At 40.7% G+C, this 144,179-nt stretch overlaps 4 protein-coding genes across 8 annotated transcripts; all 4 read left to right on the forward strand.

The window, feature by feature from the left end:
* The first annotated feature begins 23,179 nt into the window (after positions 1 to 23,179).
* Positions 23,180 to 64,981, forward strand: LOC117415905 (RAC-beta serine/threonine-protein kinase). Its single transcript, XM_034026821.3, has 14 exons — positions 23,180 to 23,530; positions 41,204 to 41,359; positions 46,104 to 46,232; positions 48,611 to 48,722; positions 49,573 to 49,726; positions 51,593 to 51,724; positions 57,265 to 57,330; positions 58,983 to 59,051; positions 59,253 to 59,375; positions 59,520 to 59,648; positions 60,337 to 60,551; positions 61,837 to 61,924; positions 62,977 to 63,079; positions 63,719 to 64,981. Exons 2-14 carry the CDS (start codon positions 41,314 to 41,316, stop codon positions 63,796 to 63,798), a joined length of 1,446 nt encoding a protein of 481 aa, XP_033882712.1. The 5' UTR covers positions 23,180 to 23,530; positions 41,204 to 41,313; the 3' UTR covers positions 63,799 to 64,981.
* A 4,281-nt stretch (positions 64,982 to 69,262) lies between these two features.
* LOC117414910 (cyclin-P-like) lies at positions 69,263 to 78,222 on the forward strand. 3 transcript variants are annotated; one of them, XM_034024764.2, is made up of 9 exons: positions 69,263 to 69,471; positions 72,822 to 72,950; positions 73,667 to 73,754; positions 74,187 to 74,341; positions 75,025 to 75,123; positions 75,413 to 75,568; positions 75,850 to 76,008; positions 76,933 to 77,111; positions 77,467 to 78,222. In XM_034024764.2, the coding sequence occupies exons 1-9, from the start codon at positions 69,409 to 69,411 to the stop codon at positions 77,630 to 77,632; spliced, it is 1,194 nt and encodes a 397-aa protein (XP_033880655.1). In that variant the 5' UTR covers positions 69,263 to 69,408; the 3' UTR covers positions 77,633 to 78,222. The 3 variants fall into 3 exon arrangements, with proteins under 3 accessions (XP_033880655.1, XP_058882700.1, XP_058882699.1); XM_059026717.1 differs by having other exon boundaries at positions 75,025 to 75,117; XM_059026716.1 differs by having other exon boundaries at positions 73,670 to 73,754.
* Positions 78,223 to 79,068: 846 nt separating this feature from the next.
* LOC117416212 (uncharacterized protein C19orf47 homolog) lies at positions 79,069 to 92,978 on the forward strand. 3 transcript variants are annotated; one of them, XM_034027292.3, is made up of 9 exons: positions 79,069 to 79,177; positions 80,402 to 80,489; positions 81,117 to 81,231; positions 84,300 to 84,398; positions 85,633 to 85,714; positions 86,214 to 86,336; positions 89,050 to 89,178; positions 90,055 to 90,131; positions 90,634 to 92,978. In XM_034027292.3, exons 1-9 carry the CDS (start codon positions 79,159 to 79,161, stop codon positions 91,174 to 91,176), a joined length of 1,275 nt encoding a protein of 424 aa, XP_033883183.1. In that variant the 5' UTR covers positions 79,069 to 79,158; the 3' UTR covers positions 91,177 to 92,978. The 3 variants fall into 3 exon arrangements, with proteins under 3 accessions (XP_033883183.1, XP_033883185.1, XP_058882698.1); XM_059026715.1 differs by lacking the exon at positions 79,069 to 79,177 and adding an exon at positions 79,184 to 79,330; XM_034027294.3 differs by lacking the exon at positions 84,300 to 84,398.
* A 12,318-nt stretch (positions 92,979 to 105,296) lies between these two features.
* LOC117416043 (tetratricopeptide repeat protein 9A-like) lies at positions 105,297 to 130,476 on the forward strand. Its single transcript, XM_034027070.3, has 3 exons — positions 105,297 to 106,069; positions 128,612 to 128,794; positions 130,190 to 130,476. Exons 1-3 carry the CDS (start codon positions 105,625 to 105,627, stop codon positions 130,282 to 130,284), a joined length of 723 nt encoding a protein of 240 aa, XP_033882961.3. The 5' UTR covers positions 105,297 to 105,624; the 3' UTR covers positions 130,285 to 130,476.
* Positions 130,477 to 144,179: the final 13,703 nt, after the last annotated feature.

Raw genomic sequence — 144,179 nt, forward strand, 5'->3', positions numbered from 1 at the left:
TCTTTTTCGACTACGGAGTAGTTACGTTCCCGAGGTAACATTTTTTTGCTCAGGTACAATATCGGGTGTTCTACTCCAGCTACTTTTTGGGACAAGACTGCACCCAAACCTACATCCGAGGCGTCGGTGTGGAGGATGAATCTCTTGGTGAAATCTGGGGTGAAAACTGGCAAAGTTTACGCTTAATCGTATCAAACGCCCCCTGACACTCAGCTGACCATTTAATTAAATTTGGAGCACTCTTTTTGGTGAGGTCGACTAACGGGTTAACCACTGTGGCGTACTCGGGGATGAAGCGGCGGTAATAACCGGCTAAGCCCAGTAGTGACCTCACCTGAGTCTTGGTTTTGGGGATCGCTGCATCAACCAAAGCCTGGATTTTGGTGACCACAGGTTTCACCCTTCCATTTCCCATTACAAATCCCAAATATTGAGTCTCTGTTTTGGCAAACGCACATTTTCTCAAGTTAGCTGTCAGCCGGGCTGCCCTTAGAGACTGAAGAACGGCTGCAACCCTAGCCAAATGCTCTCGCCAGGTGGAGCTGTAAATCACCACATCATCAATATACGCTGCTGCATATTCATGATGTGGGCGTAAAACCTGGTCCATCAGTCTCTGAAAGGCAGCGGGCGCACCATGTAGCCCAAATGGCATGGTTTTAAAGTGGAACAGCCCTTCTGGTGTTGAAAATGCGGTTTTCTCTCTGGAGCTGCGGGTTAAAGGAATTTGCCAGTATCCCTTCGTCAGGTCCAGAGTGGAAATAAACCTCGCTTTTCCCAGTCTGTCTAAAAGCTCGTCGACCCGAGGCATGGGATACGCATCGAACTTAGCAATAGCGTTCACCTTTCTGAAATCTACGCAGAAGCGGTTGGTGCCGTCTTTCTTAGCCACTATGACAATGGGGCTGCACCACTCGCTCCTGGAAGGTTCAATTACCCCAAGCTCGAGCATATCCCATACCTCTTTGCGCACGCCACTTCGTCGACTTTCCGGGATCCGGTACGGTCTCTCTCGCACTGTGACACCTGGGGGAGAGATAATGTCATATTCAACTAAGTTTGTTCTGCCGGGCACATCAGAAAAAACATCGCTGAACTCCTCAATAAGCTTACGCAGCTCTCTTTGCTGATCCGGAACCAACTGTTCCCCCATCGAAATCGCTCTTGTGCTCGGGGTCTCTGGACAGGGACCTAAATCATCCTCCATATTGCCTGGGGCTATAAATAAGACCTCCCTTGCCTGCCAGGGCTTTAACAAATTAACATTGTAAATTTCACGTTCATTCCGGCGATCGGGCTGTCTAATTTCATAATTTACTTTCCCTATAGCCCGAATCACCTCATACGGCCCCTGCCATTTAGCACACAGTTTTGATTCTGATGAGGGAAGTAGCAGCATTACCTTGTCCCCTGGTCGAAAGGTTCGAATCCGTGCATTTTTGTTGTAATGCTGCTGCTGTCGGTGCTGAGCCGATCTGAGGTTGTCTCGGGCCAAACGACCGACCAAATCCAGGCGATCCCTTAGTAGGAGCACATACTTCACTACATTTTTGGACGAGCCTTTGTGCTCCTCCCACCCCTCTCTCAGCAGGTCGAGAATGCCGCGAGGCTGCCGGCCGTACAGGAGCTCAAAAGGGGAGAACCCTGTTGAACTCTGCGGCACTTCTCTCACCGCAAAAAGGAGGTAGGGAAGAAGCGATGCCCAATGTTTCTGCTCTTGTGTTACAAATCGCCTCAGCATCGACTTTAAGGTCTGATTAAAACGTTCCACCAGACCGTCCGATTGTGGATGATAAACGGACGTCCTGATGGGACGTATTTTCAATATTTTGTACACCTGCTGTAACGTATTGGACAGAAAATTGGTTCCGTGATCGGTCAAAATCTCCTTGGGGATCCCTACTCTAGCCATAATCTGTGCTAACTCGGTGGCTATTGCAGCTGCACTAGTGGACCTCAATGGAACTGCCTCCGGGTATCGCGTTGCATAATCCACCACCACTAATATATGCGTATACCCTGAGTCAGAAGGTAGCAAAGGGCCCACTATGTCCATTGCAATGCGTTCAAAAGGAGTGGAAATAATCGGCAGTGGGACCAAAGGGGCGGGGCGCACTCGACCCGGCGCTACTCGCTGGCAGTCTGGGCATGTGGCTACATATCTCGACACATCAGTATTAAGACCTACCCAATAGAATCGAGCCAATATCCGTTCCCTCGTCTTCTCGGCTCCGAGGTGCCCCGCAAAAGGGATATCATGCGCCAGCCTCATGACCTCGGTCCGACAAGACGGGGGAACCAACAATTGTGTTACAGGCTGTCCTGTGCCCGCGGCTAGGTTTACCCTATATAGTATTTGCCCCTTGATACTGAAATGTGGATATACTAGCGCCCCAGCGCCGTCAACATCCTTACCTTCAATGGACCGGACCTGCCCCCAAGCGTGCACCAGTGACGGGTCATTATGTTGGCCCCACACTAGGTCCGCGCTTGAGTACCACGGGTCCGGTACATTGAGAGGGGCCGGAATAACCTCTGCTCTGGTCGGTCCAGTAACCTCGCTCTCTCGGTCACACTGCGTTCCCACTCCCTTCGACTGGCGTTTGTTACCATTGCAGCACTCTCCCACCAGACCCCAGCCTTGTCTCACAAATGCTCCCTCCCATTTTGCGGTCCTTCTCTCCTTATTTGTTTTTCTAGGACGGAAAAGAGGGGAAAACATTTCAGTGTGAAAAGGAAACACATCACCAATTCGTTCCTTTTTTTTCTGCCACGTTTACGTGTGTGGCTGAGACTGCCATTATTTGCATCAATTCTTTGAATTTTGGCCAGTCTCGACCCAGAATAACTGGGTGTGGCAACCTTTCCGCCACCCCGACTACAAGGTGACGTTTTATCGGTCCTACCAATAAATATACTTTTAATGTGGGGTATGCCGCCGTATCTCCATGGATACAGGAGATGGCCACCTGACCTCGTGGCCGCCACGACACACCGCCCAGGAGAGCTGTCCTAATCAAAGTCTGCTCACACCCTGTGTCCACTAATGCGTGGGTTTTCACATTCCCTAACACAACATTAATCAAACAAGGCCCCTCCCGACCATTTTCCCCACGCTTACCAGTTTCAGGTGCCCAATTGCACGCGGCCACGTCACACTCCATGGCAGCGGGGCATGACCTGGCCAGATGTCCCGGCTGGTGGCACATAAAACAGATAGGAGGGACAGAGGGGGCATAGGTCATAAATCTGTCCCGCTGCTGGTATGGCAACGGGGCAGGGGCAGCACCTCTACCCCAGCTGGGGGCCAACCTTGGTCTCCATGGGGGGGAGGCAAGGGGGCCCAATGGGGTCAGTGCTCTAGGAGGTCTGGGTCCCTGGAACGCGGGGGGTGGTGGTGGTGGTGTTGGAGGAGAGGGAGGGAGAGGTCTGCTGCTCCGAAGGGCAGGGGCCGACAGGATCCCGATCCGGGCAGAAGTCAGGGAGTCCTCGAAGTCTTCAGCCAATTTGACCGCCTCCTCCAGGGTGTCGGGGTTGTGGCGCCGTATCCACGCCTGGGTTTCGGCGCCGACCACATGGCAAAATTGCTCTACCACAATGGCTTCCCCCATCTGCTGGGCGGTCTTCTTCCCGGGGGTCAGCCAATGCACCATGTGGTCGCACAACCGCTCTGCAACCACCCTGGGGCGTGTCTCCGGGGCTCTCCGGTACTCCCTAAACCGCGCCCGGTGGGTCTCCGTGGTGATGTTCAGCCGGCGGAGGATAGCCTGCTTGACCAGGTCATACTCGGTGGCGTGATGGTCACTCATGGCTTGGTAGGCTGCCTGAGCCTCCCCAATCAGGCAGGGTCCCAACTGGCTGGCCCAGAACTCCCGCGGCCAAGCCGCCGCGGTAGCCAGCCACTCGAACGCCACCAAATACGCCTCCGGGTCATCCTCCACCGACATCTTCATTGCCCGTGCCTTCGGGGGCGACATCAGCGGTATTGTGGCCGGGGTCGTTGCTGCAGCAACGGCCAGCCCTACCCGTTCAATGAGCGCCGTGTAGCGCTCCTCCCTCCTCCTCTCCTCTGTGTCGCGTCTGCTCTCCAGCGCCTGCAGCAGCTCCGCCAGTGCGTTGCGATCCATGATCCCGGATCTGACACCACGTGTGGCAGAGTGGATGGTAAGGGGAACAGGTGTAGCGGTGATGCAATGCAGGAGTGACAGACAGACAACGATAATTTGGTGAACAAGTGTTTATTGTGCTGTTTCCAGGTCTGGCGACCGTCAAATAATAAATCCCCGGCAGTACACAACAATGTGTAAAGCACGGGGAGCGTGAATAATCCCACACAGTCCTGAACAGAAAAACAAATGCACGGTCACCAGTCCTGGGTGAACTCAGTCGTGCAGGTGCTCTGTGCAGTGGTACTCCGGATAGTGCTTTTGTGGCGACAGCTCCGGAGGTGTGCTTTAACTGTCTATTAGTGCGACAAAAAGACAGACAATTATAGACAGACAGAAATAACACACAACACGTAACACTTATTCCTTTTTTTATATTTCTGAGAGCTCCTCTCTCAGTCCTTCTCTCCTCCTGTTTAACCCAAACGAAGGAAAAGAACAGCGTTACCCTGGCCCCTATATGTAATCCCGCATGATATCTAGGTAAACGGTTGCAGCTGCCTTATTACTTGCAGCTGCCCCTTGTTTACCTGTCAAATCAATACGGTCTTACAACAGAGTCTCGCTTCCTTCCAGGCTGACCCACTTCCCGGTCCCGGAAACGAACTGTCAGGCCAGCCCTTCCAGATACTTCTCCTCCCGTTCTTTAGCGCCCTCACAGGTCGGGAGGAAGATTTATCACCAGAACTCATTGTATTTCTGTTACAGTCTCCAAGGCGGTTTTACCAAGTTTCCCTGCTATCTTTGCCTTTGGGACAGCAGGGACACCAAGGCGCACTACCACAGGCGGGACTGGCCACAGCAGACCGAGTTCTCTGTGGGGAGGAACAACGTCAAGAGGGAGCCACTGGTGGACCCCCGGAAGGTACTGATGCCACCACTGCACATCAAATTGGGCCTTATGAAACAATTTGTCAGAGCTCTAGATAAGGAGTCGGCAGCCTTCAAGTACCTTCAAGACTTCTTCCCTAAGCTGTCTGAGGCAAAGGTCAAAGCCGGTGTCTTCGTCGGACCACAGATAAAGAAGATCCTGGAGTGCAATGAATTCCCCAAGAAGCTCACTAGTAAGGAGAAAGCGGCTTGGAACAGCTTTGTCGCAGTGGTTCGGGGCTTCCTGGGCAATCACAAGGCCGAAAACTATGTGGAGCTGGTTGAGACTCTGGTGAAGAACTACGGCACAATGGGCTGTAGGATGTCCCTCAAAGTCCATATCCTTGATGCTCATCTTGATAAATTCAAGGAGAACATGGGAGCGTACTCGGAGGAGCAAGGCGAACGCTTCCACCAGGATATACTGGACTTTGAACGCCGCTACCAAGGACAGTATAACGAGAACATGATGGGAGACTACATTTGGGGGCTGATTCGTGAAAGTGATTTACAGTATAATCGTAAATCTCGAAAAACGAATCACTTCTAAATCTTTTGTAGTCATTTTTGTATTACTTTAGTATAAATACATGTTAATTTGGATTCATATGTTGTTTTTTTCTGACTATGTGAACGAAAAGACACAAATTCGCCCATTTTCTCATTGGAAATAGGTAAATTTCAAAATATCACTGTCCTGGTCACAAAAGCAAAGTTTGTGGGGAATAATAGCCATTTTCTATACTTTTTAGGCATAAGCAACTAGGAAATAACACTTACTACCCAGGAACAAAAATTGTGTTACATAGTGTAATAATAATAATAACATGCAATCAGACCTCATGGGTCAATTGCAGCAGACTCAAAGGAGCGTCCTATCTGGGGATGATCCTGTGGTTAGTACGGATGATGGTACTAAACCAGTACGCAAGTGAATATCAATTGCAGTGAACTAAGCAGCCCAAGAGTCCCCAGCTGCATATTAAAATGTTTCTCAATTGCAACAAACCCAAGAGGATGCCCTCTAGAGGATGTTACTAAAGCCCCTATCACACTGGCACTCCTACCCGGGTCCGGACCTGGGTCTTGGCTACCCGGGTCACAATCCTACTAACTGGAACAAATATGAAAAATCCCATGTATTGCCAACTTGAAAACTTGAAACTGAGCGATTCATAACCCAAAATTATATAAAGTGATTTGAAATCTTCTTAAAAAAAAAAATGTGTTAAAGCATTTGGAACAGAACCAGTATCATCCTTATTGAACTTATCGTAGGACTATTTTATTTAAAATGTACACTGCTGTGCAAAAGTCTTAGACATGTTGCATTTTTTTACTCTGATGCATTATGAGCATCAACAATTTACTCAAAGCCTCCACTAGTGTTTTCTGCTATTATAACAACCTTGACTTGCATAAAGAAGGAAAAACATTGAGTGAAATTATTATTAATTTCTTAGCAGACGCTCTTATCCAGGGTGACTTACAATTGTTACAAGATATCATATTATTTTTACATACAATTACCCATTTATACAGTTGGGTTTTTACTGGAGCAATCTAGATAAAGTACCTTGCGCAAGGGTACAGCAGCAGTGTCCCCCACCTGGGATTGAACCCACGACCCTCCGGTCAAGAGCCCTAACCACTACTCCACACTGCTGTCCTATAGCTTGCATCAGTTGATTTTCAAGGTGTGGTACCCGAAGCATAATCAACAAGTACAGAGAAACATCATCTGTAATTGACAAACCCAGGACTGGAAGACCCAAAAAGCTGTCTAACAAGGATGAGCAATACTTGACGATAATATCCTTAAGGAATAGAAAGAAGACAAGCGTTGAGTTCACAACAGAACTGGCAGAAGGCACAGGTGTCGTTGTCCATCCATCAACAGTCCAAAGCACCTTTGACCATTGTTTCACAGTCCAGTTTCTGTGTTCTTGTGCATATTTTAGCCTTTTAGTCTTGTTCCCCTTTCTTAACAGAAGTATTCTTACTGCAGCACATCCTTCAAGTCCTGATTTCAACAACGACACTTGTGCTTTCTGCCAGTTCTGTTGTCAGTTCAATGCTTGTTGATTCTGTTGCTTGACCCCATGTGACCTACAGCACAGGAAGTACTTAGGTACCAGGAAGCAGAGGTTTAAACCTTTAATCTACAGTATAGAGTTATATTATTGTAAAAACAAACAAAAAAACAATCTCCATAAATTTAGTAAAAGAAAAAAAGCTAACAAAGGAATTTCCAGTGTGACATTACCTTTATAAAAGTTTCCCACAGTCAAAGCTCAGCAAAGTGTAATAAAGCACAGTGAAAGCATGGCAAAGCAGAGAGAGGTAGCTGTGTGAACATACTGTGATAAACTCTTCTATGCAGTTAATGCTCTAGAGGTAAGGAAAGGATTGTAAACCCTTTTAAACAAGCTGGATCTCACTGTACAGCTTCTCTCCAGTTTCATTGCCCTCAGTTCTGTATACCAACACTCATGTTTACCATACTATGTGAAGCAAGAAATGTGCCAATTTATCAGTCGAGATTAAGCAATAGAAGTTGTAAGAAACTACAAAATGAGTTTGCACAGCACTGCTAACCACACCAATGTACAGCTACACACGGCTTCTAGTGTTGTCTGTTCCGGGGAAACGCTTTGTTATAACAATCTGCAATCGGTGTTGCATTCACCCCTCCAATCAGCAAAGGCGGTTTCCCTCCCTTTATCTACAGGTGCCCATTCCCCACAGCACTCACTGACTAAATTAAGGAATGGCCACACACCTGTGACTGTAGGCAGTGATAGATTTAACCACATCCCTGCCAGACTTACACCTAATTACACCGACAGGGCTTCCGCTTCCCTAAAATGCTGACATGGGAATATCGAATTTGTGACAAGCAGCTCCCATCTCCTACTTTATCCGACAAGAAACATTTTGTAATGACAGTGTTTGAACACAGGAGGGCAGCATTGCTCAATATGACACAGAAGCAGGCGCTCCGTTATTGGATGCGTAATCTATTCAGCCATCAACAATTCGGAAATAAAATCTTAAAAGGAGTTGACAGAGTGAACCGTAACCAATAGTGTAAGCGCAGCACAGAAACCAGGACCAGGGAACACAGTTGGACATTAGGTGTAGTCTACACTTAGCACAGAGCAGGCTCAATTCTTAATTGTGAAGACGAAAAAAAAAGGATAAAAAAAAAAAAAAAAACGTACGCGCTTTTTTTTTTTAAGAGTGTAAAATTGAGATATATAAAATATTATTTTTAATTTCTTCACATTACTGTGATCTCGGGCTGTACAGACACTGGGGTATGTCAAATTCGCGCCACAAAGACGTTTCTCATTAGTCAGTTTCCCAAGTTACTCTATACTCTGGTTTACAGTGCAGCACTAACATGAAACGGAGAAAAAAACAACCAATTACACATTTCTTTCTAAAGAAGCCAACTCTTGGTAAGAATCAATGTTAAGTCATTTATATTGTTGTTTTTCCCCTGCGCAATGTGATGTTTAGCTGCAATACGTTTTGATAAATCCTTTTTTTTTTTTTTTCAGGTAGAATGTTTTAACGCCAGCACAGCAAAAATCCAATTACCTGGTTTTTATGATGACATTAAATGTGTAGCTAAACCGGAATAGCTGGCTGTATGGTGTTTTTTTCCTCGTGACTTTAAATGGACAGTCAGGTCGTCCAAGTATCACCCTACCTGCCATAGCATAGCGTTTTGTCATAGTGGCTGTGTATTTGCATCTATAGAGACCCGCCTGTGAATACCTTGTCAAAGTACTAGACTCATACAAATATTGTACACAAACAGCACCAGTCTCAGCAGTGTCAGCACCAGTCCCAGCAGTGTCAGCACCAGTCACAGTCCCAGTGTCAGCACCAGTCACAGTCCCAGTGTCAGCACCAGTCACAGTCCCAGTGTCAGGAGCAGTCCCAGTCCCAGTGTCAGCACCAGTCACAGTGTCAGCACCAGTCACAGTCCCAGTGTCAGCACCAGTCACAGTCCCAGTGTCAGGAGCAGTCACAGTCCCAGTGTCAGCACCAGTCACAGTCCCAGTGTCAGCACCAGTCACAGTGTCAGCACCAGTCCCAGCAGTGTCAGCACCAGTCACAGTGTCAGCACCAGTCACAGTCCCAGTGTCAGCACCAGTCACAATCCCAGTGTCAGCACCTGTCCCAGCAGTGTCAGCACCAGTCTCAGCAGTGTCAGCACCAGTCCCAGCAGTGTCAGCACCAGTCACAGTGTCAGCACCAGTCACAGTGTCAGCACCAGTCTTACCGGTCAGCAGCAGTTACCAGTCCCAGCAGTGTAAGGCAACTTAAGTAGCAGTGAACCAAATGCAAGTCAATAAAGGTATGAACCCATCTACTTTTTAATATTGATGTTATATTCTTGTCCTTTTAAAATCACATATTTCTGACAGTGTGAATATGGTCATTTTAGGTTGCTGTGGTTTTGCTGGGAGACAATTAGTTTTAATCTTTGAAATAATATGGGTCATCAAATGTTAACATTAACATCATCATCGAAGGGACTTAATATTGCTTTGCAGTTTGCATGAACAGTCTCCAGGCTTTATAAGATGATAACTTTTACCTTTGTAATATGAACAGGATCTTCAAGAGGTTTGTTCAACTTTTTTTTTGTGAATATGTAGAAAAAAAAGGCAGTTACCATGGGAACGATGAGGCTTAAAGGTTAATGACAGGAGATAACAAACATGTCCCCACTTTCCAGTCTCCACAGCACTGTGAATATAAACGAACACTGAAGTGGTTTGAACTGATTTAGTAATTCAGTGAACCTGTCCCGCACTTTCATTCTCCAGTTTTGAAAGAACGCAAACATGTATTTTCAATTACAAAACAGTATGTCTCTGTTTGCAAGCATTGCTTTCTGGTTGTCTTGCAGTTCCTTGGTCATTAACCAGCTATCTTTTAATGACATGCTTTCAGCCAGTGACGTGCTTTAACCCTGAAGACACCTCTGTGGTGAAAGGACCTGGGAAATAAGACATGCAAACTCTGTCCCTCACACTCCACTGAGGAACCCTGTCCCTCACACTGTTCACTGAGGAACCCTGTCCCTCACACTGTTCACTGAGGAACCCTGTCCCTCACATTGATGATGCAGAAGCCATTGTGGGATACTGAATTAAGGCCAGCTGAAATGGTAACTAATGGCAGTACTGTAGGAAGGGGCAGTTAGCCTTTGTGGTAACACTTTATATAAAGGTGCTACTTATTAAAGTTTTATAAATGTGTAAAAATATGCTTAATAACTATGTTATAGAGTGTTAATAAATCATTGTAAATTTATAACCATGCAATAGCCATTGACGGAATTACGTTTAAACATCCCAAAGTACAATAGGTGGCTAAAAACTGTCCCCTTTATAAAAACGTTTATTATTTTAATGTGTGTAATTTAAAGATGTATGTTATCATCTTATTTTTTCTCGAAGTTGTTTTGTATAGCACTATTTTATTTTTATCTCCTCGACTGACATTGAAATGCCAACAAATCCTGTATTTCGGACCTTTGGTGATACTGCAGCAGGACCATCACAGCTGTTCATTTTCATCTTTACAAGACGTTTACATGCTTACAGCAAGCAGGCAGATGTCGTTTCCAGCAGTTCAAAAGACCGCTCTGTCATTGAAAATGGAGTGAAGGGAGAATGTCTGAGTTGTTCGTACTGCACACTGAAAGTGATGTTACCATGATGAGCAGATCATTGACCTCTACGCTGCGGAGTCCAGTTGCAGGATTGTGCTTCACTGAAGTTTACGATAAGAGTGCCTTTATTTTTAGTGCTGTGTTAAGCTTCATTTATTTCATCTTATGTTGGGAAAACAACAATGTAATATATATATATATATATATATATATATATATATATATATATATATATATATATATATATACAGACGTGCTCAAATTTGTTGGTACCCCTCCACAAAAAACGAAGAATGCACAATTATCTCTGAAATAACTTGAAACTGACAAAAGTAATTGTCATCCACCATTGTTTATTCCATATTTAATAGAAATCAGACTTTGCTTTTGATTTTTTATTCAACATAATATTGTAAATAAGAAAACAAATGAAAATGGCATGGACAAAAATGATGGGACCGCTAACCTAATATTTTGTTGCACAACCTTTAGAGGCAATCACTTCAATCAAATGTTTTCTGTAGCTCTCAATGAGACTTCTGCACCTGTTAACAGATAGGCCTACTCTTCCTGAGCAAACTGCTCCAGCTGTCTCAGGTTTGATGGGTGCCTTCTCCAGACTGCAAGTTTCAGCTCTTTCCATAGATGTTCGATAGGATTCAGATCAGGACTCATAGAAGGCCACTTCAGAATAGTCCAATGTTTTGTTCTTATCCATTCTTGGGTGCTTTTAGCTGTGTGTTTTGGGTCATTATCCTGTTGGAGGACCCATGACCTGCGACTGAGACAGAGCTTTCTGACACTGGGCAGTACGTTTCGCTCCAGAATGCCTTGATAGTCTTGAGATTTCATTGTGCCCTGCACAGATTCAAGGCACCCTGTGCCAGGCGCAGCAAAGCAGCCCCAAAACATAACCGAGCCTCCTCCATGTTTCACTGTAGGTATGGTGTTCTTTTCTTTGAAAGCTTCATTTTTTCGTCCGTGAACATTGAGCTGATGTGACTTGCCAAAAAGTTCCAGTTTTGACTCATCTCTCCAAAGGACATTCTCCCAGAAGGATTGTGGCTTGTCAATATGCATTTTAGCAAATTCCAGTCTGGCTTTTTTATGTTTTTCTGTCAAAAGTGGAGTCCTCCTGGGTCTTCTTCCATGGAGCCCACTTTTGCTCAAAAAGCGACGGATGGTGCGATCAGAAACTGACGTACCTTCACCTTGGAGTTCAGCTTGTATCTATTTGGCAGTTATCCTTGGTTCTTTTTCTACCATTCGCACTATCTTTCTGTTCAATCTGGGGTCGATTTTCCTCTTGCGGCCGCGCCCAGGGAGGTTGGCTACAGTTCCATGGACCTTAAACTTCTTAATAATATTTGCAACTGTTGTCACAGGAACATCAAGCTGCTTGGAGATGGTCTTGTAGCCTTTACCTTTACCATGCTTGTCTATTATTTTCTTTCTGATCTCCTCAGACAACTCTCTCCTTTGCTTTCTCTGGTCCATGTTCAGTGTGGTGCACACAATGATACCAAACAGCACAGTGACTACTTTTCTCCATTTAAATAGGCTGAATGACTGATTACAAGATTGGAGACATGTGTGATACTAATTAAAGAAACTAATTAGTTTGAAATATCACTATAATCCAATTATTTATTATCTTTTCTAAGGGGTACCAACAAATGTGTCCAGGCCATTTTAGAATATCTTTGTAGAATAAGCAATAATTCATCTCTTTTCACAGATTCTTTGCTTTATTCTATGACATACCAAAGGCATGCAAGTATACCTAATAAAATAGCTTTTAATTTCATCACTTTTCAGGAGGAATGAAGCATTATTTCAATGAGCTGTAAGGGTACCAACAAATTTGAGCACGTCTGTATATATATATATATATAGCACTGGGCCTGTTTTGTGCTATAGATTTTTATACAGTACATAGGAGGCTGTGTGTTCCAGTGGTTAAAGAAAAGGGCTTGTAACCAGAAGGTCCCCGGTTCAAATCCCACCTCAACTCATTGTGTGACCCTGAGCAAGTTACTTGTGCACCGTCTTTCGGGTGAGACGTTATTGTAAGAGACTCTGCAGCTGATGCATAGTTCACACACCCTAGTCTCTGTAAGTCGCCTTTGATAAAGGCATCTGCTAAATAAACAAATAATAAAAGTTCTGAAAAAGACACAGTTTACAGCTTTTATTTATTTTTCAAACTCAACACAATGAATGAAATGTAGTATTCAGACTCACTCACATTGCAATAAAATCCATTATTTGAGGTTCCGAGAAGAAAGCTTAACATAAAACCTGGTTAAACCAAAGATATTTTGATCTAGCAGCGTAGTTGTCACTACAACCACTTTTCACAAAAAAAACCCTTCCTTCTCCTAGGTAACCCACACAGCGAGTGCTCATTCTCAAACACTACGGAAACCCACACTTAACAAAAAGCATTGCATTGCTGTTCAGAGTTATAGAGAAAAAAAACAATTGTAAAATAAAATAACAATGTGTTCGCTCGCTTTGGTGCCAGCGTAGTCCGTTAGCACTCAGGAGAGGTAAAACAAAACCCCCTAACCAGGTTAGTAGGGGAAATGAAACCTCTGGGAATCTGTGGCTAAACAGACCGCCTTCCTCCAGACAGCTAGCTAAAGGTCATTGTTATTATGGTCACAGAGAAGGTTATACAGTATTGTTCATGACAGCATCCAGTCTGCTCTTGAAGGATCTGAGAGTCTCTGCTTCAACTCTGTCCGGCAGCCTGCTCCAATGGTTCACCACCCTTTCTGTGAAAAAGCTCCTTCTCCTCTCGGTTCTGAATATGCCCTTCTTTAGCTTCCACCCGTGGCCCCTGGTTCTGTGAAAAATAATTCTCAGCAGTTACTTTGTTAAACCCCTTGACAATTTGAAATACCTCTATTAAGTCTGGCTCTCCTTCTTTATAGGCTATACAGATTCAGCTCTTTCAGTCTATCTTCATATGACATACCCTTCAATCCTGGAATTAATTGTGTTGCTCTCCTCTGTACTCTCTCCAATGTCTTTCTTATAATATGGGGACCAGAACTGGACACAATATTCTAGGTGTGGTCGTAGCAGTGCATTGTATAATTTTAATATAACTTCTCTTGATTTGAATTCAACTGTCTTGAATATATAACCTAAGATTCTGTTTGCCTTTTTTATAGCTCCTCCCCACTGTTGGCTTAAGAGTTTCATCCACTACGACACTACTACAAAGTCTCCTCGATTTCATTACTATTCATGCTGTACTTGCCTCTTCTGGTTTTGCAATCTATGTGCAAGACTTTGCATTTATTCACATTATGTTGCTGTTGTTATTGGAAGATATTGCAATGGAGTCTGTAATGTTTTATCACAAATTGCATCTGTCTTAAAGGAACATTTCTGTTTGAATGAATACTGCTCTTCAACCCTTAGCTGTAGAATTAAATGGTTAGAACAATGGCTATTAATACTGTGATTACTGTTAATATTATTGGCAGTAGTATTATATTATCTCATTCATTATTACACAGTAAAACTTTAAAATGAGGATATTTCACAGCTCGTATTTTACTATAGACGGTTTTATTTATTTACTTGTTTATCATATTTGTGTGACAACATTGTTTATAATAATTTCTATTGTGTGATATGTTATTTGTAGATTCTTAATTATATTTTATACATGCATTTATATGTATTATTACTGTCAATGGTGTGACGATAACGTTAGAAGTAGCAGTAATAATTAAAACTAGTCTAAAAAGTGTGCATGCATAGAAACTTGATGTACAATAGCTAGCTTCTTGTTTAACTTCCTGAGTCTTGTGTGTTATGAGTCTGTTTAGCTGACTTGTAAGATTTGTGTCATGAGTCTTTTAGCTGGGTGTTTATATAAGGGCTAACACTCTTAATGGATATAGTTCTTTTCAACACATTTGTTTTTTTATCTCACCAGTTCTTTTCAAAAAGGATATAATTTAAGAGACAATCTTGTCTCTTTCAGTTTAAAAAGGGACTGTTTAAATAATGTTCCAATGCTCTTTGAAGATGCTACTTAACGGAAATCATAAAGGTGGTGTCGTGGAATGTAAAGGGGTTTAATCGCCCTGTTAAACGACAAAAAAAGTGTCCTGCTTAAAAAGATGAACCTGCGATGTGGCATAATTATTACAAGAAGCTCACTTGTTAGAATCTGAGATGGAGAAACTGAAGAGAATTTGGGTAGGCCATGTTTTCTATTCAGTGTAGAACTCCAAAATATTTACTAAATACAAAATAAACTGTACTTGTATTGGCAAATTACAGGATATGGAAGGACGTATTATAGCAATTAAAATGAATTTAGATGACCGGGTATTTGTTTTATCAAGTATATATGCCCCTAATTATAACCAGCAAGATTTCTACAGATCTGTAATTCAAAAACTAAATCCATGGAGCGATCAAAATATGTTGCTATGAATAGGCTAGATACTATCTCACTCTTATTTGATTTCAATAATATGTCCATCAAAAAAAACAAAACAATTAAGTGGAGGTTTAATAACTCATTAATTAGAGACACCAAATGTAAAGACTACAATCAGCTATTATATTAATATTTTAATGTCAATTGTAATAGTGGGACAAATCCTAGTGTTGTATGGGATGCCTTTAATGCTTATATCAGAGGCAGAATACTCTTATACTTCAGCAAAAAAGAACAAAGAAAATAACCAAATTCAAATCCTTGACAAAGATATCAAAGAAACTGAAACTAAATTTATTGAAGAGCCATCTCCAGTAAAAGACACTTCTCTTATTCGACATATTTCAACTGATCAATTTACTCACAGAGAAAGAGGTGTTCAGCCAGAATGAAAAGGCTATATTATGAGCAAGGTGATAAATCTGGAAAAGTTCTGGCAAATTCACTCAAAAAACGTAATGAGGATTCATAACTGCTATTAAAAATAAAGATGACCACGTAATTACTAATCTTGAAGAAATGAATAAAGAATGTAAATGTTTTTACAAGCAACTTTACTCTTCAAATAACATTAATGATAAAATGTGGATTGATTCATTTTTAAATAAAGCCCAACTTACAGAATTGACAGAAGAGCAAGCAAGTTGTCTTGAAAGTCCTGTTTCTTTGCAAGAAGTGTTGAAGGCTATTGATGAATTCACATGCAATAAAACTCCTGGAACCAATGGAATATCAATAGAAGTTTATAAACTTAACAAGGAAATATTGGCTCCCTATTTAGTCAGTGTTTTTCAATATGCTTTTGATAATCATCAATTACCAGAATCTATAAACTTATCTCGCATCACTTTAATTCATAAGGAAGGAAATGATCCCCTATGCTGTTCTAACAGCACTTATCCGAATAGATTGTAAACTGTCCATTGTGATGGAACGGATCATTCATTCGGACCAAAAGGGCTTCATGAAGCAAATATATTCATCAAATAATGTGCTGGAGCTTTTAACTGTTTTAGATGCTTTTAGAGATCAAGGACAACAAGCTATAATAATATCTGGATGCAGACAAAGCTTTTGGTAGTGTGGAGTGGTCTTTCTTCTATGCAGTGTTACGTTGCATGGGTTTTAAAACCAATTTTATAAATTGGATTTCAACTTTATACAAAAGTCCCATTGCTTCTGTATACACTGGTACTGTTTTATCAAAGCCTTTCAATATTTCACGTGGAATGCGTCAGGGATGTCCACTCTCTCCACTCCCTCCATTACTATTCAATATAGTAATTGAAGGTTTGGCAGCATACATTAGAAATGACAAATCTATAAATGGTGTAGCAATTAAAGAAAATACTTCAAAAGTGCTACTGTGTGCAGATGATGTATTAGTTACCCTAAACAATTTAACAAGCTCCCTTCCTCGGTTCATGAAAGCCATTGAAGTCTAGCTATACATGAGCTTGTAACCAGGAGGTCCCCGGTTCAAATCCCGGCTCACTTCACTGACTCACTGTGTGACCCTGAGCAAGTCACTTCACCTCCTTGTGCTCCGTCTTTCGGGTGAGTCGTTGTAAGTGACTCTGCAGCTGATGCATAGTTCACACACCCTAGTCTCTGCAAGTCACCTTGGATAAAGGCGTCTGCTAAATAAACAAATAATAATAATAATAATAATAATAATAATAATAATAATAATAATAATAATAATAATATGGTTAACTGGTCTAAACCCCAATCACTACCCATTTCAAAGAATGTTTTCCACTATCAATTTCAATGGCAACAGACAAAAAGGCATTCAATTATTAGACTTAACAATGAATCATGATTATAAAATAATGTAGGATCTTTTTTGGGGCAAAATTGAGGTGATTAAAATGATGACACATCCTATGATAGCATACACTATGCCTATATTACCTAAAATGCTACCTGGTTCCTTTTATAAGGATATTTCAAAGTTATACCCTGATTTTATATGGAAGGGAAAAAAGGCTTGTCTGAAATTATCAGCTTTAATGCTTTCACGTTATAAAGAGGGGTATTGTTAGCTAATACTAATAAGTATTCTGTGTCTATCATTTTTTATCATTAAGATGTGGTGTTCTTCCAATCTCAACCCTCCTCTATGGCTCTATCTTGTGAGCTCCTCTCGTTTCTCTCAGAACAATATTATTTCATGGCCCCCCACCTTCTCTTACATATATGTATATATTTAACATATTTAAATTTTGACATTATATTTTCTATTTTAAATTATTCCAAACCAATATATTACTATTCAGATGTATGGTATAATCCCAAATTGTTGTATAATAAGATAATGCTCTATGAAGAGTCATGGGCTAAAGCAGGAATTCATTGTTATGGTGACTGGTTTTATAAAGGCTAATTTGGAACTGATAGAATGCTTTAAATAATCTAGGTTCGATGCAAGAAAATATGAGCATTATAGAAAATTAAAACTGGCTCTTAAATCACTGTAAGGTATGGCCCAAGTTTCTTTGAACCAGATTTAACACAAATTGAAACTTACCTTCTTAATATTAAACCAGCACAAACATTTGTTTCAGTTGTTTTTTTTTTGTTTTTTTTACAAATTTATGTTAATGCAGTCCAACATAAAAAATAACATGAATGGGAGTATGCTATGCTGGTAGAAATCTCTAGAAGCTTGGAACCATATCCATTCTAATGTTAAAGTGTGCTCTATCAATGCTAGGCTTTGCTCCATTCAATTCAAAATGATAAACCGCTGCCATTATACACCATATAAACTATACAGAGCAAATCTAAAACCGAATGCATATTGCTGGAGATGTGACAATGGAACATTAATACAAATTGTTTGGGAACGCAACGCATTACAAGGGTTCTGGTCAAAGGTAATACACTGTATCTCAGATATCCTTAGATTCTTATTAAAACATGCAAATTATTTTAGGGGAACTTTCATCTTTACCTTTAAATAAATCACAGGAAAGAATCCTGTTGTTTTTGCTGACTGCTGCTAAAGGCTGCATCCTAATGAACTGGAAGAATACTGAACCGGACAGTCCACCATCGTTTGAGTTACAGAGATCCACTTCAGCTGAGTTTTTAGAATATAAGAGAAATTATGAGAGACTTATTCATTACATTTTGGAGCAAAGCCTAAACCTTTTAATAGAAATATCTTAGATACCACCTTTTGTCTGTAATATTTATGAGGTATATCGAAAAAACATGTTAGTAGGCCTATCTGTTTCTTAGGAATCCCTTAGGCCTTGCACAATCTGCAAAAAAATGAGTGCAAAACGTGATCTTTTTTTGTGTGTTTAGGTCAGAAGTTTAGAAATGTTTAAGATACTTACAATTGGTTTTCTTTCAGGTTATATATATATATATATATATATATATATATATATATATATATATATATATATATATATATATATATATATTCTGTAACTAACTTGAATAGGCCTATGGTTCTATTAGGCCTACCTATATCGGCTTATTTTCATATCCCTCTTTTTACCACAACGAAACCAAAACGGTAAGACACACTGTTCTACATTGCATTACAGTGTTTATAATATGTATTAGACCATCGTATGATAGATATGTTTTAGTTTTTTCTTTTTTTTCATTCATAAATGCAACATAGCGCCTCAGCATTTTACACACGTGGACGACATTTCTGAGTTTTGTTTAACTGTGTAGAATATATGCTATTAAAATTTAACAAAACAGTCCCATGGCGTAGTGGGTAAAGCCATTTCCTTCAGCGCAGGGAGCTCTGTCCTCCGCGCAGCTCGTATCGAGTCTAGGATGCTGGTACACTTTTAGAAGGGGGCTGGTTCATTATCCACTCTGTGCTTGGGGCACCCTTAATACGCTTAATGTGAAAAAACGTGTAACGTGTCTTTATGTGCTTACCGTAAGCACGTATTTGTAGGGTTTAATTACACTCTGTTAATGACTGCCCCACCTTTTGGAAAAGCATTGAGAAGTGTAAGCTTGATATTCGCAGTTTCTATACGGATCGGTATGAAGCACATTCTGCCACATTAAGCGTTATTCACACTGAGCGCAGTTCACGTTAAGCAGGTTTGTTTTGTAGGGTTTAACGTGATTATTATATTGTGTATGTTAATGAAAATCCTTGTTTTTTAGGATAGTATTGGAAAGTGCTAGGCTTGCCATGTGCACTGTGTTGTGCTTTTAATACAACATACCACAGCAGTTAACAAAAGAGGCTGGTTCATTGTCTTCTCTGTGCTTTTACCAGGGGGGACACCAAAGCAGTAGACTTTGAGAAGGGGCTGGTGCATTAGCTTCTCTGTGCTTTACTACGTGTTAACTGCAGTACATGTTTTAACTGCAGTACTTTATTCCACTGTACTTTACTACACGTTGCTATGCTATGCACGGTCAGCTATTGTCTCTTTGAAATCTTATTAACTAAACACCAACAGTCGGTTCCCAGGCCTTCTTTCAAAGAAAAACAAAAACAAAACACATTACTCGACATTCTGTGGGATGTCATAGGGGCCTGGTAAACAAAAAGCCCTTCTTTGGAAAGTGTGGGACAACGAGGAGAGCTGTGTCATGTGACTACGCTCTGTAAGAAGAGCTTGCCTGTACGACAGCATGGCGTAATCACAGGGTCGGTGAGCAGGACACCCACTGACCTGCACAGCATCAACACCATGAGAACCAACATCAGAGCTCTTCCTGTCCCTAGAGGATTGACCTCAGAACTTTGCCAAGTCAGGCTTTACCCAGTGATCCTGCCTCACCTGTGTGACGAAGTGTCTCCTTCCCTCTGTCCTAACCCTATCTCCAGGCTGATCTAAATCCTGCTGATGTGTTTCAATGTGTTGGGTGAATAGTTTTAGCTCCACCCACACAGCCAATCAAAACTGACCACAAAAACTTGTCTATTGCCACATTCTTATTTATCCACTGTATTGAATTCCATGTTGGCCCACTTGTGCATTTGAATGTAATGTTTCGACATTACATACATTTTTTAAGGTCAGCCCCATCATTAAACATAATCATCTTTTAATAATCACATTTCATTTTGTCAAACAGCACACCCGAGCACAGACGTTGTTTGAAGTTTGTGCTCACATCAAAAATTAAAAAGGGTGCCTACATAGAATTTGATACACAATATATATTTGCTCAATTCACTCGCGCCGCTCACTACGCTTGCGGTGTGCATTACCCATTTAAATCAATAGTTTTAATTACGTTTTATTCGCTCGCTCGCGTCATTCGCGTGTGTGCATAGACCTTTACATGCAAGCCCACGCCCATTGACTTGTTTGATTTGGCATTGTATGCTGCACAGCTGACTTTTTAGAATATGTTTGTTAACATTTATGTATTTAGCTAAATCCGGGAAAAAATACATGTTTAAAACATTAGTGCTTTTTTTTTTTACACTTGTCACCCCTGTTCACTGCAGTTTCACTGACACACTCGCCACTTCAAATATCATTTCTACAAGTCCTCATTTGAAAGGTAAGACTTGGACTAATTAGCTGTCATTTATGTATTTATTTAAATGTTCTATCCTTAAAAAAAAAAAAAACTTTGCGCACCACTTACCTACAGCAGCGCCGGAAGGTGTAATTGAATCCTCCGATAGCATACCGCGTGCAGGTAGCTGCAGGCGCGCGTGCCTATGCCTTACAGAGAGATGCATGTCGTGGCAGGCTGGTTGCAGCTTGTTACCATACAGATAAAACGACCTTCTGGGAATGTAAACAAGCTGTAAATGCAGTATTCAATGAAGTCTGCTTTCTGAAGTGTACAAAAAGCTATGTTAGCCAACATTTCTTTTTGTGTGATCATGATTATAACATAGTTTTCAGTTACATATATTTACAGTGCCTATAGTAAGTATTCACCCCCCTTGGACGTTTTCACAGTTTGTTGTGTTACAACCTGAAATCTTGATGCAGTTAAATGGGATTTTTTTCCCTTTGATTTATACAACCGACTCAACACTTTGAAGAGGCAAGATAGTTGTTACTGTGAAACAACAGTTAATGAAAAAGAAAAAAAATCTGAAATGTCTTGGTTAGATAAGTATTCACAGCCCCTGACTCAGTACTTGGTAGAACCACCTTTGGCAGCAATTACAGCTGTGTGTCTTTTGGGGTAAGTCTCTACCAGGTTTGCACATCTGGATCGTGCAATATTCGCCCATTCTTCTTGGCAAAATTGTTCAAGCTCTGTCAAGTTGGATGGGGATCGTTGGTGGACAGCAATCTTCAAGTCTTGCCACAGATTCTCAATCAGATTCAAGTCCAGGCTTTGACTGGGCCACTCTAGCACATTCACTTTTTTGTTTTTAAGCCACTCCAGTGTCGCTTTGGCTGTGTGCTTGGGGTCATTGTCCTGCTGAAAGGCGAATCTCCGTCCCAGTCTTAGGTCTTTTGCAGACTGAAGCAGGTTTTCCACAAGGAATTGCCTGTATTTAGCTCCATCCATTTTGCCCTCTACCCTGACAAGCTTCCCAGTCCCTGCTGATGAAAAGCATCCCCATAGCATGATGCTGCCACCACCATGCTTCACAGTAGGGATGGTGTTACCTGGGTGATGTGCTGTGTTGGGTTTGCGCCAGACATAACGCTTTGCATTTAGGCCAAATAGTTCAATTTTTGTTTCATCGGACCACAGAATCTTTTCAGAGTCTCCCACATGCCTTTTTGCAAATTCCAAGCAAGATTTTACATGGGCTTTTTCCAGAAATGGCTTCCTTCTGCCACTCTTCCATACAGGCCAGATTTGTGGAGTACCTGAGCTATTGTTGACACATAGACAGTTTCTTCCATCTCAGCCATGGAACGCTGTAGGTCTTTCAGAGTTGTCATTGGCCTCTTGGTGGCTTCTCTGACCAATGCCCTTCTTACCCGGCTGTTCAGTTTGGGAGGACGGTCAGCTCTAAGCAGATTCTGGGTGGTGCCGTATACCTTCCACTTCTTAATGATCGACTTGACTGTGCTCCAAGGGATATTCAATGCCTTTGAAATCTTTTTATACCCCTCCCCTGATCTGTGCCTTTCCACAACTTTATCCCAGAGTTGTTTTGAAAGCTCCTTGGTCTTCATGGTAGTATCTTTGCTTTGAATGCACTACCCAACTGTGGGACCTTACAGAGACAGGTGTATTTAATCTGAAATCATGTGAACCACTTTTATTGCACACAGATGGACTCCATTTAACTTATTGTGTGAATTCTGAAGACAATTTGGTTGCACCTGAGCTTATTTAGGAGTGTCATAGCAAGGTTTTTATTTTTAATTGATTTGTTTTTTCACTCCCACATTTTTTCACACTACTGTATATACATTATATACAGTAGTTTTATATATATATATATATATATATATATATATATATATATATATATATATATATATATATATATATATATATATATAAACTACTGTATATAATGTATTTTTTCTTGCTTTAAATAATTTAGATGATATATTCTGGAATATATTTTCCTAAAACAGATATTTAAACCCAGACGTTTGTCTGTTTTACACAGAAACTTGAGACTACAGAACTGCATTACACAGTTGCTTTGCCCAAAACACTGCATTGTAGGGCTAGTTTATTGCGGTAACCATAATACCGTGGTTTATTTTTGGAAAGGGCTCTCACTCACCAATCTATTCCTGGAATCTGGTGCCCTCAAGGCAAAAAACATTCCAACCACTGGCAGCAGATATCACCAGACACTGTATTACGACTTTCTCTCTCACTGTAAGAGTGGTTTATTAATTACAATGTCTACAAAGCTGTTGCGGTCTCTGTGGAGTTTTTGTTTGTTCTGTGAACAGAGCGCGACCACACAAATCCACACCAGTGATACACTGTAGTTGTGGCAACAACAAAACAAAACTGTGGCTGTTCGTTTTAAAAGGCTGCGCTGTTTCTTTAAATGTAACGACTTTCAACACTAGAGAAAGAATAGGGGATGTTGCGCGTCTGCAGCGCTACTGTGGAATCAGCCAGCGTGGATGTCACTTCCTGTTTGTGTTTCTGTGCTGAGTGAGTTAGTTCCTTTGTGGATCACAAGCAGCAGAACTGCGGCCTTGCTTGGTGCGACACGGAGTCAGGGAAAAAAAAAATACACGATCAGCAAAGTAAAAGAATACCCTCACACGTCTGAGGAACAACAATAGACATCCAAAATACAAAGAAAACAGCTACTGGCAACCCGTCCGAGAGCTTTCTTGTATAATCCTGCCCTGACGGTAAACACGTTTGGTTGTATGAAGCTGAGGGATTGGATACTCCCATCAGTTTCACAAGGTAAGGGCTGCATAACTTTAAAATGAGGTATGCGATCTTTTTTTTGTTTGTTTGTTTTCCTCCTGTCTTAATCGTGTTTGTAAATATGATTACCCTTGACGTGTGGCCCCGATGGTACGGTGCTTAGGTAATATTTTCACACCATTACCATGGGAATGAGACTTGCTTGTTCGAAGTGACGAGGTTCTGTCGCTCTTTTCTCTCTTTTTTTCGAAAAAAAAAAACAACACTTTGATTTGCTGGTGCTGAAGTCAAGTCGGTCAGTGATTAAGTTTTTGCGTGTCGTGTGTGTTTTGCAACACATCTGCATATGTACGTTAAAATACGCACACCATGTACTGTCGGGTGATGGTCAGTTGTCTGAACGGCTAAACAAACATTGGCCAACTAGTTGATTAGGCAACAGCATTGATTGCATTGGCTATTTCTTTAATTACACCACGGTAAATAACATTGTTTTAAACCTCTTCAGCTACCGTAGTGTACAAACCCGCATGCACTGTAATTATTTTTAAGTTTCAAGCCAATTCATATTTATTACGATCGTCATCAGATAAATAACTTCCGTATATGTATTGATTATATTTCAAATGTTATGCTTCTAAGCAACTCATCCCGGTTTTTTTTTATTGTGTGTTAGTTTACAGTAGGTTGAAAATACAGCACAGTATACATTAATGTACACGTTTGTTGTATATGGACGTTTACAATATTCAAATTGTCAGCCAAAATACACATTATATAAGAACTACACTGTGTACAAATATTACTTCCACAAATACTACTTTACTTTTTTATTTGAACATTGTAAACGAAGGTATTGTTTTATATCGTGCACTTTTTTTGTAGTACAGTGTTATTGTAAATATAACGGTGTAATCCGTGACGGCCACGGAGTAGCTCCCTGCGTCACATTTAGAATTTATCCAGTCCCAGACTATGGTTTCACTCACTGCATTGTACACCCAAATAATTATAGACAGATTATATATATATATATATATATATATATATATATATATATATATATATATATATATATATATATATATATATATATATATAGACATTACAGTTTGATATTAAGCGGGGGTTTGCACATTAGGGTATATTTAAGTGATGTTAAATGAGTTTGACTAGTTACGTTCTTGGTCAGTAAAACCATATTTGGTGCATCAGTTACAACTTTTTCTAAATGAATATATACAGACGAACGCGTCTTATATCGCCTCGTTTAATATCATGCCCCGTCAAAAACCACTCGCCATGCACCATACATAGGTTCTTTGAGAAATTCCCTCTCTTAATATCACGGCACGTTTTGTGCAGCCTGTCAAATTACTAAAGCCCTTTCACAGTGGCACTCATACCCGGGTCCGGGCTACCCAGGTCACAATCCCGCGTAGTGTGAAACCACGTACCTGGGTCGAACCCGGGTCCCAGTGACCCACCTCAGGATGTGGGTCGACATGCTTTGACCCGGGTTGAGCAAGAAAAAAATGCATGATCGCCGTTGGTGAGCCGATGCAATAACAAACAGCCAGGCCTGCGTGAAGGTTTCACTTCCGCAAGGAACGTTTCTGTTTAGCCATATTTTTGTTGATTGAGTCACAGCATGAGCCAGATTGCAGCGGGGATGAAGAAACATTTGCTCTAATCAACATTTGGGCCGACGGTTCAATCCAGAGAAGCTTGGATGGAAGCGACAGTAACAAGCTGCTTCCGGGGCATTGATCCGCACATTGTGTACTTGCATCTGTTACCCAGGTCAACCCTGCTTTCTCAAAAGCAGTGTGAAATCATGTACCCGACCCGCATGACACCGGGTCCTGACCTGGGTAGGTTCTGACCCGGGTAGATCATGCCAGCATGAAAGGGGCTTAAGTAACCACAGGATAGAATTCATTTCCAACGCAACTAACAACCAATAATCATTTCGGCTGATAAACTGAAGTTTTGTTCAGCCAGTCAAATAGTGCGTGGGCTGTCTTAACGGGACACAGTTCAGTTACAAAACACCAACATCACCAAAATTCTTATTCACACACAAAGAAAGCACCAAGTGCAACACCTAACTGATAGCTCTCATCAGACGACAATTCATGCCTTTAGATAATGACAAACTGTTTCATTCCAGCTAATGATACACGACGTATTTGTCCTGTAGTAAACTATGTGCATTTGTTTAAATGTAAACAACCACTAAATGTCCAGGTTTAAAACACTGCTCTTTAATTCACTGTTAGTTTAATTTCTCACACTCTTAATGTGCTGTCGTAGGCAAACGTGAAACCTGTTTCATATCGCGGATTGTGCCAGCATGGCAATCATGATGAAAAGCGGGTTCATAGTTATTCCATGAAAATAAAGGCTAATTATTATTATTATTATTATTATTATTATTATTATTATTATTATTTATTTCTTAGCAGACACCCTTATCCAGGGCGACTTACAATTGTTACAAGATATCACATTATACATTATTTCACATTATACAGATATCACATTATTTTTACATACAATTAACCATTTAAACAGTTGGGTTTTTAATGAAGCAATCTAGGTAAAGTACCCAGCAGTGTCCCTCACCGGGGATTGAACCCACGACCCTCTGGTTAGGAGTCCAGACCCTCTGGTTAGGAGTCCAGATCCCTAACCACTACTCCACACTGCTGCCCTAATGCTAGTTACATTGCACTTGGCACAAATCTCAGTCTAATGGCATGGCTTTGATTTTTTTCTGATATTGTGTATTGCTTATAGGGGGTCCAATACGTTATTTCACCAAACTGTGTTGCAGGTAATACTCATACCTGCCAAGTCTCCCGATTTTGTCTAGAGACTCCCAATACAGAAGCATGATCTCCCGTCTCCCGGTGAGACTCAAGAAACTCCCGATAGTATAGATTGCCAAATGTAATTCATTATTACCTTAAGTACATTTTCTGTAACAAGCTTTGTAAGATCAATATATAAACAAGTGATGTAAATGCCTCAGAGTTAAGGAGAGTTTAGCATTGCGAGTATCATAATCAAGAGGAAGTACACAGAGTGATTGTTAGTGATTTATAGCAAGTTCTCAAACAGTTTGTAAATCAATTTAAACGGCAGAAAACATCACACCAAACCTTAAGCATAAAGTGACATTTTGACATCACATAAAAGATAAAGAAAACAGATGAGTTTTTATAAAGTTGTGTGGGTCCCACAAAAAAACAGACAAAGGTTTAGTTTAGCCATTCCTTAAATGTACATTCAGATGCCATTCACTACATTTATTATCCCCTGCGGCCCTGCAAATCTGTTGACTGGGAATACAAATCCGAAGTCACAAATGTTAATCATTTCAAATAATACGATTCCAATATTCTTCCTGTAATGGTTAGAAACATTCAGATTATGATTAAGCCCATTATGTGACAGTGTACGTGTTAAAGAGAGGAAACTCAATCCGAGAGGAATGCGTTGTGGTGCAATATTCCACGAATTGCAAAAAAACAACAAAAAATAAAGGTGCAAAGTCAGTCAGGTGTTTTTCAGACAGAGATACAGCATACTACACCTGGCGCTGATGCTGCATAACCTGGTTTTGTTTCTCTCGGTTTTCTAACAGTGTCTCCCATTTGCAAGTGGTTTTTGTATCTGGAAAACCACATATCCAGTTGTCATTGGTATTAATATTTTGGTATCCATTTTTTTTATCACACTTACATTTTTGCATATCTTGAGATACTATACACTTATCCAATTGTCATGAACTCTGGTATTAACATTATTTACCATATGTATCCGATTCTGGGTATATATGGGACTATCTGTCTGTAAATTTGTCCATCTTTTTCAGGTGCTAAATTTCAAGTTCCACAGCAAAACAAGCACATATCTTGTGTGTTTTAATGCTTATTTTTCCAGGTTATTGGTGAACTCCCGATAAACTCTGCTCAGTCAATTTAAAGTGCTGTATTAAACAGTGTATACTGAGGATAAACTAAAATGTCGTGTACTGCAGACTAATCAAAACAGCTTAACAATAGACTTGAATTCAAAGCAGAGAGCTCATTCCAGTAAGTCTTACCTAATATGTATTAATTTGTAGGGCTCACATGTTCCTGTCAGACACATTATGGTAATGGTGTATTTGATTTTTTAGGTGGTAGTTTATTTAAAGCTGTTTGTGGAGAACTGTATTGATCGTTTCTTTCAGATACTTCAGTGCTACACTTCCAAACATTTTCGCCAGGGTGCATAAAGAAACGCAGTGAACATTGAAATCGCATCAGTCAGGAAACTAGAGCCCGGGCATTCTGGGACTTTCATTATTTCCAAACTCCCAGAAGCCCCTGTCGTGTGTCGGCTGTGTTCCTTTGGGAGTTTCCTCCAGTTTTTTAGTTCGCATTCTGTAAAGCTATGAAAAAACTCTGTAGGATTCAAATACCCTTTTAACGTAATGTGATAATGAAACATGTTCGATAAGATTTAGTGGAGTTATTTTGTTAGTGACATACTTGAAATTTCTGATAATTTAAGTGTTCTTGGAAAACATGGTGTAAACTATGAGGAGCAGAATAAACTATACCACTACACGTTACAAAAAACTTTTCCATATGCAGGACTAGATTTGGGTTTCATTCAAATCTTCATACATTATCTATAAAAAAATATGCATGTGTTTTATTTGCAAAACTGCTGTGTATTGATATCTATAGTTTTGCATTTACAGCCGTTACTGGTATACTTGTATTTACCTAGACCTGCTGTCCCTGAATTAACATGTGAAAGGGAACGTAATCAATGGTCTCACGGGACAGAAGGCATTTTAAGACCTACAAACATATCATTCGCTACACCCCACAAAATACAATTGAGAAAATAACACGCAACATATACAACATGAACAATGTAGGTCTGGGATAAATGTGTTTTGAATATTCTTTCAAAATTTAAAACAAATATTTTTAAAATTTATTTCAAATTAGCTGGAAAACAAAAGGTATAATTTGTATTGTATTACAGTAATAAAAAAATCTCAGCAGTAAAATAAACTCGGTACTAGGGATGTGTAATTTGGTACATTTTTATGAACGTTTAGATGCTGTGCAGTGTCTGCGTTTAAACCATATCTACACACACGCACACTCTTTATATTACACTCTGAGGTATACTGACAGCCCTGGTTGGAAAAGGAAAAGGAGCAAAGGAACCCTAAATAAGCAAGTAATATTTTAACATCGTAAAGACATAACTAAAAAGATTTAAAAAAAAAACAAACAAAAAAACCACACATACCAAAGTATATATTGAAATGTTTATATTTAAATGTCCTCTTCAGTACTCTAATCCAACACCACTCTCCACTACATACTAGTGTGTCTCGGAGGTCCTTTATTTTCGTGCAGTCGTTCCAATATAGAAACAGAAATTGTACTAAACCTAAACGTCAAGTTGTATTTAATATATTTTGCAATTGATGATTACTGGGATAATCTTACATCGATTTCAAAACTGCTGCATTCATGATTCACACACACTGTCCTTCTCATCGGGGATAACGTGATCACGCCCTGTTCTGCCCACTCTATAACAAATGTTGTTATTAATATTTGATTTTTGCTGCCATCAGTAGCTCCATCCACAGTAATTTCTGAATGTTTTCATTTCAAATGGTGAAGCATTGAACTTGTGTTTTTGCGGTACTCCAGTTTTGTTTGGTATCTTCCCTTTCTCTGGCACCACGGCAGTCGGGTACGCGACGGACTGCTGTATAATGATAAATTACTAAAATGAAAAAAATGCGTTTGGTGAAATTTGTCACGTGACAGTATATCATTATGAAACGTTTAACCCCTTCTTTAGCGTTTATACGTTTTTAAACATTTTAAAATTCCCATCTCTACTCACTACCCCATCAAACAACCTCTTAAAGAAAGGAGAGAAACACAGTATCTCTACAGCAGAATGTGTGCTATTTATCTCAGACCTCATTCATGCATTGGTTTGCATGATATCTTTTTGATCTAGTCATAATACATTCTGTTATGTAAATAATTACTATCATGGTCATTCATGCCACGGAATACATTTCAAGCAGTGTTTGTTCCAATGTTCCATTATTGTTGATGTTCCATGCTGTTGATGCTGGATCCTTTGAGACCCATCTTGACAAGGGTGTGGGATCAGTCAGCAACTAGGTAATGAATAAGCAATGGTCTCCCACAGCCTATTACAATCCACTTCATTTCCAACCCTGTCCTCTGGATTCTGAAATCAATTGCCTGATTGATCAGTCACTAACTGGATGAAGTTTAAAAATACTTTTGCATGAAGCCAGCATTAAGGACTGCATGCTGAGCAGTATGGATATTCTGGTATTGATTTCTTAAACCCTTGCTTGGAACAATTAATATTATCACCTTGTACAGAATCTTTTGGATGTATATAACACGTAGGTTTTATAATTTACTAAGTGTATGCGGCTTACAAATAATATACCTCTTTTTAAAAAGCCCCGTGTCAGAGTCCTGCACAGGTCTGATTTTTACAACCTGCTTCCAACCCGGACCCGCTACTACAGGACCCGACCCGAACCCACAACCCGCTGCAGCACCGTCTTCTTACCCGTGACCCAACCCAAACCCACAAGTGTTTGTCCTTTACCTACTGCCTGCATCAACTGACTGTCTCACTCTCTCACATTCACACACATATCTCTACCATTCTCCACAGATTGTATTCATACAATAGGCTATACAGTGTGGTAGCTTTCTCTAGTGGTTTGGACAGTGTAACCTATTAACTGTCTGTACTTACTTTACTGTAAAATACATGTCTTCCTTTCGTGCCACCAGTTGAAAGGGAGCTACACCTGTGCTTTCACAGAGATGTACCAGTTTTGTGGTTATCGTTCACAAAAACATAATGACAGGTTTTACAAGCAACGAATCCAGTCACATGTTCATTATCTTCATTCGCTATGATTCCAAAGGAATTCCACCCTTCTGATTTACCTCTCAAACTATTATCCACTACATGATATAAACTATTTATAAATTTGCAGGCATAAATTTTAACGTCACCAAGCAGATGCGATAAAAGGATCTTGCGACGTATCAAACAAGCGAGAACACTGCTTAGTCAGCTGACTCCTCCCTAATCGCCGCCTGCTTTAGTGCAGGAAATACTGGTACATTTACCTTCTAATACGTTATTTGGGAAAGGGTTACAGACGAGTATGCTGAAAGGACAGAAAACGTTTTTGGTGATTCAAGTTCAAACCCGAGCCAGTCCCGAAAATGGTGTGCTATAACATGAGAGTATTTATTTAAATTCAGGGATATATAGAGGTCTGTCTGGCCATCCTTACTCCACTTATTCTCTATATCTTCAGAACTGTTCATCCAAGTGTAATGAAACATACCACTGTATGCTTTACACTAGTTGGATCACACCGAAGCCCAAGACTTTTGTGGAGGAGTACTAACACACTGGCAGTGGATACAGCAATCAAGACTTATTGAGTGTGACAAACCCTACATTTTCATGGAATGACCCCTTTATGCATTGCTTATTTTAGTTTACCGTTTAAGAACATAAGAAGAACATAAGAAAGTTTACAAATGAGAGGAGGCCATTCGGCCCATCTTGGTCATTTGGTTGTTAGTAGCTTATTGATCCCAGAATCTCATCAAGCAGCTTCTTGAAGGATCCCAGGGTGTCAGCTTCAACAACATTCCTGGGGAGTTGGTTCCAGACCCTCACAATTCTCTGTGTAAAAAAGTGCCTCCTATTTTCTGTTCTGAATGCCCCTTTATCTAATCTCCATTTGTGAACCCTGGTCCTTGTTTCTTTTTTCAGGTCGAAAAAGTCCCCTGGTCGACATTGTCAATACCTTTTAGATTTTAATGCTTGAATCATATCACTGCTTAGTCTTCTTTGTTCAAGACTGAACAGATTCAGTTCTTTTAGCCTGTCTGCGTACGACATGCCTTTTAAACCCGGTTTACATTTTAGCCTTGTTTGTTGGTATAACACTTTGAAGTTACTCAATATGTTAATCATTGCTTATGATAGACAACTGTAGCGTGAGTATGACTTTTAAATAAATCTACAGAAATCTTTATCCAAAAACTGTTTGTAGCATAACAGGGCTTGAAACTCGCACAAGCCCTGCACCCAGTCCTGAGTTTCAGAGAAGATATAGTACTGAAATGACCAGGTTCCAGGAGTTTGAACAATCAGCCCCCTAGAAAATCTTTCTCTAATGACACAAACGGAGGCAGAAAAAGCTGACCAAACCTTGTGCTAGCTGGAGAAAGGAGAAAGTTCATTCTGGCTGGCTTCAAAACAACACGTGTTTTTTCATTTTGAATTAGCTGGAAAACAACTACGGTATATACAAGAGTCCTATTACAGTAAACACGGTACCCTGTCAAATGATCTATTAGACAGGAGAGGAACTCTCTTCTGTACAGTAGAATGTGTGTTATTTATTTAAGACGTCTTTATACATTGGTTTCCTTTTACATCTTTTTGATCCAGTCATTGATAGATTCTGTTATATGAACGAATACGAACACGGCCATTTTTGCCACCATATACATTTCAAGCAGCGTTTATTTGAATTTCAAATGGCACGTATTTATTTTCATACTGTGTTAGGGAAAGTGAATATGTTTAATATGTAAAGCTATAGCTCAGAATTGAAGGTCAGTGGGTGTCCTCCACCCTCATGACCAAGCCAAGCACCTCTTTGTTCCTAGAAACTCGAGAGCAGATGTCAGGGAGCCAGTAGGGTCTGATGATGAGATGATGAGAAACAGTCCAGACGGTTTTGCCTCCCTAACCCGCGGGAGCACCAGAGCCAAGCTCTTACCATTCGAGACACGGAAATGCACTTTCAATACTGACAGGGGAGAGTGGGTTAACTTCGTTCTCTAGTGTAGGTTTTGTATTTATATGAGAAGTTCAACGTGCACCTGTCCGTTTGGAGGGGTAGCTGCTTGTTCAAACCCCACCTGGTCATTTCAATACTATACCTAAACAAAGGTACAGATGAAACCCAGGACTGGGTGCAAGGCTAGTGCAAGTTTCAAGGCCTGCTGTCCACTAGCATACACACTTGCAACTGGACTCGGATTCAAAATCAAACAATCCTACTCAATGAAGATGTTTTAAATCTGCATCCAGTTTGCTAACAGTATTGGACGGGTAGTCATCGATGATCAGTGCTTTGAGAACACTTATTGTAGAGCAAGAAGAGTTTCTTGTAATTCGATTCTGTCATTTCCCAGCACAAAACTAATCCAAACAGAAGAGCTTTAGGGCACAAACATTCAAGGAAAGCACGTGTTCCTGGCTCCAAATAGAGCACCAGGGTGATTAATGAATATTTAATTGAAGCTAGCAAAATAAATCTTAAAGATTTCCTCTGATTACCAAAAATCTCTCGGTGTTGTCCACCGTATCTCAATAGACTCATCTAGTCATAGCTTTAATTTAAAAGCAGACTTTTAAATTCTCCCTATATTTAGGTTTAGAAGCAGACTTTTAAATTCTCCCTATATTTACACAATAGACTGGTCCAGTTCCTTTATTAAGCACAGTGCTATGTGGTGGTGTGGTGGTAGGTGTCTGCATTCTGTTGGCTGCAGGTTATTTAGGTCTCGAATCACAAGGTGGATTGATTTGCAGTAATCCGGCGCTGTGCCCTTGTCTCTGCTCCAGGTTTTACCCCATGACTGGGAGAGCTGCCAGGGGTACTCATTTGCAGGCCTCTTTGTACAGCTCGGGTTGCAGGAAACAAGCATATCAGTGCACCGGAACAACAGAATGACTGGGGTGGGGCATTGATTGTCCCTTTTATCCCACTCAGACCCACTTACTTACTAAACATCTATCTAAACATTTGAATGATCAGGCTCTCTTACAAGTGCATCAGTACCCCAACGCAGGCAATAAAATGCTTTTAGGCCCCTTGTCATTTTTAAATATCTTGGGACCCCTGAGTGGAAATTTGCCACCTCTTTTACTAACACCATGATTTGGACAGCCAGTGTGTCTAGAGAGATTCATTTATCTTTCAGTTGTATATGCAGGTGTAACAGGCATTTTTTACCTGTGTGGGTCGTCGCTAGATAATACTGAGTCGGTAGTAGATGTCCTGCAGAGCGGACCCTCTCCTCCAGGATGGAAACAAAGCGCCCCTCTGTGTAGTAGTGGCCGTACTGTAGCCTCGAGCTGTGGCACACCCCCTAGCCAATCTCCCGAACCTCCCGATCAGCTTGGGCGAGTCTAACTGCTCAGTTGGATGCGTACCGTTACATGCAAAAACCAGCAACAGGGCTCTCCCCATCACAGCATGAAACAAATATGAGATCGCTTTGAACCAAACTCATCTCCTATCACAATCCACAATTTCACATTATGGTTTTTCAGTTCCGCGATTCAATTGTTAAATATAGAGCAATTGAGTTTACGTAAAATGTTGCGTGCAGTTATACGCGTTTCAAAACCAGAAAAAAAAAATCAAGTTTATAAAGATCATTATGTATATTGCTGTGTATGCTGTGCGATATGAAAACCGCACTTAATGCTGGCTTTCTGTATGCAAGTTGTCTTATTTATTTTGACTACACACTCACCATTGAAGACAGCTGTTAAACTGTATGAATAAACTGTCCATCAAACATATCTGCATCCCTTTAGTTCTCTCTACTACTACTGTTATCGCTATAACAAGAATAGTGTGTAAGTCAACAGCACAGCAGTGTTTGAAAGGCAGGAACCAGCTCTGCTAGATGTGGTCTGTAGACCTCGCCATTTGAATGAATGTGGCGGAGAGAAGGTGAAATGTATTCATCAGTTTTTTAAATTAGATTTTTATCTGTGTGACCGTGACCTCTGGCTATTGGTAGCATAACATATTTCAGAAGACCATTAAAACCATTCAAAGCATTTTACAGCAGGAGAGAATTCTGCTGGATTGCATCAACTAGTTTAGTGGTGATGCTGGGTAACTACTGATACATGGTTGATGCAGTGAGATTTTCCCCAGTGCTGTAAAATGCTCTAAAAAGCCATCTGTGGCTTCTCAGGGTATAGGTGGATCAGCTTCCTAGACACTTAATTGTGTCAAATTGTGTGCAAAGAAGTCCGACTCTCACAGTGAAACTCATTCTTTGCAATACTACAGTGCTCCCAATTTAGTAAGCATTGCAGACTGGACTCAAACTGTTGGAGTAACAAAGTGGTGAATGATGCGCTGAGTTTATTTAGTGGCTCATGTCTGTGTATTTTAAACCTTTAATAACTGGCAAAACATGTAGTAACTGACACCCAAACTCAATGACTAAAGAATGTCCTTTGCAAGCTTCTGCAGAGTTTGATAAGGGGTTCTGTTCTGTGTGGAGGTGTGCCATAGCAATTCATAATGAGTCACGTGAGGACTGCCATAAAGGGACAAAGTATGTGCTACATATTTCAGCCATTTGTGTTTGTCCAACCCTAGATTTTCTTAATTAATGCACTTGAAAACTAGTCCAGGCATATACAGAGGGCCCTCATAATCACGTAACGGTCACACAGTATCTGAAAGTCTTTATAAAATTGACAGTGTATCTTCTTATAGGCAAATGCAATTAGAAACATATATAGGAAGCTAGGTGCGTATTGTCTGCCTTGATTGTACATCAGTCTTTTCTCACACATTTTGGAGAAACATACACTTTACGAGATACTATAGTTTACAAAATAAACTGGGTTTAAGAATCAGTTATTGTTTGGGTTTCGGTCAGTTAGTCAGTATGAAAGACAGGTGATAAGGAGAAAGCATTGAGGAGCACCATATGGCAATTTAAGTGGACCCTGTGTTTTCTCAGAGATAACATTCTGGGGCTAAAACCATTCAAAAGAATTGGTCTTCCATCCTTACATTATGGTTTCCTGAGTAAAACATCAAAGAGGCTTCGATGTCACATTCACTTAAGGTAATAAAAGGAAGTGGTCAATGATATGATTGTTTGATAAAAATATACATCCGTCTTTAATTGTCTTTTCTGATAGGTTAAAGGGTACATAAGGACCTTTTTATCTTATTGTGTTATGTTCCCATGTGTTGCTACAACTGTTTACATAAGGTGTGTGTTGTTTTAATTATTATTATTATTTTTTTTTAACATTCACCACTTTTTTTAAAGCTTTATAAAATTGCATTCCCTGCCTCAAGATGGCTTCACATGTACCCGCATGGACCTCTCAGAACTACATTTCCGATCACCCTCCTGCTCACATATGTAACTGAGATGGATTTACCAGTGAGCAGGAGGATGATGGGAAATGTAGTTCTGAGAGGTCCATGCGGGTACATGTGAAGCCATCTTGAGGCAGGGAATGCAGTTTAAAAGTTTAATAAAGTGGTCAATGTAAAAAAAAAAAAAAAATTAAAATAATACACACACCTTATGTAAACAGTTGTAGCAACACATGGGAACGTGTAACACAATCAAAAGGGCCTTATGTACCCTTTAAGGAATAAGGGGTGATGTCATAAGAGAAGCTATATTCATCCTAACATGTGTATCAATCGTTGATTGATGTAAGATCAAGGCAAACAGCATAGATTGAGACAGAGAGAAGGACATGCTCAGCGCAAAAGGGTCCCCATTCTTTGAATAATCAAGAACTATCATGTTCAGCACTGTGCAGAAATCTCCCCACACAGTGCTATCAGTGGACAGCATGTTTTAACGCTGTTGGCTTCAGTGAGTCTGGTGGTCCTGTCTGTCTGTCTCTGTTCCCTCTGCCCAAAGTTCACCCATCACCAAGCAAGCTTTTATCTTCTTGGTAGATATTCTCGGAAGAATTCAGTCATATTCTGATGATAATATTTAGTTGAAAAACATCTGTTAATTAGCACAATGTGAGCTGGATCAATATCCATGTCCTTGGTTGTTGTACATCACTCAAGTATTTAGCAGCTAGATGTATCTGCTTGTTTTTTTCTTCTGCACATTTTCTCGGGAACAGAGAAGAACCCTTCCGCCACCTACACAGAGCCTTTCATCTGCTCTGCTTTGACGACAGCAGCAGTCACTTTGGATAATTTGCACTCTCTTTAATGACGCTCTGACGTCAGTCCCGGGCTTACAGAGGTGATCTAACCAAGGCTTTTCAAATCCCTTTCTCTGGCTGCTGTCAGAAGTGCAAAAGTCACCTGGCATCTGAAAATCTAATGCATTGCAACCACAACTACCATCCGTCCTGAAACTGCACGCTGTGCAATTACTTTACATTCACGTGACGTGCGATCAGTCAGCTGTCAGTCAGTGTATGTGCCCTGCTAGCACACTTCATTATATCTAGAGCACTGTTTGCTTCTTGGTACAAGCAACTGTGCCTGTCTTATTCCAGGGGCACGTGGAACAATGCAGTGTGTCTGTCATGGGGATTGACTTGCTATCCTCTGCTCAGGATGAAGTCGCTGTGGAGGGGATTTGATGTACGGAGAGGATGTCTCAGTATATCGGGAGAATCGCTTATCCAGTTGTCATGAAATAATATTATTTAGCATTAGTTATTGGGAGTAATAGATTGTGAGGATATCTGAAGGTGTCTCTGTCTACATGTCACATTTTTATATGCATCTTGAGAACACAAAAAGTTTTTGCACATTTAAATATACTTTTATGTCTAGAACTGAGTACTACAGTAGGTATTGCATTGATTATAATTAGTGTTTGTATAAATAAAGTGCGGTCTACTGTTCTGTATGTAAAACATATTATAATAATTTAAACATTTGAAAGCTGGATTGTGCTACTGTAATGTGTCGGAACATTTGTAGCTCTGCAGACTTACATGTAAGTAATATTAAGTGGAAATGTGTCTCATGACTGAGATTGATATTACTAGGAGCTTGTAGCTATTAACTCCCGTTATAGTCGGATAAGATAATGTTGATAATAAGTGATATGTATTGCAGTAGGAGTGCCTGCATCAGAATCGATGGAAGGCTCTACTCAGTTGCAGGCAGCTCGCATTCAGTCCAGGCAGGGAGATGTTTTGTTCTCTAAATGTTTGTGTTGAACTCTTGGTGAGGCTGTGTACGTGGCTTCTCTCCTGTCACTTGGCTGACACACACGCAGTGTTACATGTGCTCTCTGGGTCATGTTTACCTGCTGGTCTCTGTCCTAATAGAAGCCTCACAGGAGCAGAGACACACTGTGTGATATGAGAGCTGAACAAGCTGGCCTCTACAGTGTGTTCTGGTTCAGTTTACTGGCTGACAGCATGTCTGTCAAAAGGGGAAGCAGCTGACTGGTTAACGACAGGAAATAAGCTGTTGAAGGAGTGGGAGACAATTTCACCCACTAGGTGACCTGGGAGGTGCAAAACTAACTGAAAGCATGGCTTGCAAACAGAGATTTCTTTAACCAAGTGTAGTACTATAAATCATGTTTTGAAATAAAAATGTTTACTATGAAATGTGTTTCTTTCAAAACTGCACATTTAAGACCTATATAGGGAATGGATGTGCACAGCAGGTAATTATTTTGTTACAGTCATGTAGTTAGAATATCTAGCTAAAAGACCATGAGCGCTGGCCTTTGTTTAACCCAGTGAAATTTGACATGCTTTCCATTTTTTAAAAATTTTTCTTGCATAACAGCGAGGAAGATTGTATATATATATTTTTTTTTTATAGCCATTCCGTTCTTGAAATTCTTGTTTGCGTCACTGTGTGTTTTTAATCCCCCGGCAGCATTGCTGTTTAGCGTGTACCAGTCTGTGCTGTGACACAGGCTGGGCAGTGCCTTATCAGTGGATACATCGGGCTGGGCTGAGTTCTCTTCTGTAATTCAACTTCCTTGTCTGTTTACTTGTCAGTCAGCTGCATGATGTATGTGTTCTTGTGTTTTGGCAGCAGCATACAGAGCTGATCCAGCTACTGTTCACACGGACCCTCAGGTGTATTTATTTAAAATGGCTTGCAGCTTGTGACAGGTGAGAGGCAGTTGTGTGACTAGTGCTTGCTTATTCTATGTCCAATGGAAGACCACTGGCCAAACTGGATTGTGACCTGAGCAATCTGATTCAAACCCAGGTCTCCATTGCACGTCAGTCCCTGATTGGATCTCAAACATTCCAAACGGTGTTCCATGTATTGCACGTCAGTCCCTGATTGGATCTCAAGTGTGTATTCTTTTTAAAACATGAAAGAAATTACGAGCGAGAGCAGGCCACTCAGCCCATCTGTGCTCATCCAGTTCCTAGTAGCTGATTCATCTGAAAACTTTGTCAAGATGTGTCTTTAAAATATCCCAGTGATTTCAGCATCAACAAACAGGAAATAAAGTAGGTTAAAGAACTCTCTGTTTGCACAACTTGCTTTCTGATGGTCTTACACTTCATGGCCATTTTACCTACAGGGCCTTTGCTTTTGTTAGGAACCAACTTTCCCTTAATGATTCTGCATCCTTTGCTTGAAGCAGCTGCGGTGAAATCACCAGGAAGACACTACAAGCAAACGAAAACTTTTTTTGATCAAGTGCAGTACCTGATGTTTAAAAAAATATATTTATATTACGAAGCTGTAACCTGTATAGTGAATGAAAGTGCACGATAGCTGGGATTCACAAAAGTATTTTGCTAGATCTGCTTCTTAAGCAGCTAATGCAAGCGAATCATGCGATCCAGTGCAGCCTTCCCCCCCCCCCCCCCCGTGCTCCATTCCCTGTGCTATGCCACCCTGCACACCCTCCTGATTGCTGATTTACTGTAAACCCAGCCTGTGGCATCCCTGAGTGATCTTTAGCAGGAGTACAGTTTCATGTGTGTGCGCTGGGCTCATATGGAGTAAAACCACAATGCAGGGAGCAGATCTTTTTATATACAGTCAGGAACAGAATCACTTTCATGTCTCTGGCCGTCCACCAGACCACAAGCGTTTGGGAGCCTGCCCTGGGTCTCTGCAGCGCCGTGTCCAGCCTTGTGGTCAGGAGGCTGAGCTGGGCAGGAGTCGGCCAGTCTGCCAGTCTGCCGTTCTGCTCTTTGGGCTTATTTGGAAGTAACATGACTCACTGGTTAAACTGGTATTCTGAGAGGACACTGACAAGTCTGCTTTAAAAGAGACACTGATTTTCACCATTTATGTGCAGTTACAATAGTGTGTCTGAAATGACTGCTAAATATAGAAATAAAGAAGAGTGTGCAGAATTCATTTTGAATGCTTACCGAGCCCTTAAAAGTGAAAGTGGTGGGCGCCTGGGGTGACCCCTCAGTGTTTTGTTAGGAGTTAGAGATGAATTTATTTCAGTTTTAAATGATATATCTAGATATTGTCATATTAATATCAGTCTTGTAGAAAACAATTAATTGTCACATAGCTATTAAAATGGACGACCAAAAATGTGCTACATTCAGAAATCCTTTTTTTTTTCTTGTTTTTTTTTTTAAATTTAGTCGTCGCCAATTATTTTACCCCAGTTTTCACCCCAATTTAGCATGCCCAATTATTATCTGTATCCCCGGCTCACCGCTCACAACCCCCGCGCCGACTCGGGGAAACGGAGGCTGGAACACGCGTCCTCCGAAACGTGCTCCTGCCAAGCCGTCATTTTTCGCACTGCAGATCCACAGCAATGCCACCAGACCTATAGTGCCGGAGGACAACACAGATCTGGCGGCTCCGCTGCAGAGCCACAGGCGCCCTATCGGCCACAGGGGTCGCTGATGCGCGGTGAGCCGTGGATTCCCCTGCCGACCTAAGCCCTCCCTACCCGGGCAGCGCTCAGCCAATTGTGCGCCGCCCCCTAGGAACTCCCGGTCACGGTCAGCTGTGACATAGCCTGGATTCGAACCTGCGATCTCCAGGCTATAGGGCACATCCTGCACTCCGCGCGGAGTGCCTTTACTGGATGCGCCACTCGGGAGCCCCGCTCTAAAAGAAACTCTTACTAGTTAGGATTCATTTCGGTTGTGGTTTTTCTTTCACAAATAGCTTCCAATGTTGTGCCCTGGAGAGAGCCGCTTTGGTAAATGAAAGCTTGTGTGTTACATGTCCTGATAAGACTGCTCTATGAATAAGCAGCCTTAGTAAGCCCAGGTTGATGGGTTCATGGAGTTTTCAAGTGAATTAATGGTTGTTATCCGATTTTTTTGTGCTGAAGCGCGCACAGCACCACAGAGACGTATGAAGCTGCAGTGCTGAACTGGGTGAAGGCTGTGGCATGTACCAGTATCAAACTGGGGCCAGTTCACCTGTATGTATCATGCACTGGGGGCTCTACAGCTTTCACAGAGTATTTCAATCCCGTTGGCAGTGCTTCAGTATCCAAGCATGTAGATGTGATTGTATGAAAGCAGCAATACAGAACAGGGTTTTCGAATATGCACCAATATCCGTACGCCTCGGGGGTGTTGACGAATCCAAGTGCTGTTCATCAGCTCAGGCCTGCAGATATTGCACCATATTTGAACACCCTGGGTGTGTTGCTGCTCTTATAAATTTTTCCGAACAGTTTCATGGTGTTGGCACTGCTGCACCCTGACTCTCAGTTCGGCTGTGTATTATAATTCAGTTAGCTGAATGTGTGTAGGTCCAGTCTCTGTTGAAATGAAAGGCTGGGACGCCCCCAAGTGTGTGTAACGCCAGTGTTTGCCCCTCTTGTCGCGCAGGTTTCCCAGAGATTCTGTGGAAGGTCTCCTCCCCTCTCTGCGTGACGCTGTGGACGCGCTGACCCGTGCTTGACCACACAGAGGAGCAGACAGCGCACTCTGGCCGCAGCATGAACGAAGTGACCGTGGTGCGGGAGGGCTGGCTTCACAAGAGAGGTGACTGTCCACAACTTCAGACATTAGTCACCCTGTGCAGCGTGCGGGGCCAGCGAGGCGGAGAGCTGGTTGTTAAGAGCTGAGAAGGGTTTTAAAGTAGCTTCAAATCTTGATTTACTTTTTACACTTTCCTTACTGTTTCATGGGCTTTGCAGTCATTGTGGATTGAGTTGTTATTACCATTTTTCACTCGGGTCTCATTTTAAACCACTGTACAAATTCATACCGCTAATATTTTTATTGTTTTTGACTGAGGTTGAATTGTGTTTGAATAATGAAGTGAATCTAATCTGGTGGAGAACAGACAATGTTGTTCTTCTGTGCTAGGTGGGTTGCAGGTGAGTCCTAGTAAAGACATGGTATATCTGAGGATAAAATGGGGCAAAATATTTGGGCACCCCAAATATTATTTTATTTATTTATTTTTTTACAGTAAGTGATATTTTCCCTTTTTTGTCATTTTGTAAAAGAAAAAGCAAAACCATTTATTTATTTGTTAGTTTTTCTTCACTTTGTAGCGAAACCGTTGTAAACTGAAATATATGAATTCCAGATCCCAGAGGTATCAGAGACGAGTATCCTGGGCACAGGACATTCCCACTCCCCCCTCTCTCCAGGCTCCCAGATTCCTCTCCCATGGAGACAGATATAGCGGGCGTCTAGAGTGCTAAATTAGCTCCATGAATCAACTCTATTTCTGTACCATTCCTGCTCTTCCAGCTTGCTTGACAGCTGGGCAGTTTACTGTATCAGCCTGCTTCCGCTGACCGCATCTGCAATTTCAAGTGTCCGAACCCGGCTAAAATTACTGGCACTGGAAACGCCAAGGGGACGGGGGATTGTGTTTATTTGTTCGTTTTATTTATTTATTGCTGGTGCTTGTATATTTCCGTGCTTGTGAAGGGCAAGCGTCAGTGGTACTACAGGCATGCCCTGTGCGGACTGCCATGCCATGTGCTTTACTACTGCAGGTAGCTGAATCGAAAGAACAAAAACGACATTGTTTAAATAAATATTGAATGTACCCAAGTCCCAAAGAAATAGGATAATGGGTATAAAATGAACACACTGCAATTTTTTAAAATGCTGCTTAGCTAAAACATTGTTTTAATATTGCTTTTTATACTTTTCATCATTTTAAAGTTTAATTTTAAGTGCATTTAAGAATGATTTTTAGGGTGCTGGTTTACAATGGGGACCCTCATGCCATGATTGCGTTCGTTCGTCTGTCTGTAAACTTCAACATGGTGAGCACATTAACTGTTATGAATTTCCACTAATATTCTACAAACTTTTATCATAGACTCCGACCTCCTATAGAACTCTCGAATTGCATTTGGGTATATAATACAATAAACTACAGTATAACCAAAAGAAAACTTACAAAATAAGACAAACGTGTTTTTTAGGAATACAAAGACTTCACAAAACGAGCATTTATTTAAAACTTTAAAACTTCTTTTTAGAGCTAGGTCTTCGATGAATCTAACTTACTATTTGATTGAAATAACTACAAATGAGTTTGAATATTTGTTGCAGAGGTATTTTGTTTTAATACTTTCTGTAAGTGCGTCACTTTTATGTTTTCTAGCCATATTATTCTTAGCGATACAGGTCACTCTGTTACAGTAGAATATGTCACCATGGATGTTAGTTGCAGTAAATAGCGTATTGGTGTCTGAGATTTGATTGCATTTTGCAGTATGAGAGATCAGGCCATTTCCAGTAACCCACACATTTCCCCAACACTAAACAAAACCCCCAGTCTCTCACCTCTAGTGATGTGCGCTACAAATACACTCGGAGCGACACTAACATTCATGCAGTTTAGAAAACTTAGTGCAGGGACAAATATTTGAACAAACGCTGCTTGAAATGTCTTATTGTAACAGAATCTATAAATTACTGTCAAAATGAGGAAACCAATTTTTACTGGTATGAATTACACTTTTGTTATCTAGCTAATTCTTAAAAAATATTCATTTATATTTTGAAAGAATATTTGAATATGAAAAACCCAGCCCTAATACATTTTCAAATTTAATTTTGCTTTTTACAAATTGTATTGGAGTATACTTCTATTTAACAATTTATACAACACTACTGGTAATAGGACAAGCTTACGTTGAAGCACATTTTAATTTGAAATGTTTCCCCCAAGTGCATTCTATAATACACAGAGTAAGCAAGGATTGATGAATCAGAAACAGTACTATAATTAATGAATCTCCAACTTCAATAAGTAATTATGTGCAGCAAGCAGACTCTTACAGAAACAAAACAGAACTTGCTTCACATGAACTATTCACACTAATTTTATTCTCAGTTTCACACATGCACAGACCGGTATTTCCAGTGTGTAAATTGCACTTACAAATGTAAAAGCTGAGCTGTAGGCTACACTGTACTGAATGCATGTAGGCTTATGTAGTGTTTTGGAGTGGTGCAGGGAAACAGTTGGTAAACTGCATGAAATCAATTGAAAACCCCTGAACATGCCCTTGTCTATAACAGGCTACCGCTGCCCTATACCAACACTGACTAGTTTCACTGGTTATTCAACTGTAGCCACCGTGCCAGAATTGTGTGCGACTAGTTTGAGGAGATTGATAGAGACTTAAGGCCACCACAATCCCTGACTCGCAATCCAATTGAGCATGCTTGGGATGAGCTTGAACAATGCATTTGTCATCATGGATTCCATGAAAAATTTAAGCCTGAATAGATTTACATCCCTCGACACCTTCCAACACCTTGTGGAGTCTGTGCCATGTCAGGACTGTGATCAGGTCAAACAGTGACCCCACCCAGAATTAGGCACTGGTCCTGTTCAAGTGGGCAAGCAGTCTGTATTGGTCATACAGCATTAACACTTATAAACATTTACAATAACTATCAACAGCACTGTGTAGTATGTGCACAGTATTGTACCTCTTAACTGACCATACACAACCCCACAGATACACCGTGCCAAGCTGCTTCCCTTTGAATGGAGGATCAAGATCCTTTTTGGAGTATGAACTGGGCACACAGCCACTATTTGAATGAAGATAGAATGGGAAATGTAAATTGGAAATCTTAGATACATCCACGTTTCAGAAATGTGTTGCTGCGTGGCTTGAAACTCACATTAGCCCTGCACCTAGCCCTAGGTGTCAGAACTACCTTCAATTAAATCTGTTATTGAAATGGTCACAAGCTCCTGGAGTTTGATGTTAAATAAAGTGCTCCTTTATAGCTATGTCAACAACTCCTATTAGTAACCCTACAAAGGCAAATGTATTCATGCTGTGATGAGAACTGGTTCATTCAGAGGAGATTTACCAGGGACCTGATTGTTCAAACTCCTGGCCATTTCAATAATATGCCTAAACAGAGTTTTGAACTCAGGACTAGGTGCAGGGCTAGTGCAACTTTCAAGCTCTAAAATTGACCTCTGCACACTTGCTGCACCCTTAACCCCAGCACATATCTCGGCGTGAGAAAATGTTTTGTTGTCACCTTCCCAGCCTCACAAACCCCTTGTGTCACCACACAAATCAATAGCTCAGCATTCTGTTTACTGAGCTGTGACCGCTTTTAAAACCGTTTCTTGTGCACAGGCACTATTTTGTCATTTATTGAGAAGAAAGTAGTGGCATATTGAGAGAGAGTGTGTGTGTGTGTGTGTGTGTGTGTGTGTGTGTGTGTGTGTGGAGGTATTCTTTAAAACCTGGTAGAACTGCAACAAACACAATGTACAGTCGCAGGACAATCTGCCTCTGAGGAACACAACCAATGCGAGAGACAGTGATTAAACTATGTGTTTTGTGGACAGCTTGTCAGTTTCTCTTATTCAATCAAGGTGAGAACACACTGAATTTTAGATCTAGAACAGCAGCAACAGAAGACAGTCACACTCGGTCACATGCAAACAAACGACATTTACATTCTGCAAAAAACGTACTCCCCCACTGATTTCTATGGAGGTCAGCCGTTCCCTTATTTCTCAATAAGGGAACAGCAAATAAAGATACTGTTCTAAAACCATGACTTACTGTTGAAACGCTTCACAGGGACCTACAATGATTATTTCAGACAAATAAATAACTTGGTTGTAGTATAACAGTGATAATGACATTGCTGTGACGTGTTCCTCGGCTATTATGGAACTTCCATCCAACTGAGTAATTAAACAGGTGAAGGTTCATGTTCTGTTATTTCAATGGTGCCTTTTTTATTTTTGGGGGGCTCACAAAATACTGTAATAAACCACTCGCCTTCCACCAACTCAAGTTCTTTATTGAAACCTCTTGAAACCTGTTAATTGTGCAGATGGTTGCATCAGCTTTGCCACATTTGGTCAGCTATTGGTCAGGAGATCGCCAAGCTTAGGAAAATCACAGCAAATGCAGCGGGGGTCATACCTGACGCTTTCCTACTGTTGACTTTGGATATCTCCGCCCCACTCAATCACAGCGTCGGCTCATCTGGGCAAACTCATAAGCTGAAAGTGGTGAAACCTGCTGTAATAATGAACAGGTTTCATGGTGAAGAGCCCTGGTCAAATACGTACTCTAAAAGGCGAGTGATTTATTACATACTGTGTGTGACCACATCCCCATCCAGTACGTTCTGACTGGGCCAAGCCCTGCTGTATAGCTTGGAGACATGAGCGAGCCCTGCTTAGCCCTGCTTATCCTTATCCCCCAGGCTTGTTATTCCCTAAATTCCTATGTTAAAGTCGGCGTGTTTGGTCTTGCAGGAGAGTACATTAAAACATGGAGACCCCGTTATTTCATCCTAAAGAGTGATGGCTCCTTTATCGGCTACAAAGAGAAACCAGAGACATCCGACCATATCTTGCCTCCTTTAAACAATTTCACAGTAGGCGGTAAGTGGAATTATTATTTTACTATTTTAATTTTATTTTATTTTTTTAACCCCTGGTAAATATTACAAAAAAGACTATGACTCCACCTGCATATTGCAGTCAATTGAATAAACACCATCAACTCTTCAATCTGTTATCCTGTTTTGTTTGTTAGAACCAACCATTGTGATTTAAAACATGCTTTAGCACAAGTGGGCAGCAGTGTGGAGTAGTGGTTAGGGCTCTGGACTCTTGACCGGAGGGTCGTGGGTTCAATCCCAGGTGGGGGACGCTGCTGCTGTACCCTTGAGCAAGGTACTTTACCTAGATTGCTCCAGTAAAAACCCAAATGGGGAATTGTATGTAAAAATAATGTGATATCTTGTAACAATTGTAAGTCGTCCTGGATAAGGGTGTCTGCTAAGAAATAAATAATAATAAAAGTGAGCAGCTGCATGAGTTTTGGCACTAAGGTTGGGATTTATAAGCCTATATCCTATGGGCTGACTTTGATGTGGTGTTTATCCTTGGTGGGAGTTATCCATAGTTCCGACATGCTTTTTATATTTTTAATTTGTTTATTTCTCATGTTTTGATTACCAGTCAGGCTATATAGTACAGTGATCCAATGATAAGACGGTACAGTCATGGCTCCCATTTGCCCCACAATGCCAATATACTAACTTTGTTCTTGTTACAGGCAGAGCACAAAAGGTTACATGTGCTATGAATATGGGTTAACAGAACAACTTTGTAGAAAAAAGACAAAGAACACGTATTTAATGCATTTAAGTGAAGTGGGTAGATGAGGTTAACCCAGGCACTGCTTCATCTCAGCGCAGAGCTTCACACTGACGTTTCTGTCGTGCTGTGATCGCTGTAAGAGCTCACTTATTCTGACTTCATGCCTAATGCTGTCCAGAGGCATTTGACACCCTGTCACAAGAAACTGCAGTTCTGTGTCAGCAGTGCCAGTCAGTCACATTCTCACAAGTTAGCTCGTATGCTGCTCTGTTGGCTTCAGTTGTACCGGATTGTGTGGTGGAGTTTGCTTTGTGTTGTAGGTTACAGTACTATCCTAACCAAAATTCGCTTTTAACCTTGTATCAATCCTCAAGGGGCTAAATTAAAAACTCCTTAATGGAATCTAGGACTTGGGTACACACACAGTATATAATTCCCTACAGCTGATATCATTATTCAGAATGTGTTTTCCAATGTTGGTATAGTGAGCATTGGGGTCTGTTTTCCACTGTGCTGTAATAAGGCATCTCTTAACTGTAATCACATCTCGGGGTGTACTGTTGTCATGAAATTGCAATATGTAAGTCATGCTATGTAATGTACCACAGTACATGTGAGGGTCCTGATGAGCTATTTGTATGATCAGATCAAATGCTCATTTAATGATGGACTATTTTGTTAAGACAAAAATGAAATGAGTTAGGGAAACATACTACTTCATCATTCAAGAACCACCTAGTGAGCTATGAAGAGCTATGTTGATGTGCTTTTAGTCTTCAACCACGGTACAAACCTCTATTCTGATACAATATACAGTGTAAAGAAAGTATCGCGGCTCCCTCACTAACTCATTGTGTGACCCTGAGCAAGTCACTTAACCTCCTTGTGCTCCGTCTTTTGGGTGAGACGTTGTTGTAAGTAACTCTGCAGCTGATGCAGAGATCACACACCGTAGTCTCTGTAAGTCGAACGTGGATAAAGGTGTCTGCTAAATAAGCAAATATATAATAATAAACACAACTTAATAAGGCAAAGTGGATAATTATGTCAAACCAAGTTGCATTTTTAGAGATATCTGTAAATCATTTGCTGATTTATTTTAAATTAATTTGAGATCTAAAAATGAAAGCTGTATAGATTTAAATTGATTTACAGATGTCTTTCAATAAAGTTTTGCTAGCATGGTACACCAAACTGTCATTTGGAGAGCTCTAAATTGCTTTGTTTTGATTGGAGTTTCTGTACATTTAGAGATATCGCGAAATGAACAGGAGGTAGTTTCGAGATATCTTAAATTTAGTTTCAGATATCTTAATTATTTAGATATCTTAAAATGATTTAAAGATATCTCCTAAATGTGTTTTAGATATCTTAAAATGATTTAGAGATATATTTTAAATATTTGAAAATATCTGAAAATGATTTAAAGATATCTTAAATGAATTTATAGATATCTCTAAATATTTTAGATATCTCTAAATGACAATGTGGCTTGCCATGGATAATCTAGGTCTAAAATTAAATTTAAAAAAACAAAGCTGGTTTCAAAGTTTGAAAGCCAGGCCTCCAGAGCTTAAAGATCTGGTGCATTCCCCTCCCCCCCCCCGTTCACTGATACAGTTTTCATTTCTCTTGCCTTGTTTCCATGCCGACAGAATGTCAGCTAATGAAGACAGAGCGTCCGAGACCCAACACCTTTATGATCAGGTGTCTGCAGTGGACGACGGTCATCGAGCGGACCTTTCACGTGGACAGTCCAGATGAGAGGTAAGGCCATCTTGTCATTGGAGCACAGGAGTGCTGATCCAGGAGTAAGGTCTGGGCAGCTGCCCCTCATAGCCCCGGGAATCTCCCCTGGTAAAAGCATGGACACTTGCTGTGCAGGGTGAGACACACAGTCAGCGGTGCAGGTTTGGGGGGAGTTCAAGCAGTCACCTGCAGGGCTGGCCTTTCTCCTCCAGGGGCCGGTAGCTTGCCGACATATCATCTTTTAAAGAGGCAATTGGCTAGGTCGTGAGATCAGAGGATCCCCACTGACCTTCAGTTCTCCGGAGCTGTTGCTGTCATAAGGGAACACAATTAGGCATTTAAAACAGGGTACCAGTTGTTCCACATACTTCCATATATAGTTCTTCCACTTGACAACCACTGCTCATTGTTTCACGTATCTGTTTTATTTCTGCTTTTCCCTGCCATTCTGTTCCCTCTTGGGATGCCTTGTATAGGTCTGTGTATGTCCTTGAATTGCCTCATTTATATACACAGTCTAATCAGATTCAAACTACCTGTTGGAGGAATCAGTTCTTAAATCCGCTATCCATTCTGCATGTAAAGCTGTTTGGATCTGAGGTCGAGGTTTTTATGGGGAAGCATTGATTGTGGGGCTGTGCAGATGCTCATTTTCAGAGTAATTCCCTTTAAGATGTTTTTAATTAGTTTCTCGTTGTGAAAGTAACACATTCATTGATGGGCTTTTTCAGTTTCATTTAATACCTGCTGACAAAATACATCTTAAAGGGAATATGTGAAAATCAGATCTGCACAGCCCTCCTGTATTCCCTGTCCGTGCGAGTGTAATTCCTGCCCTGTTGCTGATCGCCTGCTTGCTGTCTGGCAGGGAGGAGTGGATCCGTGCGATCCAGACGGTGGCGAACAGCCTGAAGAACAGGGTGCCGGACGAGGAGCCCATGGACATCAAGTTCGGCTCTCCCAGCGAGAACTGTGGCGCAGAGGAGATGGAAGTGGCAATCTCCAAGACCAGATCCAAAGTGGCAAGTCTCCTTCCCTTCTCTCAATCCGTTCACAACACCGGGTGCCTTATTCTGAATCGGCTCATTTTCAGAGAGGAGTAACGTCATTTTAAAGCCTGCTACTTATTTTACTGCCTTTTATTTGATGGTTCAATATAATTAGTGTTTTTCCGAAGAAAAAAAAGAAATGTTTATCCTATAAACGCTGAAAGAAAACCTGGAGGCTACTACTTTATGTTGGTATGTTCATGGTGCAATTTACTGCATGTTTTTTCAATACAGGTCCTGCGTGATTCTCATCTGTGCTTTGAGCTCTATTCTCAACACATCAAAACTCACTTTTCAGGCAAGATGTAAAGTAAAAGCCTGGGTAAACACTGCATTTAAAAAATAGAATAAAATAAACACTGGAAAAAGGGAAAAATAAACACAACCCAGAAGCCCTGTACCGAATATCAGGTTCAGCCACTTTGCTGTAACTCAGTGGAGCCAAATTGAGTCAGTGTCCAGGCAGTGCAACTGAACTTGTATGCAACCCCATTCTGTACAGTAGGTGTCAAATACACTGCATTGTCTCTATGGCTCTTGGGGATAGTGCTACGATGAGTCTCCACAGCAGCTGTGTGAAAGGGCCAAGTGGCTTGCACACGTTTTTTCGCTTCTCAATAGACACCACACCCTCATGGCGTGAGGCGGTACATTGTTTAGTTTCCTGAGATGATCCTCCTAATGCAAATGAGTTTGCAAGCCGTTTGATCTGATATGCTACCGGTGATGTTTTTGTTCATCTGGTTTCTTCCCCAATTGAGAGTAGTTCTGAACAGGACTGTATCTAACCATAAATAACAACTGCAAACTCTTTCTAAAGCACTATGCACTGGAGCCTCTGCTAGTGTAAGGTAGTATCACCAGTAGAAATAGCTTACTTCCTCCGATTTATACTAGAGTGATTCATTCAAAAGCAGATCCATGTCAATTCCTTGTGAAGAGTGAATAGGGAATAGAGGAAGTACTCAAACTGTCAACAGTGGTTTAGGTAGCAGTTCGAAATAGAGAAAAGGGAGGTGTTTTGCATATTTAATAAAACAAGGAACGGCAATATGCAAATACCCTTCCACAGAATTTGTTTTTGCTGCAGCATTCATAAAAAAAAAAATGTTGAACTAAAAGCTGGGCAATTGTTTTCCTTCTAAACAAAGCAGGAAAACCAATAGAATGGAATAACTCTTACGAAATAGCATTTTGCAACACGGATCGGCTTTAAAACAATATTGCCTAATTCATTTCTCAATGGGCCGGCCAGATGTATTGTAGTATGTTGAATTGCCAAGAGTAACTGGTTGTAATGATGAGTTTAAGAAATCTATCCTGCTAACTACAACAAACACAATTCAGTAATTAATTTGAGCTTGCTTGCAAGGTTGTTGGATAGAATGTGACTGTTAATACCTGGCCTATATTAATTATATTGCTTTACTGCATTGCTGCAGGTCACTTATGGCCAGTACTGATATTCAGTTAGCTCATGGTCAGGGTCTGCTAGGGGTGGCATCCAACAATCGACTAGTCGGCTAGAAAAGACTAATTGCACATTACATGCTTGCAATTGCGATGCGTGCTGTCTCAGATGGACAGAAGTGCAATTGCGGATGCAAAGCTTCAGCATATAAATTTGCGTGCTCGTGGATGGCGTTGAGAGTGTAAATGACATTTTAAGACTTCTAAGCAGTATTAAAATGTTGTGCTCAAACAGAAGTGTTACAAAACAGTACATTTCCAAACAGATTTTTGCCTATTTTTGCCTCTAATCGACTCTGAAGTTAGTCGTCCCTCCACCCCAAGGTTCTGGTTTGATTGATCTGTATTTTCTCCCCCTTTCTTACACAGACCATGAGTGACTTTGACTATCTGAAGCTGCTTGGCAAGGGGACATTTGGGAAGGTGATTTTGGTGAAAGAGAAAGCCACTGGGATGTACTACGCCATGAAGATTCTGAGGAAAGAGGTTATCATTGCCAAAGTGAGTGCCGGCTCAGCTTTACCAGCTGAGAAAAATTATATCTTAACACTTTGCGATCCTATGTTGGACAATTATTCCTATCCGGTCCAATGTCGGACCCTTTCCGACATCATCAAAAAAACGCAAAAAACGTGTTTCTAGTCGTTTTTTCTCCGGAAAAAGCCGAGAAAACCATTCAATGGCTGAGTGGGAGCGACAGGAGCCGAGACAAGCCGAACAAAAAAAAAAATAAAAAATGGGGCGTATCTCATGATTAGTCATACTTGCCCCTGGCATCAGATAATAGCGGTCATAAGGAAACAAGCTGGCTGATACTGCATCAGCGCTCAGAGAATATCAGTCATTTGCAGAGCTTTTTTCAGATGTTATAGTAATAAAATAATGACTTGGATCGCATTATTGAGGTGTTTGGTGATGAACTGAGTGATCAGGAGATGATTGATAGGTATGTATGACTATTATTATTATTATTATTATTATTATTATTATTATTATTATTATTATTTCTTAGCATATGTGAAAGCTATAGTGAACAAAAGGGTGGGGCAGGGCTGGAGATGCCTAGTGAGTGCTTTGTTGGTATGCAGGACCTTTTAAACCCGTTTGACTGTAGAAAAAAATACTTTTCAACAGCGTGTCTAAAATTAACTGCGCATGTGAAAATAAATTGGACCTGACGCGCACTTAATAAATGCATCTCCAGCACCGCCCCGCCCCTCGTTTGCTATATTTTTCAAATAACTCGTAATAATAGTACATACTGATAAATCATCTCTTGATCACTTTTTTTATCACCAAACTCCTCAATAACTTGATCCAAGTAGTTATTTTATTAATATAACATCTCAAAAAGCTCTGCAAATGTCTGTGATATTCTCTGAGCGCTGGATCCGGAAGCAGCTATCTTGTTTGTGTATGTCGGTGTTATCTGTGTGGTGTCGGGTCTATCAGTATTCATGAGATACACCCCCTTTTTTTTTTTTTTTTTTTTCCCGGCTTCTCTTGGCTCCTATCGGTCTCACTCGGCCATTGAATGGTTTTCTCGGCTTTTTCCGGAGAAAAAACGACTAGAGACCTATTTTTTGCGTCTTTTTGATGATGTCGGACCAGGTCCGACATAGGAACGCAAAGGGTTAAAGTTCATAACCACTGATCTCTTACAACACTCCACCAATAGTACAGTAGATATTAGAAATGACACCTAGAACAAATGTGGTGGTACTTGGAAGCTAGGGGGGCATGTTAAGGGTCGCACTCTGGTGTACCAGATGTAGGTAAAGGTTAGATTTTTTTATTGAGACAGGGTGCCTCATTTGAGTTTCAAATCGTCACCAGGAAGTGATGTCTGGAACAGGATACAAAGTGAATCTAAACAGGAAGAATGCCTTGGTTCAGATAACTCTGTTTCATTAACCATACCAGGTAGGAAGCAAAGCGGTTGGATTCTAGCTCTCTCAGCACTTCATCATTTGGCTGTGCGTAGGTGTATCAATTCTTTAACTTGCATGTACTGCTCCCTTCACAGCTTGGTGTTGTGACTTTGTAGCAGGCTTGTACACATTCTCATAATACTGGGTGAAATTCACACCTGATTCTCACAGGGAGGGGCCAAATACCATTCGAATGGATTCAAACGTTTGCAAATTCACATCCAGGACTCTATGCAATACCAGAGAAAGATGTGCGGTGGGTTATTTTCCCCCCACAGTTCATGAAATACTGTGAACGCATGTATGATATGTGTGATATGTGTGATATATATATATATATATATATATATATATATATATATATATATATATATATATATATATATATATATATATATATATATATATACACACACACACACACAGACGTGCTCAAATTTGTTGGTACCCCTCCACAAAAAACGAAGAATGCACAATTTTCTCTGAAATAACTTGAAACTGACAAAAGTAACTGGCATCCACCATTGTTTATTCCATATTTAATAGAAATCAGACTTTGCTTTTGATTTTTTATTCAACATAATATTGTAAATAATAAAACAAATGAAAATGGCATGGACAAAAATGATGGGACCGCTAACCTAATATTTTGTTGCACAACCTTTAGAGGCAATCACTGCAATCAAACGTTTTCTGTAGCTCTCAATGAGACTTCTGCACCTGTTAACAGGTAGTTTGGCCCACTCTTCCTGAGCAAACTGCTCCAGCTGTCTCAGGTTTGATGGGCGCCTTCTCCAGACTGCAAGTTTCAGCTCTTTCCATAGATGTTCGATAGGATTCAGATCAGGACTCATAGAAGACCACTTCAGAATAGTCCAATGTTTTGTTCTTATCCATTCTTGGGTGCTTTTAGCTGTGTGTTTTGGGTCATTATCCTGTTGGAGGACCCATGACCTGCGACAGACAGAGCTTTCTGACACTGGGCAGTACGTTTCGCTCCAGAATGCCTTGATAGTCTTGAGATTTCATTGTGCCCTGCACAGATTCAAGGCACCCTGTGCCAGGCGCAGCAAAGCAGCCCCAAAACATAACCGAGCCTCCTCCATGTTTCACTGTAGGTATGGTGTTCTTTTCTTTGAAAGCTTCATTTTTTCGTCTGTGAACATAGAGCTGATGTGACTTGCCAAAAAGCTCCAGTTTTGACTCATCTGTCCAAAGGACATTCTCCCAGAAGGATTGTGGCTTGTCAATATGCATTTTAGCAAATTCCAGTCTGGCTTTTTTATGTTTTTCTTTCAAAAGTGGAGTCCTCCTGGGTCTTCTTCCATGGAGCCCACTTTCGCTCAAAAAGCGACGGATGGTGCGATCAGAAACTGACGTACCTTCACCTTGGAGTTCAGCTTGTATCTCTTTGGCAGTTATCCTTGGTTCTTTTTCTACCATTCACACTATCCTTCTGTTCACTCTGGGGTCGATTTTCCTCTTGCGGCCGCACCCAGGGAGGTTGGCTACAGTTCCATGGACCTTAAACTTTTTAATAATATTTGCGACTGTTGTCACAGGAACATCAAGCTGCTTGGAGATGGTCTTGTAGCCTTTACCTTTACCATTCTTGTCTATTATTTTCTTTCTGATCTCCTCAGACAACTCTCTCCTTTGATTTCTCTGGTCCATGTTCAGTGTGGTGCACACAATGATACCAAACAGCACAGTGACTACTTTTCTCCATTTAAATAGGCTGAATGACTGATTACAAGATTGGAGACATGTGTGATACTAATTAAAGAAACTAATTAGTTTGAAATATCACTATAATCCAATTATTTATTATCTTTTCTAAGGGGTACCAACAAATGTGTCCAGGCCATTTTAGAATATCTTTGTAGAATAAGCAATAATTCATCTCTTTTCACAGCTTCTTTGCTTTATTCTATGACATACCAAAGGCATGCAAGTATACATGATAAAATAGCTTTTAATTTCATCACTTTTCAGGAGGAATGAAGCATTATTTCAATGAGCTGTAAGGGTACCAACAAATTTGAGCACGTCTGTGTGTGTATATATATATATGTGTGTGTATATATATATATATATATATATATATATATATATATATATATATATATATATGTGTGTATATATATATATATATATATATATATATATATAATGTGTGTATATATATATATGTGTGTGTATATATATATATATATATATATATATATATATATATATATATGTGTGTATATATATATATATATATATATATATATATATATATATATATATATATGTGTGTGTATATATATATATATATATATATATATATATATATATAAATTATTATTATTATTATTATTATTATTATTATTATTATTATTATTATTATTATTATTTTTATTTTTTTTTGGTTTTAATTGGTCAAGTCAAACTTTTTTTTTTAGTAGCTGATAAAGATAAGGGGAAGAATTGTGGATTTGGCGAGATCTCCTGCTAATCCGCTTTGAATTAGTCAGGGTTTATTATCAGGGTTTCAAAAAATTATTGGACATTTTAATATGTGGGCCATCAGAATTAAGGATATTCCAAAACATTTTTTTTACAGAATATTATATTGCAAAACTATTCCTCCTTTCCTTTTTCAGTACATATAAACCACACAGGTTAAATGCAGCACCTGTATATTTCATTTATGCAGTGGGAATGCAAACTCAACTCCCAAAGTTACGCCTGATTTTGATAATCAGGGTTTTATTGTGATTAGAAACTGCATAACTGCCTTTTATTGTTCTCTAAAACATTTTTAAATATCTCATTTACCGGTTTATTGTCAACACAGATTTGTTTTGCTTTGCTGTTCTAGCTGATGGTCCACTACCTTGTGGTTGTCATTATTATTATTATTATTATTATTATTATTATTATTATTATTATTATTATTAAACTCTTTGACATCTCTGCAAGCTATTCCTGTCTTGTCCAATGTGCGATAGCCATTCGCTGTCTTTTGGTCGCTAGGCGATAGTGGAATGTACACGGGCAGTGTCTTTGGTAACAGTGTTTCCTGCTGTTCCATGAGGATATGTCACATTGCTCATGTGACTGCATTGCTATGCACTTTCACTATGCTGCTCCAGGGTGTAGTGAGCTGTGACACTGTGGTGGGTGTAGTTATTTCCTAGTAATGCTGCTAGAAAGAGTGTTTGTTCACATAATAGTGACCCACAATCATCTAAAGAATAATAGTGCTGACAATGTTCGTATTTGTTCACATAAGAGGATCTATCAATTACTGGATCAAAAAGCTGCAAACCGATGCATATGTGATGTCTGAAATAACAACACGCACTGTTCTGTACAGACAAGTGTTCCTCTCCATTTATTAATTACTTTTACTCCTAGATTTTCTAGTGTCGCGTCGTACAAATTTTACTTTTGTTTTCCAGTTAATTCAAAATTAAATAATATCCAAAGAATATTTAGTCCCAGCACTAAAGAATAAAATGCCATACCTGTGCTTAATTTTCCTCAAAATGTAAAACCTTTGGACATGAATTCTGTCATCAGAACTTTTAGTTAACCTGTATATGCTGGTATTTACTGGTCCTCCAAAAGACTATACATTTGTATGTAAATGTGTTCAGGTTTCTGCTGGTTGAGTATTTCCTGTATGGAGCATTCTATCAGAACTGAGACAGCCAGGGTCCTAATTCATACAAAATGGTAGAAATTCATCTCTCTCAGTTCAATGTTTACCTCAGATGTAAAGTTTCATCTCTCTTGGCTCAGTGTTTTGTGGGAGAGACACCGCAGATGTGTGGTAGATTAGCCCTGTCCTTCCTCCTTGTTCATGTTGCATCTCCTGAACCAGTTAGTGTTTGAGTGGTTTAATCTCTCAAAACAACGCTGTGGAAGAGAAGATTGCATGGGCGCTAGTTACAGCAGGGTCACTCCAGCAAAAATGTGAAAAAACAATGAAAAAAGAAAAGCATGAGAGGATACGAAATGGTGGATTTGGTGCGATCTTAAGTGGGCAACATGTTCGTTTTGAATGCCTGTAATTGATTTCTGTGTTCTAATGGGATATCTCTTGTCTCTTCCCTCCAGGATGAAGTCGCTCACACAGTCACTGAGAGCAGAGTGCTACAGAACACGAGGCACCCCTTTCTAACTGTGAGTACCATTGTTTAGTGTAATATTCTGGATTTGTCCATCTGTATGTCACTATGCATTTTTGGATATGTCTCGAACTCCTTATCCTATTGTCATGAAACGTTCTTAACATTATTTAACATAATGCATTGAGTATCGGATTCGAGGATATAGGGGGGTGTCTCTCTATACATCCATCCATCCATCTCTGTCACACTGGGAACATTTTTGAATATATCAAATTGTAATTAAACATTTAATTGGCAATTCTTATTCGATGCTACTATAATTGTCTGGATGTTAACATTGAAAAGAGAAATTACAGGTGCATTCATTTGAACAGTTGTAGCAACACGTGGGGACATGTCGCACTGTATTTTTCAGAACCCTGCTACTTAATCTTAAACCCAGGGCAATACTTTAAGAGCAGGACAGAGGGGAGGACACGTTTCTATACTCAGAGTGATGAGGGTATGGAATGGGTTGATAAGCTATGCTGTCGATTCTTGAAGAACCGACTAGGCACACGTTTTGAGATTTAATGAGCTTTTAACACAAGCATTGATGGGCCAAAGCGCCTCCTCTCCTTCGTAAATGTCTTGTACGACATCATGCTGAAGCAGAAACTGGACCATACTCTGCTGCCAATACAGCTTTTAATTCCAAACAGGATCTAAAAATTCCAAACTGGATCTTTTCGTCATGGATCTCTTTGTTAGAGAGAGTCATTCTCTTTGCATGCTTTTAGAGAATGATTCAAGGAGTTGTTTCTTTTCTGTTTTTACAAATGGTAGATTAAACTGTGAAAGTAATGGGGACAGATCTGTGTTAGTCACGGAGAGATGGAGAAAGAGAGTCACTGTTTTCTAGGAACTGACTCAGGGTTATTTCAGTCATTCGTTTGAATGAGGAAGCTGTGCGCTGGGGTGCTACTGTATTTGCAGGCAGACGTTGGGTGGGATGGGTCGACCCCTCACTAGTCCTCATGCTGCTTGTATTGCCCCTGTTGAGGGTGCATATCCCTGGAGGCAGTGGCTGATCAAATTCAGTGGCTGATCAGAATAAAGTAACTTGATTGGGTGTGTTCGTCTTGTGCATTCACAAAGCTCTACAGTGGTGCAGTGAACACCAGTTGTATTCGTGCTGGGACAAATATGAATTATTCATGTTCAAATATTTTAACATTTAAACCATAATATTTCAACATTCTTTCATTTTGAATTGGCTCTAAAATAAATATATAATTCGTACCATATTACAGTAAAACAAACCTCTCTAGTAAAATTAACTTGGTGTCCCATCATCTGCTGAAGAAGGCGAGTGAAACATTTCTGATGTCATTTATCATATATTTTTATGACACTTGTTATTTATAATTATATGAACAAATACGAACTTGGTCTTTTTTGCCACCGAATATATTTCAAGCAGTGATGGTCTGAATATTTGTCCCAGCATTATTTAAAAATAATCAGTACCATGTACCATTTCTTTGGCAGTTGTTTCTTGCTCATAAATTAGTAGTTTTACTCTAGAAAGTAATGGTGAAAAGGTTGTATAATGGTGACTGCAGAGAGAGATCCACACTGTGCTGTCAAGTATCTCTACAGTGTAGTGGGTGCATGTTTGCCACCCCGATCCCTGCACTGAATCACATGTCTGTTTCTTTGCAGACACTAAAGTATGCTTTCCAGACACACGACCGGCTGTGCTTCGTGATGGAGTACGCCAACGGAGGAGAGGTGAGCTAGCAATCCTCAGTACAATACTAACTAATACACTGTTTAACAGGGGCATCGTCTCCCACAGCGCACTCCTCAGCACAACACAACTACACTGTTTTAACATTTTGAATGAGTATCAGTTGTTCAGGCAGCCCAAAGTGCTTCACTGATTCCCCGTCTCCAGCTGTTTATTTGGTTGCTCTCTCCCCCTCTGTGCAGCTGTTTTTCCACCTGTCCCGGGACCGTGTGTTCACGGAGGAGCGAGCCCGGTTCTATGGTGCTGAGATCGTGTCTGCTCTGGAGTACCTGCACTCCAGGAACGTGGTCTACAGGGACCTCAAGGTAAGTAAAGCATGGTCTTTGCCCTGGAATTTTAGAGCTTTGCTGTTTTATAGTTCTTGTATTAAATTCCGTATCATAGAAACGGATCTGTGCCACACTCTGATTAATTGAGCTTCAAGACTAAACCAGCCTGTCCCTGCACAGCTGGAGAACCTAATGCTGGATAAAGACGGCCACATCAAGATCACTGACTTCGGGCTTTGCAAGGAGGGCATCACTGACGGGGCCACCATGAAGACGTTCTGCGGGACCCCCGAATACCTGGCACCTGAGGTGTGTGCGTGTGAGAGCGGACCCTCATCCTGCAGACATAGTATTGATTATCTGGGAGCTTGGCATTTTCAATTAAATATTCGCTGATTAATGCATGACAGAACTGGTCTTGTCTATTCAAGACCATACAAATCCAGTTTTTAATAATCAAAAGAAAGGTATTCTATATTTGCTTGTCGTTCTTGGACAAATGAAAAGCAGAGCTATACAGTATATAACCATAAACAGAAACTGTATCGGCATGTTTCTTCAAGTTGTACTCTACTGAAGACGTGTAATTAGATATACTTAGAACAAAGAGTTCATTTAAAAACATTTTTGTAAAGCCAGTGAAAACTAGATTAGGTAAAACAAATGTTTTAATTACAGTACCAAAGAGGCGGTATTTGTACATTTTTCAAATAACCAAAGAAATTATCAATGGGTTTATCCAACACTGTAAACACTGGGATTGTGTAAAGTCCTGTGTGTGTGTGGGGGGGGGGGGTGGCTCTGTAAATGCTGTGTGTGTGGGGGGGAGGTCTATGGCTTTGTAAATGCTGTGTGGGGGGGGGGGGGGGGGGCTATGGCTCTGTAAATGCTGTGTGTGTGTGGGGGGGGGGTCTATGGCTCTGTAAATGCTGTGTGTGTGTGTGTGGCACTAAACCCTGGGTGTGTGTAAATCCCTGTGCGTGGCTGTGTCTCCCAGGTGCTAGAGGACAATGACTATGGGCGGGCGGTGGACTGGTGGGGGCTGGGCGTGGTCATGTATGAGATGATGTGCGGCCGGCTGCCCTTCTACAACCAAGACCATGAACGCCTTTTTGAGCTCATCCTCATGGAGGAGATCCGATTCCCACGCAACCTCTCCCCCGAGGCCAGGGCATTGCTGGCAGGACTGCTCAAGAAGGACCCCAAGCAGAGGTAACACTGACCCCACCACTGCCCTTCAGGGAGAGATCCACTCACCCCATCACTGCCCTTCAGGGAGAGATCCACTCACCCCATCACTGCCCTTCAGGGAGAGATCCACTCACCCCATCACTGCCCTGCAGGGAGAGATCCACTCACCCCATCACTGCCCTGCAGGGAGAGATCCACTCACCCCATCACTGCCCTGCAGGGAGAGATCCACTCACCCCATCACTGCCCTTCAGGGAGAGATCCACTCACCCCATCACTGCCCTTCAGGGAGAGATCCACTCACCCCATCACTGCCCTACAGGGAGAGATCCACTCACCCCATCACTGCCCTGCAGGGAGAGATCCACTCACCCCATCACTGCCCTTCAGGGAGAGATCCACTGCTGCCCATTGAAGTGCTGTGGAGACTGCGCTCTGAGGACCCATCAAAGCCAGCTCTTGTAGCGCAGTGGAGAGAGACCTTGACTCGGGAGGTGGGGGGTTCACATCCTGCTCTCTGGCAAAATGTATTTGAATCCCCAGCTCGGGGTGCACAAGTACAAGTGAATACGTCGTGTGCAGGGTGTCTTCCGTGATATAAGAGATGCCATCTCTTCTACAATAGGATTGTATTGGTTTATTGCCAATGTGTGATTTATAACTTTACATAAAGAGCATCGCTTCTTGAGTTGTGATGAGATCTGCTAAGGATATTCTTTTTTTTTTTTTTTTTTTTTATTTAGTCGTCGCCAATTATTTTACCCCGGTTTTTTCCCCAATTTAGCATGCCCAATTATTATCTGTATCCTCAGCTCAACGCTCGCAGCCCCCCCGCCGACTCGGGAAATGGAGGCTGGAACACGTGTCCTCCGAAACGTGCTCCTGCCAAGCCGTCATTTTTCGCACTGCAGATCCACAGCAATGCCACCAGACCTATAGTGCCGGAGGACAACACAGATCTGGCGGCTCCAATGCAGAGCCACAGGCGCCCTATCAGCTACAGGGGCCGCCGATGCGCGGTGAGCCGTGGATTCCCCTGCCGACCTAAGCCCTCCCTACCAGGGCAGCGCTCAGCCAATTGTGCGCCACCCCCTAGGAACTCCCGGTCACGGTCGGCTGTGACATGCTAAGGATATTCTTTAGCACATATAGAATTAGCATTGTAGACTGAAAAAAACCCCCAAAAAACAAGTAAAGAACCCAAATCTCTTTACACAATTAACGAGGGTTCAGTGATGCTGCTCATGCTAATAAGAGGTATTGGTTTCAGGATTGTCTTTGCTGTAATATTGCAGTGTCTCTGCAGGTTGGGAGGCGGGCCGGACGATGCTAAGGATGTGATGACCCACAAGTTCTTCACTGCCATTAACTGGCAGGACGTACTGCAGAAGAAGGTAATGGCTTTAATGCATTCCTGGCTCTGCTTTCCTCTCTCATGCTTTGGAGCTTGTGAATTAAGCAGCATTTACCAATGGGTTACCTAGTCATGTTGATGATGAATCCCTTGGATCCTTTAAGAATCAACTTGACCAAGTTATCAGCTGCTAGGAACCAGGCGAGCCCAGTGTAAGTTCTAACTTGGCTTTATCTATGGCTATAGCCCATCATACTGTTGATTTGACTACAGGTCTTGAATGTGTCCGGATAGGTTATCTTCAGAAGAGCTTGTCTGAATTTGAGTAAACATTTAGAAACGTTAAAAGAAACTTCAGTTCAATGACAAAGGGCTTGACATCCCTTTTTATTGATTCACATTTTTATTTCACTGGGTGATGTGGGCTCCACCCCATATTGATGAAGCCCCTTTAGGTGGAATGTGTGTGTTCTTACAAGAAAATATTCCATAAACTGGTTTGAAGACTGTATTTTAAACTATCTAATTGGGTTTGAAATGATTCATCTCAAGTTCTCTTGAGTACACAAGGTGTTTGTTTCTTATTTTGTAACCCTAACATTAACTTTTTTCTCATTTAAAAAAAAAAAGGAATTAATTAAAGAATGGAGGAAACGCTTTGAAAATATGGCCTGTAGAGCGTCCTAACACACTGTGTAACCCTAACATGCGGCAGGACAGAACATAGTTAGCCAAGCAGCAGCAGTGATTTTCAACACTGTCATTGAGGACAGTGCAGAAAGCTTGCAACGCAGTAACAAGGACGATATTGGCTGTCGGTAAGCACACTGGTTGAAGAAACTAAACTGGTTTAGCCCAGAACAAAGAAGAATTAGGGGACACTTGATTGAAGTCTTTAAACAGAAACCAGGACCAGAGGTCACAGTTTAAAAGTAACTAGAGACAATTAACTAGCTACTTGGAACTGGACGAGCATTGATAAACCAAATGGCCTCCTCTCGTTTGTAAATGTTCTTACGATCTTATACAACAGACGCTTCCTGAAGAGGTTGTTCTGATTCGTGGATTCTCTTGTTTTCTTTCCCCCTCCAGCTTGTCCCCCCTTTCAAGCCCCAGGTGACGTCGGAAACCGATACGAGATACTTTGATGATGAGTTCACAGCGCAGACGATTACAGTCACCCCCCCGGACAAATGTGAGTACCGTTCTCGCTGACAAATTGCTGATGTGCTGGACACAGTCAGAAGGTTGTGAGTGTCATCTGCTGAGAGGCAAATTATAACTGGTTTGATTTACTGGATCATATGTTTGTCCAAGAGCATATAGGAGGCTTGATGGCTCAGTGGTTAAAGAAAGGGGCTTGTTACTAGGAGGTTCCCAGTTTAATCCCAGCCACTGACTCACTGTGTGTGACCCTGAGCAAGTCCCTTAACCTCCTTGTGCTCCGTCAGCAGCAGTTGTTGATGAATAGTGCACCCCCTAGTCTCTGTAAGTTGCTTTGGATAAAGGCGTCTGCTAAATGACTAATTAATAATAAGACTTGATTGATGCCCTTAATCTTAAAAGGAGTTGACAACATTAGCCAATAGTGGAAATGAAATTAGGAAGAGGGTAGGAGACACTTCTTAACACAGATGAGGGGATGGAATGGGATACCTAGTCATGTTGTTGATGCTGAATCATCGGGATCCTTTAAGACCTGACTTGACAAAGTTCTGGGATCAATCAGCTACTAGGAGCTGGACAAGCAGTGTACATGTGCTTCTGTTTTGTAGGTTTGTGGGCTTCCTGCTGGTTGTGTGTTTTTCTGACCTGCTTGTTTGTTGTTTTCCAGATGACAGCCTGGACTCTGAAGACCCCACTCAGCGGACACATTTCCCTCAGTTCTCCTACTCTGCCAGTATACGAGAGTGACCAGGCAGGGAGAGAAACTCGAGGAAGCAACAAGAACAGAAGACAAGACAAGACGCATAGACTGGTCCAATTCATTGGACAGCAACGCCCATAGCCCTGCCTTAATTGGGTTCTACACTAAAAACAAACCCAAAAAAGAAAAGAGAACAATACACACACACACACACTCATCCCAGAGACTGCAGGAATCCATTGAGAAACCCTACCTGAAATCTTTTTTTCTTTCTTTTCTTGTTTAAGAGGAACAATCCTTTCTTTTTTTAATGTTTCTGAATGTTACACAGTTTTTAAGCCATAGTCTGTGATACAAGTGCTCTTTTTGGAAAGCAGCTGTTACCAATAGTGTTGAACTGTTCCTACTTGGCACGCTCAGAGTGATGTCACAACAAAGGGGAGGTTTTGTCTAGCTGCTTTTTTTTTTTTTTTTTCCTACACTCAAGGTAAAAAAATAAAATAAGAAGAAGAGGGTAGGCTTAACATCCCTTTTTATGGATTCCCGATTTTTACTTGTGATTCACATTAATGGTGTGTTTGCAATGTGGCCTGTAGAGGGTGCGAAAGCTAATCATAAAACTACAGAGTTGCAAAAGTTTGATCTTCTACAACGTTGTTTTGTTCTGTAAAATATCAGACACCATTTAGGCAAAAAAGACGACCCCCTTTTTTTACACTTATTTCCTGCTCTATAAACGGGCTTTGATATCAGTTATACCCACCTGCTGTTGCAAGTCAGATGCGTCCTAGAGTGATGGTTTCAAAAGGGGCTTGTGTCCCAACTTCCACTGGGGAATGTAAAACAACTGGACTATCATCAAGGTCTGGCACAGGAACATGCACAGAAGGTTATGGAAGTAAATGGACAGCAAGAATTTTTTTTAAATTGAATATTAAAAGCTAGTAGTAAAAAGAAAAAAAGAGAAGCGGTCTGTTGTATATGAATGTGACAGTTTGCAGTCACGAATGTATCTTTATGCTAATATTGCAAGAGATGTTAATACGGTTCTTCTGTGTGGGGGGGGGGCATTGTAAAATACTCAGAGTGCACAGGAACTGAGATCATGGGAGCCTCTGTTACATGGCTCTGATTTAAGATAAAAAGCCTGTTTCTTCTATGTGATAGCCCTTTGTTAATACATATTATTATATAGAAATTCTGTTTCAGTAAATGATGATGCTGACTGAACATGTTTCTAGAAAGTCTTTTGTCCAATCTTTTGTGCTCCTATTTTTTTTTTTTTTTTTTTTTTTTTTTTTTTTTTTTTTTTTTGTAAAGGGGTTGAGTTTGTGGCAAGATCGTTTCAGAGCCTTGCTGTACTGTCTGCAGTATATAACTAGGCTGTTATAAACTGACTGGGGTGCTTCATTGCAACACCATGAACCCTGTTCAGTATACAAGAGGTTTCACCACTTTCAGAGTCGTGTCTGACCAGCTGAGCTGCTGTGATTGAGGGGTGGAGATACTGGTATCCACAGTCAGTAGGCAAGAGTCAGGTCTGACTGACAGCCGTTTCATTTGCTGTGATTTTCCCAAGCTTGGATTTCTCCGCCCTGGCTGCATTTGGTCGGCTGCCAGACAGGAGGAAAGAATAAATCGATATGATCGCATTGAGTTGCACAGTTTGCAGGTTTTCTGATTGTTCATTAAAGAACCAGAGTCGGCACAAAAATAATGATGTTAAAAGGCGAGTGATTTTATTGTAGCGTTTTGTGAGCCAATGAGAAATCAACAGAGTAACCTTATATATAAGGATGAGGGATCCGTAAGAAAAAACAATTCTAGCCTGGAGTCGGATGATTTTGATCTGCTGCTGATGGAAATTAATGAGCCTGATATAAAATCCCATGTCGTCTAGCAGGTGGAAACATGGCCTTTGTCAAGGTCATCCACCACATGGAGAAACGATCCCAAAGCCCCCCTCCCACCAATGGAAGAGACACCTCCCCAAAATTTGGTCCATTTGACAAATAGTAATCTCCATGGTAACAAGGTTTACAGTCTCCATATGCATCTAAATGTACATATATGTAAATAAAACCAAACCTGTTTTGAAATACAAGTAACCCTTAAATTTAAAAAGTCGGTAACGGGAATTGCGATTACCAGAGATGGACAGAGTTGTATTGAATCCTATGTAAGCCCACTTGAGGTCATTTACATCCATTTTTTCATCTTTAAACCTTCTCACCTGTTAATATGTATCACATTACAGAATGCTAAACAACACAGGTTTTTAAAAGATGCAGCTCACATTAAAAAATAAATGCAAACTTTGAAAACTGACCTTAAAATGAGCAAAATCGCACAAGTGGGCCAACGTAGGATTTGGTACATAAGAAAAAAATAAAAATGTGGCAGTTGATCTACTCTGTGGTAGTCCCATTAAAGCTGAAACAACTGCACAATTCAAATGTATTTTTTGGATCTATTGTAGACAAAGCTTCCATCTTCTAGACCCTGATCCTCTGGAATAATGATAATAATTTCCCAATACTATAATCCCAATAGAAAACACTGCCATATATCACAGTATTTTGCACGTAATTGCAAATCTTTCATATTGCACATTTCTTTTTGTATTTCTGCATTCAATGTACCTGTTCGAATCTCCTGTTTTCTGACTTCAAGAACAATTGAGAAGACCCTGCAATTCCTTTCTTCAGAACATCAGAGCATTTACGAACGAGGAGGCCATTCCACCCATCTATGCTAGACCAGCTCCTAGCAGCTGATTTTACCCAGAACTAAGTTCCAATGATTCAGCATGAACAGCATGGCTGGGTAACCCATTCCACACCTTCACCACTCTGTGTGAACAAGTGCCTCCTTCCCTCTGTGCTGAGTCTGTCTCCTCTGGTCCTGGTTTCTGCAGACTTTAAAGTATCTCAAGGGTAGATAATGCTGAACTTTGCAAGCAGATGGAAACAACCTAAATTCTGCACCTGAACTTAGAATTTGCTAACTGGGCTAATCTGTTTTATATAGCTGCCTAAACGAATCTTAAATGTAAATTAAAAATACATTAGGGGGTATGAAAATATGTCTAGTCATTTTAAAATGACACAATGCAGCTTGTGATATCATCAAAGTGATTATCCCTGTCTTGCATACATTTTCAGATTTCCCTTTCTGGTTTCTACTATATAGTAAGCATGCTGAATGTGCATATCCTACATTGCGCTGACTGCAGAGTGGTTTGTATTTATGTGGTGCAAGATGCTTTGCAAAGGTGTACAAATTGGTGCGAATAGTAGAGGAAACTTGTAAGCCGATATTTTGAGAGGTCGGTTTTCTGCCTTCTGGAGCCCTGGGGGTAAAAGCTACTCCAGTCTCTGGGGAAATGAATTTGCTGGTCTCACGGTACCCCCTAGTGGACATTAGTGTAAGTCCCAAAAGCAAGCACAATACAGACTGCCAAAAGCCATTATCTCTCACCTTACAGGAACGCTACATTCACAAATAGAAAATTTTACAAAAAGAGAATCAACACATTTCAACTAATTGCAGCTAAGAACTAGTTATATACATGTACACTAGTTCCATTCAGTGTAAAAGTCTTGAATGGGCAGAAGGAAACACATTTCTTTTTAGCAACATGTATTTTCATTGTAAAAGATGATGGCTATGTTTTCAAAGTGTTTAGTTAACTCCTGCTGTTAGAGGAGAATGAAAGTTGCTTATTTGATCAAACTAGAATCAAACAACTGCTGTGCTACAAAAAAAGGGAGTTGTTTAAGATAGGAGTAAACGTTTTGAAAATATGGCCCGATATCTGGTACTCGCTAGGTGAAACGAACCTCTGTTTGCAAGCCACATCTTCACTGGCCTCATTCCTGTCTGTAACCAATCAGCTGCTTCCCCTCTTGACTGACATGCTCTCAGCCAGTCACATGCTTTGACCCAGAAGACACTGCAGGTGCAGGTAAAACAGTAACAGACTTCCTGGAGGTCAAGACAAGCAAACAGAGCTTACCGTGCAGCTCTGGCCAAAAATGTTGTATCACTTAGAATTTTAGGATTGAGACACAATTAAAAAACAGAATTAACATGTAGGTGAAGAAACTACAAAGTGATATTGCAAAAGTCTACCGGAAGCCATTATGCAGCAGTTTCATTCGACTTTATTCGAGTTATTTCTAGAGGGTGATGCAAAACTTTTGCCCATAGCTGTAGTAGCAGATGTCAGTTTTAAAATGAACATGTTTCTTTTAAAAATGCACATTTTAGACCGGTGTAGCAAATGGAAGTACTCAATGGGAAAGATGTATGCAATTATTTTAACTAGCTTTAATACGAAATGTTTCGTGTTTATTGAATCAGACTGTACCCTTACAGTATAAAACTCTCCGTGGCCATCCTGGGGTTAAACCTAAAAAATAGCTGTGTGATATAATCCAGCTCCATTTCCCAGTGCTGTAAAATGCTCTGAAGTAACCCAGCTGCTTCCTAGCCAGGCAATGGGGCAGGTTGATGAAATGAAACCCTTTTTTAATGTGCCTCTTTACTTAACAATCTGTGATGAACTCTGTTGTGTAGAGTGACCACGTTCCTCCAGATTCACTGGGCAGTGCGGTACAGTTCAAGTTTTTAACTCACATCCTATTACATGCATTCTGGTACATTTTACCATTATTACACAGAACTACAAGGAGGCTGTGTGGTCCAGTGGTTAAAGAAATGGGCTTGTAACCAGGAGGTCCCCGGTTCAAATCCCACCTCAGTCACTGGCTCATTGTGTGACCCTGAGCAAGTCACTTAACCTCCTTGTGCTCCGTCTTTCGGGTGAGACATAATTGTAAGTGACTCTGCAGCTGATGCATAGTTGACACACCCTAGTCTCTGTAAGTCGCCTTGGGTAAAGCCGTCTGCTAAATAAACAAATAATAATAATAATAACTACAGGTACCAGCATGCATAGCAATGTGATTTACAAACTGAACCGCACCAAACTGTCCTGGAGCAACATGGTCACCCCAGTGTTAAACATTCTCCCGCTCTCTCTCTTAAATTCAAAGTCTAAAAATGTTTACTGGCATTTCAAGGAAAAACAGTGGCGGAGAGGCAGCCTGTGTCCTTGCATCTGAAACTAGCGTTTGGGTATGTAAACAAACTGGGTTGCCAACAAGCTCATCTTGCCCTATCGCAAAGTAAAATGAAAAAAAACATTTGTGTAAAATGTAAACAAATGACTGAGGGATACTTCAGCGTTATCATTGTGTTTATTGTTGAGTGGAGAGCGGGCTTGCTGGCAGTTTCTAATACAGAGTTGCATAAACAGTATAGTCTTTAATTTATCAATAGGGTTTGTGATTTGTGTGAAAGAAAAGTGAAAAGTGATTTTGAAAAAGAAAAACACCCCATCGTATCGGAACCCTTAAATTACTAAGATTTGTTTTCAGTGACGTATAGTTTGATTGACAGATTGTCCCTTCAATTACTTGCCATCAATTAAACCATTAAAAGCTTGATTCTTGAGTTTAGTTAAACCTGTATGGGAAAGGGGAGGTGTTAGCGTGTTGGTTTTTTTGTTTTGGCGTTCGTAAGTATCGGTACGCTTTGGAGTTGCTATTTCGCTTCGAACCGGGCAGGATTCACAGTTTTGCTGTAGCGAAATGCAAGCCATGGCACGGGCCAGTTATTGCGATGCCAGAGCAACACTCGACCTCTATAGAAAGGTAACCATAATTTAAATATATTTTGCTGTTGGGTTCAGCCGCTTTGAAAACGTCGATTAATTTACATGTAACTTTTGTATATACAGTAGCTTATCCATCCAGCGGTCACAACTTGGTTCGGCGCAAACAGTATCACTTTTGTTCCGCTTAACAGACAAAATACTGCAGTCAGAGTTCGACAATAGTTGTGGCCCAAGATTTAGCACCTAAACAGTTGCATGGTGTAGCATGTTATGCTGTTATGGTTCAATAATCATGGTATACATTTTAGCATATCATTTAAGACACAAACGATAATCACACAGGCCCGTTGTTCGCTTCCATTTTTTGGCTTCCTGGTAACTGTATTGTCGAACTGTTAATTGCTGAATATGGTAAAACAGTGTGTAGAAATCTGGATTACATTTTAGTCGTCAAGCCCCAAACCCGTATTCCCGGGAAGGTTTTGGACACGATTAGAATGTGATCTGCATACTGACCGTGCACCTCCGTTCTATTTTGGTGATTATTGTTGATCACGTGATTTTTTTTTTTTTTTTTTGAGCCGACTCAGTTAATCTCTTGGAAAAACGTTGATTGTGAAACAAGTTAAGTGTAGTTTTTTCTTCACTTGATTTAAGACTGTGATTTTGTTATATTGATAGTGTGTGTGTGTGTGTGTGTGTGTGTGTGTGTGTGTGTGTGTGTGTGTGTGTGTATATATATGTGTGTGTGTGTGTGTGTGTGTATAATATATATATATATATATATATATATATATATATATATATATATATTAGTACTGTGCAAAAGTTTTAGGCAGGTGTGAAAAAATGCTGTGAAGTAAGAATGCTTTCAAAAATAGACATGTTAATAGATTATATTTATCAATTAACTAAATGCAAAGTGAGTGAACAGAAGAGAAATCTAAATCAAATCCATATTTGGTGTGACCACCCTTTGCCTTCAAAACAGCATCAATTCTTCTAGGTACACTTGCACAAAGTCAGGGATTTTGTAGGCATAGTCAGGTGTATGATTAAACAATTATACCAAACAGGTGCTAATCAATTCAATATGTAGGTTGAAACACAATCATTAACTGAAACAGAAACAGCTGTGTAGGAGGAATAAAACTGGGTGAGGAACAGCCAAACTCAGCTAACAAGGTGAGGTTGCTGAAGACAGTTTACTGTCAAAAGTCATACACCATGGCAAGACTGAGCACAGCAACAAGACACAAGGTAGTTGCAAGGTCTCTCCCAGGCAGAAATTTCAAGGCAGACAGGGGTTTCCAGATGTGCTGTCCAAGCTCTTTTGAAGAAGCACAAAGAAACGGGCAACATTGAGGACTGTAGACGCAGTGGTCGGCCAAGGAAACTTACTGCAGCAGATGAAAGACACATCATGCTTACTTCCCTTCGCAATCGGAAGATGTCCAGCAGTGCCATCAGCTCAGAATTGGCAGAAAACAGTGGGACCCTGGTACACCCATCTACTGTCCGGAGAAGTCTGGTCAGAAGTGGCCTTCATGGAAGACTTGCGGCCAAAAAGCCATACCTCCGACGTGGAAACAAGGCCAAGCGACTCAACTATGCACGAAAACACAGGAACTGGGGTGCAGAAAAATGGCAGCAGGTGCTCTGGACTGATGAGTCAATATTTGAAATATTTGGCTGTAGCAGAAGGCAGTTTGTTTGCCGAAGGGCTGGAGAGCGGTACACGAATGAGTGTCTGCAGGCAACAGTGAAGCATGGTGGAGGTTCCTTGCAAGTTTGGGGCTGCATTTCTGCAAATGGAGTTGGGGATTTGGTCAGAATTAATGGTCTCCTCAATGCTGAGAAGTACAGGCAGATACTTATCCATCATGCAATACCATCAGGGAGGCATCCGATTGGCCCCAAATTTATTCTGCAGCATGACAACGACCCCAAACATACAGCGAAAGTCATTAAGAACTATCTTCAGCGTAAAGAAGAACAAAGAGCCCTGGAAGTGATGGTATGGCCCCCACAGAGCCCTGATCTCAACATCGAGTCTGTCTGGGATTACATGAAGAGAGAGAAGCAACTGAGGCTGCCTAAATCCACAGAAGAACTGTGGTTAGTTCTCCAAGATGTTTGGGCCAACCTACCTGCCGAGTTCCTTCAAAAACTGTGTGCAAGTGTACCTGGAAGAATTGATGCTGTTTTGAAGGCAAAGGGTGGTCACACCAAATATGGATTTGATGTAGATTTTTCTTCTGTTAACTCGCTTTGCATTTTGTTAATTGATAAATATAAACTATTAACATTGTCTTTTTTGAAAGCATTCTTACTTTTCAGCATTTTTCACACCTGCCTAAAACTTTTGTGTGTGTGTGTAATATATATATATATATATATATATATATATATATATATATATATATATATATATATATATATATATATATATATATATATAATCTATCTCTTTCTAGATATAGAGATCTCTCTCTATCTATCTCTCTCTCTCTGTCTCTCTCTCTCATATATATATATATATATATATATATATATATATATATATATATATATATATATATATATATATATATACACACACACACAGACGTGCTCAAATTTGTTGGTACCCCTCCACAAAAAACGAAGAATGCACAATTTTCTCTGAAATAACTTGAAACTGACAAAAGTAACTGGCATCCACCATTGTTTATTCCATATTTAATAGAAATCAGACTTTGCTTTTGATTTTTTATTCAACATAATATTGTAAATAATAAAACAAATGAAAATGGCATGGACAAAAATGATGGGACCGCTAACCTAATATTTTGTTGCACAACCTTTAGAGGCAATCACTACAATAGATATAGATATAGAGATCTCTCTCTCTCATATATATAAAATCTGTCTCTCTCTCATATATATAATCTCTCTCTCTCTCATATTTATATATATATATATATATATATATATATCTATATATATCTATATATATATATATCCTCTCTCTCTATAGATATAGAGATCTCTCTCTCTCATATATATATATATATATATATATATATATATATATATATATATATATATATATATATATATATATATTATATATAAAATCTCTGTCTCTCTCTCATATATATAATCTCTCTCTCTCTCTATCTCTCTATATATATCTCTCGTAATTAAGAGGAAGTAGAAAATTACTGCACCATATCTGTGGAGAATGCTGTGTGTGCAGCATTTCATTGCATATGGAAAAGACATGGAAGAAACATTGAATGTTTCATTCCGAACACCTGGACGACTCTAAACTGCTAACATTCCTAATTCAGAACCTTGGACGTTAACAGGAAACCCTACAGATCCAATTGCTTTGTTTTGTAGCCAGAAGAGAAAAGAGTACCACTGAAAAGCTGGGGCAATATCTGCCAAGTGTCCAAGGATCGGAGACAGCAGCCTGACGAGGAGGAGGAGATGAAGATCCGCAGGAAGCCGGAGATGGAGCGGAGAAAGGTAGAGGGGAGGGTTCAAGAGCCTGTAACTGTTTAAACTGTACTGGAGAATCACATAAGCTATAATGAGAAGCGCTCTGTCAGAGGTAGAGATGTTCTGCGGTCTTTTGGGACATTTTATAAGTTTGGTGTCTTAATTCAACACTTGCCTAGGTCCTTTGTGTCCTGGTTTACATTGGTACATTATGTATTGCTTAATAAATGGTGCGGATAGTGTGAGTTTAATTGCACAATTTCTAAATGCTTTTTTTAACTTTCAGTGTTTTATAGATTTTGCCAAATTTCTAAAAGGGGAAGATCAGTAAGTGTCGAAGTGTAGCTTTGCTTACTAACGAGGGTGTACAAGTTTACACACCTTGAATTATGGTGACAGAGCCACCCTCTGTCAGGTACATTTAAAACAGCAGGTTGCAGGAGATTGATGTTTAAATACATTGTGAATTGTTACAGCTGCGCGAACAACTCCTATTAGCAAGCCTGACTTAGACATGACTTCATGCTGTGATGAGAAGTGTGGTCAATTTGTTCTTTAGCAGATGTAGCAGGGGCCCGATTGTTCAAACTCCTGACTCCTAGTCAATATACCTAAACAAGGGAAGTTCTGACGCTCTGAAAGAAGCAGCATTGATTTTATGCTTTTAGAGACTGAACAATACATGTGTACCTCATCTGGAGTATCGATATTTACTTTAAGCGTTTTTTTACAACTTCCTCCAGCAGAGGCGGAGGCTGGGGATCTGTGGTGGGATCGATGATGTCACGGCAGAAATTGTGGAGACTGTAAAGATCTGCTGGAGTCAAGCAGGTACTTCTTGCTGTGTGTGCGGGAAATGGAAACATCCATTTGGGATGTGTGCATTAAATGGGCGAGCCTGGGATAGTGCTGGGTGTTCTTCATATTTACTGTGTAAGACTACGTGTGATCAGCACGTATGTGTGTGCCAATATCCTCTATGAATATTTATCACTTCATAACATACCAAAGATATTACTTGCATTACAAAAATGGAGGGGGGGATTAAATAAAATGAACGAAATTGCACAAGTGCATAGGATTTGATATGATTCGATAACTACATTTCTGCAAATATACCCTATGGTATTCCTTTAAAGGTGAAACAACTTTCATAGTAAATATTTCAATTTAGTCTGCCAATTTTAGGCTAAATTCCCATCTTGCAGACCCAGTGGTGGACCTGCTGGAGTGTCGAGCCCTGATTGCTGATTTTCCTTTCAGAGCTTTCCGACGGTGAGGAGCAGCTGAGCCGGCTGCGCGGTGTCAGCCTCGCCCCAGTGCCCCGCCCCCTGCTGAGAGCGCTGGAAGAGGCCATGGTCACACTGGGGTTGAGCTACGAGAGGGAATACTCCTGGGACATCTTCTCAGCCATGATGGTAAGGGCAGGGCGGGTTACAGGGAAGGGACTCTTCTCAGCCATGATGGTAAGGGCAGGGAGGGACTCGTCTCAGCCATGATGGTAAGGGCGGGTTACAGGAAGACTCTTCTTAGCCATGATGGTAAGGACAGAGCGGGGTTACAGGAAGAGACTCTTCTCAGCCATGATGGTAAGGGCAGGGCGGGTTACAGGAAGAGACTCTTCTCAGCCATGATGGTAAGGCCCAGAGGACTACATCACCCCTCGGACCCAAATAGTTAGAAACTGTGCACTCGGTCAACTGGGGTGCCCAAAAGAATTCCTACAAGATCCTCTTGCCTCTTAATCTGGGTTCAGTATGAATATAGGCAAAACCATTAGACTTGTCTTAATTTGCTGTCCAATGCATTTTATAATCTGTCATGACAAACTCACACTAGCCCTGCACCCAATCCTGAGTTTTAGAACGTAATTAGTTTTTAATTTTTTTTTTATTTGAGCAATCAAGCCCCTAAATAAAATGTTCCTAGCCTGTAACTGCATGACAAATTCCAAATAGTAAACCTCCAACCAAGGTGAGACTTCCTCATGCTGTGATGAGCGCAGTCAGGTCAGGGCAGATTTAGCAGGAGCCTGACTGGTTGCAGGGCTGGTGTGGGTTTCTAACCCTGCCTGGATTCATTGTGTGTTTGCTTTGTGCAGCGGAAGCAGTCAAGCTGTGCATTTAAGAGCTCCGAACTCCCCAGGGGGTTCACAAACTACATGCGGGCTATACTGGTGGACTGGCTCATACAGGTACATGTAAGTGTCCGTGCAGGCTATACTGGTGGACCGGTTCAGACTGGTACAACATTCCAAAATGAGATCTAGCTTAAAGATAAACTATTAAATTTAATAAAAAGTCACTTAATACATTAAGTGGGGATTTAGATCCATTTTTTCCATTCCTCTTATTACACCAGCATTGTTATCCAAAGAGCTAGAGAACTGCTTGTGCGTTGATGAAGAAACTTGGTAAAGACACGCATCCTAGTTTGCATGTGCGGTATACTGATGGCTCTGACCTGTGTATCCCTGTTGTCTTGTTCAGGAATCGTTCAGATGTACTGAGGAGACCCTGTACCTCTGTGTTCACCTGCTGAACAGCTCCATGCGTCTGTCAAAAGTGAACATCCCCACCTTCCAGCTCCTGGGGATGACCTGTCTCTTCGTGGCCTGCAAGAAGGAGGAGTGTCTGTTTCCAGAGGTAGGGCACGCCAGGCTGACACACTAGAGAGCCTTAAGAAACAAGCTGTAACAAAGGAAATGCTTAACTGGACTGCACACCTCAGGTGGTGAAAGGGTTAAGGTGGTAAAATTGTCCATTGACTGCTTCCCATATAGGCAATGACCTAGACAGATAACATTATCACTAAAGCTTGTTTTCAAGGGCTTTCCAACGGCAATAATTCAGGCTATAGGTTGAGTAGCCCAGCTGACCCTGGTGAGTAATGAAGTCACGGCTGTTGGTGTTGTCTTTCCTGGCAGTCGACGGAGCTCTGCTTCCTCATGGAGAACTGCTTCACCAGGAAGCAGCTGCTGAGAATGGAGCGCAAGGTTCTGACCTGCCTCAAGTTTGACCTCTCCTACTCCCAGCCCCTCCACTTCCTCTACATCGTCCACACCGTGTCCCAGTGCAGCCAGCAGGTGAGCAAGAGACGCCCCTCCCCTGATTCTTGGTGTCCAGACTGTCATTGGGACATGCCGTGATTTAATTTTAAGGTGTGTTTCTTACCTTTTTAAGGTTGTTTCAGTTAAATCAAATGATCTGCTTGACTCTACCAGATAAAATCCAAAACCATGAGGATTTAGTGTTCCTGAGGTTTCACCGCCATTATCCTGTAGGCTGAATGCAAATATCCCCTGGGATCTAAAATGCCATCTCTAAACTTTTGGAATAAAGACTTTGTCATAGGACAAAGGGCATGCTGGGACAGTTCAGCTCATAAAACCGTTGTCACAGGAGATTGGTAGACGGTGAATAAAGCAGATCTCGCCTTTACTGCACACGCGAGAAGTTCTGAAATTAAAAGGAGGGTTCATGGCACCAGTTGGCATTTTCTATCTGTGAGCTTAATCGTTGAACACCCTGTATATCAAAGTTTTTATTTTAAACTGGTTACCATAAAATTCTAAAAATATAGCTAACTGTTTTAAACTTTAAAAATGGTCAATTATTAAAAGCTACATTTTGCATAAAAATATTTAGTGAATAGTGACATAAATCACATAGTTTTAATAACACTTTTTAAAATTACATACCTTTAAATTGAATTCATACCGATACTGTGTTTTTTTTGTTCTCTTATCATTTAATCGTAGTGGGTAACTTTACCTTACTACCCTGTTTACAAAGGGGGGCAAGGTAAAGTCACATTTATAAACACACATTTATATATATATATATATATATATATATATAATAATGTATGTGCAATTATATTTGTTCATGTGTTGCCTCTTTATAAAAATAACAGCAATATGTATGACCCCTTCTCAATACAGTTGTAATATAGTCTAAACATCAATATTGAAATGTCCATGTTGCTGAGGCCCCTTGTTTGTTCAAAGGTGCTGCATCTGGCTAAGTACTTCCTGGAACTGACTCTGCTGGACATAGAATGCATTGTATGCGAGCCGGCCCAGTTAGCTGCTGCTGCCCTCTGTCTGGCAAGGAGGGTACTGCAGGAGAGGAGCTCCCCAGAGGCTGAGGAGGCCTGGACCAGAGCCGTGAGCCTTTACAGCGTCAGGTAAGAGGGGCGGGAGGTGGGAACGGGGACCCGTCATTCTACAGCACCCCCTACTGGACAGGCTGCTGTTGAGCTCAGGCGGACACCAGCAGGGCTGGTGTTTTTGTCCTTCAGGAGCCGGTAGCTCGCTGACACCCGCTGTGGAGCGCCTGGGTGTAAAGAGACGATTGGTTCGGGGATTAGAGGACATCCACTGACCTTCAGTTCACCTGCTGATGTGGGGTATTGCTGCTGTGAGGGAACATAATTGGTTATTCTAAATTGGAGTGAAAAGCCAGGGGTACAATTGGGCAAAACAACATTTTTAAGAACTTGCCAGTAATCTTGAATGCATAGTGTTTTGCCTTTGTTTCAGTGAATCGGCACTCTGCAGGATCAAGCGGTGCATGGCCAGAGCAGCCCTCCGTGCAGAAAACTCTGAGACTCAAGCCACGTTCATGAAGTACTCCATCCCCGAGAGAATGGAGGTCAGCAGCAACTCCACCGTCCTCTGCTCACGATACCTTCTGGACTGTGTGTAGCCGACCACGCCACCCTCACAGCAGTGAATAGGGTCTCCATGCAATAGCTGTCTATGTCACTGCCGGAAACAGAGATCAAATCTAGGTCATATCAAACAAGTGTCTTTAATTGTGATTTTTAAAGACTGCCAGCTTTTGAACGCAACAGATTTCAAGGAGGTCCATAAATAAATCGGATGCACAGAAAAAAGGACCACAGATTAACTTATCTTGTGAGTGAGGTCTGTGTGAAATCGGCAGTGATATAAAATCGAAATGTACTGCGCTTCTCTGCTGAAGCAAATACCCAAAATGCTGTTGGACACAGCCATGGTTTGAAGCCTCTGTTGAAAATATTGCAAATAAGTAATTAAACGAATGGCCAACAGAAGTCATTCAAATAATATATATATATAAATAGTATTTGATATTAAAAAAAAAAAAAAATAAAATTGTGGTGCAATTGTTGGATTATAATGTAAATATTTATGTTTTTAAGTTATCATTGTTGTATAACCTGCCTAGAAATAAACATTTTTTTAGAATTGTCAAAATAAAGAATATTTTATAGAATGTTATTAAAATGTAATTAAAAGAGACTTGTGTAGTCACTGATGTTTTGGTGTGGTTTGATTTTGCGGAGAAGAGTAACTAGGCTGATTCCAGGACTTGGTGACATGCTGTCAGGTTAAAATAATTAAATCTCTTAAGCCTAAAAAAGAGGGAATTTCAGTGAAGTTTATCAAATCCTAAATGTTATAGTTACCCCGAGTTACAGCTCCACATTTAGAACAGAGTAGGGTGAGAGGGCTTCAATGGAGAGGGATGTTTTTACACAGGTTATAGATGCATTGTAGGATCTAAAACAGCAACATTTAAAACAATAATTAAAAAAAAACAAAAAAAAAACTGCAGCTTTTTGTTCTTTATCACATATAGTGCTAGTCTGGCAACTTCAGCAAATCAGTAAAAGTGTTCTGAAAACAGACCTTTTCTGTGTTCATCTAATAACAGAGATGTTTTCTACAAACTCTTAGCATGGCTTTTGAAATTCTATACATGCCAACTGTCCCTATATGGCTGGGATAGTCCCGATTTCCTAGCAAGTGTCTCACGTCCAATGGATAGGAACAACGTCCCGATATTTACGTTGGAAATTCTTCAGAGCTAGTCTTGGGCGTTTGGTCTCGTGCCTTAATTTTCCCGCTCTCTCTGTCGGCTTCTGACCCTCGTGCACTGCACTGCCTGGCAGGGAATGTGTTCACACACATCATATCCAGTCATATTTCAGAAGCGTATTGTTTCCCCGCTACTGCTGTATGAGTTTGAGTAAAATGTGGGAGCCAATGGAACGTGAAGGAGTGGAGTTAGCTACACCCTTCATTTTTTAATGAAACCAGCCATAACTACTCAGGTTCAGCCTCTCCAATATCGGCTTTCTTCGGGTTTCTCCGGCTCGGCCCTGCCTCGACTTGCCCCGCCCCCCTTATCAACTCCTGGAAGTTGCGTCATCATACCGCGGACGCAGCAGCTGTTGAGAATTAAACATGGCGTCTGTGACCAACGGTGAGGAGAACTGATTGATTTTGGCAGATTTAAACTTAAACATATCTGGATAGTATTTATTTAAAGGGCCACTAGTAGTCTGCGGTGGTTAGGAGTCTAGGAATAGCGAGTCTAGCGTAGTTAAGGGAGTTTAGAGACTGCTCTGTGCCTTTGGTGAGTGGCGGTGGTTGCCGGAGTGATTGTGTCTGTATGAACTGGGTGCAGGTTTCTGCTGTTCTTGGTTAGGCCGTGTGAGATGCACGGCAGCAGCTGCCGCTTTAGAAGGAGTTTCCACTCAGAGTAACTTTCTATAAATAGTTCATTTAGGCTGCAATACCAGAATACTGTACTAGAATATGAAACACAAACCAGTCCCGGTCTCCCTGGTTTTTATCTTACGTTTGAAAGTGTTTTAATTTCGCAAAAGTCAACATTGGAGGTTATAATTAGGAATTTAAGCTGCAACTGTGTAAATGTTTACACGTTTAAAATCGGGACTGAAAGAGAATATATATATATATATATATATATATATATATATATATATATATATATAGGCCTTGAGGTTAATTAGAGAACTAAAGAGAGGTAAACTATGAATAATAATAAACCGTTTAGGTGATGGTTCTAGTAACTTTAAGCCTGACAGTAGGTGTCAAATGTAAATTAGCAGAAAACTGTATCAAAATATACTTTAGGTTTACTTTGTGTGTTTGTTTATACCGTACAGTGATACATTAAATATTGCCGACAGAAACGTTTTGAATGCCCCTTAAGTACTGAACCTAATGTGTATTAAGTGCACTATATTTAGTCTGACTGGACTAATTTGCTGCTAGCTGTAAGAAGGGGTTTAAAGCCTGGCATTTATGGATTCCAAGAAATGCACATATAACCTTACTGTATTACTGTTTGTATTTATTGTATTTCTTGCTCTTATTGTATTACTTGTATTGTAACACTCGAATGTATTTTGTATTTGCTTGCGATTGTAAGTCGCCCTGTATAAGGGCGTCTGCTAAGAAATAAATAATAATAATAATAATAATAATAATACTGTTTGACTACTAGGCTAAGGAGAAACAATTTGATTATATATCTTTGGACTATGCATACTGTTGAAGTGAGTATTTTCAAGGTGTGTGTTTGTCATCTCTAACAGGTAATGTGGAGATGCATTCGGTAAAATGTAAACCATGTTGCCCTACTAAAGCTGAGCTAAACCTTTACATGCCCTTCTCTCAGCTACATCCGAGTGGATACAGTTTTTCAAGGATGCTGGCATCCCTGCTGGTCTGGCTGTTCACTACGCAGTCTCTTTCGTTGATAACAGGTACTGTGTTAATGGATTGTAATAGTTTGATAAAGATGTCTAAAATAGTGCTTGTATGTGAGATCATTTGGTTAACATTTCTATTTATACTATGTCTGTAAAAGTTTAAACAGTAAAATAAAAATCCTAAACAGCATTTACATAGTATATGGTTAACCACAAATGTGCTATTTTATGAGGATCCTGAATTGATTTTTTGATACAGAGTTCATTATAAATAATATTTGTATGCATTGTAATCTACTGTATTAAAAGACGGTTTACAAATACCAAGTCAAATGTTTTTATTTGCAATTTGTATGATAGTTTAAACCGTAAGCAACAATTTACAGGTTTAGACTTTAATACGGGGCAGCAGTGTGGAGTAGTGGTTAGGGCTCTGGACTCTTGACCGGAGGGTCTTGGGTTCAATCCCAGGTGGGAGACACTGCTGCTGTACCTTTGAGCAAGGTACAAATAAAAACCCAACTGTATAAATGGGTAATTGTATGTAAGAAAAAAAAATGTGTAAAAAATAATGTGATATCTTGTAACAATTGTAAGTCACCCTGGATAAGGGTGTCTGCTAATAAATAATAATAATAAACGTAGATTTGCAGCCTTAATGCATTTGTCTTCTTTGTGCAGAATTCAGAAGAACATGCTGATGGACCTGAGTAAGGAGTTCATGATGGACCTGGGGATCACAGTGATCGGAGATATCATTGCCATCCTGAAACACGCCAAAGTGGTTTATAGACAGGTACAAATCCAGCTCCGGATAGGAGTACATGAAGTAGTGCATCTCACTGCATTTCAACATCAGGCTTCTCAGAAACCGCAGGCGATCGACAGCCTTTTGATCTGCTATTATTATTATTATTATTATTATTATTATTATTATTATTATTATTAGTGCTGGACGAGCATAGTATTTTCACGTTGAGATATCCGTTCAGGATTCGGACAAGTATCACAGCCATTATATGTAACACAAATATTCCAGAAGTAAGAAAGACCTGAACTTACCAGTGAATTAACTTACCAAACTTAACAAACCAAAGGATGCCATACATTAGTTAAGGTTAAAAAAAAATTCTTGTGTGTATTTCAGGTAAAAACATGATGCGTCGACCAACGCATTTTTTATCCCTGCAATTGTGTCTTCACAATAAACAAAGTGGCCATAGCACATTTTCATAAAGTAATAACATTATTTTTTAACTTTAATAAACGCGCCAAATAAAATAAATGGAAAAGGGTGTGTTGTACAGTGAAGAAAAACAGTATATACTCAACCCTTTCATGAAAGAAAACATTGATCACACCCTGATTAACTTGCTTCCCAAATCTGAAGCAGAAACCAGGAACTTCACATGTATGTAGAAATCTCTGTTTGGCAGCTAGTGCGTGCACAGACTAATCTGGACTCTAAAATGTGTTTTCACAGCCATAAGTAAATAGGGGATCAAGAGTGGCTGTGTTGATTTTTCTGTTTTTAAAATATTATTATTTATTATTATTATTATTATTATTATTATTATTATTTTTATTATTATTATTTGTATTTTTTTTACATTATTAATGTAACAAAATCATAGTTTTGGGAGAAAAAAACTAAAGTGAACTTGTTTCACAATCAACGCTTTTCCAAGAGTTTATTTAACTGAGTTGGTTAAAAAAAAAAAAAAAAAGAACACATGATCAAAAATAACCCCCAAAAACGATGAGCCCATACATACGGAACGGAGGTGCACGGTCAGTATGCAGATCACATTCTAATCGTGTCCAAAACCTTCCCGGGAATACGGGTTTGGGGCTTGATGACTAAAATGTAATCCAGATTCCTACACACTGTTTTACCATATTCAGCAATTAACAGTTCGACAATACAGATACCAGGAAGCCAAAAAATGGAAGCGAACAACGGGCCTGTGTGAATAGCGTTTGTGTCTTAAATGATATGCTAAAATGTATACCATGATTATTGAACCATAACAGCATAACATGCTACACCATGCAACTGTTTAGGTGCTAAATCTTGGGATGGTGTTGGTTTTATTTTTCTTGCACTGTGTTGGTGAAACAACAGTTAATAAAACAAACACAATAAACCTAGCTCTCAGCTGGAGCACTAACTAACAGTACTTTGTGTGGAACAAACACTAGATCTTTTACTGAAGTTTTGGTTTCTTTTTGTTACTTCTACTTCCTTCCTCTATACCTCCATCACAAAGCTATCGGCTAAGCCATTTCTATCGAGGTGTCATTAACTTTAACAAGCAGTTAACCAATTGAGTGTTATCCATAATTCGTTAAGGAAAGCAACTGTGGATTTTTCGTGGGCGTGCCTCCGGTCAAGAGTCTAGAGCCCTAACCACTACTCTACACTGCTACCCCATACAGGAACTTGTGACATCTAGTGGTCAACCCATTACACTGCAGCCAGGGAACAAGCTCTTATCATTCTCATACTAAGTTTGATTCTGCACCACAGTAATCATATCGGTCCGCTTATAAGAATCAACCACTTCTAAGAATCAAAACACCCGGGACGGATGTGATTCGTATAAACTGACTGCACTGTGTGTGTGTCTATCGATCGATCGTACTTTAATGGTTAAATCCCCCAGGAATCCCTCCATGTTTGCATGGGAAAAAAAAAGTTTATTTTTAAATTGCCAAAATGTTTTCAAAGAATATGTTATGCGCCGCAAGACTAATTCACGTGATTGAACCAGTTGTTTTTAGTACCGGTATAGTAGTCCCCCAGTTAAACACTTTGAAAAACAAGCAAAGAAATAATGTATACCAGGTCACATTTCTCATGACTAATCTGAAAGTGGTGCCAAACAAACGAACACATTGAATAGCAATGTGACTAACAGCTCAGATGTGCCCCTGGCATGTGGATTTTATAGCACTGAGCTCGTTCTGTGGAGTGCTATTTTATGTTTTTGCCAATTAAAAGTTAAAGAATAATGAAAATCCTTGAAAAATGCACGTTAGGAGTTTGTTCTGGGACCGATGAAACCAAACAGGACTGATCTTTCTGATCAGTTTAGGTGGCAGATGGAAACGTAGCGAACACTCCAGTGTTTTGTTTCAGTGTTATTCTAATAATAGAGTAATCGCCACACGGTCTCTGAGGCTCTGCTGTTTGACATGCACTGGAAAGCATCTACATATTTCAAATGCATCTTTAGGTCATGACTGAAACAAAATCTTGTATGATTCAGAGTACAGTTGTGTGAAAACTCTTGAGGTCCAAATTATCAATCTGTTTAAAAACAGCTGCACTTCTGAGCCATAGTCAGACATGCATGTGGCTCTGAGATGACATATGTTAGACTTAACTTCAGCAAATCTAAACTTTAGATTTTATGAAATGTATTGTTTAAGTTTTTTAATTGTTTATAAAGCGATTTTTAAAGAATACTGGTGTAGGGAAATATATTTATTCCTGTGCTTAACCCAAAGAAACAGAATCACCAGATTTCAATCCTGATGGTTTTAAATGTCTTTGTGTTCTCTTTACTGTAATGTTTAATGCACAGGTAAAGTGTAATTGATTTCCTAAATCTGCTGTTTGGATACCGCCTAGCACCAAAAGCCCCTGTACGTCCTGCATCTTTTTAACTTGGATGTCTGAACGGAAGAAGGCCATTTTTTCTATTGGAATCACTGTTTGTCACTGAAGCGATCTTTGTTTTTAAAAAGGCAATAAGATGTGTTTCAGCAAATGGTGGAGTTCCCCTTGAAATGTGTTTTTCTCACTTCACTTCCACCGGATAATTATGTTCTGTACTTTTTTGGAATTGTTTTGTGAAGATGAAAAGCGCAGATTGGAACTCTCCTCCTTCTCCTCCTACTCGACCCAGCATGGAATCCAGGACTGGAGGCACTTTCAGGAAGAGAGACCCTGCAGATGTAAGTGCCGTCAGAATTACCCTTCATCTTGTATTTCACATTCTGACCTTTTGTGTTTCATTGTCGTGGGGGGGGAGAAACCCATACATGCTTTTGAACTGTAACAACATGTTACATATAATAGGACCCTATATATACACTTCCCAATACAATTACTTCCTTCTTCCTGGGCATAGAGAAACGGGGCATATGAGCTGTACACAAAGCTGCTGTGTGGCCAGATGAAGACTGGTGAAAGAGATGGACTGCACAGGTTTACAAACCTCTCTTTAGAAGTCCTGTACAGCTGGCGTTGTGTCTTTCAAAGCATGGACTGAGAAATCTTCAGGAGGCTTCAGATGGTTACCACCCTGCTGTGCTGCATCAACCAGCCCAAGAAGAGAGCCTCTCCCAGGCTGCTGCTACAACGCAGGCCCTCTGGAACTTCATCCCCTCCCAGCTTGCCCCAAAGTCTCCTCTGTGCACCACTCTAGTCAGCTGGTGTTAACTGCTCAGGAAGTCATGTGGTGGCATCAAAGCTACCTTTTCCACTTAGATTGCAGGACTATTGTTACGTGAGACAGAAGGACTACACTTTGTAGCAGCAACCCAGGACATCACAATAGAATATATGTTACTGATAAGGAGGAGTCACTCGTGTCAAGTAACAGCAGAGAGATTGAGATTGGTAGTAGTGTGTGCACTCTCCTATCCAAAAACTGTTGTTCAGACAGATCAATAAATGCAGTGACCCACTGCGACCCCTTGTTCATAAAATACCTTGGCATCTTGATGATCTTCTCTTCTAGTGTGTGCGTATACTGAAGATCTTAATGAAAAAATCTGCTTTCCATGTGCAATGGTGTTACCCATGCAGAACGACAGGATGGCATTCCTTCATTTTACTCCTGAGTTTCTGCAACAGCCAATAGTTAATGCATTCCAAGACAATGCATGACATTCTGGGGTATTGCTGCATTTCTAAGATTAAAATATTTTCAATGCATTTGAAAAGGAGATATCTTTTCATGGATACCAAAAAAAGTTATGGGGTGGGCAGCAGACCCCATTTGTTCTACACTTATAAATGTGTCTCACTACTAGTTAAAGGCTGTTGCACATCATGTAAGATTTATGAGGCTCAGCCCTGTGGTGGAACATAGATCCACCCAGTGCATCTAGCAGGCTTTGCTTTGTTAGCACCTGGGTATTTCACACTCAAATTAACAAAAGGCTTTTCTTTTCCTTTGTACAGGATATGTGTAAAATGGCAACTGAGGCAATATCATCGGGTCAAACAACCATTCAGGCAGAACTCAGAAGAAATGCCAACACCCGTGAGTAATTTTCTGTTTTGGAAGAAAGGACTGCATTGTGTGACTAGTATCCTGTAGTGGGTGTTCTATTCAGGATACAACTCTGTTTGTAGATCTGACTACATCTGTTAAGAATGAACTAAGGGGGTCTCGCAAGCAAAAAAAACAAAAAAAAAAATTCGAGAGGATGTTTAAGTATGTAACAGTAGAATAACAGGCCCTGTTTTATGTCTTTACTCTCAAGTTGATCATTTGAGTTACCCATGAAGAGCTGTTGTGTGTTCAGTTTATGCCAAGCATAATTAGCCATTTACTCATGGTGATAGATTTCATTAAAGCATTTCCTATCCCCCCACACCCGCCCAGCTGCTGTTGCGTGGGGAATTCAAAGCTTGGTAATTCATAGCAATTGAAACATGATAAATAAACTCCCACACGCACAGTATAAATTCTATTTAGAACTAGCGCTCCTGTTCCCCACATCTTGGTGTTTCTCATCTGTGTGATTCTTGTCTTGCAGCTGCGACCCGGATGATCGCAAACAGTCTGAGCCAAGACTCTCCCCCACCCACCCCCGTCAGGAAACCCGACAACAGACTGTCCGTCACCGTGTCCAATAAGCAGGCCAAAGCGGGTATGCCAGGTGGGTGCTGTACTACACACTGGCCTTTTAAAATACATTATTTTTTTCTTATTTCTTTCATTGTGTTTTGAGTTTAGTGGTCCAGAAAAGTAAGGGACAATTCATGCACAAAAAAGAAGGGAATACTGAGAAGCAAAACCGTGAAAAACAAACTGCATACCAGCTGGAAAAAGTATTGCTCTTCACTTTATAGACTATCAGAGCTTCACAGATACGAGACATTACTATTCAGGATTTTTTTTTGGCTGCCCATAATCAGGGCCCCGATTTTATCGCGTTTCCTTAAAGCAATTACGTTTCAAGAAAAGCACATTTTTCGCATTTTTTCGTTGTACTCTTTGTAACTGTTTTTTTTACTACCAAAGTCTAATTTTAGTGTTGAACACTGTATAAATAAATGCAAAGTGTATAGTGTACAGAACGTACAAGAGCAGGACAGAGGCAAAAAAATAAATAAGGCAGCATTAAACATTCTTTGCACACTGATACCATCAAAACAGCACAGCCGTAAATGCATATGAAAATATGAAAGAATACAAAGATAACGGAAGACCAAAAGATCAATGAATTGGTGTCCTGGGGCACTTCCAAAGCCGCAGCTCGATATCCTCCCATTTCTTTCACAGCGTCCTTGGTATATCCAGGTAAGGAAGCCAAAAGCGAGTCGTTTCTGTCCAGTAAGTTGACAAGGTTCGGGTTCAAAAGCCTGACAGCTTTAAAAAAAACAGCAGCAGGCTGGCAGAACTTGGCAGCATGATCAGATGGTTTCTTATCTAATGCAAAGTACTGTTTAATTTTCTGCACAGAAAGCTCCAACGATTGTGTTGCATTGCCGGTATTCAAGGGTAAAGTTTGTAGTTGGTTAGTAAAAAAAGAAAGGAGATCCATTACATCATTGAAGACACTCATTACACACTGACTGGGAGAGTCACTTTTCAGAATTCTGCTACGGATGATAGTTGTCGACAATGTAGCGGACTTCACATTGAACAGACTTGGATTTTAATAATTCCGCTGTATCTTGACACATCGTGGAAGCAGAACTTTCCATTTCTATTTCTAGAAAAGCAGTTAAAAGCTCTGTGTTTTCATTGATGTATTGGACAGAATCAAACCATGTTTTCCATCGGGTAACAATTGGCTCTGGAGGTCCTGGAACCTTTTCAAGTGGCTTTCCTGTTTTTTCTGACACGTACTTTCGGTAACGCAACTTGTGCGCAGCTGATTGTTTGAAAGATTTTTTCACTGATGCAACTGTTTGGTTGGCAAAGGTAAACTTGGTCTGCCAAATGTTTCCGATAAGTGCATAGAAATGCGCTGTACATGTGACATGAATAGAGTTCACAGCCATGCCTTTGATAACAGACTCGTAACATTTATTCATATTTGCAGCATTATCAGAAACAAATGCAGCAATTCGTTCCCATTCAATACTGTACTCGCAGAGAGTTTTGACAATTAACTGCGCTATTGTTGCTCCGTCTTTTTTCTAGGAACACAGATTGTAGAAGTTTGACTGCTGGACAGTTATTCTTGTGACTGATTTTGTAAACTACGATATTCAGTACAAAGCAATCTTTGTCTGTCATTTCATCTACCAATATAGACAGCCATCCATCTTTAACAAACTTGAAAAGTTCACCTCTGAGCTTGAAAAACTTTGGGCGCGTATTGTTTCCTCCAAAAATATTTTAAAGCTAGGGTTATCTACCTTTTCTAGTGGGATATCTGCTTTTATCGGTGCTTCTGCCAGCTGAAATCTAGCCAAGTCTAACTTCACCATCTTTGGTCTGAGCAGTGAACAAACTTGAAACAATAACTTGCTTTTTTCCCGTCTCACCAGAATCAATCTGCACTAACTGCAGCCGTTTTCTTTTCAGGTGTTTTTCGCTTTTAAGATGCTTGACACAAGTGTCCTTTCTATTGTGGTCTACTGCTTTGTTACACACCGAACAAAATAATACATCATCCGATGAGTGAAACTCACCAGAAGGAAAATGTTTTTCGCGTTGTTTAGCTGAAATGCGGGATGTTGATGCACGTCTAGCTGCCATAGTTGCAGTTTAAAAAGGCGTTTTTTTTTGTTTGTTTTTTTCAGTGTTTCACTTCCCTTTAACCAGAGCTTAGCGACAGGAAGCATATAGTAAAAACGAAATGCACCCAGAAATAATGTCATAACAAGTGAGCATTCTTTTATAGGACTAAATGTTTAATTATTACATTATGTAGGGTTTTCGCAATACCCTCCCTAAAAATGAAAATTTCGTGTTTTGTCGTGATTTTTTGTGATCGCGATAGAATCGTGGCCCTACCCATAATACCTTGCCATGGGGTGCAACGCTGCAACTGCCGTGCAGAGCAAAAAGCTACAGTTGAATCTGACTTCTACATTAGTTGTGTAAAATAGTTGATCGCAATAGAATTAAATATATAATAAAAGCTTTAAAACTGCCGATCCACACACCTGTCTCTTCCTGGATAGTTCAGATAGTTGTAAAATGGTGAACAAAGCAATAATGTCCACTTAATTGATTTCCAGCCCCACAAACGAGGCGACTCCATTGCTACTGCAATCTAGAACCCTTCTGTGTGTAGGGTTTCTGAAGAGGTCTGAAAGAAGTAGGGGAGAGGGACTGTATGAAGTGGTTCACGCCCTTCTCTGTGCTGCTCAGTGCTGCCCTATATGAAGTGATTAACTCCCTGCTCTGTGCAGACGCGGGGCCCGATGTTTCGGTGAAGCGACGGCGGGTCACTGCGGAGATGGAGGGTAAATACATCATCAACATGCCGAAGGGGACCACGGAGCGAACCAAGAGGATCCTGGAGGAGCAGGCAGAGATAGGTACTGCGGGCTCAGCACACGCATGTCTGTTTGAGTAGCCGTTGAGTAAGCGGCTTCAGATGTCATTGATATTTAATATTTTATGGCTGTGTTTCTGGGTTGTGTTGCTCCAATATTACTATGATTTTTCTCTAAATCTGCCTTGATCTGGCACTGAACAGCCGCCTTCATTCCATTCAAATCATGTGACCAGCACCACATTTTTATAGAAAGATATTAGTTGAGGCACTTAGGATTCGCCAAGCTCAAAGCCAGGTAAAGGTAGGGAAACATGTTAACTATTGGTGCAACAAAACCAGAACTACTCAAAATGTATATACAAAAAAAACCCGACATTTAAAGCCACTTATGCTTTAACGATGCATATGTTGATACCTTTTGTTCAAAATACGAATGAAATGGATGTACAGCTGGTTTCAAAGACCCAGATTAATACTAGGCTTTGACTACCAAATTTTACTTCAGTTAAGGTAATCTGTAAAAGCAGCCTGTAGGTTTTGTGTATATAGAAAATACTGCTTGCATTTTGTTAAATAACCTTACATTGTACGCATCACACTGTATAATCACTATGTCTGATCTGCATATTTCACATGCATGTTTGTGACTGCCAACGTTCAACAGTTTGAAAACGTTTAAACTCTAAACTATTAGCATCCCTCACTGCTGTCTTACCTTCGGAGCTGCTACTGCTGCTACTAATCAGTAAATCCTTTCTGAAATTACATTTGACCACTTGGTGGCACTGTGCACTAAATTCAAATCCCAATCAGCCACATACCACCATCATCCACTGTAGCATTGCATGCTATGCAAAAATCCAGTGTTTCAACAGCGATCATTGCATCATGTTAATTCAGTTTATGCTCTTTGCAGAAAAGGGTATTTATCGAACCTCTGTGTTTGAGAGACTCGGAGCTGAATCCAAGGCTGATGCCACTGTGGGAAGCAAGGTAAGACATTCTTTACTGGTTCTTAAGTTGGAATATTCCTCTGGATACAGTAACATTTACAGGTTTTTAATGTTCTTTAAAACATTTTTAGGGATCTTATTCAAAATGTGTACATTATGGACTTATTGTCTAGCTGTCTGTAATTCTGTCACACACAATAACTTTTGCAAACTTTGATCATAGACTCCATGTCCTATCAGCCCTTTGCATTGAACTTGTGCGTTTCAGATAATCTGCTATAAACCACTGATGGGCCGCTTGCATGTAATTGTCAATCTGCCTCTGAAATTTGAACTACTGATATCACACTACTGATTTCTGATGCTCTACTGTACAATTTAAATACTATAATAGTCATGTGTACAACTTTGTTGAAAGTGTATGATTTGTACAGTTTACTCATGGATAAATGTTTAATATAAAGTGTAAATGTACAGCGTTGGGATCCCAAGAATGCTTTTCTTACATTTCCAAAGATGAATCCCCTTCCCTTAATTTGCAGCCCACGGGGGTGTTCAGCCGGTTGGGAGACGCGACGGGTGAGAGCAAGGAGGAGGAGGACGAGAAGGCAGTGGAGAGCGACGGGGAAGGCTCCGTGCTTCAGTACGCCGGGGTCCTGAAGAGAACAGCACAGCCTGCCAGGAAAACCCCGGCCAAGGCCAGCCCTGCTTCCCTGACCACGGCCAAGACCAGGACTGCCCTCCCGGCTCGCAGACCTGCCCTCATGGCTCGCAGACCAGCCGTCGTCACCTTGAAACGCCTGGGCAAGCCTGCCAGGGCCCTGGCAACCTGCACTGCCACAGACAAGCCAGAGCCTGCTGCCAAGGTCAGCGTGCTGCAGAGGCTGGGCAAGCCCTCCAGCCCACAACCCGACACCCAGGACAGCAGGGTGACCAGCACCAAGAGCAAAGGGTTCACCGTCACCATCAACCGGGGGCTGGGCAGCGCCAAGGTGAGCAGCAGCACCGGGGAGTGCCAGGGGGCGCAGATGGACAGTGCTGGCTCTGTCAGTGTCTTCAAGAGACTGGGCCTGAAGAACACCTGACTGCCTCGCTGCGTCCTGCGCTTTTAATAATGTTTATCAGTTTTACAGATGCCTGAGTTTTTTTATTATGAGGGGAAAAAGAAACAAAACAACATGCAACGATAAAGGTGTACCACTTTAATTTTTTACAGCAAATTTGGATTTAATGGTTCTATATATTCAATACAGTGACATGTCCATATTGTATTGTCTATTCAGCTACCCCCGTGGGAAGTTGGCTGGCTCACTATTTGAACCCATTTAACTAGTAGTAAATGGAAACCCTGACAACTAATTACAACAAACCCTGTAGTGCTGCAAGGCTCAAGTTGGCATGTAAATTTCTTTTTTTTGTTTGATTTTTCCCAATTGTGGTGGTCTGATTTTTTTATAAATTTGCATTGTCAAGTGTCTTACACAACGTGGTATTTAAGAGGCTGTAAAAATGTGTTTTGGAATCTCACCATAAGCTGCAATGAGAGTGGCTCATCAAATTGTCGTGTATGTAAAACATCACTAACTCTGAAAACATTGGCACGGATTTCATAACCCCATCAGTTTCAAGACCGCATTTAAGCGATGTAAGCCAGTCCAGATTTTCTGTCAACCTTAAGTGATTTAAAGGTTTTGATCCTGATTTAAAATAATAAAAAAAAACATGACATGTTTGGTTTTTCTAGAGTTTATATAATGGGTGATTAAAATATCCCTGGACAAATGGACAGGTTTGAACAGTACTTAATTCTGTGTTCATCCTGTATGTTCGACCAGTTGTCTGGTGGTTTCTGAATCCCCCTCTACTGCCCTAAGTGCTCAAGTGAGTATTTAAACAGTGATGAACTTACTGTCATGCTTCGCTGTCAGTTGAATCTTATGACTTCCACTGTCTGAAGGCATTTCTGTAGCTTCTTCCACATCTGAAGCACACATTGTGCATTCGGAGATGCTCGCTGAGAGCTGTGCACCCTGCACGTACTCTGCAATTACTTGTGCATCAGGCACTAGAGCTGTAGTGGTCTGCTGTTTTGAATGACGTTAGTTTTTCCGAAATGCAGGTCTGCAGTTTTAAATAGTTAATAGTAAGTGGTGGCTCATCACCAGAACCTTGCTAAAAGGGTTGCCTCTTTGCAATGACCTTGGAGAGGCGTAGGTGTATACAGTACATGCAGTCATATTTCTTTTTATTTATAGTGTTTGTCTCTTGAACAAACGTGTCTTGTTACAAGAAAGTAATTCCACGGATGTCTTGAATCACTCTGTTTATCTCGGAGGGAAGTCTCCTGTCTGCTCTGCTGTTGCTGCTTGTGTGTTTGTGAAGAGGAGCTGGAGTTCATGGGAGTGGTTAATTTTCATTGTTTTTCTCTAGAAGTGACCCTGGGAGTTTGTTCTTGTAACAGAGCTGGGAGCCCAGACTATTCACATTAACACAGTGCTGGGGCAAGTATTGGAACAAACACCTGTGAAATATAAATAGGCTAAAATGATCACATTCACCATTTTCAAACATAATGGAAACACTTTACATTAAAAAATACAAGCTGTTGACTTCTCATAGAATTTGAATAACTGCTTACTTTTTCTTGAGAAATTATTTCTACTGATCAAAGTAGCCATGATTCATAATGAATTCTTGAATAATAGCTATTCCATTGGAATTCACATGGATTTGCAATTTTGTTTTATTTTAAGCTGTACCCAACATAATTTATGTACATTTGTATACCAGCTATTATCATAACATTTCTGCCCTTGTGAAGTTAGACTATTGGTACCAGGTTTTACAGGATATGTATTAAACATCTGTAATAAAATTTTTAAAAACACACCGGACATGTTTTGTTTTCGAAGGTAATTTAACTGTAAAACAATACTAGATTGTACTTCTTTGAAATGAAAGACTATTAGTCTAAATTGTAGACAAATGTTTAAAAATCAATTCCAGCACTAATAAAGGATACATTATCTGTGTAATTGCAACACAAATTGCATGTGTTGGTTACATAAAAATGTAGGCAATTTTTCTTCATCAATTTAAACACATACAATTATCTATTCTAAAGAAACCCTGAAAAGTATTATAATCGCGTAAATCTATTAATAATCGCGTTCTGAAGTTACTTAAGATAGGAACCTCAGACGATCTCCCAATCCAGGAACAGCTGCTGACTTTAGGAGACTGCTGTCATATAGGAAGGAGCACTCCTCAAACACACTAGTATTGACATCATCCTGCACTCTGCACTGCTGTCATACAGGGAGGAACGGCATCCCTCAAACACACTCAAGTATTGACATTATTCTGCTGTAGGAAGAATTGACAAGTAAATAAATGTACAAGACCCAGTTAAGACTAACTAGCTGATGTGTAATGGTTTTAATTAATTAGCACTCTTAATTATTCATTACTTCCAAACAAGCTCAAGAGCACGAGGAAACAATTGCACAATAAAACACGCAACACTTGTATCTTTTATAACTTATCAGAAGTTTGTGAATAAAATGCAGTACAAAAGTAGGAAAGAAGGTTAATATCAAAATATAAATCGGCACATTACTCTCAGTAAGCAGTACTGGTTAAGCAGAATCTCAGTGTAAATGTCAATTACAAGTGAAAGCAATGCATTCATTGTCTATTCTGTAAGACTAATTTTATTCTTGTCAGTAACTATAATAATATGAATATGCAAGCAGGAGCATTGTATAAGTAAATAAATTTAAATTCAGGTAATAATAATACTCTATTACGAAACTGTTCATTCTCTGTCCTTCAGTTGTTAAATATATATCCTTTAATTAAAATCACGGCACAAAAACATTTGAACATCCGTCTGTTTAAGGAAAATAAGATTCGGTACTCCTGATTCAAGTTCATAGATCACCTAGCAATTCTAGCTGTTGGCTGCAATTCACTTTCATGGAAAATTAAAACTAGACGCTTTTTGTAAGAACTAAATATAACACACCCTTTTTACATTACACCACTATCCACTTTTCTGCAAATATACATTTATTTAATTCCCCAAGTATAGTATCTGTAACCCTTTCTATTCTTTAGTTTAATTGGCAATACTCTGTTCGGCAGTGTTGAGCGTGCATGCCGTCTTGTAGAGCTGTGTCCCCTTTCAGCCTTTATTTAACCAAACAAATTATTCCAGTAAAATTAATTAAGGTATTGAAGTTATTTGTATTTTAATGTCCATTAAACAGTCTTTGAGTCTTTAAGTTTCTTAATCATTGGAAGTTTTCTAGATGTCATTCAGAGGTTGCAGTCCAGTTGTTAAAAGCAGTCTCCCTTTCCTCGGTCTTATTCGTTCATGTTTGGAGCTGTTGGTTAAAGATGTTATATGCGCGCTCCTTTTTTTTCTGACTTTGCTTGCTAGATGTTGATAGCAGTGTTGCCGTTCAAGATGTTAAGCCTGTTCTTCCCTTTCTCTGACTGTACAAAACTCCTTCTAAAACAAAGACAGCCTCTTCGTTGACCTTGAAGATTTCCAAACTTACAATATCTCTCATTATTCACAATAACTAGATTGAAGTAGCCGCAACACCTGGCAGTTCTAGGGAGTCAAAATTGGTTGCGCTGTGTGCCTCACTTATCGGTGTAGCTATGGTTACTGAGCTAGGCTCACTCCCTTTTACCTCTTGTATTACAATTTTGCAGCTTCAGTACAATTGAAAATAAGGTTAGAACACAAAGAATAAAAGGCTACACACCTTCTCTTTCTGGTTGTCATAGAGACTGGTCCAGCTGCCTCCAGACCTCTGTACCGATTCCTGTTATCATGTTATGTTCCTACACTGCACTCAACACTGCTGTATACAGGAAGGAAGAGCATCCCTCAAGTACACTCCAGTATTGACATCATCCTGCACTCGGCCTTGCTTCATGTCTTGAATACTGCTCATGTACAGGCATTCATAATTAATCTAGAGCTGCTGCTAATTTTTTTTTTTACATGTGTATGGGTGCTGTGTTGATTTAGTGTGACAGTTTATTACCGTTGGTTTCCTGTTACTTTATTATTATAGTTTATTAACATACACCTGCCTATTGCTTTTCTCTTATTCTGTTCGTTTCATATGTTGATGCACGTGCGTTGTGACAAGCAATAAATATTGATTTATTTATTGATTGATTCATATTGTCTGGTGGTCCACTCTGTCTCTCTGTCCACTCGCTTACTTCCCGAGGGCTGTTCTCTTAGCCGGAGACTACTGTCTTAGCCGGAGACTACTGTAGTACCTTTCTTTAAAAAAATTATACTTGTAAATTTAGTCACAAAATTAATTTAATGTGTGGCCTGACCTGGATTTGAACCCAGGATCAGAGGCAAGAGAGGCAGTGGATTAGCCTGCTACACCCCCTCACTGCATGATACACATCACCTGCATGTCATTGTGGTCACCCTGTTCATACTTAGTAGCCACAAGGTGCAGTAATTGGCATGTCATTCCTATTTTGTTAACCGTTTTCGTCAGCTTATCCTGTTGACTGGAGAAGGAGGTCAGCTGTCAAGTGAACCATCATAAACTAGGAGCTCTCAGCCAAAGGGATGAGCAGAGGCAGCAATTTGAGAGGAATTACAGTCTGGAGTCTGACACATGCTGAAGCCAACAGAAAAATCCTCTCAAATAATTAATGCTTTGTAAAAAAAAAAAAAAAAAATAGCAAAGTGTCATCGTTACCACAGTAGGATCTCAAAATCATTGCGCTGCTCCATAGAAACATCAGCAAGCCTAATAATCCTGGTGGATTGTTTAGAAGACAGATGATGACCTTAGAAGGACCTCTGATGTTTTTCAGCTATAGTTTGATTCCAGATAGAGAACAGAGTAAAGTTTTGTATTTTATAACGTACATTACAATTTAGTCTTCAATTATTTTACCCCTGTTTTCCACCCCAATTATGTTCTCTCACTGCAGCAATTTCCCACAACAGCTCAGGAGAACTGAAGGTCAGTGGGCATCCTCTGATCCCATCATCAAGCCAGCTGCCTCTTTAAAACCAGGAGCAGACGTCAGCTGTTACACCCAGGAGCAGATGTCAGCAAGCTACCAACCTTTGGAGGACAGAGACCAGCACAGATCACCAGGCTCACTGGTCAGTTTGGGCTGCTGTAGGGCGGTGACGTGATGCACTCATGGATGATTGCTCCTTCCCTCACCCCCTAAGAGAGAGAGTGCTCTCCCTCCAATCCAAGGCAGATTTGAGGCACAGAGACTGAACTGCACCCTCCCTCACTCCCTAAGAGAAAGGGTGCTCCCTCCAGGGCAGGCTTGAGGCACGGAGACAGAACTGCACCCTCCCTCACCCCCTAAGAGAAAGGGTGCTCCCTCCAGGGCAGGCTTGAGGCACAGAGACAGAACTGCACCCTCCCTCACCCCCTAAGAGAAAGGGGGCACCCTCCATCCAGGGTAGGCTTGAGGCACAGAGACTGAACTGTTCCCTCCCTCACCCCCTAAGAGAAACTAAACATAATAAATAGAATACATTATATGACAAACGTTTCCACTACAATTCTTTCTCAATATCTTTAATCAACGTCTTCTAGTTTAAATGTTCCTCATTCTTAGGGAAGGTATCTCAGTATTTCATTAGAATAAATCAAATAACAAAAGCAATATATCCTTTTTACTGCCCATGCTGATTCTTCAGCGATCAGATGTGCTCCCTGTTGTTACAGTTAATATCATGTAGAATACAGATGGCTACAAGCACAGAATCCATTAAATGCAGCATTATATTCAGCAAATGACTGTGACCTCCCCTTAGCTTCAGCGCCCTGTGAACAACATAGATCAGCTTTCATAAAACAGCAGCCGTGAGGAGACAAGGGGCAGCTTCTAAATGAAAAGCATGCTTGCCACTGGGATGAGACAGTCATCCCATTTGATTTGAATGTATATTCCAATCACAAGATACTGGTGCAAGGATATTGACTCATAGTGCTTATATCACCTCATTGGCTACCACCCTGACCAACTGCTAACAAACAGACAGCTGCACTGTAGTGGCAATGGTTCTGTATGACTGGCAATGGTAGCACATGTATAGGGAAGCTAAATGGGATGAGGCTGCTATTGGTAAAAGGGTACCAGAGTAGGCTAACTGAACCCTTCCGGAATGCGGTGCAATGGCATACAGACGCGCCAGCAAAGAAAAAGTCAAACGTGAACATTTGAGGTTAAAATTTTTTAAATGGAGAGAGAGGATGGGAGAAAAATGCAGGTTTATTGATAACTTGTTTTTGGTACTCTGGTGTTATTTTGGTAATTCTGAATGAGATGCATGCGTTTTGTTTGAAATCATGATCATGTTTTGATAGCAGCGTTTAGTCTCCAGGTCATATTTATGTTATGCTGGTTTTGCTAATATACAAAGCTGCACTTTATTTATTGTTTAAAAAAAAAAAATAAAAAATCATCCAGAACTATTAACCCTTTGAGACACAGTAACCTACATTTTTGAGATTCTGTAATTCTAATGAACCAACCTAGTATGGTACAAAAATATTTTTAAAAAAACTTGTCCAGGAGTGTTCAGGTGGTCACTTATTAAAACGACCCTCATAGTCAATCCACTAATAAGCACTGAATCCTCTGTTTCTGGTGGAATAGAGCAAAAAAGCAAATCCCCTGGGATCTGTGAGGGTTTTCTCTTGTACTGCATGCAGCGCAATGCCTCGAGGGGCTGTGAACAGGCATGTGTCATGCCTGGCTTGTGCGTTGCTCAGCTGGAATGTAGGGTTTGTATCTCAGATTTATCTCTTGACTTTTCGAAGATCTCTCCTAGAGCTGCCTTTCACCTAATAGTTGCATCAGAAGGAGCATGTTTTCAAACAGCCATGAAAGCACATAAACATGCAAACAGGCAAAAAACGCTGAAATAACGAAATACGTTATTCACAACACACTACACAACACAATTTCACAAATTACTTAACACAAGGAACAAGCACAAAACACTGAAAAAAAAACCTGAAACCAATTTTCAGTACTTCAAAACATACATAGCAAAAACATGACTTTCTCTCCTCTGACAATTAAGAATCTGTGGTTTCATATTGAAACCACATTGCCAGAAAAAATACGGGTTAATTTATAAATACTAAAATACTAAATTCAATGACAAACCGTTTCGACTAGAAGTCTTTTTCAATGTCTTCAATTTTTTTTTTTTGTAGAAATGTTAGTCATTAAATTTATTATGTTTCTTTTTAGTACTACAATAAGTTAGTGGTTGCTGATGAAATATCTACGGCTCACAAGATCCATTGGTACAGTAGTACCACAAAATGCTAACTATGCAGGCAGTGGCACTACAATGGGTCTGTCCTGGGAAGCAATGGCAGCTACAATGGGATTGCATTAGTAGAATGGTACCACAATGGTAAGTTTTACATGCCACTGATATAAAGAATTAATCCATTGCTGTACCATGGTGTCATATCTGCGCTACTGCACCAGGACCTCTGTACTGTGCACTATACGTCGCTATGAGTGCTCTGCTCTGCTAACTGATTCTAATGTTGTCAACACCCTTGTATATTGCACACTGCTCCTCACCCTGCTTCTGAATCCTGACCTACACTTGTGGAGTGGAATGTTCATATGCAGTGAAAATGAACTTTTACACTTGGGCCACAACCTCTAATGTTGTTGAGATAAATAGATTCCCTTGTAATAAAATGCTACCACAGTATACTGGCAGTTATACAATGCATTTACCATAGTTGATCCTAGTTTGAGGTGTTTATTAATATGCTTTACCACACCTCTCCTGTCTTCACTGTGCTTTACCATGCTTTCACTTTGCTTTAGTACACTTTGCTGTGCTTTTACTGTAGGGAACTTAGCAGGGTTAGTCAGTTACACCAACATCTTTAGATTTAGTTCCAGCAGTTACATGAAAGTGTTTTGGTCTTTCTACATGAGTTTTTATTTTAAAGACATGATACCTGGGTCTTTATTAGGTTAAAGAAATCTCTGTTTGCAAGCCATGCTTTCAGATAGTGTTGCACTTCCTTTTCCACATTTCCTGTAAGTAACGAATCAGCTGCTTCCCCTATTGACTGACATGCTTTCAGCCAGTAACATGACCCAGGAGACACGACTGAGGTACATTACAACCTCATTGTACATTGGTCATTTTCTCACTGTCAAAATAGACAGATATTAAATGAATAAAAACTCTTCTTATGTTTCCATTTTGCAGATTAAAATGGGTTTTATTTTAGTAGGGCAGGCTCAGGATTTCACCTTGGGTTGTTCTGTTGCTAGGTAACCATTTCCACAGTCTGAGGCTGACATCCGTGACTGGCACAATCTGGAGCAGTTTGTGCTCGCGCTGACACTAATGTGTCGGTCGTGACACGCCAATTCTCTTCAGCATTAGAAAGAAATCTTTTTTATTGAGCTCCCTTGGTCTCCAGGAACAAGGATTTCCTTGGGGTTTCTGTGACGATGGTTTTTGACACAGATAAGCCTGTTTTCTACAGAACCCCATAAATACAAGCTGTAGTAGTATATAAAGCAATCGGCAATGCTTTTGTTATGCTAATGTGTTGGCTTCATGATTGGGAATAATAATGCTGTTTATTTTCTCCTTGTTTAGTTTTTATGCACTATATAAGAGATGGAGCCAACAACGCTGAAAGGTTACTTTCTCACATGTGGAACGAGGGCATCAAAGTCGGTAGAGAAGCGACATTCAATCGTAAATAATGGTCAAGCCCCCCTCACAACTTCCCACACGACACAAACCTTCTCTCCTGTGTGTGGGTGGGTCATGTGAGTAGTCCAGACCCAATGAGAAACTATCATCATCTATGGTTGCTAAAATACAAAATATCAAACAAAATATTTAAATGAATCTAGTGCCATATCACCAAATTTGCCCCCTTGTATTAAGAACATAAGTCCTTGCCTGACCCCAGTGATTCTGCATCAACACCATGGCGAGGCAACACAAAGCATACCCTCCCCACTCTGTCCTAATCTTTATTTCCAACTGTGTCTCCTGGTTCTGCTGTGTTAAAAGTATAGGCTAGGGTTTATCAATTCCTTTTAAGGCATATAAAATAACTTCAATCATGGCCCACACCCCCTAATTTATCTAAATAGATCCAACTCTGAAGGAGTGTGGTCAATCCACTCTCGAATTGACCGTGAATGTGCAAACAGAGACTTCTTTAATGGAGTGTGGATGTACAGTAATCAGCCGCGTATCTGCCTGTCACATATCCGCCCTAGCTGTTTATCCGCCATGAACAACTTCTTCAGCAATGTTAGTTTATTATTGATCAGAGAAGATTAGTTCAGAGATTGTAGATCCTACCATTGTAGATCCTTCCATCCTGCCATTGCTGGTAGTGTCACGTGAGCTGTTCAGTGTGTTGATATGTCAATAAATCCTGTTCGCCTGCACTTGCACAGTATTGCTATAACTGCAGTATAATGGCCTGTGCATTTTGTTAATCATCATGTAATACTGTTTCTGCTCTCTAGGATATTTGGACGTTACTGTTGCACTTGCTTGGTTAATTCCCCTGAAGGGGGAGATTGTTTGTTGAACAGTTAAAGATTGTGTTTTTTTTATTAGTTTACTTCATATGAACTAACCATTAACAACCTGTGTTAACATGTTAGTAAGCGAGGTGTTAGCAGTTGTTAAACTAAAAATCATCAAATAACGACCAACGTATTTTTATTGTTATATTAAAAATTATATTGCAACAAAATAATGAATATCATTTTTTTTATTAAATGCGTAATATATATATATATATATATATATATATATATATATATATATATATATATATATATATATATATTGCTTGTTTTGAGTGACGTAATGTAAATGAGCTGATTGTGGGGAAATGAGCCGGGGAAGCATATTAGTATCGCACAGGCTTCAGTGCAGAATGCTTCAGCTATGGAGGTCTGTGTGCAACACCCAGCCTCACTTCAGGTGATACGCACTGTGAAGTCTTTTCAGGAGCCCTTTAAAAAGTTTACCATTGTGTTTTTGTTGTGTAATTTTGCAGTTTTTATGGTTTTTCCATGGTTATGCTATGCATTTAAGATAGTTTTCCATGATTTTCCATGCTTATTTTACACCCGGGGAATTACGCAGTTACGCGCCCGCTTAAAACGTAACGTGATCAGGCATTACCGCATAATATTGCATAATAACCATTAAGACCGTTAAAAATGGAGGATCACGCTGAGGGCGAAGGGAGCATTGATCGATTTTGCCAGAAAACGCCACGACAAAAGTCACACGTTGCAAACATAACAGCAAAACAGAGAGTAAAAGATTTTCCTGGACAAGTTTTTGTAGATGGCGGAAAACTCTTTGTTCTGGACCATCAGAGAAAATCTACCATTGTAAACCACCTCACCAAATCACAGAAGCATTTAAAGAGAATAGCTTCATCGCAGGGAGAATCGCACATGCAGCGTACACTTTCAACGTGTTTCAACACAACCGCAATGGCGCAACGTGAGCGCTTGTATGTTGTCCTTGACTGGGTCTTAACTTGTGCCTCTGCAAACATACCGTCATCTAAAACAGACCATTATTATTATTTATTTCTTAGCAGAAACCATCCTTAACCATCCTTTCGTACGCCCTCGAGTCAAGAACGGCGGTGCAATTCCAGGAGGTTACCACCTTCAAGATGCATATCTTTACGGATGTCTACAAAACTGAGAGAAATAAACTTAAGGACAAACTGATAGGATAAGAACGTGTCAGTTATAGTCGATGAAATGACTGACGATGAAGCTTAACATTTTACTCGCCCCACTAGTGAAAGACGGTATGAGAAAGTGTCCTCCTATCTTGCTGATACGAAATTCATGCAGAAAACAAATCACAGCATCGTGTCTCAAGCAGTCATTCAGACTGTGCAAAGTTACAAAATGACTTACAACAATGTGGTTGTCTTTGACACGGGTAATGTCGCGTATATGAAAAAAGCTTACAAAGCTGTACTGGACTGTTTCCCTATAGAATCCACGTAACGTGCCTTGCTCACGTAATCAACCTGGTGGAGGAAAGTTTTCGTAAGCCATTTGAGGATGCAAATGAAATGGTAAGAGCTTTCTCACAAATGTTCTATATGGCAGGGGACAGCAAGATGAGGTACTTAAACTACCTGAGGTCCCAGTGCAACAATGGCACCAGACCCAGTAGCAACTCGATGGAACATGTGGTTTGCTGCTGTTCAGTACCATGCAAACCACTTTCAGTAGTATCACGGCTTTGTTGAAGAAGAAATGGGTGTGTGTGGCAAATCGGCACCACACTCGTTGCGGGAACTTGAAAGAATGCTGTCAGATGAAACCCAGTGTTTCGTGCTGAAGATGACTTTGCGTTTCATCAATGAAATGTGCAAACCAATCATTGACCTAATGGATCCATTAGAAAGCCAGAGACCGTGCACTCTCTTTGCTTTTGAGAAAATGGAAGAACTGCTGTTTTTCTTTGAGACACATACTCATTTTTCGGAGGAAAGCACTCAGAGGTTTCGCAGTGCTGAAGATGTCAATACTGTAAAAACTGACAAAGTAGCAAGTTGGTGCGCCTGTTTCGTTCGGCTGTTGACAGCTCAGCTGAAAAGCTGAAGAAGTACATCAGTGATACTGATACTGAGAGTGAGTGGGCAGCCCGCAATTTAAGTTCCTGAAATGCGTAAGGATCTTCAATCCCAGAAGAGTGCCTGTAATGTCTCATGTCAAGGAGGATTACGCTTCAATTCCTGGCTTCAGTAACATTCCACAAGAGGAGTTTGCTTTGTACACCGGGAAGGTGGCACCCGACGCGATCCAGAGCCCTGAACAGTCAGGGGAAACTGACATCGCCATGTTCTGGTCAGCAACATCCGACCGACTCCCGAATATAAAAACATTAGCGTTTAGAAACATAAATGCTATAACAAACACAGCTGATGCCGAGCGCAGAAACTCGCTGTACAATCTTGTTTTCTCTGAGCGGAAGCGTTCGTTTCCGGAGGACAAACTAAAAGAGCTGGTTTTCCTTTATTTCAATCTTGCAACTTAACATAAAACCATTTTGTTTAGTCTTTGCTGCTTTATTTTATTTGTACCTGCTGTGCCGTGGTAGTATGCGAAGCACCCAGTATAACTGCACATCATTTTTGTTACATTGCACAGTACTTTTGTTTGTTTTTTGTTTTAGACTCGTGAGAGTCTAATTTACTGCAGGTTGCTGAAAATTCCTTATTTAACAACTTTATTTAGTTTTAAAATTCACACTTGCTGGGTCACTTTTTTGGATCAAGGAATGATAAAGCACTTGGTTCTGTGATACAAATGTGCTGCATGTGCTATAAAATACAAAACACCTGCATATATTTCTAAAGAAGGTTCAAATAGTGTTATATTTAATTTGTAAAAAAAAAAAAAGGATTTAATGTTGCATAATTTTGCATAATTTATATTTTTCCTTGCATAATTTATATTTTTTCCTTGCATAATTTTGTTTTTTTTCTCTGTGCATAATTCCCTGGTGTGTAAATTAATATGCTTTACCAATCCGCTGTGTGCTTTATAATGTTTACCTATGCCTTACCTTGCTTTCTCTGTGCTTTATCAAATTTTGTTTCCCATAGTCTTCTACTATGGGAAACTTTTATAAGGGAAATCCCTCTGGAATTGATAGTAAGCATGGCGAAGAGGTAATGCGGCGCTCAGTTGTAGAACTGCTTCTATTGACTGATTAGTTATACAGGAAAATAGACGGTTCAGCATGCAGCGACGATACAATTAATTACACCAGCATGGCCCTGTGCCCCCCCCATGAGTGCACTCTAGATTAATAATAACTGAATGATAGAAAATGACTGTTTCAACTTCATAATACGATAATTAAAAAAAAAAAACTTTTAGAAATAACTAAATAAAAGGCATTGTTCCACCCACTACATCAGAAACACAAACTCTATAATTGTTGGCATAGTTTGAGGATAAAAAAATGTGATAATATTTTCTTTTTAAATAGCTATGATAGAAAATCATTTTGAAGAGTCTCTTCTATGCATGTGGAAATTTAAAGAACGGGTGTTATTGCTACATTTGTGTATCTGAATGATTTTTTTTTTGGAGGAGATACAATTATACAGCTGTGCCGACATAGAATGTCTTGTTTTATGTACATATCAGAATATTTCATTAATGGGTCATACGTTTAATCGACCCATTTCACTTGAGTAGCACTCAAAGGAATGATGGAACACTCAGATTCCAATAGCCATACGGAACCCAGCAGTCCGTGTACCTTACATAACAGCGCTGTGTTGCCCCATAAAATCCCAACCATGGTTTGAGTTTAATACTCCAACGTATATGCCTTTCATATTTGGTTATCTCGCAATGATTGTACTGTTTTTAACACTAACGTGTTGGAATAGGCCGATTTCATCAGTCCTTTATGCACTGTGCATATTTCCTTCACTGTGAAGAACGTTCACAGCACAACCAACTCGTGGATCAAATTGCAAATCACGTACAGATACCCCATTAGCAAACCGTAACACTCCGCTACCTCCACTTAGCTTTGACCCTGGACGTTGGAAAAAATGAAAAAGCACCAGCAAAATATAACCAGCAGTTTGTGTATATCCCTCTGATATTCCTGTAGCACGTATATAGCAGCACGTTTTAAAATAATAAAAATAGCATTATTAAAAAGGAATGTAAAACGTGACATGGTAGTTAAATGTGTTCAAGCAAAGATCGTTGATATTACAATGCGACTATTTTGTAAGAATATGAGTGACCGAATTGTTTCCTTTCAGCAATAGGAGAGGAAACTAGACTGGCGTTAGGTAGTCGAATTGCAATGTTCTGGGTCAGAGAGAATTGAAATGTTCTGTAGTAGAATTTTTTTTTTGTCTCCTTGGTACGCCTGTCTGGACGCGGTTTCAGTGTTTCAATTTGTTGCTGCAGGTAGGTCGGTAAATACAGGGGATATGTTTAATTATGTTCGCTATCCCCCTACCACACACACACACACACACACGCACGCACGCACACGCGGCAACTTTGACATATATATTCTCTCTCCCACTGCCACACACACAGACACACACGCACGGCGGGGAAGGGACGACGGGACTGTAAAGGTTTTGTAACACATGCCGTGTTCTCTGTATTGTATTGTGCGATGCAGTATACCCACAATGCAATGCGCGCAGGAGCCAGCATTGTGTCGCTGTCCGTGGTGCTGATGTGAATGCTTTAGCTGCGAGTCGTCGTGTACTGATGCTCCTGGAAGAGGTTGCGCCAGAGCCACATCGCATCTACCCTCCTTGACAAGGGAGAAGCGGAAAGCACAGCCAACAGAACGGGAGAAGGGAGGGGTGCCGGGGTGACTGTTTTTGTTGTTTGTTTGTTTTTGTTTTTTTGGAGGGAGAAGGGGGGGGGGTCTCGCATCCTTTATGCACAGTACATTGTTCCAGCTCATTCAGAGAAAACAGGCATTTGAATTTAAAAAGCATGGCCAGCCGCTGCCAGTGAAAGACATGGAAGCGAAACAGCACACCATAAAGAGCCTGAAAAGCTACCCAGAGGCTGGGGGCAGGAGCCTGGCCGCGGCCGCGGGTGGGGACGGCTTCCGTGCCAAAGCAGAGGTGGAAATGGAGTCCAAAATCCAAAAAGCGGTAGAGTTTAAGGTGGAGGGCAACCGCTGCTACAAGGAAAAGAAATTCCGGGAGGCGATTGGGAAGTACCACCGGGCTCTGCTGCAGCTCAAAGGGGTGCACGCCGGGGAAGGGACGACGGGGTCCGACGTGAATCTGCTCAGCAAAGCCAACAGCAAGCTGACCGAGGATCAGCAGAGGCTCATTGAAAGCACGGAGATGGAGTGTTACGACAGCTTGACTGGTAAGGGGCCGGTGCGGATTCCACTCACTCTGCGATGTTTTGCATTGCCCGTGTCGCTGACACACAGTTGTTCGCTCAGCTGTACTGTATTTTGAGGGCAATAAAACCCACAATACCAGCAACGTCTGGCTGTAGAAAAAAGCACAGTCATGATAGCAAGAGAAAAAAGACAGAGTGATGTAATTATTCAAAAACAAGAAGAAGTTCTCGTTGGTTCCGTTGTTTCTTTCTTTCGCCCCCTGGCAATTATATTTCAGTGAATGTTGTTTTGCTTCCCTGCAATTATTTATATCGTGTTACACGTTCATATTTATTGAAATGGGCTTACATTTAAATCATAGATTTAAATCTAAAATATTCTTTGTTTAGTTACCTGTGGTGAAATGTATTCCAGGCTTGACAGACAAATACTGTGTCAGCTTTTGTTTGCGAAGTATTGTGCGATTAACTGTGATTTTAACATGATGTGGAACGGAGAAAACGTTCTGCTCAAGCCGTCTTCTTGTCTAACACCCTGAAACCCCGTATTCACAGGACACGCTGGTGTTAATAACCTGATTTACAACCTCGATGTGAAATGTTACAGGGGTAACACAATCATGTAGACAAGCAATGAGAAATGCGCGACAGTGATATTGGCTATATCGGATACCGGGACGGATTGTGCGACCACAGATCCCAGATCTTCCGAGTTAAATAGCAGAAAGACTATACAGCGAAGTGAAAATATGTGTCGGCAACAAAATAAAGTGTTGACCTGTAGGTGCTTAATCAAAATGATAGTGTTGGTCACACCCTTTCTTTTGTTAACGTGTAACCCCAACCCTACCTTTAAAAACCCAGACACACACCCCATAATCTATGTCAAATTTAAAAACACAAACACCGACCCCATTATCTCTGTCAAATATCAAAACACGAAAATGAAAATACAGGCGGCTATAACGATCTGTATTGCAGACTATTTGTTTTCTTTTTGTTATATAAGGTGTGGTTTGTTTTGCTTTGTCGGTGCACAGTGAGTATAGGGCTAGTTCATTCTCTATGCTCACCGATCTCGGTTCTCTCTCTTTGTGATTCTCAGTGCCATTCGCGCGAACCGCAATTCACTGATGGAATTTGAAGCCTGATACCAGGACAAGCTTTGGAACCTACCAAGTGCTTGTATCCTAACTGGCTAGGCCACAGCGGGTCAGCCAGACTCGCACTTTTAATTATAATTTAGCAAATTAATGATATCACGAGTTTGTAATCAACAAGAAAGTAAAACGATTTTCTGTGATGGTGTAAAGATGGGGCAGCAATAGTCAGTCACAAGAGTACTGCTAAAGAAGAACTTGAAAATGGGTGAGATTGAAATGTAGATTTTTTTAAATGCTAAAATTTTAAAACATATATTGGTGTTTATTTTAAGTTTGTGAATATAGAATACAGAAAAAACACACGTGTTACCAAAAAGAACAATATCGAGTAAAGTATATAAATAATCAAAAGTAATAATAATAATAATAATAATAATAATAATAATAATAATAATTTAAGAGTTTCTGATATATATATATATATATATATATATATATATATATATATATATATATATATATATATATATATATATATATATATATAAATATTGAAGTTGGATAATTATCTTTTTATTTTTAAAAAATGGATAATTGTTTATATCATGTAACAATTTTGGACATTATTATACCTGTGTTACAATTACAAAGAAGAGACGTGGTTGAAATGAAATGAAATAATGATATTTAAAATATTGATTTTTCATGCATCAAAATGCCTTTCTTTTTAATGTCATTTAAATGATAAAGTGGTTGCTACAATGCCATTTATTAGAACACTTTATTGGTAACAGAAAGGCCAGCATGTATGTAATGTATTATTTGTATGTTTTAAACCTTTATACCCTACAGCGTCAGAGGCTATTATGTATCATAATTGCTTCTGCAAATTAAACGTGGAACCCCATGAATAACACAGTGGTCTGTCGCTAAAAAACACTACTGCGGTTTCAGCTCATCCGCACAAATAACTGCGTATACAACACTGTAGCGTGACGGGGGTAGTGGTCAGCGCTGGTAAGTGACGCAGGCTGAAAAGACATAAGCTTGATATCTGCTCCTGAAAGCTATGCTTCAGAGCGGGAGGTCCCGGATTCGCGTCCCACCTCCGCCTGTGAGAAACTCCTGCCTGCGGGAACCACGGCTCGTTACAATACATTTAATATACAGTATAGAAAACAGCGTCATCCTCGTTTATAAATACGAACACAGTATTTGAGTATTTGGAGGGTGTTGGTCGTCATCAGGATAAAAATTGATTTTGCTTTTTTACAAACTGACCAGGGATTTAGAGAATTTTAAAATGAAGTGGGGGATTAACAACGCCCTCTGTGAGGTCAGCGAGGAGGAGGAATTACTTCTCAATGTGTAAAAATTGGTACGAAAGAGTTTTTGTGGTATAAGCATTGGGATTCTGTTAGTGGAGGGAATACTTTTTTTATTTAAAAAAAAAAAGTTTTGTAGTGTTCAGTGTTTTTAATAAAAAGCTTTTCTTAGTTTTTTGTAAACGATTGATTTAATAAAGGAGTACTAAAAGTAAAAAAAAGTCTCTCTCTCTCTCTCTCTCTCTGTCTGTCTTTCTCTCTCTCTGTCTCTGTCTCTGTCTCTGTCTCTCTCCCTCTTTCTGTCCCATCTCCCCCTCTTTCTCTCTAGTTCTTAATACACTCTGAATTTTAAGAACTACTACTACTACTACTACTACTACTACTACTACTACTACTACTACTACTACTACTACTACTACTACTACTACTACTACTACTACTAATAATAATAATAATAATGTATGTGGTATAACGAGTGCTCTTCTGCTGTGTTCAGAATGGCTCTGGCGCAGTTCAGTCTCCATGCCTCTCTCTATCATTCTCTAGTGTTGCTTCTAAGATTACCACACTTACTAACTATTGCATAGCTAAAACCTGAAGAGAGGTGCTTTGAACAATGGCCAAAAGGGCGTCCACCTTTAAGTTCAGTCTCTCTGAAAGTGTGATTTTTGTAGAGAGATGCTCTGTTTACTAGCTCACAGTTGGCACAGCGAATGGCATACATCACAGATGAATACCCATAATGAACCAAGAAAATACATCACTGGTAATAAGCACAACGAGAATGATAAAGAAGAATCATAACAATATAAAACTGGTAAGAAATTAAATATTAATACAATGTAGTGGTATATATATATATAGCGGAGGGGTAATAACTGACAAAGTTCGCTACATTATGTATTATTATTATGTAGGAACAATTGCTAAAAATATAGCTGACTTAATTAGGAAAGGAAAGGGCAAGTATACAAGTCCCAATTAAGGTGTGACTGCCCACAGCTGTACTGTCGATCCTCTTCCTTTATAGGCAGGTGGTTTCCAACAAACAAGTAGTACTCCTAGAAGTGAAAACAACGCAGTCGCTGTGTGGCAGGACAGAAGCCCTGGTGCTGTACATAGTGTGTGCGCGGGAAGGTTGGCTGGGATGGGGTTAAATCCATCCCTGCCAACATACACCTTGTGCCTGTTTATTTGTTCCAGTGTTTTGTTTGTTGTTTTGTGAATTAAATGTGTGCAACAGCGCTTCACTGCAGCTTTCTTGTCTCTGAGTCTCTAGGGGGTGCTATCCCACCGCTGACACATTTAATTCACAAAACAACAAACAAAACACTGGAACAAATAAACAATCAAGGAAAGCCATGGCAATCAGTAATCGATTTATCAATTAATTGTTGCACGGCTTATAAAACATAGCTGGTATGTATCCATTTAATTTAAAATTAAACGGCAGTAACATAAGATTACCATTTAACAAAAGCTACACTTTTCAGTGTAACGTATTCAAAGAGTCATGAATTCTAGTTTGTTCAAGTTGATGTTTTCAATCAATTATTCGATGATTTCAATGATTCAATGAACTCCCCTGGGCTGTGCTGGCAATATCTCCAGATTGAAATTGAAATGTGAAATGTTTCCTCCTGGCTCCTGGGCTACAATGCATTCTGCTTATAACAGGTTTTGCTGTGACACAGCAAACAATGGATACTGGGAAATGTGAAGAGAAGATGAGAGCAGAAAGGTTACTGCCAATACAAATGGCATGAACATAAGCACATTTAAGAATCAGAGGAGGCCTTTAGCCCCATCAGTGCTCATCTGGTTTCTAGTATAGATTGATCTCAAAACGTCAGGTCAGGTCTTAAAATATCTTAATGATTTAGCCTCAACAGTATGGTTAGGTAGGCCATTCGACCTCAGCACTCGGTGTCTCCTACCCTCTGTCTCTTCCCTTTCTCTGGCTTATCCCTGCAGGTCAATTTAAACACCTTGCAGGGTTGGTGCATTGAATCAGTGCTCCTGTGGTGGCCCTGTACCCTATTAGAACATAAGAACATTTACGAACGAGAGGAGGCCATTCAGCACATCTAAGCTTGGCTGCTTCCTAGTAATCGATTGATCCAAGCCTTTTTGTCTCAATTTCTCTGTTGGACTCTCTCCAACAAACCTGTATTGTGCATTCATGTGCCAAGTGTGACTCTGTTTTTCAATGTTAATTAAGTGATAATTTATTATTATTATTATTATATTATTATTATTATTATTATTATTATTATTATTATTATTATTATTATTTACTAAACTATTAAAACCCAAAACTGTAGCATATGGTGACATAATCTACTGGAACTGAGTCATCTGATTGGTTAGAAAGGTTGTGATGCTGTAAAATAAATAAAGAGGAAGTTCAAATATCATTTCATTTGTTTTTCTGTTCCCTTGCATGATGTGAGTGGTGTTTTCAAAATAGACTTGTATAATGAATTGAAATGCATGAAAGTTAAGATTTATGGATTCTTCTAAGATGCTACTTTAAGGGGTTTGTCTCTTCTGAAATGAGTTTGCTGGTCAATAGAACACCCCACCTGGCACAAGTCCTGGATTCAGGGAGGCTCAGATCAGAACTGAGGGCACACAAAGTTACTGGAGCTAACAAAACTATTTCATAAATCTTACCTGTTGTGCACTTGAAGTCATTGTATACTGCAGGACTCAAATGTGCAAAGTTGTATTTTCATTTTGAAACATGACACCAGGTACTACTCAAGGTAAAAGAAAGATCTCAGTTTGCTTGGCTTGCTTACCAGGTAGTCTGGTACTGTTTCACTTCCTGGATCATGTCACCTCAGCAGTGTCTACAGGGTCAAGCATCTTACTGGCTGCAAAGCATATCAGTCATTGGAGGAAGCAGCTGGTTGGTTAATGACATGAAAGAAAGCCCTTTACTCTTCAGATGAAAGGACCAAGCAAGGACTATGAACAGAGATTTCTTTAAGATAAACATCTGAGACCTACAGTGTACAGTGAATGGATGTGCATGGCATTGAACTGTTATGGACCAGGGTTAATGGGTGCTGTTCATGTCTTCCACTCATCAATAGAACCAGGCTGACGAAGCAGAACCCCAGTCTTGCCCTCTGTGTGGAGGCTGTGTGCTGATCTGTGGCTCTGTGCAGGAGACACTGGCCCGATGCAGCAGCACCCCTCATCAATTACAGCCAGTTTCTATTATTTCACCTCAGCAGTGTCTCTGGGATCAAGACATATCACTGGCTGTGATGCATGTCAGTACACAGGGGAATAAGCTGGGTGGTTTATTGAAAGGGTGGGGACAATTTCACTCTATAGGTGACCAAGGAAGCACATCGCGATCTGAAAGTACACTTTTTGTTTTAATATGTGTTTCTTTCAAAACTGCACATTTGAGACCTATAGAGAGTGGAAGTGCACAGCAAGTAACATTTATTACATAATTATTGTGTGAGCGACAAGACCTTTAAGGCTTTTACTCCAAAGTGTCATTAGCACCTTTTCGTCTTAAAATAGAAAAATATCACACATGATCCGTATCGCAGCAACAGCACTCTGATTGTTTTATTTTGTATTCACACATCAGGGATCATACATTGCCAAAGGAATACATTTCTCAACTCTCATGTACTCACCAGGAGAAAGATTATAATTGTGTTTAATTTGGAGTGGCCAATTATTATGTTTATTTATTTTACCCCCAGTTTTGGAATGTCTAATTATGTTTTTTCTACTCACCGCAGCGAGTCCCCACACAGCATAGCATGTTCGGTGGGCGGGCTACCGATCCCGGAGAACAGAGACCAGCCCTGCTTTTTATCCACTCTGTTCGGTGTCTGGCCAGTAGGGTCCGCTGTTGCGCGATGAGGAGAAGCAATCCCTGCTGGTTTCCCATCCCCCACCCCAGGAGTGTCGGAGCCAATGTGACGCCCCCCTCGGAGTCCCCAGCAAAGTTCGGCCTCTTTGCACAGCCTGAATGCAAACCGGCGCTGTCCAAGCTGTGTGACTCATCCTACACTCCCAGCGGCAGCTCTTTAACTGGATGAGCCACTTGTAGACCCCAAACTTCACTTCTAAACATGATGTCTAAACCATGCTCCCTCTTGCAACAGTGCTCATTTCTGTTCCCGCAATATGCCACTAATTTCAATCAGAACACCAGAGTTATTGCAGGAGGGAGCATGAACTGGGTACACTATGATCCTTAAAAGAGAAATTCTTGAGAAATGCATTCCCGAGTTGATTTATGACCCATGGTGTTTAGAATAATCTGAGGGGTGCTGTTCACACTAAGCTCCCACAGGGTGGTGATGCCACCCCTAACTGATACAATTACAGTGCCTTGCGAAAGTATTCGGCCCCCTTGAACTTTGCGACCTTTTGCCACATTTCAGGCTTCAAACATAAAGATATGAAACTGTAATTTTTTGTGAAGAATCAACAACAAGTGGGACACAATCATGAAGTGGAACGAAATTTATTGGATATTTCAAACTTTTTTAACAAATAAAAAACTGAAAAATTGGGCGTGCAAAATTATTCAGCCCCTTTACTTTCAGTGCAGCAAACTCTCTCCAGAAGTTCAGTGAGGATCTCTGAATGATCCAATGTTGACCTAAATGACTAATGATGATAAATAGAATCCACCTGTGTGTAATCAAGTCTCCTTATAAATGCACCTGCACTGTGATAGTCTCAGAGGTCCGTTTAAAGCGCAGAGAGCATCATGAAGAACAAGGAACACACCAGGCAGGTCCGAGATACTGTTGTGGAGAAGTTTAAAGCCGGATTTGGATACAAAAAGATTTCCCAAGCTTTAAACATCCCAAGGAGCACTGTGCAAGCGATAATATTGAAATGGAAGGAGTATCAGACCACTGCAAATCTACCAAGACCTGGCCGTCCCTCTAAACTTTCAGCTCATACAAGGAGAAGACTGATCAGAGATGCAGCCAAGAGGCCCATGATCACTCTGGATGAACTGCAGAGATCTACAGCTGAGGTGGGAGACTCTGTCCATAGGACAACAATCAGTCGTATACTGCACAAATCTGGCCTTTATGGAAGAGTGGCAAGAAGAAAGCCATTTCTTAAAGATATCCATAAAAAGTGTCGTTTACAGTTTGCCACAAGCCACCTGGGAGACACACCAAACATGTGGAAGAAGGTGCTCTGGTCAGATGAAACCAAAATCGAACTTTTTGGCAACAATGCAAAACGTTATGTTTGGCGTAAAAGCAACACAGCTCATCACCCTGAACACACCATCCCCACTGTCAAACATGGTGGTGGCAGCATCATGGTTTGGGCCTGCTTTTCTTCAGCAGGGACAGGGAAGATGGTTAAAATTGATGGGAAGATGGATGGAGCCAAATACAGGACCATTCTGGAAGAAAACCTGATGGAGTCTGCAAAAGACCTGAGACTGGGACGGAGATTTGTCTTCCAACAAGACAATGATCCAAAACATAAAGCAAAATCTACAATGGAATGGTTCACAAATAAACATATCCAGGTGTTAGAATGGCCAAGTCAAAGTCCAGACCTGAATCCAATCGAGAATCTGTGGAAAGAACTGAAAACTGCTGTTCACAAATGCTCTCCATCCAACCTCACTGAGCTCGAGCTGTTTTGCAAGGAGGAATGGGCAAAAATTTCAGTCTCTCGATGTGCAAAACTGATAGAGACATACCCCAAGCAACTTACAGCTGTAATCGCAGCAAAAGGTGGCGCTACAAAGTATTAACTTAAGGGGGCTGAATAATTTTGCACGCCCAATTTTTCAGTTTTTTATTTGTTAAAAAAGTTTGAAATATCCAATAAATTTCATTCCACTTCATGATTGTGTCCCACTTGTTGTTGATTCTTCACAAAAAATTACAGTTTCATATCTTTATGTTTGAAGCCTGAAATGTGGCAAAAGGTCGCAAAGTTCAAGGGGGCCGAATACTTTCGCAAGGCACTGTATATACCACCCCATACAGTTGCTAATCAGTACACTGAAGGTGGCAATAGCTGAAACAGAAGTTTGCTTGACTGAGTTTCTTCTAAGTTTTACCTGAGAATTCTGATTGCTTGTTCTGGATCATTATTTTTTTATTTTTTAGCAGACACCCTTATCCAGGGCGACTTACAATTGTTACAAGATATCACATTATTTTTTACATACAATTACATTATTTTTTACATACAATTACCCATGTATACAGTTGGGTTTTTACTGGAGCAATCTAGGTAAAGTACCTTGCTCAAGGGTACAGCAGCAGTGTCCCTCACCTGGGATTAAACCCACGAAGAGTCCAGAGCCCTAACCACTACTCCACACTGCTGCCCATCATCCTCTCTTGCTCCCTCTATAATGTAGAGAGAGAGAGAGAAAATGCCAGCATTGTTCATTCTGATTGGAAATAGAGTGTTTTCCATCAGTCTATTATAAGACTAATAAAGCAGCCCCAAGCGTGTGGGATTTCCCGTAATATTTTCTTAGAACCTTTTAGATGAGAATTGACAATGTGTTTTGCAGAGATAAAAGCTTCCCAAGAAAAGGATATAGCGGCTATGGCTGATGTAGAGGTGAAGCATTATGGGTGTTGTAGTTCAACAGAGTTGTAGTTCTTTATAAATTCAGGTTAAGATCCCAAGGTTTGCTCAAAAAGAATCAACTGCAGGCAGGTCCACATGACAATTAAAAATAATAATACATATATTTATACAGTGGTACATCCTTGAACATATTTATACAGTGGTACATCCTTGAACATCGTTTAAGGTTTGCCATCTAAACTGTTAGAACAATTTTTAGCTCAAAGAATTGTTGGTTTATATCTTCTTTACCTTTTTAATGTTGGTCCAGTATTAGTAGAATTCTGGGGTCACCTTGCTGGAATATATAGAACTATGGATATTGATCTATAGTAACTGTTTTTCAATGGGCTTAACCAGTTGATATTTCCTGTAATAACCGTCTATATCAGATAGTTTGCACCAGATGGCTTGTAACAGATGAAAATGATGTACAGCACCCGGTACAACAGAGGGACCTAGCATCCAATAACTGTGGTGTGATTCAAATCCAACGACAGAATGACCGGGTGAATCGCACTGTTCCAAATTATGAGGGGCTACTAAGCGGATGCACAGCTTGATCTGAGGAAAGTTTGCGAATTCAGCTCTTACCTTTAGGTATAAATGTGCTTTTATTGCCATACCTTGTACTTAGTAATATAAACCCTGCATATGCTTTTTTCACTCATAAGGATGGCTACAAACATCCCAGTCGACCCTGTCGGGGGCTCGTCGGGTTATTCTCTATCCTCATGAGTGGAATAGCTACTCCATGAATGTTCATATCCTCTATATACTGTAACATTAAATTATTAAGGATTTCACTTGACATTTTCAATATTGCACAGCTGTAGAGATTAACAATGCTAGACAGTTGTGTGGTGGTCCAGTTGCTATGGCTTAGTGGCTCACATCTATAGGGAGCTTCTGCATACAGCGTTGAGGCTGACATCACCTGATAAGGGCCGTGCCAGTCCTGTGCATGTGCAGGTTGAGAAGGGAGCTAGATGGAGACGTGGTGATTCTCTGTGCCAGCCCTGTGCATGTGCAGGTTGAGGAGGGGAGGGTGGAGATGTGGTGATTCTCTGTGCCAGCCCTGTGTGGGTGCAGGTTGAGGAGGGAGTTGGATGGGAGACGTGGTGATTCTCTGTGCCAGCCCTGTACATGTGCAGGTTGAGGAGGGAGCTGGATGGGAGATGTGGTGATTCTCTGTGCCAGCCCTGTGTGGGTGCAGGTTGAGGAGGGGAGGGTGGAGCTGTGGTGATTCTCTGTGCCAGCCCTGTGTGGGTGCAGGTTGAGGAGGGAGTTGGATGGGAGACGTGGTGATTCTCTGTGCCAGCCCTGTACATGTGCAGGTTGAGGAGGGAGCTGGATGGGAGATGTGGTTATTCTCAGCACAGCTGGTGACAGCCTGAGAGAGCCAGCTCCCTGGGCTCGAGTGAGCGCTCGGCTGCCCATTTCTCTTCTAATTGGCACTGCAGTTTATTTTTCTGTTTCCACAAGCATGGGTAGGTTTACACATTGCTATTTATATAGGGATTATAGGGAGTGTGTGCACACATGCTACCCGTCACAATGCACTGAGATAATAGCAAGGTCTTACTGGCTTGGCATTTTCGTGGTTTTCCTTACCTTATGCTCTTCAGTGACAATGCAGACAGTGGAAACGGCAATGGTTCTGTACTTGCAATGGCAGTTACAATGGAAATTAAATATATGCATTGATACATACATACAATATATTTCTAGATATATTTTTAAGTTTTCTTGTAAAGATACAGATACATTTGATAATATATGTCTTTTTTAATGTCTTAGTTTGAAATAAAAAATGTATTTTCTAGAAATATATATATACTGTAAATGTATAGCACAATCAGATACATCTAATAATGAATACTAAACATTGTTAATACCAGGTTTTATCCCAGTTTATGAAGCAGTTTTCCAGATATATTCAAAACTGTAAACGTGACTTACAGACGGACAAATACATGAAAAGACCACAATGTCTCCAGAATCGAATACTCGCAATACCATGCTAATAATGTTAAACCCAAATTTCATCTTGATGGTGATTTTCCAGGTATATGAAATAATGTGTGACAGAAGTACGACTGCACAATATCCCCTTCGCCAGGGATTTCAACCACTGCAGGGCATAGCAGTGCGGTAAGCACAAACAGCACAAAGGCATGCTGCAAAACACACAGCATAGGTTATTAAACAAGTAATGATATATTACAACATGATGGCATCCCTTAAATATGAGTATTTCATATGGTGGGATTCTAAAAGGTCCAACGTTTGAAAAAATATATATATAGTGTGCCTAACTGTATTCATGGCAAAACTACATTCACACCACCACCAGATGATTTTGTATCTCAGCCTTTTCACAACCTGGCAGTCAAAGGCAGCAGTGATTGCCCAATATTGTGCCATGCAGGGCTACTTTGCCAGTTTTCCTGCTGCATTTGCTTTATTTCTAGAGAGTGCTGTGAAGGCCCACGTCTTGCATGCTGATTGAGACAAACACATTCACACTGCAGATTCTATCGAGAGCGTCTTGTCAACAGGTAGAGCTAGAAGCAACAGATGATCTTCAATGGCAGACAGGGGCACTGCAATGGCAGTGATTCTGTACTGAGGAGTAGAGGTATCACTAGGTTAGCTATTGGTAGAATGGTACCACAGTATGTAACTATACCCTTCCCAAATGATCTTCAACAGCTATACAGACTGTAGCACTACTGTGGTCCTGTACAAAGGGGCAACAGTAGCACAAAAAGAGAGACAAAACCGAACCAGGTAACTACAGACCAATAAGCCTGACTTCTATTGTATGGAAAATTATGGAAACTATAATAAGATCCAAAATGGAAAATTACCTATATGGTAACAGTATCCTGGGAGACAGTCAGCATGGTTTTAGAAAAGGGAGATCGTGTCTAACTAACTTGCTTGATTTTTTGAGGCTGCAACATCGACAATGGATAACTGCAAAGCATATGACATGTAACAACACACACCTAACCAAAATAAAATAACTCCCTCTCTATAATGCACATATAGTGAAACAAAAATGTAACTTTCCATGAATTAACCATGCATAAAGCACCATGTAATCAATGCTATATTTTTTACAAAAAAAAAAGGTAACATTCCCACTCGTGGATCATTTTACCACAGGGATCAGTATTAGGTCAGGAGTTAAGTATAAATAGCCTGGCTAAACAGTGGTCAGAAGTTCAGTTCGAAGCGGCGGAGAAAGCCACAGCGCCTCTCGCAGCAAAAAATTAAATACATTAGGAAAGATAACCACGTAATAGGCCTAATATTTATTTAGTTATAAAACAAATGCTGAATAAGATGTCCATGTTATAAAGTGCCAGCACAGCTTTTTTTCAGTTCAGATACTGTATCAAAAGGGAGAGACAGAAGCGGAAGTTAGACTGAGAAGTTGTTTACAGTTTGAACAACACGGGTACTGTATTTATTGTAGAAATATTGCATGAATCACTAGTATAGGGAATTGGAGGACATGCTGTAGGAGCGTTATATCCGAGGTGCGTTATAATCAAGAGCCTTATAGAGAGGGAGCACTGTATAGTCAAAAGTGTTGAATTTAAATCAAGGGAAGTAATGTTAAAACTTTACAATACATTAGTAAGACCTCACCTAGAATATTGTGTTCAGTTCTGGTCACCTCGTTACAAAAAGGATATTGCTGCTCTAGAAAGAGTGCAAATAAGAGCGACCAGAATTATCCTGGGTTTAAAAGGCATGTCATATGCAGACAGGCCAAAATAACTGAATCTATTCAGTCTTGAACAAAGAAGATTATGCAGCGATCCGATTCAAGCATTCAGAATTCTAAAAGGTATTGACAATGTCGACCAAGGGACTTTTTCAACCTGAAAAAAGAAACAAGGACCAGGGGTCACAAATGGAGATTAGATAAAGGGACATTCAGAACAGAAAATAGGAGGCACTTTATTACACAGAGAATTGTGAGGGTCTGGAACCAACTCCCCAGTAATGTTGTTGAAGCTGACACCCTGGGATCCTTCAAGAAGCTGCTTGATGAGATTCTGGAATCAAGAAGTTACTAACAACCAAACAAGCAAGATGGGCCGAATGGCCTCCTCTCATTTGTAAAAAAATAAATAAATAAATAATAAGTATAGGGCAGCTGCAATGGGATGAGGCTGCTGTTGGTAGACTGGTTCCTGAATGGGCTAGTGTAACAGGAACACTGGAGTATGTGTTAGTTCAATTGTATTGACATTTCTGATAACGCTGAAATACAGGTAGTGGACAAAAAAATGGAAAGACCAATGTAAAGTCACTTAATAGGGCGTTGGGCCACTATGGTATCCCGCTCTGTGGAGTTCTAGGCAGACCGTTTTTGATGAAACTGGCTGCTCGCTCCCCAGGTTGAAATTTGCAGTCAATTGATCTCCAGTTGCTCGCCTGTTTTGCCTTGCACTTTTAATTAATGCACGGATAACACAATCCTGGAGTATGCGCTTCCACTCACTGTTGCCCTTTGCTGATGATGTCTTTCCCTCGGAGTTCCACATCACCTTAGACACCGTTGCTCGTGAAACATCAGCAAGTTGAGCTGTCTTGGTCACTGAAGCTCCTGCCAAACGCGCCCCAACAATCACCCCTCTTTCAAAGTCACTGAGGTCTCCTCTTGCAGCCATGCTAGCCATAATTCTAGGCAACCAGGCCTGTCCAGCATTTTTATACATGACCCTAAGCATGCTGGGGTGTTATTTGCTTAATTAAAGCATGAGCCACACCTGTGTGGAAGCCCTTGCTTTCAATATACTTGGTGTCCCTCATTTACCCAGGTGTTTCCATTTTTTTTTGTCCACTACCTGTAGATTTTACAGTTCTTAACTTTCTTCACACTAGCAATAGACAAACATTTTGGCTAAAGCCTTCATCAGCATAACACAACTATACTCTATATGCTATAGTATATCGTAGGATACTATAGTCAAAGTGTAGAGTATAAATCAAAGGAGGTTCTGATGGGGTTGTACAATGCACTGGTGAGACCACACTTTTCATTGTATAAGTGGGATTTACCATGCATGAAAGAATCTGTAACCCAGTAGCATATCTATTATCAAAACATAATGGAGTAATATTTCGTTTAAGTCGTTTTACATTGCCTTTAAACTGTCTTACTATCATGTCAGAATTCAGTCTCCGTCCACCGAATTAGTACTTATTTTGGGTGCAGAAAGCCCTTACTTGATAAGATAACAGTGATACAGGGGACCTGCAGTACAGCGATTCTACTAAGGTACAATGGAGGAAGAATTGAGCAAGAGGAAGGGGAGACTCACAAAACAGAGAGAAAGCAGGAAGAATATTTTACAAAAGCCATTCCACAAAAGGAAAAATATGGACAAAAATAACTGAAACGGTTATGCCCTGGGCACAGAAGTACACAGTAGATTTAATTATCTAAAGTGCTTTAAACTATTGAAATGGTCTGATTTGCACACAGGTCACTGATAATAGCAGTGTACAACAATATGACACAGGTATCACTAAAATTAACAGTAGCCTCCTATATTATTATGATTAATACCTAGATACTATATACGGGTGCATTGTTTTGAAATGATCATGCCACACCCCAAACTAATAGTATTACCATACTATAAGCTCTAAAAAACTAAAAAGACACATTATTATGTTTTAGAAGAAGCCATGTGTCTCGGAGCTCTCTATAGTTAATGTGATAATTGTTCTGCTGTATTATGAACAAATCATGGCATGGCCCTGGGTAGTTTTCTGAAACATTGGTAATTAAATCTTCCACATCACAGATCATTTGCACTTTAAAGCAATGCAACTTGTTCCTGTTTCAATACATGACTTCAGCATTAGTTGGATGGAATGGCTAGTCCAGTCAGCAACACCACGGTTTCCGGTTACCTGGAAACGTGTGACCTGGATTTGTTGCTGCTCTTCCTCGGTGGTTGGGAAGTAACTGAAATCTAAGAGTCTTTTGAAGAACCTTTCAATAACGTCAGGAAAGTGGTGACTGTGATAAACCGTGTCGATCTCTCTGAGTACCTGTATGTCTAACCGGGCTGCAGTGGGGCTGGAGCAGACCGGGGTGTCACTCTGCTGCTGTCTTTGTAGTGGGGTGGTGGTTTATTACCCCAGTCAACACTTTTGGTTTTTATACTTTTCCTGGATCCCAGTCACAACGTCGATTCATCCAGGGTGCATAGCCTAATATTAATCACACTTATATGATATGAAGTACTTATTTATACTGTATCACAGCTGTTGGTCTTGTGACTCGTTCATTGTAGTGTGCACTGTTAACACAGACTTTCACAGACACTGGTGTACATAAACCATTTCATTTAATATACATTGAAATAAAAACCCCACTGTATTTCTAGTTACACTTTAGAAAACAATGATAAATGTATTCTTATAAAGCAACTGATTTAACTGTGCCGTTAGTGTCTAGTTTTTAAATATTCTTCAAGTGCTTGTAAACATTTGCTGGTATGTGCATTTTATCTCAGCTGGTATTAAATTTTTGTTTGTAACAGCTGTTTTATTTTAGGACTCCCCTGGTGTCAAACCTGTGGCATTGAAATGCTTTATACTTAAAACTGGTACTGCATGACTTCTGATTGTGCAGGAAGTGAGGTCAGGTTTAAGAAGCTCATTATGAGTTAATGATCTTTAGCAAGTTTTGAAAATAATTGTGTAGTTTACTTGAAAGAGTAAATTTACTTGAGAAATGTACTTGAAAGTAAAAATAGGCAACCACTTCTAATGTGTAACCCTAACCCTAACCCTAACCCTAACCTTAACAACTTACTCTCTTTAGAAAATTACTCAAAAAAACACACTTATTCAATGGTAAGCACCATTCCGTTCTGTTGAAAAAAAAAAAAAAAAAACATAATGTGTTCAATTCTGGTCCCCACATTACCAAGAGGATATTGAGGTCTTGGAGAAAGTCTAGCTAAGAGCAATCAGACAAATCCCAGAGCATAAAGGACTGAGCTACAAGGAAAGGTTGAAGGTTATCCAAGAACAAACACAACTTGATTAAAGTCATTAAAGTCTTTAAAATCTTAAAAGAAGGACCAGAGAACACAGTTGGAAATTAGGGGAGGAAGGGTAGGATGCACTTCTTTATACAGTGATGGGTGAATGGGTAACCCAGGCATGTTGTTCATTCTGAATAATTGGGATCCTTTAAGACCTGATCAGTCAGCTTGTAGGAACTGGACCAATCACTGGACCTCCTCTCATTTGGAAATGATGAGCCTGCAATGCTGTGTGAGAGAGAGGTTTCTTATTACAGAAGAGGCAAGCCATGGGCAAAACCCTAGATACACATGCGTGACGTGGCACACCTTCTATACACTGTAGAACATAAGAACATGAGGATTTATGAGAGAGAGAGGCCATTCTGTCCATCAGTGCTTGTTGGGCTCTTAGTAGCTGGATCTTTAAGAATGGTTCCATATCAAGAACATGGCTAGACCCATTCCATACCCTCACTACTCTCTGTGTAAAGAAGTGTTTGAAGTCTGTCTCCACTTCCAACTATGTCTCTGGTCCTTTCTGTGCAAATATTGGCTAAGGTTTGTCAACTTGTAAGATGTTAAATGGGCTGTCCTCACAGGATTTATTTGTCATGCAGATGCATTCTGCGAGTCACTTTGAGACACTCTGGGACAGCAGAATAGCCGATCAGGAGCTCAGTTGGGAAGTACCTTCATATCTGAGACTGCACAAGAAACAGCCTCAAAAGTGACAACTTTCTCTGGCATATCCCAGCAGAACAATTTAGACACCTTGCAGCTGTAACGGGCAGTGCTGTGTGAGACACTGCCTTTCCGGATTCTGTCCTGTCCCCTGTCAGTGGGATGAGATGAGGTTACAAGCTCTAAAACCATGAATGCAGATGAGCCCGACTCTTTTGCACTGTGGTTAAGATGCTCGCTTGTGGTGCACGAGGTCGCTGGTTCACACCCAGCCTCCGCCCTGTTTCACACGCTTGGCACAATGAATCAGTGCACCCTGGATACCCTGCACCCTATTAGAACATAAGACAATTTACAAACAAGAGGAGGCCATTCGGCCCATCAAAGCTTCTCTGGTTCCTAGTAATCAATTGATCCAAGTGTTTCTGCCTCAACAACATGACTTGGTAGTCCATTCCATACACTCACCACTCTTTGTGAGAAGAAGTGTCTCCTTCTTCCTGGTTGTGTCCTCTGGTCCTGGTTTCTGTACTGCACTTAAAGTATTGGTTCGGGTTAACTATGTCAACTCATTTTAAGATTTTAAAGACTTTAATCATGTCTCTCCTGATTCTTCTTTGTTCCAGGCTAAATAGATTCAGTTCTTTCAGCTCAGTCCTTTAAACCCTGGGGTTAGTCTGGTTGATCTTCTTTGGACCCTCTCCTAATCTAAGTTGTAGATAAGAAACACGAGTGGTCCAGGACAGAGCCCTGCGGCACCACACTGAGTAGATTGCCCCAGTTAGAGGTTTCCCCTCTTACAAGTCCTCTCTGCTTCCTGTGTTTTAGCCAGTTTTTTTTATCCACTTGTATGTACTGCCTTGTATTCCCACGGATTGCAAATTGAGTAATAGCCTTTGAAGTGGCACTTTGTCAAAGGCTTTTTGGAAGTCCAGGTATATGATGTCAGAGGCACTTTCTGTGCCCATCGTTGCAGTGACTTCTTCAAAGAAGTCTAAGAAGTTTGTCAAACAGGAATGCCCTTTTCTGAATCTGTGTAGGCTGTCTCCTATGATGCCGCCGCTGCATAGATTCTCCTCTGGTCTCCATGATTTGACATGTTATGGAGGTGAGGCGGATGGGTCTGTGGTTTCCTGGTCCTGCCTTTATTTTTTTGTTGTGGGGATTCTCTTCAATGGATTCCCCCAGGTCCATTCCTCATATATAGTTTTGGAATGTTTAAAATGTATTCTTTACTAGGGAGCTTTCGTGTATCGCGCTCACGTGCACTCAGCACAGCAGCTTGTAAAGTGAGGGATAACACACAACAGGGTGTGCGTTGTGTTGCATTACGAGAATTAGCTTCCAGTCGGCTTTTAAAACACTCAGTGTAGAAGTTAATTGCCACTGATAGGTACTCAGTTGTAAAAGTGAGAGGAGGGCAGCTTTTCTTGTTTGGCAATCAACACATTAATAAACAGGTGTGTTTTGATTTAGTAATACCTGCCAACATGTATCAACACACCTCTAGCCTACTTTTTCAGGAGGGATGTAATTAGAGGCGCACCACACTAATAGTGATTTTTATACTGTCCTCATTCGACATGGTGACTTATACTGGCCCCATTCCAGAAATTCCACCTGGCTCAGGCTTACTGTGCATCAAAGGTCAAATATGCAGGTGACTTTATTAAACTTGCCAAATACCCAGGAGTACACACACATTAATAAACAATGTCAAACTATGGATATTAAACTGACTGCCTGCTTTGGTGGCACTGCAATCTATTTTGTGGGTTCTTTAATCATGTATTTAGTTGGAAACAGATATTTCTACACAGTAGAATGTGTTATAGCAAAGCCAGCCAGACAAGGTAGGCAAGTGTGAAATGAGCTCTGCCTGCAGCAAAACAGTCCTTGATTGATGTTCAGGACTCTGAACCGCAGAATGCTTCTTTCTGTGGAGTTGGGTTTCCAGAATTCTGACATTTTCCAAACTCAGCACATTATAAACGGGCTCTGTGGAGAGGCAGTTCCAGGCTTGTCAGAGTTGTCAAGCTAAAGCCCTGATGTATTGTATTCCTGATGCGAATGCATCACATTGCAGTCCAGCGATGACCTCTGTTGATCTACAGGGTGCGTGATTGTATCAACCAGAACGCCAAACACTCAATCAAACTGTAAGAAACAAAAGGGTGGATTCTATCAAGAAATACTGGAGAGTGTTGCAGAGTGTCTCCCCTGGTAAAGACATGACCATGTGGTGTGCAGGGTGATTCATGCAGTCAAGGGAAAGCAGGGGTCCCCGAGAGTCTCCCCTGGTAAAGACATGGCCATGTGGTGTGCAGGATGTCATACGTCAAGGGAAATTTTGGGGCATTATAAACCGGGGAGAAAAACTGGTAAAAAAATAATACATGTTGCTTTCTGTTATTTCTATTCTATTTTCAAACTTCCAGACAGTATACATATTCCGTTGTGTAAACATGCTGTTAATATAATAAGCTTTTATTATAAAGCATGTCTCTCTTGCACCTTAAATATATTGTAAAAGGATCTTTGATGCTATTTACAGATTAATATTTTGTATTTAAAAGCCTCCTAAATCAGAAACACTTTACACTTCATTTCCAATGGTTTTTTAAACATGGGAAACCAGTGTTAAATAGCTGCTGATTTGTTTAGTTTGAAATTACCAGCGTGTCTTTCGTTTCTTTTCAATTTCAAGATTTACATTTGAATGTCCTTGCCAGCTTCTGTAATAGAGTTGATCAAATCATGCTTCTCCTTGTTCGTGTTTCGATATTCACACACGGAAAATGAACCTCAAATGACAGAGAACGCGGAAAGCCATAGTGGTAGAAACCAATTAAAAAAAAAAGTGATGTAGCTAACAAAATAAAATACATTTTCCTTTCATGAACATCAGTTCATTGTATAGGTCTCAAATACACTGCATGCAAAAATCACATGTCTTAGCTAACATGTATTTTAAAACATTATATATCTGGTATTACTCTGGGTTAAGGAAATATCTGTTTGCAAGCCTTGTTCTCAGATTGTCCTGCACTTCCTGAGTCATTTCACCTGTAGATTGAAACTCTCCCCACCCCTTGAGGGACCGCCTTTCTGTAACCAATAAGCTGCTTCCCTTAATGACTGGCATGCTTTGCAGCCAATAAGATATTGTGATTCCTAAGGGGAAATGACAAGAAAACTGTGAACTTTCTTTCACCTAATGTAGTATCAGATATCATGTTTTAAAAAGAAACTGCATGTTTGCTGTAATGTGCTGTAAGAGCCCTGTCTGTATTGTGTGGGTGTTTGTATGTGTTTTGTTGGTGGTTGGCAGGGATGGGGTTAATTCCTGTTCCTGCCAAAAACATGTGAGAATGTGGCTGCTCCCAAATAGAATGATTGGTGCTAATTGGGAGCAGCCACATTCTTACATGTTTCTGCACCAAAAACACCCACACTATTTACAGACAGGGCTCTTGCTCGGTCACTTGCACATTTCTGATATATATAGCGAATAGAAGAGCACTACAGGTAAGATTTATTAAACTATTTTGTTCTCTACAATCTTTTTTAAAATACACCAAAACCCTGTGAATAAGCAGCACCATGCACAGCCAGGGCGGCACTGTTATAAACGAGTCTGAAAGGTGTTTAAATTAGTCTGGAAGATATATTATTCTTCAATGAGAACTGCAAGCTCTTCTATATTGCTGACACGTTAGACAGGGTGCGTGATGCTTTGCCTTTGCAATCCAATTGAGCAGCAATGTGCATCTGCAAGATGTGTTAGTAGCTACAAGCAGCTGTGGTTGAATCTACTGGAAGAGAACAAGAGTGATGACACAGTAATAGGATTAGTCTGCTTTATAATGACCCTGTAAGGGTCTCCTATTAGGAAATGAATTTGGGAGGGTCTGTCAAGTGATATGTTCATTTTTTACAGTCCTGAAGTTGAAGGAATGGCTTCTATATTAATGGCATCATTGGCCACCATCTAATTTGGGATTACTGATTTTTTGGTTGTCCACTGAAAACATTCAGATCCCATCAACCTTTATAAATCTTACAATAGTAAAAGCACAGCAAAGTGTATTAACGCTAGTGAAAGCAAAGCATGGGTAAGCACAGTAAAGCATAGAGGGGTATAGGAAAGCATATTACAAAATATGCAAACCATGGTAAACTATGTTAAATTTATACTATAACCATGGGGAAAAATACAAATTACATTTATATATAATACATGCTATTTTGAATAGTATATTTTGATAAGTTACTGCTAACCTACAAAGGTGCTGAATACGTATTGTTCTGCAGGTGCTGTAAATACTATTTTCCTGGCTGAATTTTTAAGCTAAATAAAGGTTGACATTATCATCTTTAAAATGCTCAATCTATTTGACTTAGTTCCTGTGGCAATGTGCCCCACCCCTGTGTGCATATTATGTGTTGTATGTTGCGTGCGTGTGTTAATGTTTGTGTATAGATTGGTACACAGGATATAAACGGGTCTGTGTTTCACGTGTGATTTAAAAATGTAGATTTGTATTTAGGCACGAGGAGGGCACAAATCACTTCACGTGCTGGTTAAATGTAATATGCGAGCACGGGGTTGCACAGAATTAATTCACGTGCTGGGATTCAAGTGAATAATTAATTAGTAATTGAATCCCAGCACAACAGTATATATAGACACATTTTCATTCAGTCGGGGTTGGGTGTTCGGTGAGTGGAGAACGGGATTGGAGACGGAGGTAATTGTGAATTGTAAAAGTAAATAGTGTCATCTGCTCACCGTGTTTGTTTGTCTGTCTAGTCCGTTTTGTTCGTCTATTTATTTTGGCCTCAAGTGCCGTGCCCTGTGTTTTGTCTGTTCAAACCTTTTATTTTCTGTTCTGTTTATTAAATGCTGAGCGAAAGCATTCGCTCAGCTTCACCAAACCACACCTCCTCTGTCTGTTTATTTCCTGCTTCTGGTCTGACGCCACCCACTCCGGCCGTCTGTGACAGTTCCTTATAGCTTTACCTTTTTATAACTATATTAATTCCCTATTAATGGTACTTCTACAAACTAAAAGAGCCTTGATTGTCTCAACACTATAACAGCCCTGGGAATTTGTCATGCTGCATGTAAAACTCTTCAACTTAACTGATTTCATCACTAAATCCCAGCAGGCCTACACATGCTGACTGCCTAATAGATTAATACTCCGCACATTTCAATAGTTTAACACATTGCAGAATACATGTCAGGGAGGTCATTTGCAAAACAAAGAAACCAGTTTTGTGACTGACTGGCAGGTTGTCTGTTTGTCCAGTGAAAAAGTGTTCTGGGAATATCCAGGACTCCAGGAGTATGAACATCACTTTGAGGTTCGAGTTTAAAGCAATGTATCACTCTCTTACCAGCGTGTCATTCGTGTTATCTGGTTTCCAATTCTTTGTCTGTTTTTCATTACATCATTGAAAGTTAAGCTCAGCAGGGTTCATAGCTTTTGAAGACTGTTTCATCAAGCAATAGCTAAGGATTCCACCAGTGCTTTTTGTGTCCTCAGTGTGATAACAATGGTTAGAGAGTGAGACTACTTGGATTATTAGTCTCACTTTCAACACCTGTGCGAGCTTCCCTCCTCACAATTGCGTTAATAACAAAATGCAGTGAGTCTTCCATCAAAGACTCTCTCCCCTCCCTTCCTGACATTTGTTCAATATGCATCATTCATGAAATTGTACATGTGTGTAGAGTACCTCCCTCTGCTTTCTCCTCCCCAGCATGCTTACTGCAGTCGGAGCTGGTGAACTACGAGCGTGTGAAGGAGTACTGTCTGAAGCTCCTGGGAAAACAGAAGGATAACTTCAAAGCCATGTACCGAGCAGGCATTGCCTTCTACCACCTGGGAGACTACGACAACGCCCTGCTCTACCTGAAAGAAGCAAAGAGACGAGAGCCCACGGGTAAGACTGCGGCCTGAACGATACCAGCACAGCCTCATAAAGCACAACACACTGACACTGTGCAGCCTGACCAACACCAGCACAGCTTCATACAGCACAACACACACACTGACACTGTGTGCAGCCAGACCAAAACCAGCACAGCCTCATACAGTTGAGTAATATAAAGATGTCTGCTCAGCATAAAGAACCTGTCTCTGAAGTGATCCTCAGCTGTCCCTCTGTATTGTGTTAAGGATGCTGCAGCTCCTCAGAGTGATCTTAAACAATGGATTCTTCTTGCTAGACCCACTTGTATCTTTACTTGTGACTTTAAAACCCAGAGGTCTCAGAATCATGTCTTACCTCCAAGTTCACCTGGCACATCATGTTATAAACGTGTCCCTCTGCAACACTGTTTCCCCTAGTTTTAGCAAGCATGCACTAGAGGCTCATACACTAACACAGGTCTGTATTTAGAGCTTTAGTGTGCTATTCTTTACACTGGAGTCCTATGCATTTAATGGCACACTAATGCTTCATTTGGTATATATCCAAAAGGGTACAGTACAAATCCAAGGAGGTTATAATGAGGTTGCATAATATACTGGCGAGACCACATTTAGAGTACTGTGTCCAATTCTGGTCACCATGTTACCAAAGGAACATTGTGGCCCTGGAGAGAGTCTAACGAAGAGCAACCAGACTAATCCCAGGGTTTACAGGACTGAGCTATGAAGATAGTCTGAAAGAACTGAATCTATTTAGCCAGGAACAAAGAAGAATCAGGGGGGACTTGGTTACAATTTTAAAAGGAGTTAACAAAGTGAACGCTAACCAATAGGTTAAGAGCAGCACAGAAACCAGGACCAGAGGACACCACTGAAAATGAAATGGAGACAGACTAAGCAGAGAGTAGGAGACGCTTCTTCTCACAGAGACTGGTGAGGGGATGGAATGGGCTGCCTAGTCATGTTGTTGAAGGAGACGCTTCTTCTCACAGAGACTGGTGAGGGGATGGAATGGGCTGCCTAGTCATGTTGTTGAAGGAGACACTTCTTCACACAGAGAGTGGTGATGGGATGGAATGGGCTGCCTAGTCATGTTGTTGAAGGAGACTCTTCTTCACATAGAGAGTGGTGAGGGGATGGAATGGGCTGCCTAGTCATGTTGTTGAGGCAGAACCAGTGAGAATCTTTAAGACCCATTTGCAAAGGTTTTGAGATCAACCAGCTACTAGGTACCGGACCAGCTTAGATGGATCAAATGGCCTCGTTCATAGATTTCATTCTCATGTTTTCTTATGAAAACCATATGAATCCAGACAACACAAAGAATACACCAGCTATGATAACTCTGATACTCCAAATCAGCTCTTTAAGACATCTCCCTCTCCTTCTTCTGTTTTCTCCGCAGATACGAACGTGTTGCGATACATCCAGTTGACAGAGATGAAGATGAACAAGTGCAACCCGAGGGAGAGAGAGTGCAGTAAAGAAGCACTGGGCTAGCTGCCAGACCCATTACCCATGACTTCCAGACTGTTTTGCTGTTTTTGCGAGGACTCTGGCACATGACCTTATGTTGCTACAGCCATGGGGGGAAAGTCAGGACCCTCTTCTTGGCAGATCAGCGAAACCTTCACAACAGGAGCCAAAAAAAACCAAAACTAAATAAAGGAACACCGCATCCCATTATACAAATCATGTATGTTGCTTTTTTTATTTTTTAAACTAGACCGCTTATCAACTGGGACACTTTGGGACAAATGCAGTATGCGTCTGTACTCTAGGACTAAGTCAAGTAATGTTATATTGCTAGTGCACTAAGATTTTCAAATATCAATTTATATAGTTGTCTGGTGTTAGCGAGAATCTTTTTCAAAATGCGAGATGGAAAGGGGAACTGTTGTGGGCCAAATGGGGTTTATTTTCCTGCGCCCTTTATTAAACAAGCTTAAAATTGTGATTTCTTTGGGGCTAAGTGGTTCGAACTGCAGGCTAATTCGCTATCCTCTCAGGCTTTTTGCTTTTGGAGGACTGAGTGGGAATCCAGCTGCTCAATTTTCTGCTTAGAAAGGCCCAGGATGAAATCTCAGACAGCGAGTGTTCAGGTCAGGTTTGAGGTGCGCTCTCCCATTCTCTTGCAGCCTAGTTATTTATGTGTGTGTGCAGTTCACTTAAAGTGTTTGTGTCTAACATAATAATTCCGTCTTAAGTGTCTATTTTTAAAAGAAACACATGCTATATCAAACTTGGATTTATAAAACATGATAGCTGGTACGAGACTTGATTCCAGTAAGTTTTCACGCTCCATGTCAGCCAATGACAGGAAAGAAGCTGTTGAAGGGGTGAAATGACCCAGGAAGTGCAACGCTATTTAAAAGCAGGGCTTGCAAACAGAGATTTCGTTAACCAGATGGTTGCTTGTGTTTCTTTCATAACTGCACATTTGAGACCTATACAGCTAATGGGAGTGCACAACAGGTAGGATCTATGGTATTACTTTACGTTGTAAAACCCAAGACTGTAATAATGTATTATAATTACAGCCTTCTCACAGGTGTATTTTCAGAACTTTATTTCTTCTTGAGTCAGGTGGCAATTAACAAAATAATTCTATAAAAAAATACCTGCTGTGCACTTTCATTCGCTATAAAGATATGTGATAGAAACACATGCTCTAGCATTTTAATTAACACATACATAGATATGGAACTATATTATTGTTATTTGTTTATTTAGCAGATGCCTTTATCCAAGGCGACTTACAGAGACTAGTGTGTGTGAATTATGAATCAGCTGCAGAGTCACTTAAAACAATATCTCACCCGAAAGACAGAGCACAAGGAGGTTAAGTGATTTGCTGAGGGTCACACAGTGAGTGAGCCGGGATTTGAACCAGGGACCTCCGGGTTACAAGCCCCTTTTCTTTAACCACCAGACCACACAGCCTCCTTTCCTAAGTTCTATGAATCTCTGTTTGAAAGCCTTTTTCAGTTAGCATTTCACTTCCTTGGTCATTTTACCTAGAAAGTGATATTGTCCCCGCCCTCAAAGGCCTGCTTTTCTGTCAGTAACCAATCAGCTTCTCTCCTATTGATTGACATGCTTGACTGCTGAGGAGAAATGATCTAGGAAGTGCAACAGGCTTTTGAGAACCTTTCTTCACCTAGCTTGAAAATAAATGTTTGCTGTAACCAGCTGCTTAACAGTAAAGTGATTTCACCCCAGAGACCATGCTGAAATAACGTCGGAAGTATAACACTCTCAGACTTAAAGCAAACAAGCAAACAGTCTTTAGGCCTTCGTCAGCAGCAATAACTGAGCGCTAGTGGAAAGCGGAAAGGGGCGCAAATGTACCCCACCTACATAAATGTGGATAACTTAGAATTTAAAATAAAATAACAACACAAAACAGGTTTATATTATTTTTTAAACTGTTCTGGTTTGAATAAACATGCTTTAAATATTTTATTTATTTATTAAAAATGCTCTCAACAGTAAATGCCTTTCAAAATGCCACAGACGGAAATATAAACCTCATAAATCATTATTATATTGTACTTGGAAACTTAACATGTCCAAAATCTAGTAAAAAAAAAAAAAAGACCGCAAACAAGCTTCGATATGAAGTTGCATTGCACATAAAAAAAAAACGGCTTCAGTCGTTTTGGCGAAAATTAAAAGATTCCATCCCTTTCCTTCTTTGAAAAATAAAAAGAGAACGCCAGTCCAAATAGCACTGTTATCAGAGTCCTATAAAGAGGGGAACATTGACTGAACTGCCTGTCATCTCTCTCAGTGCATCCATTCTACAAGTCAACAGAGGCTGCGCATGAGTGGTAGCTGAGTATATGAAATCATTTTTTTTTTGATAATGTACTATAGGAGACAATAAGCAGACTACTGTAGAGAATGCAGTAATCAAATGCAGTGCTGGAAACGTATGTATTACACTCACAGAAGCTCATTCTGAGGTAGGAAATTGACTACATAGGGATAAAAGATGACTATGTAGGGCTAAATCAATTATTTTAGAAGTAATACAGTTACTACATCTCCCCCAGCTCCCCTGCAGCTCTCATCACTATTCTGCAAATAAACAGGAGCTGTGTGTGGCAGTCTATACAGTATATGTACTGTATCAGGTAATTAGCAGGTTGCTGTAGTTATGAAATATTTGCTGGAAACGAATGCATAAACATAAACGGACACTTTCTGAAAACAACTATTGGCTAAGCAAATAAATAATCAATAATTTTAGAAGCAATGCACTGTTTTTACATCTCACCCGGCTCTCCTGCAGCTCTCAGCAATCTACTCTGGCAGTATGCAGGAGCTGTGATTGTGGTATGTGACAAATGTTTATATAAACCTCAGATTGCAGAAAGGGGTGCAAACGCACCCCAAAAAATGATTTTGTGAACTTTTCTTGGTATCACAATAAAGGTAAACGATTGAAGTTGAATCACATGTAAGGGTATCCCGTGGTCTTCGAAAAGTCATGAGCTATGCTCATTTGAACATGCTGGGGTGCATTTGCTGCTGATTAATGGTTAATCCAGTTTAGTATCAGATATCATGTTTGTAAATAAAAATCTTTGCTTCTTTCAAAATTGTGCATGAGTTCTACATAGCGAGCAGATGTGCACAACTGGTAATAATTATGGAATCGTTTAATTAGCCATAATCCCTTCAAGAACTGTGATTCTTGAAATGTATTTTTGTTTACGACTGTAAGCTGCCCTGGATAAAAGTGTCTGCTAAGAAATAAATAAATAATAATAATAATAATAATAATAATAATAATAATAATAATAATAATAATATAGAAAATTATTTAGTCCAGACATTGGTGTTAACAGCAATATAGACTGAAATGCACCCAATCCTATGGTGTAGCTTACAGGTCTGATTGCAGATAGACCATTGGAGTAAATCTGACCATCAGCGCAGTAGGTGATAATCTGACATTAACAAGAGAAGAAGCACAGGATCCAGAGATAAAGAAGTGGATTTAAACGCCTTGCTTAGCACTAATTTAAAACACTGTTCTACTGCCGTTATAATAACATTAAAAAAAGAGCATGCAGCGCCCTTAAGAGTATTGTTTTACTTTTTATCAGAACTTCAGATTCCAGTGTTTTTACGTTTTTACATTTCTGCTACAACAGAGCTTGCACATGACATCCATAACCTCCAGTCGCTGCAGGTAGTAGCAAGAGCGTGCTGCCTAGGACTGGACTGACTTCCTCACTCCTTTCAAACCATATGACAAAAATGACCTTTCAACCTGTTCCCTCCTACTCACCCTTTTTATAGGTAGCACAGGTTGAGCCAGCAGAGTTGAAGGGTTGAATTGAATGAGGAAGGCAGTTGAGTGCTGGGCTGCCTCCCAGACAAGCTAAAAGCAAGGGCAAAGTGAGGGAAGACAGATATTGAGAACAATGATAGTAACTCAATACTGGAGCATCAGAACCACTCTCATTGATTGCAAACTTCATAAAAAGAAGGGACAGATGGAACAAATAACTCAGATTACACTAAAAGCTGCTTTAGCTTGTGTATGATACTGCTAAGCTAATTTACTACATAATATAGACTAACAGTTTTAAAACCAGTTCCCACATCTATCTTAGGAATACAGTTGAAATAAGTCCAAGAGGTGCTGTTTATAGAACGAGATGCTGTGTTAGGGATGCATAACACATTTCAAATGTATATGAATTGTTATCCATCGTGTCTAAACAGCCAGTGTTCTGCACTTTAGGCATCTTTAAGATCATATCATTGACTTTCAAAATCGCCATTGCTGACATTTATTTTTTTCTGGTAAAATGTAGAACAAAGACAGGACAGTGTGAAACAGTCTACTCTGTGATGCTCCGTTTGACCAGCAGAGGGTTGTTCGATAATGTCAATATTTAAGTAGAATTGAAAACAATGCGAAACACTGTGCGTGAATTATGAGTCGCCTGTATATTTTTGTCCTGCTTCCAAACTGGTGTATTTAACTCAATGTGGATGTACACCCTCCTCTGTTTTAACTTTGTCTGTAATTCAATGTGGATGTATGCCTTTCTCAGACTGTCAGCCCATGTTTGCGAGACAGTCTTGTCTTCTGTTTAGCAGCAGCACTTGTCTGGCTGTCAGAGTCTCTCAGCAATAGTTGCCTCTAACAAGGCTGGGGCTGACCTCTTTTTGTGTGCGATGCGCAGGGTGAGTCTACTGAAGCTGTTGTCTTATTCTGACTGCAGGCGTTTGCACCCTGGGCATTCTGAGTTCTTTGCGGTCAGTTAACCATACAAATGATCCATCTCTGTGACAGTAATAGCGTTTGCTGAATGAAGGGCGGTCAGTGCACAAGATCCAATTATTTCTGTTGCGTGTGTGTGGTGTCTTTTGTATTGTGATCATTTGGCAAACTATGTGAAGTGACACACAGTAAGAGAAGACCTTTGATTTTCAATTAACTGCTATACTCCAGTTTTTACTGCTTTATGAAGATCCTGGTATTTTTCTCATATATACACAATATTCTCCCTTGCCGTTATTTAACAATTTCACACCCATTTTCCTTGTTTCTATTTTGAAATAAACTGAATAAAACCCAACAAAATGAAGAGGGCCTTAACCCAACATACAAAGTACTGTATTAACTTTAAAATGTGATTGTACCTAACTGAACAGCTCCATATAATTTCCATACCATTTAGTCTATAACCCTTATAAAAGTTTACGACATTAAAAACATAGCAAAGTGTAATAATGAAAGCATGGTAACACATAGGTGAGCATTGTAAATCCTAGAGAGGTCTGGTATTTAAAAAAATGAATGGATAGTATAAACCTACAAAATTGCCATGCAAATGTGCTGCGGTAAACTTTTAAAAGGGAGATTTCAAATGTGTAGTTTTGAAAATAACATACATGTATTTTCATATTAAAGTGCTATCATAATCTCTGTTTGCAGGCTTTTGATAGTCTCGCACTTTCTTAGTCATTTTACCAGGAGAGTGAAATTGTCCCCGCCCCTTCAGGGCCTTCTTTCCTGTCAGTAACCAATCCGCTGTTTCCTTTAATGACTGACATGCTTTGCAGCCAGTCAGACCCTTTGCCCCCGAAGACACTGACCTAGGAAGTGAAGCTGTAACAGATTTTCTAGAAGGCAAGGCAAGCATACAGTGAACGTTCTTTTACTGTTGCGTGTTTATTTAAAAACTGACAATCTGAGAGCAATGTTTTTTGGTGATACCTGACTGGAAGTTTGAAAGGTTTTGTTTCCCCTATTCACTTTCTTCCTGTGTTCAAGGTAATGCTTCCTGAGCCCACAAAGGTTCCAATGGGTGGCGAAGAATGCCAGTGCAAGCTCAGCTGGGGTGAAACTAATAGCAACTAGGATAGGCCAAGGTGTTTAAACTGTGATAACTGTAAAATGTATAGGTGGTGGTGCTTATCTTATGAGACTCCAGAAATGTATGTTGTTTTTAAAGCTAGACATTGTAATTCATCACGTTACCTACATTAAAGCAAGTTGTTTGAAGTTTACAGAATCCTAATATAGCCATAGCCAATACTTTTTAAGCACAGCACAGAAACCAGGACCAGAGGACACAGGTGGAAATTAAATGGAGATGGACTGAGGGCAGAGGGTAGGAGACACTTGTTCACACACAGAGTGGTGAGGGGATGGAATGGGATACCTAGTCATGTTGTTGATGTTGAATCACTGGGATCCTTTAAGAACCGACTTGACACAATTCTGACATCAATCAGCTACTAGGAACTGAATAAGCACAGATGGGCTGAATGGTCTCCTCTTGTTATTATTATTATATTCTTTGCATTTGCTTTAAAATACAGGCCATGTGAGTGAAATCTATGTAATAATATTAATAGCTATGTATTATCAAATATGAAGTAGACAGGAACACCATGCATCTTTAGACAACAGTAATCAATACACCGCGGTGTTCTAGAACTGCTTGTGAATCAATGCACTGTGATTGGAAAACAATAAATATGAATAATGACACGGTGTCCGTTCCTTTGCAGGTTTGTTTTTTATTTCTTGATTTATAATAAAGTGATGTGATATCAGGCAAGCTGAAACAAACAAGTTCTGTTTTTTATTTTATTTTCTCAGCACATGATCTCCACAACTAATACAATATAAAGGGAAATGCTGTAGAAAATCTGAAAAATCACTACCATTATAAGCACTGTGCATTGCCCTGAAGAGCAGAACTATACAGTATATAGACCCCAACATTACCACAATGTATTTGCATGGATTCTGGCTTGGTATCATGAGTTTATCATGTATTACCAGGAGTGTGTATTGTTTATACCATAATGATACCATTGAAGATATATGCCGTACCATTCTACCAATGGCACTCGTTCCATTGTGCCCATTGTACCTTATAAATAGTAAAAGCAAAGCAATAAAGCCCAGTGCAAGCTTAGGTAAGCACTGCCCAGAGATGCATGGTAAAGCATAGCTGATGCATATAAAACCATTGGAAAATTACTGTGCAAATTTACCATAGTAAACTTTAATAAGGGGTGTGGATTCTATTGAAGATCATTTGGGTTTCTTGTGTAAAATTGATTTTTAACATAAATATTTAATACCAAAGCTTTAAAAACATGTCTTTCACCTCATTAGCTTGTCAGCATTTTGCTCTTTTTCTTTTCTGGACATAATGTTGCTAACACGAGGTACGTTATTTTGGTCGTTACACTGTTTAAGACAAGAGAATCCTAAGGGCTCTTGTGTATGACTTGAAGAGGCACACGGTCATGTAAGCAGATGCACATCAATGTAATGCCAGACGCCGTCTCTGTGGGGGAGCTGCTGGAGGGTCCGCATCTCAGTTTAGCTCTTGACATTCTCGTTGCTGTCTCTTTGTTATCTCTCCACAGCTTTAAGACACAACAGTATGACATACCATTGTAATAAAGCAAACGATTTCCACGTCAGATTCAACTGAAGAACTGAGCGCAGTGTAAAAAGCACAGTAACCCTCTTGCGACCTTAAGCTGTGTTTCCACTGCCTCAAACCCTGCTCTGAATACTATTCCCCAAGAGCACTGTGCTGAAATGATCTGCAGTTACCTTAGTTACAAGTTTAAGCATTACTGTCAGTGGAAATTACGAGGCTCGAGAGAATGGGGCTCAGAACACATCTAAGCATGCAGCTGAGAACAGCCACACTGGGCAAGAGCCACGCGTCTCACAGCGAGTGTGAGACTCACTACTGCACCACACGGAGACCGTGTGCTAATTATTACACTAAAGAGAGTAAGGATATGGAATATCAAGCCTTGATTAATGGGTCATCAATAATTACCCACAGAAACCAACTTGTTGTTTCAGTCTGCTGCGTGACACTGTGCCCCTATAGCGTGCTTTCCATACAAGGAACCAGCTGTGTGCGGGAGACCTGTCACTCTCGTAGGTGGATCTGCAGAAAGTGTTTTGTACATGTGGATGAATGTGCCTGAATGTGGAGCTTGTCTTTATGTACAACACTTCTTAATAATAAAAGGAATCATTTTGTCCTGTCTGTGTGATTATTGTTGTGCAGTACACTTGCAAAACAGTTGAATGATCACTTTCCTTATAAAACGCTGGTGGAGTGGGGTATTATTTAGAGCACCCAATTATTTTACCCCCAATTTTCTACACAATTAGAATGTCCCATTACGCTCCCTCAACACAGCAATTTCCCACACGCTCCTCCAGTCCCACGACCAAGCCAATTGCCTCTTACACTCAGGAACTCTTGAGCGGTTTTCAGAGAGCTGCCAACAAAGGCCAGTCCTGCAGGTTCCTGCTTGAGCTTAAGTACGTCTGGCCAGTAGATTCCGCTATAGTGTGATGAGGAGAAGCAGTCCCTGCTGGGGTTGTCTCCTTAACCCACGGGAGCCCCAGAGACAATGCAACACTCCTGTGCTTTTAAAAGGGGAGACCCCCAAAGGGAGCCTGCCTCCCTGTATTAATCCAGCTGAGCAATATTAATCTGGGGCTGGACCAGTTCCATCAAATCAAATCAAAGATCACCTTATGTGTCTTTCATGTAATTTTATTTATAAAATAATTCACCAACCACACATTTTCCTGACAGTATATTATATTCACAGCCTACAGTTCTTTTTCTGCAAACTTCAAACCCTCCTCTCTTTAGCGTCTTTCACATTGGACAGGTGAATTCCGCTAACAGCACGAGCTGGAGAAATTGGATTCTGCCAGCCTGCATTCCTAACTGGAGCTCAAAGAGTCCCAGTTGAAACTGATTGAAACGCTTTGGTGTGGTCTTGTCAGGGAATTATAAAACCTCATGATAACCTCCCTGGATTTGTACTCAACGCTTTACTACTGGGTTTTTGAGAGAGAGAGAGAGAGAGAGAGAGAGAGAGAGAGAGAGAGAGAGAGAGAGAGAGAGAGAGAGAGAGAGAGAGAGAGAGAGAGAGAGAGAGAAGCTTGGGCGCTGTTTATGAAGGTTTTTGTTTGGATTTGTTTGTTTAAACATTTTGTTTTATTTACAGTTTTTCCATCTGGGTTGCTATACTTGCCACTGACCAGCCTTGACCTCGGGACTGCTGCACCACACTATATAACATAGAATTATGTTTGACTGTAGGGGAAGAGATGAGTGAAATATAATATGACATGTAAAGATGCAGTATCATACGTGCATTCCTTTTCAGATATTTACTGCTGTGTTTTGGCGTTCTTTTGTTTTCCAGTATTGGAGAGAGCCAGCTCCATTAGGGTGACCTGAGCAAACTTGTACTGTCTGGAAACGTTAGCTCAGGGGAATTCTCGAGTGAAAATAATGAGTGAGTGCATCCACTGACTTTTATCAGGGTCCTTTGGGTTGCTACCTGACAGGAAAGAATGAATTCCAGAACTGCAAACAATGCAATACGTTTCAGGATAGACCAGACTTGCCAGACACAGTTCATAATTCCAAACAAGTACTGAAAGTTATTTTAAGTGCTCTGGGAATATAGGAAACAGCACAGCATGGTCCAATACATCATACAGGTATAGGTATAACTGATATGGATGTGATGCTGGCTCGTTAGGCAAGGAGATGGGCGTTCTGATATGAGAATTATATTGTATAATCATTTAAACAATAGGTACATTTAAAGGTAAAACAGTCTCTATAAGGGGCTTAAACTGTGCTGATTCATAGGGTACAGTGTCATCTTGTCACTTTCTTTACTGATCTGTAATGGGATTAAGCCAGCAGTGTTGGGGAAGTTACTTTTAAAAAGTAATCTCTTACAGTTACAAGATTTACTTGAACAGAATTGATACAGTAACTTACTACTTTGAACAAAAACTTAACTAGTTATAAGTGCAGCTACAAATATTTACATTTCAGGCACAGTTTACATTTTACAGAGCTATTTTTTCGGTTTGGTCTTTGAAGATCCAGCTATCTCTTTCCCTCCTCTGATGGCATTTTCTAGCAAGACGATGTGAAAAGCGCGTTCATGTGACATGTAAGGTTTGACTCGCACTGTTGAAACGCTTTCTGATTTCCATGTTATGTTTTCATTTTTTTTAAAAATGTAACTAAAAGAAACTACATTATATTTTCACTTCACTGGGCGTGAGCTGGGGGGGAAAGATAAGGCAGAAGAAGCAGCAAGGAGCAGTTAGTAGGACAGAATGTGGTCACCGACTGGGGCCGACGCTGTCGACATCCCAGGGGCGGAGGACCCGGCAACCGGAAAGGATAGAAAAGAGGTCGTCGACTGGGGCCGACGCTGTCGACATCCCAGGGGCGGAGGACCCGGCAACCGGAAACGGGATAGAAAAGAGGTCGTCGACTGGGGCCGACGCTGTCGACATCCCAGGGGCGGAGGACCCGGCAACCTGAAACGGGATAGAAAAGAGGTCGTCGACTGGGGCCGACGCTGTCGACATCCCAGGGGCGGAGGACCCGGCAACCTGAAAACACATATGAGGGTTAGACTTGAAAAGCCACCCCTCGGGAGGAGATGAGAGAGGTACCCAGCATTTGAGGCTTATGTAAGGGGCGCTCATAAAACCCCTGATTGGCCGAGACATCACGCTGCCTGGGACCTGAAAATAAGGACAGAGCATTGAGGTTAGTCTAGGACTCGGCACGAGTGACCACGTCCTGAAGAGAGGCAGAATAGAAGAGAGCCTCGAGTGAGATGAGCGCAGGAGCTGCGACAGGACAGAGTTTGGCCGGGGGTCCGCTCTGACTCACGCGGTGAGAACCCCTGAAGGTAAGGGAGGCGGCTGCCTAGCCCTGAGGTCGGGGAAGTGAGCCTCACTTGCCCCCCAGAGATGACCGATGCGAAGGCATGTAGAAGGTGGAGGAGGGGAGGAGGAGGAAAAAACAAAACACTAGACAGAAAAGGTGCAGGTGATCAGGTCTTAAATAGTAAAATAGAACTAATTAACTGGAGATTAGAAAATTGAAAGATTAGAGATTAGCAGCCCCCCCAGCTTCACGCCCCCCGAACCTCGCAAGCTAACATATAAAATGTTATCTGTAACCACATTTCGTTACCTATCTAAAAAAAGGAACCATTACAAGTTACTGAAAAATGTAATCAGATTACAGTAATGTGTTATGAGTTACTCCCCAACACTGCCAGAGAGGATGTTCTGTGGATTGCTTCGTTGCAGGAGTACACTGAGACCATCAGCTAACTAGATTTCCCATCTAAGAAGCCTGATTTGAACCCCAGCCAGTGCAGTAACCCACTGCACCATCAGTATTGAAGGTTTCTTTTTTTTGTAGTTCATATGTCGTGTGTGAACTTATAAAGGTTTGCCATATTAAAAGCTGTGCAAAGTTTAATAATGCTAAGTGAAACACAGTAAAGCATAGGCAAGGCAGCACAGAGAGGTATGGTAAAGCACATTTAAAACAAATGGCAAACCATGGTCAATGATGGATGACCATGCGGAATGCAAAATGACTGTGGTAAACTTTTAAGGGTAAGGTGCTTCATATTGTACAGGAGATACCATCTTGTGCAGTTTGGGCAAGATAATAAAACTGCAATGAAGATCGTGCCCAGGACCTCAGAACCTGTTGTGCTTTCTTTTCATTAGAATTGTGCTGTATATTCTATTCCCAGGATGACATCACTGCAAACAGACTAATAAGATGTACTGTAACTTTAACAAACCCATAACTGTGATTGGTTGATTTATAACAAGTATATCATTTACATACATCCCTACGTAAAGGCACAATTAGTATGAGGAAAACGCTGACCACTATGACATATATCAGCAGTATGTACAGAAACGTATAGAATAAGAAACTGCAATGAAATGTTTAATCACAGTTTGAACAGCAGTATGTAGGCTTGTCACAAAGACGGCCGGAGTGGGTGGCGTCAGACCAGAATCAGGAAGTGCCTCCAGGTAGCTGAGGAGAAACTCCACACCTTCCTTCAAGGTGTTTGGGGTGTGTTCCTGCTGATAGGCCTCCCATCTCTCACTGTCCATCATCCACAGGGCCTGGACGACTATGGGCAGAGACTGGGCCTCCAGCCCAGCATTCTCCAGGAACCAGTCCCGCCATTTTGTGGCGTCTTCTGCCATTATATTTTTTTCTTTTTTTTTTTTTTTTTAAACAAAACCCCTCCTGGTCTGACGCTTGGAGGCGCGGCTATCCCACGATGACACGATGACCAGAATCAGGAAGTGACACACAGAGATAGTGGTTGTGATGAGCTGAGTGCAATGGCTGCACTCAGCGTTTATTAACAAATAAAAGGTTTGCAACAACAAAAACACTGGACACGGCACTACACGCCAAAATAAATAGACATACAAAACGACTAAACGCTAAACAGACGGTGCAGGACAGACAGACGAACAAACACGGTGAGTGAAAACACGTTATTTACGTTCTTATTTTACTCCTTCTCTCTCTCCCGTTCTCCACTCACCGAACACCTAACCCTGACTGAACGAAATGTGCGTCTATATATACTATTGTGCTGGGATTCAATTACTAATTAATTATTCACTTGAATCCCAGCACGTGAATTAATTCTGTGCAACCCCGTGCTCACATATTACATTTAACCAGCACGTGAAGTGATTTGTGCTCTCCTCGTGCCTAAATACAAATCTACAATTTAAACACACGTGAAACACAGACCTGTTTATATCCCGTGTACCAATCTATACACCGACATTAACACACGCAACATCCAACATACAACACAGATCACACAAATGCACACAGGGGCGGGGCACTTTGCCACATATACCCCCCCTTGTGCGCAGCACACATGGCCTCAACGGCCACCTCCCCCCTTAAAAACCCAGCAGTCCAGAACAAAGTCTCGGGCTGGGAAGGGAGGCTTCAGTGGGCCCTTGGCTGGCAATGCTGTCAGCACCCCTGCCGGTAGTGGCACGGCTGACAGCCTGTTGGTCCCGTCCTGCAGCGAAAAAGCTGCGGGGGCAGGTGGTCCCCCGACCTCCCCCTTCTTCGTAGCCGGCAGCTCCCTCCTGTGGGGCTCCGGCCACAAGAACTCCTGCAGCGAAACTGCTGCTGGGGAAAGTGGTCTCCAGACCTCCTCCCCCTTCTTCGTGGCCGGCAGCTCCCCTTTCTGGGGCTCCGGCCACCGTACTCCCTGCGGAGGTACGGGCAGCAGAGGCAGCTCCTGCTCCTCTGCTCCGGGCGGTGGTGGAGGCAGAGGCAGCTCCAGCTCCTCTGCTCCTGGCGGTGGTGGAGGCAGAGGCAGCTCCAGCTCCTCTGCTCCTGGCGGTGGTGGAGGCAGAGGCAGCTCCAGCTCCTCTGCTCCTTGCGGTGGTGGAGGCAGAGGCAGAGGCAGCTCCTGCTCCTCTGCTCCTTGCGGTGGTGGTGGCGGAGGCAGAGGCAGCTCCTGCTCCTCTGCTCCTGGAGGTGGTGGAGGCAGAGGCAGCTCCTGCTCCTCTGCTCCTGGAGGTGGTGGTGGCGGAGGCAGAGGCAGCTCCTGCTCCTCTACTCCTGGAGGTGGTGGAGGCAGAGGCAGCTCCTGCTCCTCTGCTCCTTGCGGTGGTGGTGGCGGAGGCAGAGGCAGCTCCTGCTCCTCTGCTCCTTGCGGTGGTGGTGGCGGAGGCAGAGGCAGCTCCTGCTCCTCTGCTCCTGGAGGTGGTGGAGGCAGAGGCAGCTCCTGCTCCTCTGCTCCTGGAGGTGGTGGAGGCAGAGGCAGCTCCTGCTCCTCTGCTCCTGGAGGTGGTGGAGGTAGAGGCAGCTCCAGCTCCTCTGCTCCTGGCGGTGCTGGCTCCCTCTGCTGTGGCGGCTGGGCATGTGCACGCCGTGCTGCCTTCAGCAGCATAGCGAGAGGCTGCTGGGGGACACCAGCATCCTGCCCTTCTCCCCCCAAAAAATTTTCAG

Source organism: Acipenser ruthenus, chromosome 7, assembly GCF_902713425.1.
Source record: "Acipenser ruthenus chromosome 7, fAciRut3.2 maternal haplotype, whole genome shotgun sequence".
In the NCBI taxonomy this organism is placed as follows: Eukaryota; Metazoa; Chordata; class Actinopteri; order Acipenseriformes; family Acipenseridae; genus Acipenser; species Acipenser ruthenus.

Coding starts and splice junctions, on each gene's coding strand:
- LOC117415905 (XM_034026821.3), top strand. CDS start 41,314: ATGAACGAAGTGACCGTGGTGCGGGAGGGCTGGCTTCACAAGAGAG. Junction 46,233..48,610: donor AAACAATTTCACAGTAGGCG/GTAAGTGGAATT, acceptor CCATGCCGACAG/AATGTCAGCTAATGAAGACA. Junction 63,080..63,718: donor AGTCACCCCCCCGGACAAAT/GTGAGTACCGTT, acceptor GTTGTTTTCCAG/ATGACAGCCTGGACTCTGAA.
- LOC117414910 (XM_034024764.2), top strand. CDS start 69,409: ATGCAAGCCATGGCACGGGCCAGTTATTGCGATGCCAGAGCAACACTC. Junction 69,472..72,821: donor CACTCGACCTCTATAGAAAG/GTAACCATAATT, acceptor TTTGTTTTGTAG/CCAGAAGAGAAAAGAGTACC. Junction 74,342..75,024: donor ACATCTTCTCAGCCATGATG/GTAAGGGCAGGG, acceptor TGCTTTGTGCAG/CGGAAGCAGTCAAGCTGTGC.
- LOC117416212 (XM_034027292.3), top strand. Junction 86,337..89,049: donor GGCCAAAGCGGGTATGCCAG/GTGGGTGCTGTA, acceptor TGCTCTGTGCAG/ACGCGGGGCCCGATGTTTCG. Junction 89,179..90,054: donor GGAGGAGCAGGCAGAGATAG/GTACTGCGGGCT, acceptor TGCTCTTTGCAG/AAAAGGGTATTTATCGAACC.
- LOC117416043 (XM_034027070.3), top strand. CDS start 105,625: ATGCACAGTACATTGTTCCAGCTCATTCAGAGAAAACAGGCATTTGAA. Junction 106,070..128,611: donor GTGTTACGACAGCTTGACTG/GTAAGGGGCCGG, acceptor TCTCCTCCCCAG/CATGCTTACTGCAGTCGGAG. Junction 128,795..130,189: donor AAAGAGACGAGAGCCCACGG/GTAAGACTGCGG, acceptor TTTTCTCCGCAG/ATACGAACGTGTTGCGATAC.